This window comes from Harpia harpyja, chromosome 18 (assembly GCF_026419915.1).
Source record: "Harpia harpyja isolate bHarHar1 chromosome 18, bHarHar1 primary haplotype, whole genome shotgun sequence".
Classification (NCBI taxonomy): domain Eukaryota; kingdom Metazoa; phylum Chordata; class Aves; order Accipitriformes; family Accipitridae; genus Harpia; species Harpia harpyja.
Window position 1 is genome coordinate 23,881,084 of NC_068957.1, and position 136,851 is coordinate 24,017,934.

At 43.1% G+C, this 136,851-nt stretch overlaps 1 protein-coding gene and 1 long non-coding RNA gene across 9 annotated transcripts; one reads left to right on the forward strand and one right to left on the reverse strand.

The window, feature by feature from the left end:
• Window positions 1-25,918: 25,918 nt before the first annotated feature.
• Window positions 25,919-29,033, reverse strand: POU3F4 (POU class 3 homeobox 4). The gene has a single exon (XM_052813984.1). The coding sequence runs from the start codon at window positions 28,945-28,947 to the stop codon at window positions 27,802-27,804; it is 1,146 nt and encodes a 381-aa protein (XP_052669944.1). The 5' UTR covers window positions 28,948-29,033; the 3' UTR covers window positions 25,919-27,801.
• A 1,027-nt stretch (window positions 29,034-30,060) lies between these two features.
• On the forward strand, window positions 30,061-118,134 carry LOC128153881 (uncharacterized). Of its 8 annotated transcripts, none has more exons than XR_008239134.1 (7): window positions 30,061-30,354; window positions 55,158-55,295; window positions 73,849-73,951; window positions 80,659-80,738; window positions 82,414-82,503; window positions 109,625-115,962; window positions 117,031-118,134. It is a non-coding gene; the product is annotated as an uncharacterized LOC128153881 (long non-coding RNA). The 8 variants fall into 8 exon arrangements; XR_008239133.1 differs by having other exon boundaries at window positions 80,659-80,734; XR_008239132.1 differs by lacking the exon at window positions 73,849-73,951 and adding an exon at window positions 77,247-77,355 and having other exon boundaries at window positions 80,659-80,734.
• Window positions 118,135-136,851: the final 18,717 nt, after the last annotated feature.

Here is a 136,851-nt window from a genome sequence, read left to right on the forward strand (position 1 = left end):
GCAAATGTACAAATAAAATACACTTCGGTCTTAAATTAATGTAAAATATTATGAAACTGTCTCTCGGAGATTATTCCCAATGTGGAGTTAAAAAACAAACAAGCAAACAACAACAAAAAAACCCCAAACCCTGGCTGGTGTCCACAAAGAACAAGTGCTCTGGTTCCTAACCTCTGAAGGACGATATCCTCCAAAAATCATCTCTTCGGGAAGGTTCCACATCACCAGGCTTTATCTGCATCCTCTGTTTAAAAAAAAACCAAACAAACCAACAACAGACATCCCAGGTGTCTGAAAAAAGAGAACTTGACCTAAACCACCAATTTATGCAAAGGCTTCCCCTGGCAAAGCCTGCGCGTGCCTGGCCAGGGCTGTGTCCCCTCTCCGGACAAGTGCTGCTTTTTCGGCCGTCGCGGGGCTCCGTCAGAGCACAGCTTTGTTGCTCGGGGCTCATCCTGAATAGCAAAGCTGAGCCGGGAAAGCCAGCTCTCCCCCTCCGGGGCCTCCATATGGCTGGAGCGCAAAGTTGGGCTGTGTCTGTCTCGGGAAGCAAACAAGAAAGGCAAAGCAAGACGAGAAAAAAAAAAAAAAAAAACAACAAAACAGCCACAACAGAAAAGACCAGCAAATAGAGCCTGAGCAGAGAAGGAATTAGAAGAAAAGATAATAATAATAATAATATTATTAATGACAAAATTTAATTAATAGGCCGCTAATGAATTTTATAAGCACCATAAAATTGCCATAACAGCCTAATTGCTTTGCTTGTCTTGCCAACAGCCAGCGAGAAGATGAAGTGTTATAATCCCCCGGATTTCGACGTGGGAGGCGGCGATTAAGGGGACGTGCTGGGGTCTGCGCGGGCAGTGTCACCACGCCAGGAGCTGGCCCGTTCCCCAGCGAGGTGACCCGCTGCCGTCTGAACGGCTGCCACCGCGGAGGAGCGTGGCTGCGGGCAGCTTCGCGGCGTTTGCGAGGGGAAACGGGCGATGCGGCGGCTTTGCCCAAAGTGCGGGCATAGTGACAACAAAGGGTTTGCAAATTAGTTTCTGCTTTGCTATAATTCTGGAAGAAGTATGGAGGAGTCATGGTTTTATTGCAGATGCTTTCATGCTCTCTTTCAAACCCTCTTACCCTCTTACTGTCCTTTTGAAAATATTTTTTTACTTAATGCCAGCACAGAGATTTTTTTTTTTTTTTTTTTTTAATGCTTGCTTACTCTTTCTAATAACCACGTACTCACAGGAAATGACTTAGAGTAACTCGGGCTGTAGAGATACCAGTTCCCAAAGCCACAGGAGCTCCCGTTCCTCTCTACTGCCTGATGCCCTTTAGAAGAGCCCCCAAACACAGAGATACCCCATAACTCCCGGGGTTTATTTAGCTGGGGCTGCCTGGTGCGGGTGTGCACGGCCCAGCCACCTCTCCTGTCCTGTGGCACTATTCGGGTGGCATCATGGTCACACTTGAAATAGTTATTCAACGAGACGGGTGTTTTTCCTGTGCTGTTTTTGGCAGCGTTACACACTTGCTGCTGGTTCGGATGAGCAATCTGGATTTCTCTGTGTGAGCCCCTCTCATTTAGGGATGGGGAGAGGCTGCTGTTATGTGCTGGGTCTGTTTTCAGGAATTAATCCTTTCTTTTCTAAAGGTGGTAATCAAGTGAGATCACATCATCGTTTGCCATAATCTTATTGCTAAATAAGATTTTATCTCATCCTATGATTTCTGAAGAGAAAAACAAATGGCTGTTTTGGGCAATATGGGTTCTGTATGGTACAGCAAAAATATTTCGGCTATTATTTCACATAATTTGTGCTGCTGACTTTTCTGTCTTTACATAATTATATTCCTTCCATTCATAACAAACATGTTTTTTCAGCACTTCTTTGTCATAAGTATGATGAGGATTAACTAAATGTATCTAAGCATAACTACAAAAAAGGGGAAAAATACATTGCATGAGCAAACCTGATACTCTTCCTAGTTCATTAGAATTTAATGAAGAAATACTCAGTGCCCAACAGGGGAATCCTAATTCATTATGTCTTTTGAATTCTCATTATACATATGCATGGTGACTACTAGACAACTGCACCCTTTCTTTAAGGTCTGTTGTCCATTACACTGTCTAATAAGTATCCGTTATACTTAAATACTGAAACTCGTGGAAGTTTTACTCCTGTAATTAATTTCCACTGGTTAACTCCTGATGACTTTCCAGTGTCGAACTGGTGGTGGCTGGATCAAAATCATTGCACCGGTGAGGTTAGAGAGAAGCTGCTCTAAAAATGTTTTGACGATGGAGAAGATGGACTGCAACTAAACCTCCCTGCGCCCACGCAGCGGCTGCCTTCCCACCTCGAGGATATTGCTTTAGAGTCGAGGGGCTCTGCTGCTTTGTTATACGGGGAAAAGCTCGTTATCCATTTAAATGGCATCAACTGGTTTTGGCCCAGTATCTGAATGATGATGGAAGTTGTCTACTGTTATCTAAGAGGCATTACTTTGCGCAGTTTTCCACCGCTCGTGGGTGAATGCTTTTAAAGGAAGCCTGGGTCAGAAAACATAATATTATTAAATGCTTCCGACTTACTATTTAGCTTATGGCAACGTTTAAAAGCTGCTTAATCACTAAGAGCTATATTTTAGTTGCATTATTATAAGTGGTGAAGGGGTTACTAATTCCTATATCTTTTCACAGTTATTAATACTTTCATCTTTTACCTTTATTTCTAAAACCGGCTAATAGCTCTGAAATAAGGAATGTCTTGGGGTGTTAGAGTCAAGAAATGGCTGGTTCTATTACAGCTGCTTTCCAGATGACTTTTTTTCTGCTGTTCCTCTCAGTTCAGCTTTGGTAGCACGTGAGGAATGTATAGGAGGCTTTTGACTGTCAGCTGCTCTGGGGGGGACGCCAGCCCCAGTAAAATCTCCAGCTCGTGAGGTCTTGATGGTGCAACTGCCAGAAATGGTTTGCTGGTGTAGGAGAGGACCTGGGCTCAGGGATGGGGCAGAAGTTCTTCTGCCCTGGAATAAGGATCCCTGCTGATTGAGGTAAATCCTTGGCGGTTCAGGGACTTAAAAGCAGCTGATAAACTTGAAATCAGAGTCGGGGTGTTAAACGTGCCGTTCAGGAGCTACAACTTCTCTGAAACGTGGGATGAACCGTGCCTCGCGATCCCAGCCCCATAAGGAGCGAGGGGTGAGACGAGGATCACTTGTGTTGTTATTTACGACCACAGCGCGGAGCTCCGGCCGCTTGTTTGCAATGACTTGCCACTTTGGCCTTAGATCAAAGAGGATTATTAAAGGAGCACAGCAGGAAAAATACAAACGGCTGTCACAGAGGAACATTTCAAGCACGCAGGCACCGAGTGCTGGGTTCCTGCTTCGACACCGGTGCTGGAGGTTGGGGCCCTCATGAGGTACAGGTATCTGGGTGGGAGGGGAGAGGAAGACCCTGGCTATCCCTGCGACCGTGAGAGCATCTTCCATGTTATTCCATGGAATTATACCTTACGTTAGACCTTATAGCAGTTTTCCAGTACCTAAAGGGGACCCACAAGAAAGCTGGAGAGGGACTTTTTGCAAGGGCATATAGCGATAGGACAGGGGTAATGGCTTTAAACTGAAAGAGGGTAGATTTAGGTTAGATATAAGGAAGAAATTCTTCACTATGACAGTGGTGAGACACTGGCACAGGTTGCCCAGAGAGGTTGTGGCTGCCCCATCCCTGGCAGTGTTCAAGGTCAGATTGGATGGGGCTTGGAGCAACCTGGTCTGGTGGAAGGTGTCCCTGCCCATGGCAGGGGGGTTGGAGCTGGATGGTCTTTTTAAGTCCCCTCCAAGCCAAACCGTTCTATGATTCCATCCCTCATTGGCTTTGCAAATGCCATATATTTGTGTGTGTGTGTGTGTGTGTGTGTGTATACACACACACAGAGAGTAACTTTGTTAGTCAAATACTGGAAAGTGATAGCGTGTGGTTGAAATTATCTTGATTTGGGGGGTCACAGAAGTTTTTATAACATTCACTAAAGTGAAATCCATGCTCAAAGTTACTTCTCATGAAAGAAACTTTTGTATATCTCAAGAGATCTTGCAGCAGGTTCCTTACAAATATTCTCAACAAATTTCTTCCTGATAATCTTGTTTCCTAATTCCCTCAGGAGGATGATGTCAGCCTCCAGAAATTTTGATCGTGTCCTTTTCAGGATAACTTTAAGTCATTTAATCTTTTCACAGTGGCGATAAGTCTGTCAAAACAAAGTGTTCTTTGGTGCATGTAAAAATGATCTGTGTATCTGATCTGAAATCGATGGGAGTAACTAGAGAGTTGATCCAAAGCAGGCTGGAGTTAATGGGTGTCTTTTGATCAACCTTGGTGGCTTTCCCAAAGCTTCCCACCACTCCTGCAGCAATACGGGTGAGCTCTCTGGTGGTGATGCAGCCGTGCGCCCATACGTTGCCTCGTACTGTCCATATATTCTTCACGTAAAGGTTCGTCAAGCACTGGAAGAGGCTGCCCAGGGAAGTGGCTGAGTCACCACGCCTGGAGGGATTTAAAAGACATGTAGATGTGGTGCTTAGGGACATGGTTTAGTGGTGGACTTGGCAGTGCTAGGGTTTACAGTTGGACTTGATGATCTTAAAGGTCTTTTTCAACCTAAATGATTCTATATTGTCCTAGGCTGAATTTGCTTTGCTGCTCCAAATGATATCTGCTTTCCCAAGACATGCGGATTCTTCTCAGGTTTTTATTGCTTTATATTAGATTTTATTTTCCATATAGAGGTGAAAGTGAATGTAGTAAATCTGTATATAAAAATAGACTGTATTTGTTGGTGTCTTCTAACCTATTGACTGTTCTTGACATGCCCAAACAACACACGCACACTCTCGCTCTACCAAGCTTTAGAAATTAGTCATTATTTGTGTCATTCCAATGACAAACCTCCACTGTAATGAGGTTTTATCCTTTTAAAACAAAATAACTTTTATTAGTGCCTTTGAATTAATAATTGAAGGCTTGACTTTTAAGGGGGGGGCAGGTGTTTGTTGTGATTAATAGCATGCATTCCCCGTGTATCACATAACTTTACTAAATCTTGGTAATGGTGTGGGGGTCAGTGTCACTGTTATTAATAGTAATGATAATTATATCTTTGGGAAGCTGTCAGAAAAGTATCTTTTGTACGAGTCAGAGCAGTGTAAACAGACTGTACAGGCAGGCACTACCCTTTCCATCAATAGGTAAACAATCTTTGTTAAGCTCATCTTGATAGTCTTATTTTGTTGCCACATTTTAATTACTCATCCTGTCTGTTTATATTCCGTTGCATTTTGCTGAAGATACAAGCTTTAAAAATCATTGGTATTTAGGAAAATCTAAAGCTAGGGTGATGCATGCTCAGGTGCTAATTTATTTACATCAATTAATTTCAGGCCCCTGTTGTAAACCAATTAGTATTCAACACTTAATGGAGTCATTATCTGTCAGATTAGCTTTTAGAAATGCTTGTCACTGCTACAGGACCAGGCAGCAGAACTTTGCTAATAAAACTAGCAGAATTAATGGAGTGAACAGCATAGATAATGACTTAATGTGGAACATACAGTATAGAAAAGAGACTGAACAACTGTCTTCAAGAAATGAAGATATCATTGAGCTAGCTGCTTTATTCCAAAAATGAGCTCAGATGGTGATCTTCAGAAACATCAGCGGTGTCGAGCTAAGCCTTTGCAAAGTTATGTTTCGTAATAAATAATTTTGAACCTTTGTGCCCTCGCATACTCACAATCTACTTTCTAGCCTGACGTGGCATGCAAATAAATGCTTCACATTGTACCACCCTACTGTGACTTGAAGCTGTTATTTCCAAAGGCTTACGAGTTAATGGGAGCGACAACACCCAGGTTACTGAGCTGCTTCTGTGGGTGTCATCTGCAAACAGCGTGGAGTTCAGCTTCTCCAGGTGAGACCTACTTTGTGAAATGCACTTCTCGCCTAACTTCAGGGCTGTGGAACGCTGCAAAATAAATTATATTTGAGAAAGTCAGGCAGGAGATCAAAATTCTCTAGGCAGGCAAGACTGGCATCACACCCACAATCATCCGGTGAGATCTGCAAACAGCAATAAACCTCCAAAAACCTTCGCTACAGTTATGTGTGTTTTCAGAAGCTTCCCTCGCAGGCGTAAGATGACAGCATTTGCCCATTGTTTTGTTCTTCTAGGTTAAGCTACCTTTTTTGTGTTTCACCGAGGCAGTTTTTGCTCTTTTCTACTTGTGATTTGTGGTTACCCGATTATTCTAGTGCCTCAGTGACAGATTACACCCCGCTCTGTGCTAAAGTCATCCTTGCATGGAGGGCAATCACAGAACTTAATTCCAATGTAAGCTTTTAAAGAAGAATGCAAGTGGAGCTTAAAAAAATCATACATCATATATTTGCATAGTAATTCCTGTGATTTATGCTTTACCAAGAACCGTGGCACATACCCGCATATGAGTCTGCGATAACGCTGACCTCGCTTGCTGTGGGGACAGTCCTGCACCTTCAGTCTCTCACATGTCCTGCTTTCAGGGATCGCAGGCTGGTTTGGGGACCCTGGGGTCATGAATATGTTCATAATTGCATGAGGAATTCCTCTACAGTAAATATATATATGACTGGATTTGAAGAAAAGTTGCTACAACTGATTATCTACGCCACGGTGACAGTGTCCGTATTCCCCGGTGCCCTTTGCTTTCAGATGTTTCCTTGTCACAGTACAAAAACTTGAACTCTACCATAAGATAAGACGGAATAAAGATATTACTGTATTATTTACTATTCTTACTTAGTACAGCTTGTAATGTCTTGCAGCTCTTTCCCTGTGCTGCTCACCTGAGCCTGAATGACCTCTTGTTCTTGCCGGGTAGCCAGATTAGTTCTTACAGTTTTAGGTTATGTGCCATTTAGGTAACGCTATGGGAGAGTTGTCTTCAGCCTCGGAGATGATTCCATGTCATACACATTTTTTAAGTCTGCCTCCTTTGAGTAACTGCTTTAGCACCTTATGTGTCTCACCTGTCCTTGTATAGATGTTGTATGTAAGCACTGAAGGCCACTTATATATAGTTAATGTTTTTTGGTTTGTTTTTTTTTTTTTTTGCATCAGCTCTGGTTGTTCTCAATGATGGATTTCCACCACCCCAGAGGGACTCAGTTTACGGCTGCAAAATCAACATTTACATTTGATTTTCAGCATGGCACGTGGCTAGTGAGAAATAAGCGACTGTTCACCCCCCCTCCAGAAAAACCATCTTGCTTCAGCTCTGCTGCTCAAGAAACCTCCTCACCTTCTACATTCCCTAAGGCTTCCTTCCAGGAGTGTCCTAGGGAGACCGAGTGGCTTTGTCTTTGACTTTTAGGGCGTACAGGAGGTGATGTAGCACTTCCCTAACTTCCAATATTTGAAAAAGGACCTGATGATACATAGACGTGAGCTGTTCTTTCCCTATCATAGCCATCCCCCTGGACACACGAACAATTGCTGCCCTAACACCCATGTGACAGAGGTTTTAGAACTATCGGTGACAGAGAATGTTTGCGGATTTATTTTTTTCAGTAATCGCAGCAGAAAATCCTCACGTGTGACTTTCTCCTCCAACTGTTTGTCTATGCGATCCCTGGAGTGGGAGAACTTGGACCACAAGGAAGGAGACTTTTGGCCAGCCAGCCTGGGGAAGGTACGGCTGGTGAGAGGGACATGCTACGTGTTTGGGTAAATAGGGTGTCAGGTTTGAGGGGTGGAGGGCCAACAGCCAGAGCATCCGTATCGTTTTTGTGAGCAAGAGAAACAAGTGGATTTTATGAACTTTTGGCTCGGCTGAACTTCATCTTAATATCTGTAAAGAAATTTAAACCCAAATTAACCTCCACTGGACTCAGATTCCATTGTGAACATTTTTTACAGCTGTTTAGAGTTTTCTGCTGTTCCAAAGAACAATTAATTTTGGTATCAATAATTTGCTGCTTCAAAGAGTATAACCATATGGCTATCAAGACAGTTTGTATTTCCGTAATTGAAATCATATATGACTGCTGCAGCATCCTCAAAGGGGTTGGGGGTTTTTAATTTTTTTTTTGTTTTCCTACTGCTTTACTTAGCCTTTCTTGTCAGTCTAAATAGTCGCCGGCCTTACCTCATAACTGGTGATACGACCCCGCTGCTGTGCTTTGTAAATGCATAATACGAGGTGTTGCGATTCAGATGCTGCTTTATGGTCCTACCTACTGGAGATGCCCTTTGAAAGGAGAGGAAATTGCTTTTGGATAACATCACTCTTCCGTCACAGCTGGCATTGGCTGGTGCAGATACGTGTTTACATTTTGCTTGGAAAATGTAAACACTAATTAAGCATTAATGTTACTAGGTCCTGGGACTGGCAGGCTGGAGAGACAGCTCTGCTGCTGGCTCTGCCCTGGCTGCAGTCCATTTCACCCCACTCCCTATCTGTGTTTCCTGGCAGAAAATAAGGATAATTATTTATTCCTTTCCAAAGGGGGAGGGAAGGGACACCAGCGAGGGTCATGTGAGGACAAAATATTGTGTTACTCTGAATAAAACTGAATCTTTTTACCAGCCTGATGAACAAGACGGGAGTGGTTCATTATCCATAGGTTCGGCTGAGCAGAGAGGGGTTGTGTTGTGATCCCTGAGCCCCTGGAGCGAGACAGCCTTCAGAGAAAAAAAAAATCCTTTCTATTTCCTACTCTTGGTTTCCTCACCAAACTCAGCTTTCCTAGGCAGTTTGCTGGGAAAAACTCTGCAACGTGCCATAACACGGGTATAAGAGGTATCTAGCAGTTGGTGTAGCGGATAGAAAGCAGCATCTAGTCCCGCTGCGGTGCAGGCAGTCCGGATTTCAGTTTTAATTCACTATATAAAAGACTTTGTTATTCTTGTTCCTAATGTGTTCCCTTTTCATGTACTGCTGTGGGATGAAATGGTCACCGAGGTCCTTCCGCTGTTGTCTGGTCCTGGCATGGTTTTAGCCGTGGCCATTTCAGGTCTTTGACGGCCAATTTTACATTTTTTCCTTTGGTCAGCTTCGGCGTGCCTGCGAGAGCAAACAGCGGCTCTTCTAATTAGGCGAGTGTAATTTCTCACAAACTGGTGCTCTCCCTTTGTGAGCCTGTAGATTTGCAAAAAGAATAAAAGAGCCCTGATTGTCCCCTCCTTTCAGCCCTTCCCCTGATGAGGAGTGTTGCTACACCTAATAAATTAAAGGACACAAAGTTAATGAATTTTTCATTTGAACTCACAGCTAGGTATGGATTAGCGAGGCTGACGTTACTGAAGAGCTCAGAATTAGGAAGGGTCCTACAGGGACATTTTCCTCTTTACTAAAATCTTTTCATTCACCTTTTCAAGCATTATCTTGCTCGGTAGAAAGAGTTCTTTTCACAACATATAGCCTGTGGGGTCTGCTTTCTGTCCAAGGCATAAATGTGATCATTCATTTTGTTTGTCTAATGGACAAAAAATAAAGGGCAATGTGAGTGACATTCAGACAGCCTTTCTCCTGAAAGAGAAGAAGGGATTCATACGATCCTGAGCAGTACTCCGGAGCAGACTTTTATGAAGCATAAATGGTCCCAATTCCTTTAAATTCCAGTTCCATCAGTTTACACCAGCTGAAGGGTGTCTTTCTTCCCCCTTGAGCAGTGCTGTGAGATGCAGAAGGCTTGGGCTTATAAATAAAACTACACTCAATTTATTTAAAAAATCATTTTAAGTTAATGTCAAAGGACCTGTATTATTCAGAATTATTTTCCTTCAGTCTCCCATAAATTTCAAAGGATTACAGCCGCTTTTAATGCGCAAACTGATTTCTGGTTCCCGAAGCCGATCCAGCGCGTACTGACACATACATCCATTTGGAGGGAAGCCGTATGCAGAATAGTTTGTTATCCCTATTTTTCCTGTCCAAAGTAAAGCTTTTCCTGTGAACTTCAATTTTAACGTTCGCTTGCCTTTTGACGCTCTGAAAGAGTCTCGTTAAAAGAGTGAATCGGATTTTTGTTAAAAATACAAGCTGTTTGAATGCGAAAGAGGCTGGGAAGGGTGGTGGGAGCGGGGGTCCCCGCTCCACCTCGCCGGGCTGCGGGCTGGCTGAGCGGAGCCCCGTGGCCGGTGGGTTACGGCCTTTCATGGGGCTGGGGCACATTTTGACAAGCTTAACTTAGAAATTGTTCCTAATTAGAACAGAAGCAAGCGGGATCTCTTGTGATGCTGCAAGACGGGACGGGGAGGAGGGACAGAAATTACTGCAAAAATAAAAAACGACCCCAAAAAACCCAAACAACAAAACCCAAACCAACAAAACCCAAATCCCGAACGACTCCCCCATGCTCTTGCAAAACCCCGGGTCTCTGTAACACATGACCATCCCTGGGGAAAGGCAGAAGGCTGGTGGGCAGCAGGAGGGAGATGATGGGAATGGCTTCCTGCAGCAATTTGTTTGGGGGAACTTTTCCCAGTGATCTGTTTCTGGCTCTGGGAGAGGTTCAGGGCTCTCATTACTACTCGTAACTAAAGGCGATAGTGGGTGTTTCCCCACTGGAAGTGCTGTTTGCCCGAGTTCTCCTGTTGAAATCCTGACATAACATTATCACTGCCTCAGTTTCTCTTGCCATTCAAACTGGAAATGACATTTTTATTCAGTTTCGGCCCTAAACTTTTAAGTCATTTTGCTGAGTGCTTTTAAAATAACTTGTATGCTGTACCTACAAATGCATTTTGGTAACGGATTATTTTACGAAAAAAATGCAAAGACCTTTGGGAAGATTCTGGGTAAGTAATTTGCATTTTTTTCTTTACTGTATGTATTGTATGAGTTCTATATAATTCAGGTTGTGTTGCTGCTTTCCTTAAGCAACAGCAGAGGAGCAGTTTGCAGGAACAAACACCTTATCTGGGTCCCACTTTTTTTTTTTTTTTTTTTTTGGTTGAATAAGTAATGCTGAATGTCTTCCTTTTGTGACAGTTTGGAGGAAGGGCAGAAATGCCACAGATCAGCTCATAATAATAGTTACTTAAATTAGTAGAAATTAAGATTATAAAGCTATAGAGTTGTTTTCTCTCTTTATGCCGTTTTCATTTCCTTGAGTTAGAAAAAACTTTTTTTCCCCTTGTAAACAACTGCTTTGTTTGGGGTATAGGCGCTTCCTCCAGAGTGCGCCAACTATAAAGTGTAACTTCATGGTTCAACTAAGTCCATGGTGTGCACTGAGAGTGCTGAAAGATTTAACCCCCAGACATCTTATTCTTTTTGCTGCTTATTGCACATTTCAAGCAGAAGCGCCCCGTGCAGGAGAGTTCTCCGCTTCCTAAATAATTTGGGATCAAAGATCCTGGCACTGGGTTAGCCAAGGGTGAGCATAAATCTGGCTTTAACTGAGATTCATGTTTCTATTAAAAAATAATTGCAAAGAACTAACCATGATTGTCTTAATAAATGATATTTATGCCCCTCAAGCAGCATAACTGATCCATCATTTCATACATGGCTCTAAAAAAGGATTAATATTGCTTATGATACTACAGGTTTCTGAAGTTCATCAGCTCTTGGGTTAGCACGCAGGTCCTTCGCGACAGCGGCCGCGTGTTTGTAGAGAGACTCGCGTTAGCAGACCGATGCGCGTACAACTCCATTTTTGTGGTATGCAACTGCTTTTTGCTCACCTCATCCAGCTGTTCCGGAGCTCCGCACCAGTCACGGTGCCAAACCCCCTCCTGCAGCGCCGGCCGGAGCCGGCCTGAGCTTACAGCTTGCTTGGCCAAGCTGCACAGCTCAACCCCGTGCCCACAGGAGTCCTGCGGGGAAAGCTGGCATAGATGTTTGGTAGGAAATTAGCTAAATGAATATTTGCGGCTTAATTTTTTTCCTCGCTCTACGTGTAGATTCTGGAATTGGGGACTAAGCGTTAACTCTCTGTTGTTTCTAAATAGCTGCCCTGAACCTGGCGCTGGTTTTGGTTTAGAGTCCTGAGCGGTTTTATTCCCCGACCTCCGACGGTCGCCCGTGCCCGGGGACTCGCTGTGCCGGCAGAGACCGCGCTCCTACTCCGGTAGAAATTAAACCTTTCCGTTTCTCCTCGCCGGTGGCAAAGACCACAGGAGAAGTGGTGCTTTCACCAGTTTTTGTTGTTCACTTAATGCACATAGATTTGAAAACCCAGTCAACTGGGAAGACCAACTGCTTGTATCTTTTTTTTTTCCAATAGTGTCCCTGGTGCTGTACCCTCCTAGCCCCCTGTCCTGGATCTGGCTCTCCTAGAGCCCAGCCTTGGGAAACCCATACAAGTTAGCTAGAATTCCCATACCAAATACTTTCCTAACCTAGAAACTAGTGTCACCTTTCAATTCAGGTAAGTAAGCGCTGGAAAAGGATTCCAAGTAGGGAATTTTTTATTTCTGGTCTTATAAACAAGTTTTAAAAAAAAAAAAACAACATGATTGGTGATGAATAATTATTGTGCCTTTGGACTCGACTGTGCTTGCACCATATGTCAGGTGGGAGTATTTTGAAAACTTTTGGGTGTGGACGAAGGTAGTCCTAAAGGGAAATGTTTCTCTAAAGATTTATTTTGACCCAATCTCACTGCGATACACCGTATAAGCCAATGCCCTTGTTAGCGGTGTTGCAATCAAGGCCTCTCCTGCATCCTTGAGAGCATAGCTAGCTTTAACGGCAAAGGAGAAGATTGCGCCGAGCATGGAATGGGTTTCCCCCAGACTTGTAGAGATGCACACAAAAATTGCACTCCTGTTGAAATAGTTGTGCTATTTTACCATCACAAAAAAATATTTGACCTTGAGCACGTTCTCCCAAATGCCATCTATACGCAGCAGAAAATGTTTTTCATGTATTTGAAGGTTTCTATCCTTTTAAATGTAAAATTAGAGAGCAAACCAGCGTTAATCACGAGAATGGGGGAAAAAGCAGCGCACGGGAGAGGGGAGGCAGACGAAGCCAGGGTTTGCCACCACTTTGTCCTCCCTTGGGTTCAGGGAGCCGAGTGGCCTCACACCCCGGTTTGTGCCTTTCTTCTTCCAACAGCTTTTTCTCCTGGCATATCTTCCTTGCAGGTGCAGACAGAAGTGCACTTTTAATCCAGAAATAGATTAAAATTATTAGTTAAAAGTAATTATAAATTATGTATCAGAGATTAAGATTCTTTGCTTATTGAATAGGTTTACCACTTCCTTTTGGCTTTTTTTTTTCCCCAACGTGAGAAGAAAGTTATTGCAATCTGCTGATAGGCATCAGCACATCAGCATGGGCTGGGAGTGATATTCCAATGTGTGCTTCTCTTGTTAAAATATTTTCCAAGTGCTGCTGGTTTCCTCTTTTTCAAAGATGACTGCTCTTGCTGAGCATCTCTGTGGGTTTTTTTTCTGATGTATTTTTTTTAAAATGAATATAACTTCTTGGATCAGACAGAATTTCAGTGTATACATTTGCTTCGTGGCACTTTCTAATCTGCCGAGGCTGATTTGCAACTCAAATACTAAGAAAATATATTTATGAATGTACTTCTTAATGGAACCAAAACAGATTTCAGAGGAAATATTCAGAGACAGCCAACATTTTTGCATCATAAATGTTCTGTGTTTCTTCTTATTTTCCCTATTCATTATTACACTTGCAAACAATTCATTGTTGATAATTAATATTAATTTCATACACTTAATTGACAGTATTACCAGGGGGTGACTACATCAGCTTCCCAGTATTAAATAATTTTTACCAATTTGTACTGCTCAGCTTGCTGCTTTGCTGATTTCCCAGTTGCTTCATCTCTTCTGCATCTACAGCCAGACACAGGGGGAATCAGAGCGGTTCAAAATCAATAGATCAGCAGCCAGAGCAAGTAGAAAGATGCGCCTTCGCTGTGTGACCATGCGTCTCCGATGGAAGAGCGATGAGCCTCGCTGTATTTGATCATCCGTCCACGTGATCCATCTTACCACTGGAACACCAGATGTTTGCACAATATATTGCTCGGATACATTGCATAGATGTTAAGCACCGTTAAGAAAGTACAATTTTTGTCTAATCATAAGCTTGCCTGCTTAGCTCAACAACCCTGAGTCTTCGGAACCCTGCTGTATGCTCTTCATTGCCTTGATTCACACCAGTATATTTGCTGGTTTGCTATGGGAACGCATTACAATTAATACTTCCACGTTCAAGCGGGATGGCAGAAATTAATGGTCAGTCTGCATTTCTCCATGCCTCTGTGGAAGAGCTCAGAGACACCTCCCCAAAAATTTACAATAAAAGTTATTTGTGCTCTAGAATGGAGACCAAATATTCTGCTTTGGACATGGGAAGGAGTGATAGTTTTTTTGAGAAAACGGCTCCTACTTTGGGATTTTATTTTCTTTTTTAAAATCAGTTGAATTTGTAAAGGCTGGTTTTCTGTTATACCAGAATAATTACCCCTTAAAGTACATTGTACGATGATGATTTTACCACACGGGTGGTTCTGGAGCGCAAAGACCTGCGTTAGCACCACAGACGCTCAGGAACCGCTTGCATTATATGCAGCAGCTCAGTAACAGCCCCCAGAAGTTGCTGTCTAAAACCAGCACTGCCGTACACAGCAGAGCATCCCGCCGCGCTTCAACTGACACCCAATTAAAGGTTTTTCTCTTTTTTTTTTTTTTTTTTTCTCCTTCCATAGAGTGAGCTGTGCAGAAGCACACCCGCCTGGGTGCAGGGGAGGTTGAAACCCTCCCATCTCCTGGTAGACAACATTTTGGGGTCTCTTGTCTCCATCCCTCTCGTTCCCCTCTTCCTCCTCCCTCGGTTTTGCAGAGCAGGAGGAACTTTCCTTGCGTGGGAGGGCGACGGGAGCTTGTCATCGCGGGGCTGGGATGCCACACACAGAGCTGCCTCGTGCGGGCGGCCGCCCTGGGGAAACCTGGCCCTAATTGGGAATTTCATGATATTTCAACACGGGAGGTAAACGACAGACACGGTCCAAGAACGAACATTGAATTCCTGCGACCAGGTTTAAATGGCTGTGAAACCTTGTGGGACTTTCTTTTTTTTTTTTTTTTTTTTTTTAAATGTCTGGTTTTCATAAAGTGTTCGGGACGTAAGGTTTGCAATGGCCGATTTAACCACGCGCCTTAACTTTAAATCATGTATTTCTATTTAAGTGATAATAATCCTGGTTTGGTGCCTACACTATGTTTTTAATCCTTTGAAACATATAATATTTTATGTATATAGTTTTTTAATACTCTATTACAAAACAAATATAAAAGCGTGTTAGTGATATAGCAGAAAGTAAAATAAATATCAATGACATCATTATATTTGATGTCTTGTTTTTACTTTTCATATACTCGTAATAACTGCCATTTTAATGGCCTGTTATTTTCATTACCAACTATCAGATCAGAAGTGATTTTAGAATGAAAAAACAGTGTAATTTTCTCGAGTAATTTGTTTGAGGTAATAGTAGGAAAAAAATACATTTACTGGTTTTGCATATTTTATTTTCACAGCTCTTTTTAAACAGAAGTTACTCCAAGTTCAGTCTTTGAGTAGCTCACAAGAGCACAAGGCTGCTGTTTGTTTGGGAGTTTTTGCTTCCTGAATGGATATTTTCACCATTTACAGCCAACAGAAAGGAGCATCATGTTTATTCTTTTGCCAGAAGAATTTATGTGTAAATATAGCGAGTTGTGGTGACAATCAGAAGTTTTACGGTGGTAGGATGAGACCTTTAAGGCTGTTTGGATGCCCGGATCCTTGGGCAGCAAGACCCTGCTCTGCTGCGGTGCTTTAGCTTTAGGGAAAAGCTGACGGGATCGGTTCCTGCTCGGTGAAATATTGTTTTCCAAGGTGTTTGGGTTTTTTTCATTTCTGAATGCACTCAAAACTTTTCTTGTAAGTTCATCAATAATAATGATCTCTTCTTTATTCAGTGGTGTCACCACCACAAAGCTGGACATCAGCCAGAGGTCTGTTAAACACGGTGCCCGGCAAGGAGAAAGTTGAATTTTAGAGGACGTGACTCTTGTATTTTCATTAATTCATCTGTGTATTGTTTTGGTGTATATGATACAGTAACCATTAGTTAATTTATACTTTAGTCAGTAAACCTGAGTTAGTAAAATAGGAGATTATAGCTGCTTATAAACTGACTTGATTATAAAGGGGAACTTGCTAAGTCTTCAAAACTGTTTGATGAAATTTAATTTTTACACAAATCTATCAACTGCAGAGGTGGAGAACAGCCCTTGGTGGCTCTTGGCATTTGTGTTAGTGTGCCACGATGCCACGAGAGTGTCTAGAAGGAACAACAGATCCAAAATGCCCCAGACACAATGTTAGTGGTGTAAATGGGGTATCACTGCTGGTAGGAAAATACAAAGGAAACTTTCAACCAGTCCATAGTCTGGAACAGACCTTGATGGTTCATTACGAAGCCACTTCTGGATATTGTTTAGGGCAGGATTTAAAAATATATCCTATGAACCAAATATTAATCAAGGGGGGAGAAAAATGCATCCTCAGAGAAGTTATTCCGTGATGACTTTGATTTTTCTTGCATCTTTCAAAAAAGGTGACAGTGGCAACTCTTGAAGATGAGGCTTAGAGAAGCACTGGTCTGAGCTGGTGAGATTTGGTTCCTGCTGATGGTTTCCTTAAATAAAAATACTACTTGAGTTTTGCAGGACCCATGAGTTGGTGAATAAATCCTTTCCCCTTCATCCCATATATTGATTCGGGGCGCTGTTGGGGTTGTTACTGTTTGTTCTGTAACATGTTCAATGTTTGTGAGCTTATCTGAATGAGGAGTGACAGTAGCGGGGTTTAATCTTTTTTCTCAGTCACCAGGCATACCGTGCTGTTTCTGAAGGGATATGTTAGCAGAACACTGCTAATACTCTTTTTGGGGCCCATCCTAAACATGTTTTCTTGTAACTTATTGGCTAATTGGTTTTTCATTTGACATTGGCTATTTGGTTTTTCATTTGACACTCCCCCCTCCCCCTGTTGGTCCCTTTTTACCCAGTTTCCATCACCTTTCCAGGTCCCAGCAATCATCAGGAGGTCCGCAGTCACCCAGCACTCTTATTTCTTGGCGTAACATCAACTGTGCAAACATTAAGGTCTTCCAGGTACAGCTAGTGCGTGTTGGCTTCTCCTCTCTGTGTTTTAACCCTGGTCTTGCATTTGTTTTAAAATGCAAGTTGGCAGTAGCAGGGGACCCTGAGTCATTCATAATGGATTCGGTTTTGTAGACAGCTTTGTATGCAAAAGGAGGATAGTTCCCCAGATGAGTGGTGGTGGTTAAAGGCATTATGGTACGTGTAGATAAATTACAAGGGTATTGGACAAGTCTTGGACAAGTTGGTCTTCGTGTTCATAGCTGGTCATACCACAATACAGACTTTTGGGGGAAGAACGGGATGTCCACAGCAGCCCCAGGAGCCACAAAGTTTATGGCTTTCACTGATTTGGGGGACGCCACAATAATACCCACTGGTATTTCCCAGTAGCCCTTCTCGCCTTTCTTCTGCCGAGAGAAACGTTGAAAGGTAGACCCCAGCTAACAGGGCAGAAAGATTTTTTTTTTTTTTTTAATTTTTTTTTCCTCTCTGTTAAGGTTTCTGGCTACTCCCTGGCCATCAAAAGCTGGTAATTTGTGGGGTGCATTGAACTAAAGCCTGCTGGTATCCCACTTTTAGGGAGACCTTTCAAACCACCGGGAGTGCTGGCTGGATGGCCTCCAAGCCCGTCCCGGCTGTGAGCTCGCTGCCTGCACTTAGGCTGGCTCCTTTGATCTTCTGCCTGTTTACGTGTGCCTGTCTGTCTATTTATGATTTGATATCGCCATCCGTCGTAGTTCAAAGAAACTTTGTTCTCCATTGCTTTCTCCTGCGTTGCCCCTCACGCTGGGGAGAAATTCCCCATCACTAGCAGCAGCATTCATCTTTAAATTTCTCTTTAAATCCCTCCCTTGTGGTGCCTGAGGAACGTTGCTGGGGACTGAGCTGCTGGGATGGTACGGCTGGTGCTTATCGCATCGCCCTGGCTGAGAATGTAGGATGTGGAACTGGAGAACTAATAAATAAGGCATGCATCCTCACTTCTCATGTAAAATTGCTCAGGAATAACGAAGACCCCGGTGCACCCGCTCCTTTTTGGGTTACCAAAACTCTGCTCATGGGATAGTCTTCCCATGTGTTTGTAGGATTGGATCTACCCAGGGGATTAATAATACAGCCAGAGCTGGGGGATGTGGAGTGTTTTTGGAGCCTGGCTGAAGAAGGTATAAATTGTCCGTGTTCATGGGCACTCGTTAACGTACTGTAGCCATCTTATGACACGCAGTGAAATTAAAATGCGATATATTTAGAACAGATAAAAAGGAAAAAATACGCATAGTGTTTAATTGGCCTATAAAACCCACTGTTAGGCGTAAAAGCAAAGCAGACAGCTTATGGTGGCCTGAGCAGGCTTCGAGGAGCTTGTGGGAACAGGAGCGGTGTCCCCAGCAGCGCGGCTGTGTGCCAGTAGTCTCCAAAATTTTTATTTTTTTGCATTTTAGCTTAAAAACTCCGAGGACTGATGGAAATGTCTAGTGTCTGTTTAGGTTTCTTAATTTCCAGTGGAGCGTTCGCTGCTGGTCAGTGTTGCAGGCGGGCGGCTGGGTGGGGTGGGTTGCTGGTACCTTCTGGTTGGGTGATCTGTCGCTACGTCACGCTCCGCGTGGTTTAGGTTCATGGCGTCATCTCTTCCTTTTTGACTCTTTCAAAGGAGCGAATTAATACTGTGCTGGTTTTGTGCTCTCATTACAGACGTTGCCTTCAGAACAGATTCATGTTTTGCCATTTTCTGTTCTCGTTACAGTGTTTGTTATGAGAATGAGATATCATAATTTTAATGCCCGGTATAGCCTGTGAAAGGCTATAAACATTTAATAGACTCATAAACATAGACTTTAACCTTTTCAATATTCTGTAGCCGGATTGGCCCCTGCTGCACTGCATCCCCACAGGTTACCGCTGCGAACACGAGGGATGGCCGCGGCGAGTGAATCAAACAGCAGAAATCCCGAAAAGGTCAAAGCAGCGCAGTTTACTATTATCTTCCTTAGAATATATGAGGCGTTACAATTCCAATACCGCATTTTTGTGGCTTAGGTTGGGGCAAGAGGAAGAAATGGCATGACATAAATCTCTTCTGAAGACAGTCGTTGGAATGGCAATGGAACCGAGCACCCACCATCCCTTTTAACTCTCCTCTGGCCATGCTGGGTGTCTGCCCTCCTCTTGCCACGTCTCCTGCCTTGTCCTACCTTCAATATACACAAGAGGTAGCAGCAACTCAGAACGAACGGTGCACGTGTTTTCTTTAGGGGATTAGGAACGCCCACCCTCAAGAATTTTCTGCTAAAATAATTGTTTGGTTTTCTTTCCTTTGATGTGCTTTATTTTGTTTAAACCAGCAAAAAGTATTTTCTAGTCAAGGATGAAGAATGTTATAGAGCAGGAAATATTCACAGTCAGTTTGACGCTTCAGATGTGGGGCAGTCGGAGAACGTCTGAAATGGGTGCGCAGCACAGTAAATGGACATAAAACAACGCAGACTTTAGGTTTTAGTCTGGATTTAGGATGAAGGTACTGTTACAGGTGCTCTCTTTTACTGAATTGGGTTTGAATTGCTCCACACGCTACTTTTGTCCAACGAATGGCATTTGGAAAGATTTAATAGCGCTTGTTGCTAGGAAAGGAATAGCCCCTGCACAGAGGGTTGAGAGTGAACACCGAATATTAGATGTGCAGATTCTGGAGTGAAGTGCTGTGACCCGAATGAGACCAGCTCCGTGGAGTCAGATGCGGGAGAGCGCAGGTTGCAGGGAGGGGAACCCAGGACCTCATGCGACGGCATGTTGTACTCGTCCGAATCCGCTCGTGGGATGGCTGCAGCAGAACAGGGGCCACGGTTTTCCCACGTTCAGCTGAGACAGGCCCAAGTGATGCTTAGGCACAAAGGTTCTCCACCACGGGGAACTGAAAGCTCAAAAATCACGGTTTGTAATTTTCTCGTATACCATCCTGAAAAATCTTTGAACTTCAGCTTTGTACTTGAAATCTAATCCTGGTATAACTACCTTACTATGCAACTGCGTATTTTTCTGAGAAAGCCATTGCCAGTCACATTACCATGTATTCATTTCTGTACGGATCTTGTTACAAGGGCAGATTTTCTTGGGCTGTACTACAGCTTTACTATACTATGAAGAACATAAGATAGTAAAACCTATACTATTACTTTTTCCATTAAAATGTTATTATGGCTGTATAATTTTGGGTGAGTTGCATCATCTCTCTGCTGCAGTCATGAGAAGTTTTGGCTGAGCGGGGCAGGATTTCGCATTTATAAGGTGCCACGTCGTTCCTGTTCTCGTGTTGGGTTTGTGTAGCATCACCTACAGAGAGATTTGTCTGCTCTATTGAAAAGCAGGATCGTACAGAAGGATTCGACCCTGCAAAAGCTTTACGTATACTGAATTCCCCCTGCTGAATTGTTTCCTTCGTGAGGAATCTGTATCAAAGGTAATAAAGTTTTAAATCAAGAGTCTAAATGTAGTCAGAGCTATAATCTGCCTGTAGATTTAGTAATTCCACCGTGACATTTACAGGACAGTTTCTGCAAACTCAAAATTCCAGCACTGAATTAGCATTTCTTAGGTCTAAGAGATCCACAATGTCCATACAGTGTGTATGGAGCAAGGAGCAGCAAAGTGTCACGAACTCATGTTTGACAGCATCTGTATTTATGCGTTAGCAACTCCATGTTCAGGATCTAAGGGGGGAAAAAAAAAAAAAAAAAGGCTGTGGCTAATTTTCCCCGTCTGCAAGTGTTTTCTGGCAGGATTTTGATTTTTCCTTTCCCCTGCTCCAGTACGGAGCCTTGGAAAGCCCCGCGTAATGCCAGCCCCTGCTTTTTCCCAGTAACTAACTGCACAGTTTGTACGGCGGAGTCGGACCCCCAGCACCTGCTGGGCGCCTTTCAAGCTGCTTTAACTGGATCACAAGTTCCTAGCTGTAGATAGATGTAACAGAGATTAATCCCATAATCTAGACAGAAGTACAAGCCCTGAATGGGGAGCAGCTCGTGTTACCTCCATTTGCACTCCAGCCGACATGGCAGGAGGAGTTCAGATGTTGTCATTCCCCCCCCAAGCCACTTTCTGGTGAGTAAGATCTGTGGGCTGATTTTATTTTATTTTATTTATTTTTTCCTTCCCAAAGTCTGAAGATAAATATGCAAAACAAAACTTCGTGCTTTGGCCAAAAAAGAAAACAACTTTGGTTCAGAAATGGCGTTTCTACATTGGGTAAATATTGTTTGTACTGAAGTCAAGGACTGGCATAATTTAAAAAAATAAAATAAAATCCATTGGCAGAATAATGGAGCAGCATTTTTGGTTCCTTAACAGTACCAGGGGTGAGAAGGGCTGCTGCTCAGCTTCTTACAGTCGCTGCTTGAAATACCCACATTTTAAAAAATCCTCGTGCAGCAGCAGACTCCGTGGTGTCGTTTCAGCGCTGCTCTGTGCCAGCAGAACATTGATCAGGAGCCCTACGGAGCTGCGGAGCCAGGACCCCGCGATCGATAACACCGCAAAACCAGAGCCGGCAGAAATGATATTTGCCATTGGCTTTTTAACTTCTTGTTGACAGGCTCTCACCAATGACAGCTCTTCCTCGCTCTCCTCTTTCTACCCCCTTCCAAGATTTAATACTGTTTTACCATTTTAATGAAGGACGTGATTCTACAAATATTTACAAGCTGGCATACCATGTAGCGCTCGCTGTGAATCAGCAAGCCACAGATCCACGTACAAATCCCCGCACAAGCACGGGTCAACCACGGCACTGTTCACATCACCGCCACGTAAAATGGTAGCTTTAAATCCTCCTGCTTACCCTGCTTTCCCAAATCTTGGAAACTCAACCAAAAATCCATCTGGGGCGAGATTTTGTATGACAGTCCTCAGCATAGAAGCCTGGCTTTTCTTTTCGTTACGTTAAAACAAAAGTTATTTAGTTTGGCCCTCTCCGTATCTTACAGTGTTAACAAAAATAGATGCTTATTGCTTTAATAAAGGTTTTGATTTGGAAATTATTTACCGTTTAGACTTCGTACGCTCTAATTGCTTTTGATTCTTCAGAATATATATATAATGGAAAGCAGCTGAAAGACCGGGGTTTAAAAATGGGCTCTTGCACATTTGAAGTAAATTTTATCCTGCAATCAGTCGTAAAGATCTTAACTGCAGCTATCACATATCCTAAATATGTAATTGCTGTGGAGCCTTTCCAGTCTATTGGTTACAGGACGCTAGAAAAAGGGGAAAGCGACTACAAACGTAGGCCCTGATCTCTGTGAGTATTTTCGGGGATACTCGGTGGGACTGGTCACCGGCCTAAAATCTCGTATGTACGCGTCTTCTAGGATGGAGCCTTGAATGAGATTGTGCAGGGACATAAACGAATCATTTCAGTTGCCTGGAGGAGCTCGCTGAGTTAAATAGAGGCTGCTCTGGTGAGTAAAATGATGAATTGTCTGGGTTTTGGGATCGGACCCTTGGCTGAAGGGCATTCCCCACCCAGCCCCGCATGCTCCCCGGCTCCTGGGGGGGAAGGTCTCACGTTTTCAACGTGCCTCCATCTACACGTGGATCCGCCCTAAAAATCAGTGGCGATTTTGGTACGTGGATGCAGGCCCAATAGGACTGGGTGCTCTAGTCTGCTCTGCCTGAACCTATGGAATTGCTACTTAAAAACAAAGAAAGAAAAAGTTAAAATACTTATTGTTGAGGGACTTTAAAAGCATCTTGATCAAATGTAGTCTAGGTACGGATTGACTGGTCCATATTCGGAATGCTCTATAAAGACCACTCTGAAGTGCGATAGCATCTCTGCTCACTTGCTTTCAAGTGAACCCCTCCTATGGTCGTGGCCCTCTCTGGAGAGGAGGAGAGCACAGCTTGAGAATATTTGAAATTTAAATCCGAAGGAAGCCTCAGGTTTCATATAATAACATAAAAAGCAAAGGAGATTCAGCCTCAAAAATTGTTGAAGGTGTTTAACACTCTCCATTAAAATCACAAAAGCGGTGTAATTCATTGTTATCAGAGAAATGCTTTCTTTCAACCCTTTCTTCTTTAAAGGACCGCGTGAGATATTTCAGTACTAAATTAGTATCTTCCATTAGTGTGAATGGCTGCTAAGTACACACCATAAATTCTTCGTACTGGGAGACACGTGTGTGCAAAGCCTGCAAAGGCAAGGCCGCTTCGGTCCTCGAAGGAGAGCTGAGGCAGAAGCTGCTGTAAGCCCAGAGGTTTGCAGAGGCTGCTGAGATTGATGCTCGATGGTGGGCAGCTTATGTAAAGCCTGGGTACGCCCATTCTGGATTTACTTTATTGTAATGAAGACCAAATTTGGAGTCTCTCAGTCTTATGATTATACCCCGTGCTTCTTTCCGCCCCCTCTTGAGTTCTTTCTCTAATGATTTCTGAAACTCAGGAGATAACCCGATGCGGGACCGTGAAGCTGAAGTTTCTCTTCCTGCCCTTGGCTTGGTGGGACTTTTGGATGCAGAGCATCCCCGGCCGCTCCGCTCCATCCGGGATGCGCTCAGCACCCCGAGGCCTCTCCACGCAGGCGATGTATGACGGGCAGCAAAGAAGACAACAGTGATCTGTACTTAACATTAGGTGGCACAAAAGAGTTTCCTTTTGCTCACAGGAATACTGAAATATATGGGCAATAACAAGCAGAGATATTCTTTTCTTTAAACGAAATTCTCCTTCCCTGTTTTTTCCAGCTTCCAAGTAGTCTTTGAAGTACTTCTGTTTATCAACTGACTCGATTTTCTCTTTCATTGCATCTCTTTTGTCTTAACGTAATTTGTTTTAAAATAACACGTAACCCAGCCCTGGCTGCGGTTGTATTTACAGAACAGCCACCGGGCTCTAAACCGGGCTAATTTCAGTGCAACGCCTTCTGTCCTTCCTCCAAACGGAGGCTGGCTGCAAGAGCTTTACCTCTCAGGACCCTGAACGTTAAGAGCCAGCGTGACCACGTAGGGTACGTTTTAACGTGAAGCTTTTCCTCCGTGTCCTTCGTTGGGGCTGTTTACAAACCGTGGCCGTTTACTCCTGGTTTGGTACCCGCGCTACTTGGTGCACGTTTATTTTGTTTCTGGAGTTGACCGAGAAATGTGACTTTTGGGGCTCTATTTCCTTCTCCTGCTGTCGTAATCCTTTCCGAAACGGTTGCAGGTTGTCGTCCCGCCGTGGAGGCAGCCGGGCTTTGCTGCCCCAGCGCAGGGGCAGGCTCAGGCCCGTTGCCCCCAAGCCGGCGGTTGTCTGCGCTGTGCTGCGGCTTGCAAAGATTTACAAAAAAATAAATCACTTTTATGGTTAAGAGACAAAGCGTCGCCCGCTGTTTACATCCCAAATCCCTCTCGCTAACAGGTACAGGACTGTATGTCAGTTGAAGGTGCCTGTCCACTCCTGCTGCTGCTGGGTTTATTAAGGAGAAGAGAGCTCGCTCCTCGCCCGGGTCGCTTCTCAGGACTCCTAAAGGTAATTTTCCCCTCCCCTAAACTGTTTGCAGAAGGGTCGGGTATTGTTTTCTCCAAGCTTCAGCTTCAGAAAGGGGGAAAGAAAAAAAAAATAAAAGGGCCATTTCGCCGGTGATGCTGTGAAGTTTGCTGCTTTCCTAACCCCCCCAACCCTCCCCTCCCTCCTCCCTTCACCCTCCCCGGCTGCCGGGGATGGAGCTTCCCCGTTTCACCCCATTAGATGTGATTAACTGTTATTGTTCCTCCCGAACACGCCACTTCCCGCCCAGGGGGAGCGGGGGGCGGCCCGGGGGGGGGGAATGGTGTCGGGGCGCAGGAGCCCCAGCCCGGCCCCGGTGGAGGCGGCCCGGGGGGGGGGGGGGAGGACGGAACAAAAGAAACTTCCTTAATGCCCCGATTCCTGCTGGGGGGGGGTCCCCGTGGGCTGCGGGGGGGGGGAGGGGAGGCGGCCGCAGCGCGGGCGCGCAGAGCCGCGGAGCGGAGCGACGTGATTACATCTCTATGTCTATTCTATGGATATACACACACAAAGATTTATAGATACCATCTCTATACGCACAGGCGCGTCCTGCCCGGCCCCCGCCACCCCCAAAAAAAAAGCCGCAGGGACCCTTTTCTCCCCCCCCCCCCCCCCCCAAAAAAAAAATAAGTGCATTTGCCGCCGCAGGTGTAAGCCGGCCCGCACGGAGCTGCCCCGGGCTCGGCCCCCCCATAACCTCCGAGCCCCCTTTCCCGGGAGGGTACCGCTCCTGCCCGGGGAAGGGGGGGGGGGTCAGGACGGTCCCCGCCGCCCCCTCGCCCAGGAGCCCCCGGTGCCCGCACCCCCGGCTCGGCCAGCGCACAAACAACGCAACGTAATTTTTAATCTTTTTGTTTTTTTTTTTTTTTCCTCTTTGTGTTTTTTTTTTTTTTGTAAAAATGTTTATTTAAACCTTTTTTTTTTTAAATTTTCTTTTTTCCTTTTACAACAATAAAATAGTGCGTCAATATAAACCCCTTGACTAAAACTGGTCGACAACCAAACGTTACAGCGACTCGTGTGTTTCGTTATTATTTTTTTTTTCCGACACCCATCTAGGCTTTTTTATTATTATTATTTCTGAAACGTTTTTTTTTTTATTTCTGAAACTTTTTTTTTATTTCTGAAACGGTTTTTTTTTCTCTTTTTTTTAAACATAATGCGGAATTTATTGAAAATAAATAATTGTTGGCAACTGCAATAGGCAATTTTGGATAAAATAGTTGAAAAAAGCAACCTTTAATGAAAATAGCGTTTATTATACATCAGTTACTAAATGAATAAACTAAATGATCTTTCTTTAAATTAATAACTTCCAAAAAACGTTTAATATACAAAACTGTACAGTTATAAAGTTGGCAGAAATAGGCAGGTCCTCAGTGTCGAGTTTGTTTTGTTTTTTGTTTTGTTTTTTTTTTCTTTTTAATTTTTTTTTTCTTTTTTAGCGCTTACTGAAAAATACTTGAAAAATATAAATGTCGAAAGGAAAAAATCTGAACGCCGGGGAAGGAGAGGGGCTGTGCGGGGAGCCGCGGAGCTGGGTGCAGCCGCGGGGGGGGGGGGCTCTGGGTGCGGGGTGGGGGGGTCCGGCCCGGCCCGGTCCTGCCCGGCGGCCCCGAGCCAGCCCGGCCACAGGGAGGGTGCGGGAGCAGCGAGTGAACTCTTGGCCGTACACACACACACACACACGCAGCAATTCCCCTTCGTGAGTGGGTGCGTGGGTGTTGCACACCCCCCCCCCCCCCGTCCTTGTGTACAACACAGCCACGGCCGGGCGGAGGAGAGGGGGGTGGTTACAGCTCAGCACTTCCCTGTGCCCAAAAAATGGTTATGGTTTTAGCATTTTAGTGACTTTTTCTTTGTTTTGTTTTTCTCCCTGTCCATTATTGTTGTTGTTTGGTTTTTTTTTTGTTGGTGGTTTTTTGTTTGTTTTTTTGTTGTTTTTTTTTTTTTATAAAAGCTTTTCACCAAATCCAGCATCTCCCTGTGACGCGGAAATAAGCTCAGCGTGAACCAAATGCGGGCGTTTTCTGTATCCCTCCCCACCCCCCCGAAATTCATGAGACACCTCATTCCTCTTCACTATCGAAACAAAATACAGAGAAACTGATTTCCGAAGCCAAAGCGCAGAAGTATAAAGGTGTTTTACTACAGACCTCTCAGTCTGGCGCTGATCAAAAAGCCCAACTCATCTTCGGAAAGAAAAAAGACTGGCAAATGCCACGGTTTTGTTTGTGATGCTTAATTTCGGAGAAATCTCTGAGAAATAACTATTTTTAATTTCTCCCCCCCCCCCCCTTGGAAGCAGAGGGGGGAGGCGAGGATCGTAAGCCGACCGTTTTACGGTGTCAGGAAGTTCTTGAAAAGGAAGAGAAAAGCTGCAACAAATAAGCCTGTTCTTCAGAACCGTGCGGGCGGCAGTCGGGTGCGTGGGACTCCGCGGGCGCGGAGGGGAACCCCGTCTCCTGGGGGGGGGGTCGGGGGGAGAGAGGAAGGGCCGCGGCCACCCTGCCCCGTCCCTGCTGGGTGACATTGCCGGTGCGTGGGGAAGGGAGAAACGTTTTGACTGCTCAATTCGATACAAATTAGGTCACAAATATTGTGTACAGTTTGTAGTAAAACACCTCAGACATTTAAAAACGCTATATAAGTCTTTAAAAATGCAAAACTAGTCTATTGTAAAACAGATTCACCTGAAATACAGCTGATATAACCAAGGCGCTGGAAGGTTATTCATAGGCACACATCTGTCTTTCCTTTTCTGTCGGGTTTTTCTTTTCTTTTTTTTTTTTTTTTCTTTTTCCCGTGGGTTTTCTCTTTTTTTTTTTTTCTTTTCCTTTTTTTCTTTTTTTTTCCTTCGTCCTAGCGGAGCCCGAAACCAAACCTTGTCTGCGAGTAAACACCGTGTACTGATCAGCGGAAAGAAAGGTCGGAGAGGGAGAGGAGAAAATATTGCCCAGGCGGCGAGCGGGGAGCCCCCGCTCCCCCGTCTCCCGCCTCTCGGAAACCATAAGTTAAAGCCCCCGGCGGAAAAAAAAAGAAGCAAATCCGCGCTGCCCGCAGTCCTGCTCTGCCCCGCCAACCCCCCCGGTCAGAGGTCGTGGCAGGCCGTGTCCGTTTTCACGCCGTGGGAGTAGACCTCGTGCTGCGGCTGCTCTCCCGGCGGGGTCATGCGCTTCTCCTTCTGCCGCCGGTTGCAGAACCAGACCCGCACCACCTCCTTCTCCAGCTGCAGGCTGTCTGCCAGCGAGGAGATCTCCTGGGCGGCCGGCTTGGGACACTTGAGAAAGTGCGTTTCCAGCACGCCCTTGACACTCACCTCGATGGAGGTGCGCTTCTTCCTCTTCCTCCCCTGCGCCGCGATCTTGTCGATGCTGGTGGGGCTGCCGGTGGAGGAGTCGGCCTCCTCCAGCCACTTGTTCAGCAGCGGCTTCAGCTTGCACATGTTCTTGAAGCTGAGCTGCAGGGCCTCGAAGCGGCAGATGGTGGTCTGCGAGAAGACGTTGCCGTAGAGGGTCCCCAGGGCCAAGCCCACGTCGGCCTGGGTGAAGCCCAGCTTGATGCGCCGCTGCTTGAACTGCTTGGCGAACTGCTCCAGCTCGTCCGAGGTCGGCGTCTCCTCATCCGAGTGATCCTGGCAGTGGTGCCCGCCCAGCTCGCCGTGCTCCCCGCCGCCCTCGCCCCTCAGCCCGGGGTGCAAGCCCTGCGCGGCGGCGGCGGCGGCGGCGGCGGCCGCGGCGGCGGCGGCGGCGGCGGGCGGCGGGGTCAAGCCGCCGTGCTCCAGCATGCCGCCCACCGCGAAGCCCGCCTGCGAGTAGACGTTGAGGGGCTGCCCGGCGGCGGCGGCGGCGGCGGAGGGGGGGGCCAGCGAGGCGCTGTGGGCCGGGCTGGCCCCCCAGGCGCTGGGGTGGTTGGCGTGGGGCGAGTGGTGGGAGACGTGGGGCGAGCGGTGGTGGATGATGGCGCCCAGCTGCAGGTCCTCACGGCCCGGCTTGACGTCGGGCTGTTCCAGCGGGCCGCCGGCCAGCGCCGAGGGCCAGGGCCCGCCGTCGCTCAGGCTGGTGACCCAGTGGTGCCCCAGCGGGTGCCCATTGCCGGGGACGCCCTGCAGGTACTCGCTCTGCAGCAGCTTCTGCGGGTTGCGGAACGGGCTCCCCTGCTGCATGCCCGCGCCGTCCGCATGGGCGAGCGAACCGGAGCCGAGGAGGCTGTAGGGGTTGGAGGCGGCTGTGGCCATGGCCGCCGCGCAGCCCCCCACGAGTTATACTGTGGCGGCGCCGCCGCTTCAGCCTTTGACATCCACCGGCACGGCGGCCCGGGCAGCGGCCCGACCGCCGACTGGCGGCCGCGCCGCCCAATGGGGGCGCGCCGTCGCTCGGGCCGCGCCTCGCCGGCCAATGGCAGGGACGAGGAGGCCGGCCGCGGCGGAGGAGGAGGAGGAGGAGGGGGGAGGAGGGCGGGGCGAGGAGGGGAGGGGCGGCGGGGGGGGGGGGGGGCGGCCGGGGCGCCGAGCGGCGGGACCGAGGCAGGAAGTGAATCACTCCGCCGGCACCGGGGGCCGGGCGTGAGGCGGCCCCCCGGCCGCTTAACTCCTTCCGCGCCGCGCTCCGCTCCGCTCCGGGCGGGGAGGGAGGGAAGGAGGGAAGGAGGGAGGGAGGGAGGGAGGGACGGAGGGGAGGACGCGGGGCACGGCTTAAATGGGGAGCGATTAGCGCCGGGGGAGCGCGCCGCAGAGGTTAAACGGCGGCAGACCTGCGGGACCACCCCGGCGCAGCCTGGCCCGGCCTCCGATGTGACACCCCCCCCCGGCCCCGGCCTCACCGGGGCCCTGGCCGCCCCCCCCCCCCCCCCCCTCCCCGGGCCCCGCCGGTTCGACCGGGCGCTCCGCCGCTCGGTTGGCAGTCCCCGCGCCTCCGTGCGCTCCCGCGGGGCGGGCTCAGGGGCAAAAACTTAAAAAAAAAACCAAAACCAACCCCCCCCCCCCAAATCAATAAAAAACCCCACGCCAAATAATTAAAAAAGCCCCCAAAAGGCGCTTTCCAATCCCGGTGGTGCCTCCTCAAAGTTTGCTGTACGAAATACGCGGGCGCGGTGCGCGCCTGGCGGGCGCTCCGCGGGGAAGACACCCCCCCCCCCCCAAATCCCCCCCAAAACCGGGAGAAAAGGAAAAATAAAGGGGGAAAAAGCACGTGCCGTCCCCAGGCCCCACCGGGGGGGTCGAGATCTGCCCCCCCCCCCTTCCCAGGGCTCGGTCGGCCCCGCCGCAGCTCCGCACCCGCGGAGCTCCGCACCCGCGGAGCCCCGCCAGCTCGTCGGCGGGGAGAGCCAAAGCCCCCGGTACCTCGGAACCGCTCCCGAGTTAAAAAATGACCTTTCCCTGCATAATTTTGGAGGTAACCTAGCTGCGTAATTATATTTGCACTTACAGAAGACTGCATCAGAGTTCCCTTATTGGTTTGAAATTCCATTAAATATATTGCAAGAGCTCCTAGGTTAAGCTTGATTTAAATTTGCATACATTTTCATATATTTAGCAGAAATAAAAGAAGGCTTGCAGCTACCAGAAAGTCATTAAGGCATTAGTTTCTCTGAGAAGACAGATCTGAAGAAAATTCAAGAAAATGAGAAAATAGATATAAATAAGGTGAGCGCTCCTCTCATTCCTTTATAGCCGGGTAGCATCGCCTTTCCTCATTATAATAATAATCATCAGCACAATAATTTCTCGCCGGGGCTCGGCCAGGGCGCAGCGTGCGAGAGGGGGCAAAGGCAGGGCTGGCCCTTAAAGAGCAGAGCGGGCTGCTTGGCTGGAGCCACATCGCGATATATCGGGAACGTTGCGACTCCCCGGGCTCTTCCCCGGCGGGCGACCGCTCCGCTGCGCACCCGCGCCCGTTCCGCGCCCGCCGCAGCCGCAGTTGAGCGGGAGGGGGGGGGGGGTGAGGGAGGGAAAGCGACTTGGAAAAGAAATTAAAAAATCAAGTTTTCAGGTAGTGGGGGAGCGGGGGGGGGGGTCAGCGGGGAGGTCAGGAGATGAAAAATGGCTCTGCGAGAGCTCCGGTCCTGCCGGCGAGGTCTGCGAGCCGAGCAGCGGCGTTCAGCACCGGGGCCGAGCCCGGCGGAGGCGCGGAGGAAGGCGGGGAGGGCAGAGAAAGAGTTATTTTAGCAGCCCGCTTGCTTTTTTTTTTTTTTTTTTACCCTTTCTTTCCTCTTTTTTTTTTTTCTCCCTCCCCCCCCCCACCTCTCTCCTTCATAAGCTTCTGGAAATAAATATCACCGGAGCCCGCGGAAGGAAAAAAATAAAATAATTTAAAAAACAAAAAAAAAAGCCACAGAAAAGCCGCACTGTATAAAAACGTAACTAAATTATTTAAAATTAATTTGCACTTTAACTTCCGAAACAATTTTTCAAATCCCATTGCCCGTGAAAATAGATGTTCAGATCCGCCGTTTAATTAAGGCAGAGTCTCTAGCAGGGAAATAAAGCCCCGAACGTCCCATTTTAATATTTGTTGCAAATGTATCTAAGGCAGAGCCCGGCTCCGCGGCACTCCGCTCCTGACGGAGGAGACTCTCATCTCGCCTGTAGGAGAGTATGGTGTATTTTAAAGTGTTTTTATCTGCATATAGTTAAATCTTCTTGCTGTTCTAACTAATCTGCTGGAGAGGGTTTCTTTAGCTCTTTCCTGTCAGTCTAACTTCCCAAGTGTAACAGATGCCGCTCTCAAGCGGTCCTTTCTGCTGCTTTGCTTTATTCAGCCTCGCATATTTCTCCCCATGATCTGGGTTTCCATAGAGAGAGGAATAAAAGGGGGACCATGGCCACAAATCCCCTGCCCCATGCAGAATAAAAGAGCCTTATTCAATAGACGACCCCGTCTGGACATGGGAGAAAAATAAGTACATGCAAAGCTACTGTTGCAAGAATTTGTAACTTATTTTTCATAGACTGAAACCCATTAAAGTTTTTTAAAAAAAAAAAAAAGAAAAAAAAAGTTTCTGGGTTTGGACCGTGCGCTCCAGCCCTCTGGCTCTGGGTCTCCCTCCACGCTGGAAGGACCCGCGTTTCCCCAACAAATAACTCGCTTTAATATCTATTTTTTTTTCCTCCCCCCCCGCCCCCCCCGCTAAATCTTTGGCATGAAAAAGATCGCACAATAGCTGAAGGCAGCCTACCGTCTTGGGGCAGCTAGAAGTCGCTATAGAGAAAAACCCCCGCTTTGAAGTGGAGGAGCTGTAATTGTGGCGAGACCCCCCCCTTCCCCGTTCCCCCCCCCCCCCCCCCGGCAGAGACACAGGCGGGACCGAGAGTTTCTGGGGGTCACCCGGGGGTGCGTGGCTCAACCGTCCCATCCCCTCGGTGGGCAGCGGTCCCCACCGGCGGGGCAGGGCTGGCTCCCCCCCATCACCCCCCCCCCCCCCGGCACCAAACCCACAGATTGCCCTTGAAGAGCTAGAACTAAAACGCGGGGTGCGTGGTTGTATTGCTAACCGGTTCTATAGGTGCCTTTCTATAGGTAGGGACCTCGGGGAGAGCGAGCCCAGAAGCGGGAGGAACGGGTTTATTATGGTGGCAGAGCTGATTTGATTACTTTTTTTTTTTTTAAATTTTTTTTTCTTATTGTTCATCTGCGGGAGGGGAGAAAAAGGAAAAAAAAAAAAAAGGTCTAAAAGGGGTTCGTTTTGATTGTGTTTAATACAGCATGAAGCTCGGAGCGGTAAGCTGTGGCTGGGTGTCATGACCTCTATATTGAAAACTTCACCTTCACCACAAGTTCACTTTAGAGACAGGACGAGTTAGATTGCGCTTGGTGGGAACAAGTGCAAATTTAAAAACAGAGTCAATCATAACGGGGGTGGGGGTTGGGAAAGGGCAATTGAACCGTTTCTGAAGCCAGGAGTTAAGGTTTTTATTGTGTACATCGAGGCGCTGGTACTAACATTGAAGCCCAGGCACCCATCAGCTCGGCAAGAAGCAGGGCTGAGAAACTGGCTCCTGGATCTCCGGAGATGCTTTGTGAAAACCTAACCTGCATGGGGGAAGGTTAGGAGGAAAAGGGGAATTTACAGAGTATTAGCAGAAATTAGCCAATGCCGACACAAGCTCAATTAGTTCTTTTTTTTTTTTTTTTTTTTTTTTTTTTTCGGTCTCTGTTGGCTGCTCTCGAACGTGAGTAAATGCTGTGCAGGGAGAGAGGAGGGAGAGCCACACTGCCATCACAGAACCGCAGCCAGGAGATGGACTGACAGATTGCAAATTAAAATAGTCCTAATGTAAGAATGAATGCAGCCCCCCCCCAAATCTCTCCGAGCACCAGCCCGTTAGTAATAAGCCCGGCACGGAGGGAGCGTTGCTGCGGCTGGGCTGGTCCTGCGCCCGGAGAAAGGAAAGGCTAGGGAGGGACAATAAAGCCAGTCCCGGGCAGAGAAAATCACAAGGTAAATAGCATTTGTATTCTAACTGCTGCGGTTTCCAAAGCGTTTGGGGCGACTCCTCGCTCCTCTGCTCGAATCGCCTATTATTTTTATTATTATTAATAATAATTTTTTTTTCCCACGTTGTTAATGTTTGAAAGATGTACTTGCTGGGGGAGAAAAAAAAAAATGTCGTTCATTTGTGCACTGCCACGTCATGTTCAGGTCACTGTTATTTTGTAGCTGGGTTGGTTTGTAGCAGGTATTGTCTGGAACATTTGGTTGATTTGCAGTCGAGAGCAAAAAAAAAAAAAAAAAAAATATGCCGGGAAGTCTCTCCAAAGTGCACATTTTTACCGTGGGACCGCTCTTCTCGCCGGTTTCTTAACTCCACGTATTGAAAGGTGGGGGTTTGGTGGGCTTAATCGAGAAATAGGGCTGGCGAAAGGGAGCCGGGGAGAGAGGGGGGGCTCCGGCCGAGGGTCCTGGCCGGCAGCCGGTCCCTTCCCCGGGCGGTCCCGGCACCGCACGCCGGCTTCGGAGCTCCCCGCAGGACTTCATAGATCCGCACAACAATGCGGGTCCCTTCCCTTTTTCCTCCCCGGGCCATTCAAACAGGCGTGGTGGCAGGAATGAGCTCGTTTCGGGGGTTTGGGGATTTTTTTGGGGGGGGGGGGGGAGGATGTTCACCCACCGGCGCGGCTGCTCCCAGCGATGCGGTTGGGGCTGGAGAGGCTCTGGGTGCGGGGAGACGGGATCCGGCTCCTTTTCCAAACCAGGGGCCACCCGGGCTGTATTTTAGAAATAATTCAAGTACAATTCCTGAACGGGCAGGTTTTTGCTCAGACGTATTTAAAGGGAAGTGGGTTGGATTTGAAAACGCACCAAATGGCATGCTATTTAACCTCTGTTGACTAATGAGACATTGAAGACAAATAGCTCGATTCCTTGGATGACAAATACCTGCATTGTTGTTTGTTAGCTTACCGAACAATGTTTTTTTTTTTGGTTTTGTGTGTTTGGTTGTTTGTTTTTTTTTTTTTTTAAAAAAAAACAAACCCAAACTATACGTTTTTCCAGCTTTAGCTTGCAGCGTGCAGCGCATCCAGCGATGCTCCTGATCCTGCAGAGGGATCTAACCGCCTCCCGCACTTTGAAGCGCCTCGTCATTCCCAGATTTACATTCCTAAATACGTAGATGGTACTGCTCCTTCTGTGTTTTCTCACAGACGAGATGTTTACCGCTTGGTGGAAAGTTTATTCCCCGTTGCACTCAGGTCGCGCCAATCAAAGCGGGGAGAAAATCGGAACTTTCAGGCCAGGCTGCGTTGCTAAAAAGCTCTTTCCTTCCTGAATCGCGCTTGGGCGATGCAAGAAAGTGTGAAGGGACGACACTTGAGGTTTCTCTTACTCACACGGGACCCTGCCTTTTGCAGGCGGTGGCTTTGCCGCAGCCCCCTTTACTCGCCACCGGGCTCTGCCTTGGGGCCGCGACTAGGCGCAACTTAAGCCTGGCTCCGCGCAGGGTGTCCCGGGGGGGGCCGCGCAGTAGACAAAGGCTTTGCCCACGGTCACCCACCCCCCCCGGGAAGGTCTTCCCCTGGCATCTCCTGGCACCTTTTCTTCCCCCCCCCCCCGTCCCGGGGCGGAGGAGCCGCGGGGAGTCCCGGGCACCGCGGGGGCTGCGCGGAGAGCTGGGGGGGGGGGGGAGAAGTTCATCGGGAGGCGGGCGGGCAATAAATCAGCGCGGTCCCCAGGACAAATGGAAGCGCAGACGGGAGAATCACCAGCAAAGGGGGAGAGGCAGCCCCTGGGCTGAGCCGCCTGCAAGAAATAAATAGGAATAAATCAAAGTCGGGGTGCTCGGGGGAAGGGGGGTAGGGGATGCCCGGTGCCGCCCCCCCGGCCCCGTTCCGCCCGGGAGAGCTGGAGCAGGGCCGGGGAAATGCACTTTGCAAACTTTTAATGAAATCACCGGCGGTATCGATTTGGGGGGGGGGTGGTATTGGGGTTTTTTTGGTTTGGGTTTTTTTGACTCGCGCATCAGACATTGGAAAGCCTCCCTCCTGGGGGTGGGGGAGGAGGGTAGAAGGGAGCTGTGCAACGAGAACTCTATTGGGCGTGGAGTTATTTCGTATTTTCGAAGATAAACGGCGGGCGTGAGGGTCCTCCGGAGAGCAGGGGGACTCCGGGAGGCTTTACTCCGGTAGAGGTGGGAGGTTAGCGATGCAGGAGTCGCAGGTACCGGGTTTTAGGCCCTTCGTGGACTTTTGGGAAGGAGCCCTAGCCGGGGCAGCCGGGGGGGGGCACCGTCCCCGGGCTGTTATTCCCGCGCTCGCTACCGAAAAGCCCCCGGGAGAGCCCCGGCGAGCCGGCTCTCCCCCTCGGACAACCCGTTTTTGAAGTGCTACGTTCAAGTATTTCCTATTTGCTTCTTCTCCAAACTGTTTAGAAATTGCTAGTAGCGGATAAGTAAATTGCAAGTAAAGCCAGTGAATTAGGATGATTCTCTATCAGTTTAATTTATGTTTTATAGTTAGTTTAGCCTTCTGATTTGATTGCCTTAGTAATGTGAACTGCCTACAGCTGCTGATGATACAGCTTTAATTCTGTTTTAAAGGTCATGTAAACATGTGCCTGTAGCATAAGGAATGCAAATTCAATTCCCTTTTAATGCTTCCTCACATTCACTTCACAGCCTTCACCTAGAAAATTAGCAGGATTTAATAGAAAACTGTTTGAATGTTATGATTTCATTAAAAGCCCCTCTCCCTCCCAGGCGTGGCTCTCCCCGGGCCACCCCACGCCCGTGACGCCAACGCCGATGCGCTTCCCACGCCCGTTTTGGGGAAGATCCAGGCGGTCCCCGCCCCGGGACGGAGTCATCCTCATCACCTCGAACCTTCGGTTAGCTGTAGGTACACAACCCACGACGGGAGAATTACCAATTCCCCCCGCGAAGGAGCGAGAACCTCATCCCGCAGGTGTATAGCTCTGCATTTAGGCTGTCCCGCAGCTCCGCGGTTCCCTTGCATCACGGGGAAAGAAGGGGCTCGGGAAGAGAAATTGGGTAAAAATATTTGGTTTCGGATGAAGTGGGCTGCGGAGGTTCTCCGCAGCAGCAGCAGGAGGAGAAGCTGTGCCGAGGTGCCAAGGTGATAGGCTTAGAGGCGAGACGCCTGCGCCTTGAAGACAGGCATTTTCAAATTAATTTTTAAACACAGCCAGCCCTGAGTTCGTGAGAGATTGCTTCACCCTACTGTACTCCAGGGAGGGGGGGAAAAAAAAAAAGAGGAAGGGCCAAAAAAAAAAAAAAAAAAAAGATTACCCCTTCCCCATGTTTCATAAGGTTTTAGTGAAGTTGCCGGGAAGTTTAGCCGGGGAAGCCTTTGAACGGACAGGCTCTAACGAGTGGGGAAGAGCGTCAAAAAAAAAAAAAAAAAAAAAAAAAAAAAGGGACTCTGGAGATGCTTTGAAAAGGGAACGATCTCTCCCTGGAAAGCGAAAAAGGGCGAGCGGGACCGGCTCCGGGGCGAGCGGGACCTGCTGCCGCCCGGGGATGGGGGGGACGACACACCGGCCCGGCCGCCCCGGGGACCCCTTTGGCTCTGAGATGGCTGTCGCAAGAGGTGCACCCCCTCCTGGCCCCCCGCTTTTGGTAATGGGGTGTTTCGTGCGGTCCCCAAATTCCCCCCGCCCGCCGGCGGGGTGCGGGCAGCATCCCCCCCGCCTTCATCCCCATCAGCCCTGCCTCCTCATCCCCGCCCGGCGTGCCATCCCGCTCCCCACTTGCTGTGGAAATGGTGCCTTGGCCCTCGGGTGGGTGTCCTCCCCCCCGGGGGGGGCTAAAGGAGCTGAGATGCTGGAAGGCACCTGCCCCCCCCCCCCCCGTTCCCTTCAGCGGCAGCGAGGAAGCCAGGCTGTGCCCGTCCCTCTCCCTCGCGAAAACGAGTGCTTTTCTGCAAAACCTTAATACTTGTAGTAACAGCTCATTGGTGATTCTGTTAATGTTGCACACCTCATTAAATAGCCCCAAACATAAGGAGGTTTAAATGACTTTATTGAATTAAAAATAGCATAGGAAATCACCTATGGTACTTTCATCAAATAATTAATGTAAGCTATATACATATAGTGAGAGATTCCTTTTAACAAATCTATTCATAAAACGCGCAGGGGTTTACTTAATGGCTGAAATAACTTAGAGCAGCACAACTCGCTCGCAACGTCGAGCCACACTCGTGCGCTTCCTAATATGTTCCTGTATGTTTCCCTGAGTGTTTTTCTTCCTTATCTTTTTTTATATCTGAAGTTCTATTCCCCTCCTCTACTCCATGTATTTGATCATTTTTTCAAGTCCCTTGGCTGAACCAATCTCTTTTCATGCAGAGGATAAAAAGAGAAAAACTTCAAAGTAGGTTCAGGTAATTAACAGCTGAGGGGAATATAATCTAAACCATAGGCCCTGCTTTGCACCCAGGTCTGCTTTCAGAGCCAGCCGGCAAGGGAGTGCCTATTCCCTATAGCATCCAAATCTGCTTCCTCTGAACAGCTTTGCCAGGCCTCCAGTTATCACATCTGCATTTCAAACACCATGTCTCTGGCATTAATTATTAATTAGCCTACAGTCACCCCAGAGGATTTAAGTTCCAGCCTGCACATACTTATTCATTGACCTCTATCTTAGTTTTTGTTGGAAAAAACCCACTAGAATGCTTAATAATTTCCTTTCTCTCAGACCCTCTGTTCTGGTTTCATGGAGGGGAAACAGTATATTTTCAGAGATGGAAAATCACAGGGTTGTCTAGAAATTTGTTTAGAGCAAAACGCTATGTCAAGAGTTTGAACAAACCATTTCAAAAGATTTAGAAGGAATTTCGCGTAAGTATTTTTACCTTTGACAAATGAATTTATGGATTTCCCAGAACTGAGAGATGGTGGATACAAATAGAACGCGGTTTGGCTCTGTGCGGAATATCGCTCAGTGTGCACTTTAAAAATACAAACTGGATTTAATTACCGGGCAGCACATTTATATGATCAAACTAGTGCAAACGTTTATTTGAAAGCTCTGGGATTACTCTGCTGTTGACACTAGTAAGAATGAAAAAAACACTGTTGCAAGGCACATTGGTACTTGGGCATTCGATATGCGCTCCGTCCTCAGGAATATGGAACTGAAGGAGTATATTTTCTAAGTGTGTTGCATCATTCCCAAGGTAGTTTGGAAGATGCTCTTTAGCATAAGTACGTATCTTACTACTGCTTTCTTGGCCGTCGCCTATCTCGATGTTAAGGTTCCAGAGGTTAAAAAATCGGAGTACTCTGGTAGGAGCTAGGTTATACGGTTCTCTTTTTTGCAACGCCACGTGAAATTCAAAGTGATTGTTAACAGTTTGGATGAGTTGTATACTGGATAGTGCCTTTTGTTAATGTATTTCAATACTACAATGTCCCAACCCCCTCAATGAGTCCTGTTTTAATGCCTCAGGCAATTATCCGTAGATAAACTTCCTTAAATATTGCCATGGTTTCTCATTTTTATATGTGGTGGTATTATCTCAAAGAATCATTGAAATATAAAATATTCCTCCACTTTGTTTCCTAAGGAAGTGTTTAGTCTGTAATCACGAGGTCAGCCTGGTTAACTTCTATGCCAGCCTAGAATTGATTTTTGAAAGCATTTAATCTACGCCTAAGACTCTTTTGAATTTCTGTTTAGTGAAGAATATGGAAAAGAGGTCTGATGCACAAACGTACGTAGTCACACTGCCGGGCCACCTCAGTAAACAAAAATGCATTTTTCCAAAATTGCAGCTAAACCAGCCCTTTCTGTAAAATCGTAAGCCTTGTGTGCCTGCGCTTCAGCAAATGATCACCTGGAAACAGATGTAGGGACTAATGCTGTTGACTTCCACGAGGCATCTCTCTCCTTGACTTCCCAGAGAATTTTGAAGATTTGGCTTGTTACTGCTCTTTTATTATTTCCACATTTCATGAGCAGATCTGGGGAGCGTTCAGCATTAAACAGTAAATATTTTTGCCTCTGCCGCAAATATTCAGAATAATTCTTACATACGTTTTTAACAGCAAAAGTACCTCTGTTTCAGAAGGAAGAGAGGAATAGGCGGTACTTCAAATTTCATTTCCAGAAAGCTTATTCCTGTTTATAAAATAACAGAATGTATCTCGATGCTGAAGAGGGGAGTAGATCTAGATTATTTTAATAAGATGTCCAGGACCTTTTAATCACTTCTACAGTGATACTAATACCAGTAATAACAGTGATAATGGAAAAAAACCCTAGTGTGAAACCAGGGCTGGAATCTGTTCTTTGTAAATGTCAGAACGTTTCTGAAATTAAAACTTAGCTGTTAATGTAGCTCTGTACCTTATGAATATTAAAAAGGAATAAGGACTAAATTTCTTCCACAGCAGAGTGAGATGTTGTTTTAGAAAACAAATCACATGGCAGCTTCATTTGCAGTGATGTATCTGGTGTGTTTTTAAAGGATGGCGAAGACTCAGGGCTGCTGGGTTGGGATCGTGCCGGTTTGAGCCCTCTGACGCCGTCTTCTCAGTTTCCCTGTTGTTTTCATTTATTGACTGGGATTGCAGGTTGAACCAGCTTCTTGAGATATAGGTTCCATACCCCAGGATTGGAAAACTCCTGTTACCGGTGCCGTTAAGTTACCTTTTTTTATTTTTTGCAGTTATAGTGCCAGGAGTGAGGAAAGCGTGAATGTACATATACAGTGGGTTTGACATGTTATGAAATATTTGTACCGTTCTTGTTATGAGACATGAATTTATGTAAGAAACCTATTTTATGGTTCACTTCATATATATTTGCATTTATAGTTTTCCCTTAAAGCTTAAATGTTTTACTCCATTGGTAAGACCTAACCCTTGGCAAGCCTGGAAAGGCTTTGACCCCCGTTCTTATTATACCCTTCACTTTTTTCTTTTAAAATAATGCATGCAATAGTTTTACAGTAGTGACTAGCGTCCACCAAGGACTGAGCTGTATTTGTATTTTGTAGTTTGAATGTTTCATGTGAACGTGTTTTGAATTCAGATTTGTAGGCTGCAGATCACTTTTTATTTAGCGAAGCCACGTGGGTAATTCTGATTTTAAATTACTCAAAGAGTGATTATAGTAAAATGCTGTTGATTTCTTGTGTGTTTAAAGTCCATGGACATCTCTTAGCAAAGCCGTGGTTGCTGCGTTGAAGGAGTCGTACCCACCTGTGCACCTGTAGATGGAGAAAACTCTTACACAAAGAAGAGTAGGTGGAGGTGGCTGTAGATATTGCTGTGTCAGCAGAAATGGGTTCTTATTAGGTTCAGAAGTGCACGTGGGGCCAGACCTTCAGCTGACATAAATTGGTAGTAGGGTAGTATTGACATGCGGGGAGCTAGGCTGAGTTATGTGAACTGGAGATTTGCTTAGTCTAAGCAAAAGATTGAGTGAGTGATATCGGGATTATTTTGCATAATGTCCGCAATAATCTAAGCCTGTATAAGATAGTTTGCCTCCTTTCTGGTGCGGTGAGGTAATGATGCACCCTGACCTGCGACGTGCAGAGGGTGTGCTGTACCTAATGCCATGAGGGCAGGAGCAGAGATTATCAGTGAGGAGTCGCCAGACGCCTGCGACTTAGGAGATGTCACAGATACCCCCACCGTGTGACAGCAGCAAGCGAACGGTGACTTTTGCGTGGCGACCATTACCTGAGGTATTTCGGCACGTGCCGTCTGCCTACCGAGCGCGCCAAATTCCACCTTGAACTCTCCATTTCCTTGCGTAAGGCCGCATCACGACCGCGCTCCCGACCTTTGCTTTCAGCCACCTCAGTCCTAAACCCCCCAAAAGTAACGTCTTTTTTTTTTTTTACCCACCCCTCCATGCATAAATCACTGGGCCTCCATTTACCGCCTTTGCTGTGGGTTTGAGTTTGTCACGGAATGAGTTAATGGGGCCAGGCTGACACTTAAGGTAAATTGTCCCAGTTTGGGTGACTTTCTGTCAGCTGGGAATCCGGCCCGCTGCTTGCAAATAACATGCTTACTGCAATTAAACACTTCATTGCCAAAATGTGAACAGCATATTTAAAAATTGTTTGTATCCGTAAAACAGTGCATGCAACCCAAAGAATAAGAATGATCTTTCGGAATTTTTGTCCATTATTATTATTACTACTATAAGTTTTAAATCATAAAACAGAGTGTATCTGTGTGCCATGTAGCTGCTACCACCAAATCACATGTAGCACTCAATGGTAATTGTGTTCATAATTATGGAGTTAATTGAATTTCTGTATTAGTAAAAACTGGCATATAAAAAGTCTCTCAAGATTAAATGTTTTAGTTAGGGAAGAGTACACTCGTTTGGAATATTTAATAAAAAGAAAGTAGTTCTCCTATGCAGGTGAGCTTAAGATCAGTAAAATAATCTCCCAAAATGAATCCTCTCCACAAACACTGTTCCAAACAAAATGGGGTAGCACACAAAACCCACGAATTCTTGCAATGCTCCTGTTTTTGCCCTCTGAAGGCAAAGCAGCTGCACGGAGGTATTTGCAAACTGGAGAGATACGTTAAAGGAGCTTTCTGCTGCAGCTTCAGCATCTGCATCTGCCAAGCTTATAAGGTGTTAGAAGTGCGCTAGCAATGCACTGTGGCAAAATTAGCGCTGCTATTAACGGTTTAATATCGTAGCAACACCATGGTAGAAAGTAAAATTTTGCTTAGAGAGTTTGACCTTAAAGGAGTGGTGTCTTTTTTTTTTTTTTTTTTTTTTTTTTGGTGATCCATTAGGTGTTTTGGTGCTATTTTAGGCTAACTTTGGGGCTGATTTACAACTCGCCGATTCCACAGGGGAGTCACAAGATGTAATACAATACAGAATGTGGACCTCTGTGTCTACTATCTTTGTCCTGTATATTATCAACTGATTTATCTTTGGAGGGAAAAGAGTAAGGGTAAGAATTCCCAATTTGTAAGATATTAAACCTGTATATCTAACCATGGGCAGAGTCATCCTCCTGAAAATGAGAAAGCATCGATAATATCAGAGTGTTCTCTTCTCTTCTCTTCTCTTCTCTTCTCTTCTCTTCTCTTCTCTTCTCTTCTCTTCTCTTCTCTTCTCTTCTCTTCTCTTCTTCTCTGCTGTGGACAAAGGAAAAACATAAGGGGAAAACATTGCTTTACCTGTTACAGCTCTAAATTCAGCTCTAATTTAGCATCACTAAAAAAATAATTACTTCTTTTTTCTAGGCAGGGAAGTCTTTTTTTTAAGTAGACTTATTGCAAGAACAGTGGCAGTTGAACATTTTTAACCATGAAATAACATGCATTTTGAAAAAAGAGCCTCAAATGCCAGCTAACATAGTAATGACCCGGCCCTGTAGGAAATCCAGCTTTAATACTCCTTTTCCAAAAGATCATGTATTGAGTTTCATTATTTTCTACTAAGATTCATGGGAGACTGTTTCTTTTAATATCCTGTTTTTACCTACTGATGAGATTGGCTTGAGCATGTAAAACAGAAAATATTGATAATTAGACCTCAGGTCCTTCACCTCTGGTAATATAGTTTCCATTCACTGTTCCTTTTGTTAAAAAGTTGCCTGCTCGTATTCAGTTCCTCCACTCTATTTTAACTATTATTGCTGTGAGTTGATGTAATAAAAAAAAATGTAAAGTCCCCCCAAACTAACCCAAAGTGCAGGGGCTTTATTTTTGTTATTCCTCCCTTCCAAGAGTCGCTCCCTTCCCCCAGCAGCCGCACTACAAAGCTTGTTGTACAGGGACTCCATTAATCCTACATTTCCTAGATGGTATCTGAGGCACAGTGGGTTTCCACAGAAATTAATTTGTCCTGACAACAGGCCTAAAGATTGGAGTCCAGGGATCACTTGGCAAATTCCCTTTAAACTGAGCACAATAATAAACAGAAAGCTGATAACGACAGTTCTGAAAGACCACACAGAGGACGGACCCCGAGTAGAGTCACTCGGTGTGGATCTGCAAATACCTCCGATAACCGGCAGCCAGGAGCTTTATGCTTGACGGGAAAAGGAGCGCACTGATTTACGCACGTTGTAATATCACAGCACCGGGCAGAACTAACTTCGGCTAGGAACGTACATGTTTAACTCTTTTCTGGAATAATAATAATAAAAGTTCAAGACCGATCTGTTTTAGACCATTCTTATTTAATATTTGTATTAATAGCTCCGTGGCTGTTTTTCATGTGTTTCGTATTTTAATGTAGCTCTAATTTTCTCAGTGCATCTTACACGTGTAAACATTCACAAAAGTTGAACGGTGGGTAATACAATATTTCAAGGAATGAAGCCAGAAAGTTTGCTGTCTATTCTAAATATCTTTTCTTGGAGATTGTGCTAGTTTTTGGGTTCAATTGTCTTCTATGTAGTAATTCCTTATTAAGACTAGTAAAAAGCATTTTAGACAGCATTATTGCCTGTTTGCTTGTTTTTATTTATCTTTGCCTTTGGTGCATATTTAAATGCTGTTGTTTTCCCAAAGTTAAGGTACGGAAGATGGCCATGTTGGGAATATATACTAATACAGTAAGCGAATAAACAAACGTTCATTGGATGTTTTAGAGCTTGTCAAGATAAGAGCGTTTCAACCTCTGATTTTCGTCAATATAGAATTTAGAGTTTTAATGGTAATCGGGATTTGTGGTGTGTCAGTAAACCTCTGCCAGTTACATTTCTGAAAAAAGCCATCATAATATTAAGAGTTAGGACTGATAGAGTGGTGTTAAGTAAGATATATGCTGCATAACTTTTCACCGCTTAAGTATAGGGTATGGAACAATTTAAGTAAGGAATTTAAAAAGGAGGACAATTTAAAAAGATGTACAGAAAATGGATTTTGGTTATTGAAAGATACCTTGAAAGTAAAATCTAATTTTGTTCTCACTGTCCAAAATGCATTATGAAATAACAGCCTCTTGATACAGAGAGGGCTATGTAACTATGTTAAAAGAAGGCAACTAGCATGCTTGACAGGTACGGTCGTACACCTAAACGGCGCGAGTTGCGTTTGATCACTTTCAATAGCTGAGCTCTTTCTCGTTGTAAGATGGCAATTCGGCAGCGGAGTTCTCCGTGATACATCCAAACTCAACAACAGTCCTTCAACGCAATGCCTCCTCCGCGAACTTTTCCACGTTCTGTAGAAATAGGCACAGGCTGGAGGCGAGCAGCAATGCTAGAGCCGCAGACGGGCGATGCCCGGGTGAGGCAGGAGCAGGTGAGCGAGCCGGCACGGGGGGCACGGCGTTGGTCCTCCCATCCCGTCCCATCCCGTCCATCTCCGCGCCGCGGTGGGGTGGCAGGATGCCAGCGGCCGGGTAGTTACGGGCTCGGAATGCCGCTGCCCTCGGCATTTGCGATACGGAAGAGTTTATATATAAAAAAAGTTCTGTCTTGCATGCTTTTCCGGCACCGCTAATGACAAAACTACCATTGACTTCGGCAAGGGCAGCATCAGGCTCGTTATTTGAGAGCCTAACGAGCTGAGAGGTGGGGCTCTGTTATACTGCTGGAGTGGGGTGTACGTACCACACCTCCTTGCTGAAAAATAAAATCTTTTGCTCTCATTATTGGCTTTAAATTAGTTTGTACACTACGAATTAATCAATTACAGCCAACGTACTTTGGAAATGAAATTCAGTATGAGGAGCGCAATTTGTATTTGTCACACTTAAAGAACTCCATTGTACTGAAACGCAGAGGATTTGAAAACAACTAGTTTTAATGCTCTCTAGCTCCTCTTTCTAGAGTCTGATGCAAGAGCAAAATGACTTGCTGTGCCTTTTAGTTCTGTAAAAGAACAAACCGAAATACTCCCCTCCACTTTTTATATCAAAATCACTCTATGCATTTCAGTGTACAAGCTATTAGGTTTTTTTGAATTTGGATCAAATCAGGCATTTTTCCCCCAGCAAATAGTTCTCTAGCGTGCTTTATGCATTTGATTCGAAGGACTGTGTATTATTTGATGTTCTTAGGAGATAAACAATAAACTTTTGAATATGTTTTTTCCATTTGAATACAAGCCTAGGGATGCTTCACCCTGCATCCTAAAGCCTGATTTCCCCTGGGACTCATTATCATGCAGCTCACATGTTCAGTCACCTACACTGTTGAACTTACTATCAAATAACCTTCGAAACGTTACTAGTTATTACGTGTCAGAGGGCAGATTTATGATAAACTAACTTTGAAACAAAATAATGAATTCTCAGCGTTCTGTTTCCAGCAGCATTTCTCGTAATTTTGTTGGATTTAAATTTTAAAACAGTGAGTTGCCTTTTTCTCTTATTCTATCATATAAAACAGCTCCCTCCCCTCATGAAATTTCTCCCTCCTTAAATATGGTTTATGATGATTTGAGCACTGCCTATAAAGAATAAAAATGAGAACATTTGTCTGTGTGCTACCAAACGGCCCGCTGGAGTTCATTTGTGATTAAACTTTCATAGCTTTCTAACTTGGTGAAAGTTAAATTAACTTAACCCTTAGCATAGTCCACCGGTGTCCAAAATACAGCTGTGCAATAGGTGTTTGCAAACAGAAATCTTTTCTCCTTGCACTTTTAACTGCCAGTATTTTGAGGTTTCAAGTGAGGTTCTTGCATTAGAGCAACAAAAATCAATAGTGTCCTCTTCTCAGAAAGCAGAAACGTGGTTTACGGCAGACCAGAAAGGCTGCCCAAAAAGGTTTTCCAAAAGGGTATCTGGAATTTCAGCCCCCAAAGCCTGTATTTAGGGTTCTAAATAATTGGCCAATTTTCAAGAAGGCTGAGCATGACTTTGGGGCATCTGTAGGCACTTGGCCTCTTCTAAATGGTAGCTGGAGCGATCGTGACTTTTAATGAGGTTCTATCAGAGGGATGAAATTCAGGTAGATAAATGCTGTATAATAATTTTGGAGGTGATTAGAGTAGTAAACATCTGCAGCTGCAATTTAAAAGCACACTATGTCAAAAATTAAGTCTGGCTAATTTGGAGAAAAATCAGTGTAGCTCCTCTTGGTGCCAATGGAAATTTTTTTGTTGTATATTTCAGATGAGTATCAGGCAGATTAATGTCTATAGGATTTTCATCTCCTGCTAGACAAAGTCTGGGCTTTGAGATACTGCTCATCTGTGATATTGCATGGAAAGTGCCTGACCTAGGGTAGCTCTGTGAAGCAGGGGGACAGAGCCACCATCTTCGGTGCGCTCCCTCATCTCCTTTGCTCCATTCGCCGTGATTATGGTTCTCCAAGGGCATTACGGGCAAAAGTTCCATATCAGGCTGTCTATTAATATTTATGCAGCAATTCAGGAGGCCATGCATTGTTAAAATACAAGTTGGAAATGCACCAAATTTAATCACTTTTAGTACTAGAAATTATCTATTTCTACATCAGATAGAAGGGGAGGGGGGGGCTATCATTACAACATTTTTTTTTTTTTTAACCAAGTTATTTGCCAGTTCTAACACAGCTTGAATTAAAAGGGCAATAAATGCTATTGTGTAGCTCAGGTTTTAAACAGGAATGCAAGCCATATATGTGAAATTTAATGTGAAGTGTTAAAAAATATTTAAAGTAAATACATCCTGCGCCAGGATGTCCACTGATCAGTAGTGCCGTGTCAGTCAGTGCCTGTCTTCATGTGTAAGGACCGCTTGCATGCACGGAGGCCGGTGGGATTTGCCCTTTGCTGCTATGCAATTCCTCCTGCCTAAACGTAGAAAGAATATTTTTATCACTGATATCACTTCATTTTTGCAGCTGTCTGCTCGCATCAGGTTAGTAATATAAACTCTGTCAAAGACCAATCTCTCCCCTCCACAGGCTACAAACCCCACAATTATTATTTAGAGTTAACCTCCTAAGAAAGTGTTCGTTATTTAAACTGTTCAACCCCAAAAAGAATTGTTAGCTATTGTTATCTGAGGACCTCCTACAGTCTTCCCTTGGTCAAATAAGGCTCCTTTTGTTTTCAATAGGAGTTTTTTCTAAGAACAAGCTCCGAGCTTTCACGCAAGCAAAATAAATCCAGTGAAAGTAAAACATTAATTAAAATGTATAAAAAAAAAAAAAAAAGAAAAAGAAAAAAGAAAATGTTCAAGAGGAGCATGGTGCTCAAATAGAGCACTTTTTTTTTCAGGTCACTTGGCTTTCTGATGTCATTTCTGGCAGATTCGTTAGCCTGGCTCCATCACGTTCTGTTCTGAACCATAACGTGATGGGAGATGATCAAAGTGAGAATGCTAAAGGCTCAGGACATTTAAAAAATGTTCTATTCTGGAAATTGTTCTAAAACTATAAACAGATTACATTAAAAATCTGTGTTACTGAACATGGTTGCTCATCATCCTTTTTTAGAAGGAGCTATTGAGAAGTTTGGGTAAACAGCCTTGAAGTCTTTATGATGGCAGGCTGAAAATTTCTGCCGAATTTTAGGCAACCCAAGCCTCTCTGAAATGTAATATAACCCATTTCTGCTGTTAGGCGTGTTGTTTTAATCTTTATACTTGAAAGTGGTAAGCATATGGGTCAGATCACCCACTCCTGCTAATGGACACTATTCCGAGGACTTCGGTGTCCAATTATGCCAGCTAAAGATCTGACCGTTGCTGGGTTTTATTTCCTTATTTTTCTTGTCTTCCTGATCCTTGACCCTTTACCAAAGGAATGCCGTCTATCATATGATAATAATATGAAATTCTGAGCTCGCTTTCTAACAATATATATCTCAAAGAATTGTAAAGACGCTCACCTTTACATGAAAAGCAGCTGATGAGCGGTTTCAGCCTTGTGATTGTCTTTGCTTGGCACAGGGGCGAGACTCGGGTACCTCTGCCTGGCGTTGCGGTGGAATATTAAGCATTTTTGCATTTCCACGAAACAATTGCTCTGCGGGACGAGTGAGTAAATAAACTCATTGGCAAGTCAACAAAATGACAGGAGGCCATTTTTCCTAATTGTAGATGCATTTTAGTGCTCAGGAAAGTGAGAAATTTTTGAGTTTTTAAGGGCTACACACTCTGGTGCTCTCAATCAGTGCTAGGATGTGGCTGAAGCTGGAGGCAGAAATATATAGGCAGTGTGACACCTTAGGTACATAATGGAGCTACACAAGAGTGTAAGAAGGATTTAGATCTATAAGCAGGATTTGACTATCTATTTTGATTTATGGGCTGAATATAAGTGTGTATTTTAAGGAGCCATTAGAGTTTGTGATTTGAAATATGCAGAGAGCAGGCTTCCTCTCAGCCTTCTGTAGGAAAGGGCGATGCAGGCTCCTCGCACAGGCACGCATCCTTCTTTATAGTAGAGAAAATGGCAGAGAATAGTCTGCAGCAAGAAAACCCTTCGCTTCAGACTCTCTACACCAAGTAAGTGATGCGGTGGGCAGGAATGGCACGATCCATCACTCCCTGCGGCGCTGGCCGAGAAAGTAGGAAAGGAAAAAAAGAGATAGGGAATACCTACGCTGTGCTTCACTGTGGAGCATGTGTTCCAGGTGTACTTTTAATGTAAATTAGCTTTGTCGCTGTTGATAAGGCCACACAAATGCTTGAGAAGGGCTTGGACTTGTAGGTGCAAATCAAGAGAGGCATGGCAGGAATGAGTAGCTTGCTGGGGCACTCGGCCAGAGCGTGGCTAGCAACTTGGATGTCCTAAGTGTTGTGAGAGGCGTACCTGGGAGATGTCTTGAAAACTGTAGCGAGAGATTTTGGCACCTCCCAACCTCCTCTGTCTCCCACCCTGCTGCAGACATGTAGCTCTTCTTCTTGGGTGGCAGCAGCAGTTGCAGCTGGTGACCCTCATTCGGTGCCCTCTGGCTCTGCCTTTGCCACAGCTCTTATCATTTGGACAAATACTGCTCTTGTTTACAATAATGTAAATTTGGAGCAACCCCTCTGCCATTTCTCCAGCGCAAATATTGCACTCTGTTTAATTCCCATCTCCTCCTTCACGCAGATGGAGCCTGGGAGGCGAGGGAGGAAGGCTACTCTTTCCGAATATCCGTGCATCGATCTTTTTTGGATGCAAGCCCCAGGTGACTGCACCGGCCGTACGCTCGATCTATGTAGATATGGGAGCTGTTGTTGGTCTTTTTTTTTTCCCCTCTCGTCTAACAGCGCTTCCCTTCGCAGCTCTAAACCCAGCTGTAACACAGGAACCATGGATGCAGCCTGCAGTTTCTTTACTGCACCTCATTACTGCTGCTCCAGCCCTGAGAAAAGGCTGCCTGGCCATGACAAACCGTGCGCTGGCTCTGTGATTTGTGTAAGCTCAAATTTTCCACTAATTCACTTATATATACTAGATGGAAAACACAGCCTCAGGGCTGCTATAAACCATGCTGCTGTAGCCACAAAGGGCCGTCCTGCCAGCTGGGGAATCGCTGGAGCGTGCCGAGCGCCGGGGCCGGAGGAAGGAGCGAAATCGAGTTTATGCACTTGTCAGAGGAGCTGCGGCGTGGGAGCGGATCCGGCCCCTCCGCGCCGCGGTTACAGCCCCGACGGCACAGCCCCGTCCGCTCGCGTCCTCGCACCCCGGCTGCCGCGGGGACGCGATGGTCGGATCACGGGCAAGAGCGAACGCCGTGTCCTGGCCGCCACGCCGGCTCCGGGCGAGCGTTGGCTGCCTAAAACCAGCCACTGTTTTGGGCCGCTCGTTGGAAAACGTCACGGCTCGCTCTCCTTCGCTCTCCCACAGCCCCGATCCACCCCAGTGCTTTGTTTTGTGCCGCGGTGCGGTTCTGCAGCTTTAATTTTCTGTATAACCCGCCGATAGATAATTTAAGAGCGTTTTCTTTTAAGAACGGCAAGAGTGCCACATTGGCTGACTCCCCAAACGACTACTTGTCTTGTTACAGATAGCTGTTGACCTGTTCCTTTAATGTTACAAGTCTGCATCTAACCGCTCTCTTAAGCCAACCTACTTCCTTCTTTTTAATGAAATTGTCCCTTTAGCCTTTTTCCTGGGCTGGCTTTTCAACAAGAACATTAGAAACAGTCTGCTCAGTTCTTTCCTCTGCTAACATCTTGCCCAGAGCTAACTTGCAGCTTCACTCTGTCAGCTGTAAGATACAGATATACTGTTGTCTTAATTACTCATATTTCTCCTGCTGCTCATAATTCTGCTTGTTCCACCAAAGAGCTCTTCAGAGAGCTTTACTGCTTCCCTTTCCCTTTCTTTGGGGGTTTAAAGGTTGTCAGATATATAAACGATCCTTGTTGCAGAGCTTTGGTGGTGACAGTGTCCTTTGTGGAGAAGATTTAGGGGGATGGGAGAACTCAATACGAATGCTTTTAGACCACATCTCTGTGGAAGGAGAGAATACACGTAGTACTACCTTGCGTAACAGCGTCAGGGCAAATCCCTTCTCTGATGAGTAGCTAGGCAGCTGTTTCTTCTGCAGCTTGAAGTGTAGGTGCTGATGGTCAGGAGTGGGGTTTTCTTTACTCTCGTTCTCTCCACCACTGGCTATCCATGGCTGTATCTGGCCCGCTGCTGTTCCTCTAAAAATACTGTTGCAAAGGGACTGGACGCTTAAAAAAACATACCGCTGTGCCATAGGGAAACTGTAGTCCTTTGTGGTTTCAGCTCTCTCTTTTATGATTATGTGCCACTGTTTCTGTTATCTATATTAATTATTCTGTCTGCTACCGCAAGAATTGCATGTTGAGTAACCTAGAGCAGACTGACAACATGACATCCATGTTTTTTTGGCAAAGGTTTGAACAAGTTTTGTCACAGAAGTGAGCTCTCTGGTGGGTTACGCCTTTGGTCAAAGAAGTCCTTCACTCCTGGCTCTTTGGGGTCCATTCTCAATTTGAACAGACCTCAGCTCTACACAGTAAGCTAGTTCAGTGGCAGAATATATCTTAGTATTCAGCTGGTTGTCTCAGTTTAGCTGGCTGACAGGTTCAGGAAGCCGTACTGTGGGTTTATTGTTAATTGAATAAATTACGAGCCTGTCAAACTGCTGTGGGTGAGCCTGTTCCCATCATAAAGCTTGTTGTGCTGGTGGTGCGGCTGGAGGTGGGACTGGGAGGGTGTGCCTTCCACAAGCGGGGCTGGAGCCCTCCACTCCAAGTTTTGTTGTGGTTGCTTTTGAATAATTATCTGGTGAAAATGCTGTGCAAGTGTATAGGAAGAAACGTTTCAGCATCAGAGCGGTGAGAGATGGCAGCACCAAAGATAAAGCACAACTCTTCCCGGTTTAAGCTGACCTAACAGCAGTAACAGGCAAATAAACAATAGGCTGCAGTAAGTCATGACTAAACTCTTCCAGTAGCACAGATGTGATAAAGAGTCTGTTAGAGGAAGCAAATGGAAATAGATGGGAGGACTTGGTGGGAGGAATGAGAAACAAAGAGTAATTCCGTTCTGCGTGGAGGAAGAGCATGGGGAAAGTAGCTCTTCAAGTTAGTGCTCTGCTCTTGAAGAGCTGAAAGGGATCGGAGTAGCTGTCTCGGACAAGTCAAGTTTCAGGCACGGTCACATGAGTTAGGACACATGGGAAATCCCAGCGAGCGGTAGCTCATTTCAGACCGTCTTCTCCAGAAAGCTCATAGTCAGGGAATACCGTCTGAATAACACGCAGTGCAACTCCAGCCCCAAGGCTGGACGAGAGGGCTGGTGAAGTTGGCCCTGCTCAAAATCCAGGTTACCCGACGTTTGCCACAGCAATTTGTTTGTTGCAGAGCAAACGCACACGCAGCCTGTGACGCTCGGCACGGGCATCTACACCTCTCCATCTGCAGGGCGATCTCTGCCTGCGGGCAGGCTGCCCCAGCATCTCGTTTGCCTTCGCAGAAGGTGGCACCGGGATTCCACAAGGAAGGACGCCGGGAAGCTGGCAAGGCCGTCGGTTCAGCCCGATGCTACCGCGAGGGCTGATGGCGTAGCCGGAGGCTGCCGAGTGCGGGTGGCAAGCAGGTATTTCGCTCTATTTGCTCAAGGTTTTTTTTCTCTTGGACTCCCAGCGCTGTCTCCCGAGAGTGGCTCTGAGGGCACGGTGGTTGGTGAAGTAGGTGGTCGTGCAGCTGCTTTGGCACCCAGTCCGTTCTGGCAGCTACGCCGCAGCGAGGAAATTCCTGCCCAGTGCGTCTTCTGCAGGGATGTTGGACAAACGACTTGACCTTGTGCCTCAGCTCTCCAAACGTAAGGATGTTTCCCTATTAACTCCTCGCTACAAACCCAAGGGCTGTTAAAAGAAGTAGGTCTCGTGACTGTGTGGTGCTTGGATGCCATGGTAATGTAATTAGCTGCACAGCAATCTTACTAAAAATGTCCTTGGTGGAGGAGAGGACGGGGTGGGGGACTCGTTTAGAGGATGGATGTTAAAGGGGAGGAAGTTTCCAGACCTGTGGCTTCACCACAACTTGGCTGCGTAGCGCAAGTCCTTCAATGCAGATGTGAATCCAGAGGTTCAGAGCATAATGTTTACTACACGTGTCCGTACGGGAGAGAATGCAGCACAAACTGTTTGAAGTGTTCATAGATTATATAACAGCTTTCCACCCCCAGCAAGCCTTTTGAAATTTTAATATGGTATCTCGGGCTAAAAACCTTTTTGGGCTGATGTATCGCTTGCAGTAAACTTCAGGAAAGTATTCCTGTTACAGTTACTTTCGCTTTTTCTCCCTCTTTCTCTTCAATGTTATATATGGATCCAGGAACTTCTGGGCTGCTTAATCCAAGGAGAGAGGCACAGGGTTCTGCGCAGAAATCGGAAAGCCTCGGTGCAGCAAAGCTGTGCTGCCGATTAGTTTCTCTCTCTTACTCTGCCAAACCCCCAGACTTTGGCAGCCTGGGTCTTTTTTTGCCTTTTTATATCCGTTAGGTCTTTTTCCTCCCCACCCTCAGAATGACCTCCGTAGCGCTGGTTGCCAAATGTTGCCCATACTAAATATGAGGATGAGTATCAGCACCCACAAGCTGTTAAAACCCTTCTACTGGAGCAGCAGCCTGTGAATTGTCTGAAGCTTTTGGAGTTAACGCTTTAGCTCTGGTTAGCTGGAAGTTCTTGTAGAATCGTGTCACCAAATTCTTTTCTCAGCTGTATCCTCGCTACTCCAACGAGGGAGAAATTTGTTTCTGTCATTTATGGTTAACCCTACTGTACGTTTATACAAGAAACGATAGGCTGTATTTGTGGGTTAAATGAAGACTAACCGTAGTAATAAAAAGTAAGTTTTCATAGCAATTTTCAGAGCATTTTTTAACAATTAGGTGAGATAATGCGGTGAAGGGCACACTTGGATTGGGTGGGATTTTGGCGGATTTCTTTATTCAGATGTTGTTCTCCTTTATTTGGATTTTCTTGCATGCTAGGAGAAGGCACAGCCAGCCGTATTTTCCATCCTGATGAATGAAACAGAGCTCAAGGAGTTTAGCTGAGATTGGCTTCCCCTGCAAGAAAGATTGCTCTTTGTTGCCTGAATCATAATTTTAAGGCATGAAAACTATTCATCAGGAAAGCAGCATTTTAACTCCTTACATCTTGCAGCCTGATCTTTGCGGAGTAAAAAGGAATCCTCCTCCACTGAAGTTGATCAGAGTTTGCTCTGGGTTGTAACAAGTCTATAAAGTCACCTTGATTACTGCACATCAATGTGGTTCCGACAGTATGTTCTTGATAAGACAGCCCATTGCGGTGATTTAATCCAAATCTGTTTAATCATATATAATCCACGTTATTCAAATATACTCACCAAGGATCCAGTTTTATAGCTGTTCTGAGGGGAGGGAAATCTTGTGTTGTCACAAGTCATGCTGACATCAGTGGGGTTTCTTATTGATGTAGGACTTAGTGCTGGCATATGCAATTACAGCAAAATTTGGGGTTTAGCATATTTGCAATTTGATGTATTTTTAGGAGGCGGTCACTTTGAGGTAAGTGAGTAAATAAACTCTGGGCCACGTCCAACAAAATCTCTGACTAGGAGTTGTGCCTGGTGGTCATTCCAGGCAAAATATATACAATAATCTGAAATTATTTGTTGTGCAATTAAAAAATGATAAATGTTTCATTTATATTTTTGGCATAGAAATTTCACTTTATCCAAACTATGTAAAAAAGAGCCTGTGCTCCTCCCAAGGCATTCTTTATTGTTTCAGAAATGTTTCAACAAAAGCAAAAGATATTTGTCAGCATAAGTAATACACAGACATTATTGCAGTGTTACTGGTTACAATTTTCATGTTCAAGATACCAGTATCAGATCACACTCCATTTGCGTAGCCATTCGTTAATGTGATGCACATGCAGCTCTGTGGCCTAATGCCTTATAGCCCTGAATCTAAAAAACCTGCTCAACCCATGGGTAACTGTAAACATCTGAGTAATCCTGTTGAAGTCAGTCCATGCATCCGTTAACTGTGCAAACTAATCCTTCAAAAAATTATGAAAAGGGCAAAAAGGAAACAGCATGCTTTCCAAGCCAATGAAACTCCATACATGCTTAAAGTTAAATACTGGAATAAATAAATAGTGCATGATCTGAAAGACTGAATCCACACTCGTAACCACGGTTTATCGGCTATCCGGTGAAATCCTAATGTGAGGTGAACTTTTTTCAGCTTGCATACTGTATCACTTCTGAGGCATTTCTGACTTGACTTTTTTTTATTATTATTTTGTGGCCATTTTGCAATTTTTCTATGGATTTGTTTTGATTGTAAATAGGCATACACATTAGCTAAAGCCAGATAATTTCTCCTGGCCAGCTTTGCCAGTAAATCACTGAACTATGTAATTGGGTTTGTATAAAATTATGCATTGTGAACTTGGGAATAAGTGAAACAGAAAGAAAAAGTTGATTTTTGTAAATAGTATCATTCTTGTGCAAAACTTCTGTTTTGACCCCGTTCTACTCCCTAACGTGATCGTTTTGATTGTTCGTTCAACGTTGAATGAAAAACAAACTACAGAATAAATCCAAGCAAAACTGGTAATAATTTCTGGTTTGGCTTGTAGGTGGAGTTGAATACAATGCCCGCATTTGTGGTTAACTACAAGCAATACATTATGAAGATGATGGTATTCAGACACATACCCAAACAATTTGATTCAGATAAATTGGATACAAGACTTCGACCAGCATGAGAAGAACAGGTGAGAACCCTTGAGAGTGAAGCTGAAATAATAAGTATTTTGATGGTCAGGAAAAATATTTCTCCAGTAGCACAATAGATCTTCTATCAGAAACTCAAAATACTAATTACAATCTGCCTAAAGACTTATTATAAATGAAGTGGAGCTAGAAACATGTTTATATTATGGGGAGGCTTATTTGCAGATAAGCAGGAAACCAGTCACACATCTTCACAAACATAATTTTAGCTGTTTTAATTAGCAGGTTTGCTTTGATTTAATTCAATTCAGTGACTCCTTCTATCTTTACTGACACATGTGCAAATAAAATGTGCTGACCTGACTTCTGACATCCAGTTTCCTTTTTCATTTCTGTTTTTGTTGTTGTTGATTTCGGCAGTGTTTACGGTGAAATGATGGGGTCAACACTTCCTAACAGCATGGCCAACAGATGTAGCGTGGGGATGACAACTGTACGTTGGAGTGGCCTTTTGTTACCCCCGCACTGACTGATTGCTGAGGTGCTGGAAGCCAGCGTGTCAAAGGCCATCAGAAGTCCTAATAGCCTCTAGATCCCAATTCTATTAAGGGTCGGAATGACAAAAAAATATGCCTTTTTTGTGTAGTTGCAGTAAAAGCGCAGCGAGCTTTTTTTGCTAGAGAACGAGACCCTAGAAAGAAGCCCCGTGTGTGCCTTTAGCAACTTACTGTAGCGTGTTCGTGAACTTTGGGTTGAAAAGCAAGGTTTAGAAGCTGTCAGAATTCATATATTTAATGTTTGGAGATTTGGTGGTTTTATTTAACAGTGAAAGTAGTTATTGACAGAATAAAAACACGTAGCCCAGAATAAAAATACCACGTTAATGTCCTGACCAAAAAAATCCGTGTTGACTTTGCTGAGCTTTTCGTGGGTCTGAGAGCTTGGAAACTATTTTTATTTCTTTATGTCAGAAAAACAATTGCTAATACACCAGGTGTTGTTCTCCCTTCTCTCTCCACCCCTCCCTTTTGCAGTGTCTCACAGCTGTGTGATAGGTAATTAAAACAATCACTGAAATGTTTCAAAGCTGTTGTAGCCTTTAGTTGACTTTTAAAATTCGTACTTGAAGAATGGTAAAATTAATTTGTATCTGGCTCGGAATAGTGCTCTTTACTTGAGCAATGGACTTTACAACATTGACAACAAAAAGAATGAAATTAGTATTATACTTGCCTTTATCTAGGGTTATTCTGTTAACTGTTTTATGCTGGAAATTAATTTCAATATCATACAGATGTCTACAAGTCATGAATGCAGCAGTTCTAGCATGCAGTCAGATAGCTCTCCTTCATAATCGTGGTAAAAAATAATAATTCAAAAGGAGTAAACTTGCCAGGACAATTAAATGATTCTGCCGCTAGATAATGGAAAGATGAAGTTTATATTCTTGGACTGTAAAATATGTAAGAATGAAAAGTGTTATTAAAGAAGTATTATGTGGTTATTTTGAAAAGAATGGTAATTTTATGGGTTCGTCTTTCTACAGAGAAAAAATACTTTGGAGACTATGAGAAACGGAGACTTCTGGATAGGCAGTTTCTGATGTTGAAACGCTCTTCTGTTTTTCTTCCCCGTCTCGATTTTTTTTGTGTTTCGGTTCCCGGCTTCAGTGGTAGGCTTTAGAAAACTTGTAATTCATTCATTATGGAATGCTCGGTCTACGGGACAGGATTTTATTCTTAAAATAAACTTCCTTGCAATATATTCTTTTTGATCCTTAAAAACAACCTTCATCTTTACAAATGAATGTGCTACGTCAGTGTAAAGTGGATCCTTTTCTCCCTTTTTGCCCTCCTCCCCTCCTTTTCTGGTTTGTCCCTCTGTGGAGGTTTGTACTCTCTGGCACGGGCAGGAGCGGTGGCAACTGCCGCATACAGAAAAGGCAAGTTCAGGAATTTTCAGTATGAATGGAATTGGTTCAGGCTTAGAAATTAGTAATTTAAACCCCCCCCCCCCAAACGTGTAGGATGAAAGGTTTTGCATATCCCTCATTGGTTTGTGGGGAATCCTTGCCTGGCATGTATGTCAATATGCGTATAGAGCAAGTGCTTTTACATGTGTACTTTTGAAAATCTGACAGACACCAGGGAACAGAGCGCAAACCAAAAATACCAATGGTGACAAATTTAAATAATGACTCTTCCCTAGTAATTTTAAAATAAATACCTATTGCTATTTGCGCAAATATTTCCCATTGATTAAAGACGGTGTAATCTCTTCCTCTTTCTTTGCTCCTTTGTGAATGTTTCTAACCACAAACAGGTATTGCAAACAAATTTACAAATGTGGATAAGAATAAGGCTTAAATACTCATCTGCATCTTTGTGTCAACGCAACTCAATTTGACAGTGTATTTTTGCCAGGTGGAACAAAGAGCAATACATTAGTTTTGAACATTTATGATCTTGTATTATAAAGACTGCAACAGACTGTGTTCAAAATCAATTGCCAGAGTGATGGGGGATTAATAACTCTGGTACTGTAACCTTTTATGTATCTGCAGACTGGGTAAGGGCACATTTCAAGATCTGCTGCCATATTTCATTATTGCAACTTCTATTTGAAAGACCTTTTTGATGCTTAAAAAAAGAAACAGATTAGTTTTTAGTAGAGCTGGATGAATAACTCATAATTAATAATTCATTCAGTGAATTTTGCCTTTTATTCTGTGGGAAGAATAAAAAAAATAGTTGTCAAAATTTTTCATGACTTCTATTGACTAGTTGTTTTTTTTTAATCAAAACTAGAAATCAGAATTCAGGGTGTGTTACTTATTTGTGATTGATGAGTCATGTGGTATTGGTTTAACACCCCAATTAATTGAGGACAAATACTAGAATAAATTCCATGATTTGAGGTGAGTGTATTTAAAAATCCCTTTCTACATGCATGCAAGCTTAAAATCAGTTTTTGAAAGTACTATTGAAAGTAAAAATCCAAGTGCATGAAAATTGTTGGAAAGGAAATGCAAATGAGGCAGGAACGTGGCCAAACCATGTTCATTACAAGACACAAATGAGTTTCTGTAGGCTCCTACAGTATTTTCCAGCTGTAGTTTTCCCTCCTTAGCTCCAGCACCCATTTTGGGAGAAGACTACTAAATATTGGGGATAAATATGGGAGCAAGGTAAACGACAGCTTTATTGAATTTCCCCTAGCTCCCCAGCTACTGTGCTGTATTTTACGGTAGTGAAACATTTTGCGGTAGTGAAACATTTTGCAGTAGTGAAACCACATGAAGAGTTGTCATCTTTTGACTTTGTCCGCCTCTCAGCTGGCCGGCTTGCATCCCACCAATGCGAGCTCTACTGGGCTAAGAGGCACCTATGGGTTCTTCTGCATTTTTCTTCATATATGCACTTTATTTTGGTTTCTTCCTAAATAGAGGTAAAACAGTTAAATATTTCCCAACGAAATACACATATGTAATCTCAAGGGCCGTGCATACCATCGAACTGTCATTTCCTTTGATTAACCTTCACCTGACCTCCCTCCCTAAGGCAGTTTCAGATCCTTTTGTTCCTCCATTTAAGTATTGCACTCTATCAGGTGAGTACATCTCTCACTGAAGAGCTGGCCATTTTACTAGAGAACTCAGTGGAGATGTTGTAGCGGAAAAACCGCAGGATCTGTCACAGATTAGAGAACCCAGTCTAACGTGCAGAGCTGGTATCACTCGCCGGGTGTACCTAGAAACGAAAAGGAAGCAGAGCTTGCATAAACGCAGTTGAAGCTAGCTGAATTTTAATAGTGTATATTAATCGTTTTATGAATGTTATTAAATATTTAAGATCAGAAAAGGATCATGACTGAGATTAACAGGACTCTTCTGTTGCAACTCCTTCATGTCGTCAGGCAGTGCCAGTTTGTGGAGAATAAAACTAACAGGAGAGGATCGGAGTAAATGAATCGCCTCCTTTACAACGGTAAAGTTTGGAAATTGCCATGGTAGTCGATTTTAGCATTTTGCAACTCAACAGGTTTGTGTTTCGTCTCAATTTTTTTTATCTACGGCTAGCAAGAAAATGAAAATTAAAAAGGCCAGAAGAAATAAAGCATTTCAAAATAATTCACGCTTGTAAATTTCAGTTGATCCAAACTGAACTTTTTTGGATGGTAGTTTGCAAGAAATGTTGGTGCTTTGTGTCACAGCTCGGGACAATTTTTTTATTTTTAAATTTTTTTTAAATCCTGAAAATTCATCTGGAGTGAATAATATGGAACTGAGATATTATGAATCCAGTCAGATCACACATTTGGCTGACAGCAATGAAGAGCAAAGCCTACATTGAATCCATAGCTTCTGCTTATGTAATAGAATATTTTTTGGAACGATAATAAAGGCCATGTGCGATGAAGTATCTTTTCTTCCCAAAGTAAGCTGGTACAGTGGCTTGTAGTGGTTCTTAAGAGCTAAAAGTACGCACCTTGATTCTAGGCTTAATTTGACTGTGGAAACTCATATCTTTTCCTGATAGATTAAAAATGTGCTATCAGAAGCCTCAGCATCATTTCAATTCTTATGGATGAGGATTGACTCATGCCTTAAGTCAGTCTCTGATGAACTAAATATGTCAGACTTCCTTAACATTTCATCATCAGGCATACTTTACAGATCTTACACGATTTTTGTAGATATTTTTTGCCCTTTCCCAGTTTGTCCTTTCTTGTTACACAGTTTAAAGTTTGAAGAACAGAGTCTAAGTATGCAACATTTCATGATTTCTACTCAACCCCCAAGATCGTGAGACTCATTGAAAAACAGTGAGTTTTAAAATAAGAAAGAATTGTACTATAAGATTTCTGTGCAAATGTTGAATGCTGGATCCATTCCTTCTGCAAAGAGTTTAGAATTTATTTTTTAAGCTTTTATTCATGCTGGCTTTTCTCCCATTCCAGCGGGCAAGTTACGTTTTATAACTCACGTGGAAGCAGACATCGTTACAGATGCAGAGCGGAGATGTTGGTGAGAACTGCCAACGTGCCGGGGCTGGTAAGTCTGTACCGGCCAGCAGCACCGAGGTCCGGCTCTGCTGTAAACTGGTGTGGTTTGCTCAACTATGTTTTAACTCATACCTAGAAAAAGTCATTATATAATTCCACGGGGACTGTAAAAATCCCAGCTTTGGAGTAAATGTGACCTGTTATTGTCCCCGTTAAGTTTTTTGCGAATGATTCTCCAGAGCAAATATTTTCTATGAAATACTCTCCAAACCCAATCTGCTCTCCGTGAATGTTCTGTAGTAGCGGAGATGTACTCACCTGCTCCACTGAAGAATTTAAATGGAAGAACAAAAAGAAACTGAAATTGCCTTAGGGATTGAGGTCAGGTGAAGGTTAATCAAAGGAAATGACAGTAAAATGGCATTCATGGCTCTTGGTACATTTTTAATCATTCCTCGCTCCCTCTCATAAAAGACACAGAAGATGTACAACTTTTTACCATTTTATTTAGTTAGCGGTGATTTTTATTTTTGTCTTGATTGTTTTAAAATACCTTTTCTTTTAGATTTCTCTCGTAGATTTAGCTCCTGAAAACTTGCATTGCAGTGCCTTAAAAATGTGTGTGGGAAATCGAGAATGTGTGTGTGGGGGGAAGAAGAATGTTAAGAAAAGGGAGTAATTTTCCCTAGAATATCTCTCATTTTATCTTCACTTTCTAATGTGATAGATTTTGAAGGATTTCTAGAAGTCATGAGTGTAGGGAATAAATACTCAGAAAAGCTAAATATTCACGTTATTACACAAGTGTCAGGCTAAATGAAGTCCATGAATACAACTACTGGAAACAAGAATAGTTTCTTTCAGACTCTGCTAATCTACCAGTAATTACTCTGGTTTTAAGTAGAGATGTTTTGTATATTTCAAAAAAAAAAATCTTAGAATAACCTTCATGATTACAATGAACTTTTGAAGTCATGTCTTAGTTTGTGGGCTGTCGGTTATATTCTGATTTTTGTGTACGTGAAAAGGCCCCATACAGGAACGTTTATTTTCCAAGTTAGGAGTTGTCACTTTATGCTAGTCACCTTAGATAACTTTGCCGTAACTACAAGAGGAACGGGAGCAACTTTATGTAACTTATAACTGCCTGAGGCAACTTTTAAAAAATGTGAGCAATGCATTTTTTTTTTTTTTTCCCCAAGTCTGTTTATATAGCTCCCTTCCCCCTGTAATGCAGAGAATCCTAAAGGGTATATATTAAACCCAAACAGCTCTCAGCTGGGGTAACTTGGCTATAGCAAATGTATTCTCCCTGCTCTTTAGCTCATACGCTACGAAGCATTATGCATCGAGTACCTTCAGCGATGCAGCTGGGAGCCGAGCTTAGGCGAGACCTTGCGGTGTTAAGCCTTCGGAGGGGAACGGGTGGCTTAAAGAAAACATATTACTGCAGACCCATGCTATATTATCACCACTGCGAGTTGCAGTAAAAAAAAAAAACCCTACGATGTTTTATACATACGCTTTCTTCACATCTCGGGGGGCGGAAAAAAAAAATAATCTGGAAGTCATTTCTTTGTGTGTCGTTGTGCTGTTTACGGCCGTGATTGCTACTGGTAATGTGGCATTTTTCTGCCAGATCCCACATAGCAAACGCTGTCACATGGATGCCAGATGGGCTGTTTGCCAGGGAGCCGGAGGAGGAGGGAAAGCCCTGCTCCACCCTGCAAACGCTGCCGAGAGAAAGCCTGCCAGGCAATTATTGGGAAAAGAGAGACCTGGTCAAAAATGGGAAATATGTATCTGAAGTCATCGGGTGGAGGTTGAGTTTACCTCTCAAACCCCAGGGCTCCTCAGCTATGCAGGGAAGGGAAGAGAAGCACGGCCGGGAAGGCTGAGCTCCGGTAATTGGAGTGTGGTACCGCACAGCAACAAGTGACTGGCTTTGCCGACACAGATAGATGACTAACTTTAGCATTTTCACGTTAACAGGATTTGACTCTGTGATTTTATGATGCTGTAACCGTGTCAGTGTTATGTTTATGGTGGGCATTTTTCAAAGGTACTCAGCATCAGCCCGGGCGGCTGACTACCTCACCCATAACTTCCCTGTCTTGTAAAACTTCTGTATTAGTAATAGAAATACAAATTTTTTTTTTTTGGTGTGTCTTTGGCAAAACAGGAATATCTGTTTAAGGAAAAGAAGAGTAAAATGTGAGAGTGATCGCTTTAAATGAAAACCGTCTGCCTGAGTTGAAGGCAGCATTAACTGCTGACAACTGGAAAACTATTGGACTGAGAGATTATGATTTTTTTTTCATAAACAACAATATGACCTCAAAATTTTTCTGAAGTAAATACTAAAGATCATAGGCATATATATCTATTTTTAAAGCATCCAATAAAAATATTCAGAATATTATATGCCTGCTTACCCAAATTATTCAAATACAGGAAGTATTAAGTTGGTTTGAGCATTTTTATTCCAACCACTTGGACTGGCTTCCAAAACATAATTAGTAACTTTCTCCAAAATTTTCTTCTTAAAAGTGGCTGAATTTCTTTAGTCTTTCATTTTTTTTCCTAAAAACCAGAGTTGACTGGAAAAAGTACCAAGTCTAATGTTCAGCGGAAGAAACTGAGGCTGAAATGAAATCTCCCAAATGCGGTGTCCGAACACATTTAATTGCTGTGCATTTTTCCTGCCCTGCCTGGCAGTCAAAATACTCGGGGCTGGGAATGGATTCAGCCCCGTACCTCTGGTCTGAGCATCCCAGGGAGCGTCCTGTGCCCGTGGGGTGGGGACGACTACTGGGATCATCGCTCCCTCTCCTGCCCTTGGATCCCATCCCAGATCAGGGCTGCTCGTGAAAACAAAAGCTTTTCATCTGAATGAAGCCGGATTAATGTTTTTGGGTGTTGTCCATGTTGCAAAATGACTGCGGGATAAAATATGAGTGCTTACGGTTTCCCCTGTGGGCAGAAAGCAGGGGTTTGTGTTCAGTCTTTGCTGAAGCTGCCGTGAAGGCAATGAAGTAGGTGAAGATCAGAGGGGAAGCTCTGTTCGGCGTCTCGCAGGTTTGCAGCCTGGTTTTCGCATCTTGGACCGGGTTAACAGTGCACCTGCCCTGAGAGGGGGGGGGTTCAGAGTGGGGACGCTCATTTGAGCATCAAAGTAATAATATGATAAAAAATGATGGGGGGGACAGCAATAACCGGTGCTTTTGCTTTTCCTTGTGCTCTCTGTTTTTGGAGAGAAACCTTCTATGCAAGTATTCTCAGGTGATGCGTTGGTTTCTGTTGGAATAAATTGGTTATCTCCGCTTGATCCCCAGGTCTTCTGATAAAAATAACATTTTTTTGTACCTTATTAGAAGCCTCATCGAGTCCAAACCCTGACAGATCTTTGCTGCGTGTGAGGGATCATCGTAGGTCAGTGATGTGCTGAGTACAGAGGCTCCCGTGCCCGTGGTGTAGGTGTCCTGCTGATAAACAGAGGGGTTTGTTTCTGGTGCTCTCGGGGTTTCACCTTCATTTTCCACTCTTCCACCAAGATGCAGTGATGCTTAGGAGAAAAATTCATGCTGTCTAATTTTAGATATCCAATTTAGGTTGCTTCTGGCTGTAGCAAAGCAAAAGATCTGCTTGCTGCAGGTCCAGAAGCGTTTCTTCAATTGCGGAGTCAGCTTCTTGCTTAAGCCGAACTCTGAGCGTGCAGGAGGCAGAGTGAGGAGCGCTGATCCGTGATGGATGAGCCGAGGCTCTTCCCCTGCCACGGCTCCTACCGGGTGACCGGGCTCTAACCTGAGCCCCTAAATCAGATCCCTTGTGAGTGCAGAACCATTCATTTCGGGGCAGTTCATTTTTTGTAAGGGCTTCTGTGATAAAGCCTCGGTATAATCAAGGTTTGAAAAAGAAATGAGCCAAAGTCCGTGAGAACATTTCTAAGTGGGCAAAGTTTCACACTGTCTGTGGGGTGACCCAGGGGTTTCACCAGGTGCCAAGTCAGTTGGAAATAAGCTGTGTGACAACCTTCTGCCAACTGGGTCACGGCTTCTCCGGGCGTTTTGCACTATCTTTTGTCAAATTAGGCGAGGTAGACACCCTTCCTGAGGTTATTTGTTGCATCATGTGAAGTTAATTTAATGCTTAATACATGCCCAAATGGAGGCTAACCTCTTTTGAGAGCTTTTAATCTGAAAATGCACTTAGAGCAGTTGCTCCCTTGCATTCTCTGCTGCAGGAGGATGGGCATTATCTGAAAGAGGGCATTAAAAATGGTGACATTTCTTTCTGGGGTTAGTTTAGAAACATGAACCACAGCAAGAGCTAGCTGGAAGGAGACACCTTTGCAATCAGGGATGTTGTCTGTACCAGAATCATCAGAAATTCAGGAGAGTCGTAGTTGCCTGGGCAGCCCTGAAAGGCTTTGGACAATTTGCTGTGGCCACCTGTGGTTATTAGTTTAGAAAATCTGTCACTATTTTACTCTGGCATCTGTTCAAAGTACTAATTCTGTGGATCAGTGTCTTTCAGATGAAGAAAGTGAAATCCTTTTTTGCCCCTCGTGTCTGAGTAAATTGATATCAAATACTCTAATGAAAAGACAACTGTTGTCAGCAGAGGAAAGCAACAAGAAAATCTGGGACAGGAGGTAACTTCATGATGGGTTCTACATCCTCAGGGACTTTCTGGGCTCTGAGGATTAATTTTCTATTACATCCACGTGTGGGGCTTTTCTTAAATACACTTCCACTAACAACTTAATACTTTTTTCAATTACAATATCATAAAGCGCTACAACTTTTTGTCATTCTGCCACTTAGAGGCCAATGCTTTCATCATTGTGACCGTTCTTGCCACCTTTTACTTTTCCTTACATGAAGCGTCTTTTTGCTGCCCCACTGAAGCCACGCTTTTGAAGAGAAAGGGTTCTCTGCACAGGGGAAAAAAAAACAACTCTTGGGAACTGCACTTCTGCAGCGCTTTGTTAGTGAACCCTCATTTCCATGATAGCTGTCTTGGTCTCCTGCAAGTACACCTTATGGACTTGAGAAGCCTTCACCAGAAGTACCGCTTCTTATTATTTTAGTTCAATTGGTTCAGATTATTTATTATATTTATTTTATTTATTTATATATTATTTATTTTATCATGTTATTTCATGTATAGTAACTCTAAGAATGCATTCACAAAAAAATGGGGCATTTTTACCTGCCAGAATGTCCACACACTTGACTATGACAGGAGATAGACCAAGAGCACGACAGAGCAAGAGTTTGCTGCAACAGCCTTGTACTGCACATAAAAATGAATTGTACGGGGTATGACAGCATATGAGCCAATGTTTTATAAGTAAGTTGGATCTGGATTTGGGTAACAACGGCTTACAGCCTATTGTAGGAAAGTGGTCAGTAGCTCAAATAATCTGCAGTAGCTCAAATAATCTGGAGTTCTCCATCCAGATGTGTAGTGGGTTGGAGAAGGAAAAATAGATAGCGTAAGATGTCTGAAAATTACCTGTGCACAAAGGAGAGTCTAAAGTGTTTGTGAGGCTGTCTTCGCCTTCTGGTAGGTGGATCAGTGTTGCCAGTCACACGATATTGCTTCTGGTAGAACAAGGCGGCTTCTTTGCCTGGGGACTTACTGGACTGTTTTGATTTCGTCGGCCCCAACGAGGAAGAGATGAGTTGATTTTACAGGACAGCTCAGAATTCTTTTATTTTGGAAATACTAAGCTAGTTGCCCCCCCCAAAATAGTAACTTGGGTTTTGTTTAAATGATTTTATAGCAAACTGTATTTTTAAAACCAGAACACGATGAATTGCGAAGTTGGAGACAATGTCTGTAGAAGGGACTGGGCAGATACGGAGGTGCCCGAGGGAACGCTTGCTGTTCCTCTGGATAGAGCAGAGGTTCCTTGGCAGGCTAGGATTGGGAGCTGTGTCCTCCAGCTGGGATAAGGACGAGTAGATTGAACTGTTGGTATCTGCTGGAAAATAAGGCTGCCCGGCTGCTTTCCCACACATTTTCTATCTATCTCCTTCATTGAGGAAAACAGGTAAAATCCTTTTTGAGGCAATGCTCATAAGAAGCATCATCATCATGTGTCAGTGTTGAGAACATAACCTGATCTGAGTTAATCTTTGTTTTCTTCTGCACCTCCATTTTATAAAATAAAATTGGGAGAAAATTACGGTCACAAAACCTGATTTTTGCCTCAGTTCTGGTCTTCAGTACAGAACTACCTGACAATTAATATTTGTGTATACCTTTTGAAATATCTGACCTTTGGGGAGTTGACAGAGCTATAATATTAGTCTTTGTATGCTAGCCTGGCTTTTAAACTCCCTGCCTAGTGGATGTAAGTTCAGTGGATACAGATCTGAAACTTGATTTCCTCAGTATAGCTGCATTAGCATTCAGCTGTGGGTATGTAAGATAATAGTATTAAAAGCAACCTTCCATCCTGTTGTCATGGATGCAGCACAGCCCAATCCTGGTAGCAGTGTACCACCAGTCTTTGTACAATCTCATTTTTATCTACAAATTTTAATTTAATTATACCAGGATTCTGTAGTGGTATATAATATATGATTTTATTTTCTGTTTTAAGCATTAAAATGTAAGAATTGAGCAGCTCGTGCTCTTTGTCCAGTGCTCATTTTTTTTTTTTTGCATTCCAAGTATCTGTCAGTATTAGTTATGAGACTGTGTGAAATAAGTAGCCATGAAAGATGCCTGCTTTTATGACAGAATGAGTGGTTTCATGAATTTTAAAGGAGCACATTTGTATTTTCTGTTCTTGAACTACATGGGCTACTCACAAATATGACAGAAGATAATTGTTTGAGGAATTATGATGCCTTTCAAGATTTTGCAGGATATTACTATTTTCATAATCTTTCATTTATCAGGTTATATGGCTTGATTTATTTATGTATGTAATTTGGAAATTAAAGTACTCCCATTCTGTCAGCATAGGTACATGTTTTCTTCATATAGCTCATACTCCTGTTAGCAAAAATAATGAATGTGCTAATTTTTTTGTCAGTTACTAAAGAAACGTGTCAGAATCGGAGGGTAGTCAGATATTATTCTGGGCCACGTGAGACAGTATGGAATGGTACGTATTGCTCCATCAATGCCTCAGGATGGCGGGAGCGCGTATTTCAATATATAGCACTGGCTGTGCCACCAGGCAGTGCGTGTACTGCAGTTTGTTAAGATTTAAATGAATGCATTGTTAGCACCGACTTCAACAGGGATTTTGTGTGAGTGAGTAAAGGCTTCAAGCCTTTAATTGACTAAGAAAATCTTTTTAGTTGTGATTAGAGGGACAGATACTCAGCTGGTGAGAACTGATGGTGCTCCATTGAACCAATTTTCATACCCTGTCTGAAGTCAATGGAGCAGTGCTCATTTATAACCCGGTACCTGGCCCGTTATTATAAAAAAAAACGTTTCAAGTCTGATATTTGAGTGGTACAGTAACCTTTTATCGAGGAGCTGCTTAACTTGATTTAAAAAAATTCATCAAAATCACTGGTAAAATCCTTGGGCTAATAAATTCGGTGTCATGAGCTGTTTTCATTTGGTTGGGAGTTTGAGTGTGGAAACCTATGACTGTGTCCTATTTGCCTGAAAGCATGGTGATGTATCTGCCATACTTTCATATTTAGCATACGGTTGTCTGTTTAAAGACTAAAACAAAGCATGTCTATATCTGTATGGAGCATCTCTACATCTATATGAAGCTTCTCTATATCTATACGAAGCATCTCTTAAAGACTAAATGAAGCATCTCTATACCCTTTTCAGTTTTAGTCATGAAGTATTTGTATTTTTTCTCTTGGTAATTTTATCACGCCTTCCGTCCTGTGATAACTGTGTAGCAGGATTTTAGTTTATGGTAAAAAATTCTGAATATCTTTGTGTATTAAACTTGTTCCTAACATCTGAATCTTGTTGCTGAAAATCCCCTCTCAAAATTCTGTGCACGCCCATAATTAAACTGCTCTGAAGGTGCAGTCAGGAAAACCAGGCACCAACATTATGGAGTGAAAATTAAAGAGGCAAAACATCAGAGTGTCTACTGTATGTGCCTGCTGTTAGACACTCAAGCATGGAGAACAGGATACACCTCTATGGATGGATAGCTTTCCTTATTAAAAAAACACAGTAGGACGCACAGTAGGGGAACACACTAAAACAAGGCTTTGTAGTAATTTCCTTGAAAGAAATTTCCCAAGATAGCAACTTGAAAAGCTTTTAATCTTATGACTAGCTATATAGTGAGTTTTACTGTAGGTGGTATAAAAAAGACCATTAGATTACAGCCGATCTGGTAGAGTTGGTCCAAAGCCTCTTCCCTTCCAGCCTTCCTTCTCAAGAAAAGGATCAGACTTTCCTCGCACCAAAATGAGGGTTGAATAGATCAGTGTGACTGCTGGCATATTTAAGAACTTTAAATGTGTCTCTCAAGGTTAAAGTTATGTTAGAAAATAGAAAACCCACCTTCACCATCTGAAATACTTGATCAAAACTGCTGATTTGTGACACTGAACCGATTCATTAGATCAAGGTTTCTTCTACGCATCTAAATTTGAAACCATGGTCACTCATATTTTTGAGCTGATATTTCATTTTGGGTCCCTGAACAGTGTCCCTTACTACTGGGGCAGAACATAAAGTGTTTCTCATAAACTCCTGGAGAAGTGTGCTATGCAACCATATCCTGCAGCAGCCCAGAAGCCTCCTCACTGGACTTTGCCCGATTTGTGCTATCTATTCCACATGACTATTAAACCTCAAAGTGGAAAAAAAAAAAAAAAATCTGGAGAAATTCCCATGCAAATACACTGGAAGGCTGTCACGTGTGTTACGGTTACCTGACAACAGGCTCGGTGCCTGTTCACGTGTCAAGGGCCGTAGTCTGAAATCCGACCGCTTTTTCTCAACCGTATCCTCCCACGTTTTGGTGTCGTGGCTACGAGGTGGCGGCCCCAGAAGTTGAGGACGAGGAGCTGGAGGGTGTAGGTGCCGCAGGTGCTGCCCACCCTCTCCTCCCAGTGGAGCCAGCAAGGACCAGGCTACCCAGCACCTATGTGTGCGAGCATCAGCGGAGGAGATTGAACATCTTGTACCTATCTTGTGTCAGCCACTGCGAGCTGGGAACAGGGAACGAACATGTCTGATAATGTGTTTCACATTGAAATAATTAAAGGGAATTGTTGCTGGAGGGAAATGTGCCTTTAAAAATTAACCCTGACATCTCTCTGACAATTTGGCTTATTACAAGAGATTCTTTTTTTTCCTCTTTTTTTTTTTTTTTTTTTTAGTTTTACTAAACTTGATATGCATTTTTCAGCACCTTAGAAAACACAGAGCCTTTGAAAACTTCCTTGTATGAGTAGTCTATACTTACATGAGCAGTCCCATCTATTTTCCACTGAACTACTCGTAGGACTGATGTTTAAAGGATCGGGTCTGAAGTAAATGACACACTCTGCTATGCCCTGGAGCCTGTGCTAGTTATTATTGTTTGAATCTATCTCTTGATTGCATATATTGCAGTCTTCTGTCACACAGGGTGCTAGTTTTGAAATCTGAATGTTGTTCCTCAAATAGCCATCGAGTGGCTTGCTTTTTTATTTCTTCTTATGGTGAAACAAGTCCTTGGAAATCAAAAGTAGTAATTTCCGTAAAGTGCTAAAAGTTTAAAAATGTTCTTTTTGACGGAGCTAGAGTATTTGAAAACAAATGTAAATGCCTATAAAAGCAGTATTATTTATTTTTAAAATTCTAGATTTGGCAACAACAACTGTATTCACGTTTTTGGGATCTGTGGAAAGTTAAATATACAACCAGGTATTGGGGTTCACCAAGTCTGGTTTCACTCTGTCATGGCTATAACAATTATTTACCAGTTCAAGAATTGTGCAGCTTTTTATTGGGGTGAATTCCTGTATTTTCAGTTCTCCACTTGATCAAAATTTGTTAGTCCAGAGATAGGAAGTTTTGGGTTTCTCTCAGTTTGTTTGATTATTTACTAACTAATTTTAAGCTGCATTTAAAGAGTCTAAAAGGGCGTACGAGGTGGCAGAACTGGGTGCCTGACGCTCAGGCGGCTTTTCTTCTGTTTGACGTCGCTTGAACTGCCTCGGACTGTGTGTGTTTAAAGGCTCTCTTCCTCCTGCGTGCCTGCCAGTCAACGGGAGGAATTCAAGTGCATTATTCCAGCCGCAATGGCTTGGAACTCTGTGATTCTCTGGCCTGAAAAATGGCTGAGGTGCTGCTATGGCATTTCTCACTTTCAAGTCTGCAACTAAGAAAACAGACATGCAAAATTTTCCTTCAGATGCTGAAAAGGTTTTTTTCCTTTTTTTTTTTTTTTTCTTTTGAATAATGTCTGACCTCACGGGAAGAAAACATACTAAAATACACAGGAGCAAGCACATACATTTAATTTGTATTCTGCAGTTCTCAGTTTGCAGGGTGGATTGCTCGTTGACACGATCTGCATCCGTTGGTACGCCCCCCGTTTGGTGTAAGGCTGGTTTACACTGGTGGAGAATTTGATTGCAGGAGCCAAACCATCTTTCCTTCCTTAGTCAAGGGGAAGAGATTCAGCCCCATATTTCCTCTTCCACTGAACTTTTAATAATTTGGTGGTCTTGGGCACAGTCCTCCAAGATGCTGAGTACCTCCATGGGCGCTTAAATGGGGATAGCAGATGGCTCATGATACTTCTTAGGACTGGGTGCTTCATTAACTAAAATTTAAAACATAAAATACTTTAAAAACACTTCTCAAAAACATTTTTCTTGGCTTGAGAGGGATTTTTACCCTTTTTATAAAAACAGCAACTAAAGAAGTATCTGTTAGTTGCTGTGACATTTGCTATAAACCTGGCTGTACACAACATTGCTGGTACGTTCTTTCTGGCTATTAAAGGCTCATTAAAAAAATTAAAGTCTCCACAATTTACAATATTTTCCATTGAAATAGCATGTTAACACATTTCTTTAATCAGTGCGTAACTGTCAAGGGAAAGAACAATTCATCTAGTATATGCATACATTAAAAAAAAAATTATCAGATTTAATTTTATTTGTTTTATATTCAGGGCTTTTTTGAAGGAATTCCTGCAGGGAAATGGTTAATCTATTTTTAACTAAAGCTTACTTTTGTAATCTATCCAGTGCTTAGAGTTCTGTCATTGATCTATGATTTATGTGATTTAAACCACCTCTTGGCTGTAACATTGGTTTCTATCCAAGATGCTGAGCTGAATACTAATTACGAGATCAAATTTATGCTGTTGGGCTAAGCAGCTGAAGGAGCTTTCCACGCAGGACTCCCTTAAACCATGCCACCGTTGAGCATTAGTGAAATATTTGGCGGGGGGGGGGAAGGGGGAAAAATGCTGGAAAAGGGAAAAAATATTGCAGGAAAACTGAAGTGTCCTTTGAAAGCTTTATTTTTAGTTCTCTTGAATGACTGTACAGTGCTATATGCAGATATTCAGTGTGTATAAGCCTGTGAATATACACATGGTTATGTTTTTACAGCAGAATCTCACTAATTCACCCTAACGATTGGGAAACCCACTGAGAAAAGCCAAATGGCATGAGTGAGCAAACAAATAAATAAGATTGAGGATATTTTATTCCAAGATGTATTTTATGCCTTTATTTTGACAAGTATCATGTTGTCAGAATGATTTATGGTATTTTATAGCATACCAGTAAATGCACTGTAGTATGGTTTCTTACAGTAAGAAAGTCTTAGTAACAATAGCTTTCCTTTACCTCTCCTTAAAGCATTTTTGCTGAGAAATAAGCCGAGACCACCAATTTTATAGAAAACATAGGTCTTAGGCTTTCCTTTGGTAAGAATGAGTAACACTCTTCCATTTGCCTGCATCACCTTTGCAGAGGTCGGCATGGCAGCAATTTTCTTGGGTATAGATAGTCAAAACATGTTCAAACAGCTCTGAATCCGGAATCGAGTTTGAATAAAAATGAAATTGTCCATAGGAATTTCGTTGATTATAATCAGTTTTGAGAGAAAATGTGTTCCGATGCATCCTTTGACTTTCATCTCTTGGTATAATGTTGAAGTGTTTCATTTTGATGATGCTGAAATGTTTTGATTTGTTCAGGTTTCTGGTTGTTTGGGGTTTTTTTATTTATAGTGTAGTTCTCATGTTTACTATATGCTTTATCTTACATTTTGTTACATTTGGGTAATTTTAACATTTTCAGACTACCACTGCATATTATTAAAATGTAAAATTTCCATCAAATGTTTTCATAACTTCAGTTTTGCAGGAATCTTTTAAGATTTCACTTCCCTTCCGCACTCGTGAAAATATTGGAATTTGTCACAGAACAGAAATTCCAGGCTGTGACCATTTATCCTGTCTTTTATACTTCGGAGTGGTGTGTCGTTCTGCCCTCGGGGGTCTGGAGATGCAATCTTGGCCAACAGACTAACGTATAGGATGCAGGTGGCATCGTCGGACGTACAGAGAAGGAGAAGGGTTGGGATCCTCTTTTCTTTTCCCTGTGACGTCTGTATTGCCATCGGTGAGAATCGTTGTGTTGAACCTCGTTCGAGGGGATGTGTGCGCTCACATGCCTTCCCCCTCGCAGAGGTTACGGCGCTGTGGCTGGAGTCAGCAGGCAATCCCGCTTGGGCCGTAGGAGGCCCTTTAGTAGGGAATTAGTTTCCTTTTATCCTTATTCTTGCTCACTTTAAAAACAAAACCCAAAATAAATAAAAAAACAGAAACAGAAATAAAACAAGCAGAAAACCTTGAAAAAGTTTGTTCCAAGGACATTTTTAGACTAACGATCTCTGCTTGTGTATCTGTTGCTTGCTATCTTCCTCATTTCTCTAATTTTCTGTTGTGGAGAAACTCGTATTTCAGTTAGATTTTTTGGCTTTTCAAAAATTATATTTATTTATACTCCACTTGATGTCACATTTGCTTTTTAGTGTGCATTGTTATAAACGATTTGCCATGCAAATAGTACCCATTGCGTACATTAGGGTAAAAGTTTTTGAATAGATATGTGTATATGTAATACTGAAGTGAGATGTGCTTGGGAACAGTTTTACTGAGAGGAGCCACAGTGCACAATCCCATTTGTGTGTATCGTTCTCCTGTGATGCCATCCTTACCCGCCTCATCTACACGTACAGTAGGCTACATATCTAAATGCTGCCAGTAGTAAACGCGATGAATTGCCTTACAGTCTTATGTCTGCAAAATGGAGGTTATTAAAAAAATGCGGATGAGCCCAGGGACATTGAAGAAACCACGCGTTATGGCTGTAATTGCAATCAGGTCACTTTGCCAGCTGACTGTAACTGCTGGATGTGAGACACGTTCCCTTACTGCTTATGCAGGGAAATAATTTGCACCACCAGTGATGTTGTTGATCTTGAACGAGAGTGGGTAAAACAACAAAAGTGAAGATGGGTCTTGAGTTAATTGCTGTCATGGTCTGAGGGACTTCAAAGGAATTATTTTACCGGATGCCTCATTAAATGGATTGGATATTTTACTACGCTGAACAGGTGGCTGAAGTGCTCCAAAGGGAAGTGTTTGAAGATGGGAACCACCTCCGTACCCATGAAGCTGCCAGGGCGGAGGGAAGCTCCATCTCCAGGGACGCCCAAGGTGGGCCAAGAGGTGCCCATGTGGCAGGGAGGCTTGCGGGAGCTGCAGACCCCGAGCCACCCCAGCGGGGTCCGCATCCTGAGTAGGTCCTTCCCCATTTTGCTGTTTCTTTGAAACACGGGCTCGTGGGACCGATGCTGTGGATGCCACGCGGGGCTTGCGTGGCCTCGGGGTGGCTGTGCTGCATGGCCGGGGCTCTGGATGCGATGCCTTTCTTCGCTCCACCAGGGCTTGCTCTGATTTACACTGTGCCTCTTACACAGCTTTTACAGAGCAAAAAGTCATCGAGGAGGAGAGAAGTGCTGTATAAAATCTAATGAAGTAACATTCTAGAGGAAACGTATACAACATTTTGAATATATATATGCTAAATATTTGTTCTGCTTTTCCTTTTCTTTATTTGCAGTAGAACTGTTAAATTAACAATTGTGGCTTTGACAATAATGGGGGGGTGATTTCCACTGAAAGTACAAAAACTAACATCATGTTGATTTAACACGTACATGTGCTTACACATGTATATTTAAAATGTGATTTATGCATGCTAGATAAGTGGATATTTTGTACACCTTCACATACGTAAGTATATAAATAGTACACAACATAATTTATGGGAGGGGAGAGCATTTTGGAAAACTGTTGTGGATTGCGGTTAATTCACGCTGCCTATCGTCTTGACAATGCTAGGAGGTAGTTATGTACCCTCAGGAGAGCCCCATTATATCCCTGAGAAAGACACTTCTCCCTGGTTGAGAAGAGGAGGATGGCTGCAGCCATTTTGGGGAGTCTTGCTCAGTTTTGTAGCTACACCACGTGCACGCACGCACGCACGCTGGGGCGTGCTTGCTGGCTGCTGTCAGGAAGTCTCTTGTTGACATCAAACATCCCATGGCTCCATCCTCCCTCTCAAATTTTAGCCTGTTCCTCTCAGAAGCCTCATGTATGTGAGCTCTAACGTGTCTGCTGAGACCTTCGCTGCTCTTCCCACCAAATACCAGTTTGTTTGCACAAAGCTATGCAGTCCGTGGTGACAGTTAAAGCTTTGTTGAGCTGCCACATTACCCTATTAAAATAGTGTAGTTTTCTCTACCTCACTTCAGGAGAAGTTTTGGAATGAAATTCCTGTGAACGTCGTATTTTCTGTTCACCAACAACCCTACAGCTCGGGTTTGCATAGTCTGCTGCAGAGTGGATTTGCTGGAGTGTGCTGCTTTCTGTAACGACCAATTCTGTCGGCTCTTCCAAAAATTTTGTGATTTATGGAAAAGGGAGCAAAACCCCACACTGGATGGTGATATGCAATATGCTGGCCACCGGTTTTCTCTCCTCCTTTATCATGACAAGGGAAGTTCAGATTTTCTCTATCTTTGATTACGTAGGGATGCTTACTAATCCCACAGATGTAAAATTGTTTGAAGAGTAAAAGGTTTGAAGTCAACTCAGCCTGCTGAACATCCAAAAAGAAAAAGACCCACCATACAAGTCAATCATTGCCCTCGGGAATGCAGTTATCAGCAACAACAAGAAATGCTTCTCCTTAAGTTTAAATCCCAGCAAACAGAAACAACAGAGAAAGGTAAGCTACAAGCAACAAGGCAAGATTTGGGATGCCCTTCTTATGGAAGTACCAGCACCAGAAGACCTAATGTATCTCTAAAGCACTGCTTGCTTTTCACTGAAAATGGATATGAGTTAGGATATAATTTATAAATAAGTGTAAGAGCTCTGTAATTTCTGCAAACCAGTGAAAATTAATAAAACCTAGGGCTAGCTATTTGATAAAACTGAGCAGACAAAGTGTGTGTAACTATCCGTAGAGTGGCTGACATGATGAATGATGATGGATCCAAACTCATCTGAAGTACTTTAGGAATAATAGCAGCATAAAGTAATTTCTATAGGGTACTTAAATGTGCCTGAAACAGAACAGTATATTGAAGGTTGCATATTATGCTAAGAATGACAAGTATTTATGATTGGAAGCTCTCTGTGTTGGGATTATCGTTTTTTGTATACCTATTCTCGGTTCTTTGATCTTTTGACTTAAAGACCCATCCAGAGACTAAAAAAAAAAGAAAAGAAAAGGCTGATTCCTATAGTTGTACTACAGAGATAATAAATATCCTCTTACCTCAAGAAACTCAGCAGTGCCTGATACTACACAGGTGTTTTTCTTCTGCAGTAATGAACATCCTCCTTGAGGAAGAGCTGGTGAGAGAGGTGCCTGAGTGGCAGGTAGGACGATGGGCTACAGCTCAGCTAAGCTCAGCTAAGCTCAGCTCAACTCCTTCCTATGAATGGGAAAGAAAAATCCTACCATGTAGTGCCAGTTGCATCCAGTGAGTTGTATGTTAATGCAATTGCAGATGTAGTTGAGGCATTTTTTTAAAAAAGTGTTTTAATTTACAGTCACAGCATTTGTGGCTAAATGTGGCAGCTGAAGAAAAATATGGGTGTAAATATACTGAGTTGACAGGGTACTAGAAATCTGTGTAATCACAAGGGGCATGAAGAGGAGTTTTAGAAGTAAAACGCCCCTTCTGCAAAACTTCTGCCTTCCAGTTTTCTTTGTATCTCTGGAGTGTTGTGGTCTTGTTCAAACGAGAGCGAGAGATTTTGATTAAAGGTTTTTCTAAAAGTACGATGAATACAATCTGCATTTGTCTCAGGTTTGGAAGAGGAGAAACTTTTGTGCAATACACAGATTGATTTGCAAGGCCTTAAGGTTTTCAGCTTTCCCTAACCTTTGCTAACATACTGCAGCAATCTGTTCTTTGAACGTGTTGATCCTCCTAGGTCTGTAAGAGCCTTTGAGACAGAGCTAATTTTTTCAGCGTTGACTATAGAGGCTTGTGATTTTAGATCTGAATGTCCCTTTTTCAACCCTGCTACCAGTGACCCACTGCATAGTAAGTGTCTCGCATCATAAAGTGGTTATTCACAGAGGGCTTTGACCAATGCTATCTGGAGGGTGGGAGATGCTTTCCTGGCAATGGGATGCGAACGTTGTGGGGCAGATCTTCAGCCAGGATAAAAATCCTGCTTGGGCACTGCGGCTCAATGGACGTCTGTTAATTCATGTGGAAAATTCACGACCCCAGCGAGATCACAAAGTTCAGTGTCCTTGACTGAGTGCGATACTTTGCGGTCAAGATTGAAACTTCTTTCTTCCTATAATTCCCTTGAATTTCGATTTTTCTATAAGTGCTTTAAATTGTTTTACACCAAAACCTATGGTATTCTCCAAGAAACCTTTGGGGAATGTTCCCTGCGTTCTTCCCTTCTCTTTCATTAGATTACTGCATTTCCATAGGAGTAGGAATATCGAGCCCAGCGAGATCACCTGGATCCTCTGCTCATAGGCTGTATTCGTTGTGTGCAGAGGTTAAGCTCCACTTATGCTGGTACGGCCATTATTACCGTAGCGACCATTCGGGACTTTATTTGCTTATTCTTAAAGAGCCTCGATCTTTTATTTTTAATTTCGTTACATCAAGATTTTGAGGAAACTCTCCTAGCTGAAGGAGTGCCCTCTAACAACCATGTCTGGAGGACAGTCTGGGGGGGCTGCTTTGCCTGCCAAGGATGTGCTCTGGGCACTTTTGTGTTTTTGTAGTGAGTTGAAAGGTGGAATTGCCTTGTGCTGGAATGAATCCCCTGAGCAGAGGATTTGCAGGGCTCCTCTGCATCGGTGCAGTGCAGCCAAGCGCTCTTCAGGCGGTGCAGCTTTCCTCCGCTCCTTTTGAGAGCAAACGAGGTATCTGGAAAGATGAATCATCTGTGCTTTACGTGCAGCCTGGCACAAAACCTTTCGTCCCTTTCTACAGGAGTATTTTTCTTCTCTTTGGGGACCTGACTGCAATTAATACTGTAGTTGTTGTACACCTCTTGAGGCAAAGGTAATTTGACTTGAATTAAAAAAACAAAAACAAGAGGGTAAGATGCTGTGAAGGAGAGCATTAACCTGGCAACAGCAGCGGCCATCAGCATCACTTCACTCTTGGTTACATAGGAATTGGGTAGATGTGTATGAAGCTTTGCTATAGCACCAAAATGCCTGTTTTCAGCCAGCGAACACGCCCTTTGTCCATCAGTTAAAAAATGTCAGCTGAGGATCTCCCTCTTCCTTTATAATCCTCGGTCCCGATCCCATCAACGCTGGAGGCAAAACTGCCGGTGGCGTTGGTGATGGCAGGCGTGGAGCACGGTCCCACGAGGCTCCCTGACTCCTGTCTCATTAACACCTGGATTACTTCACCCTTTAATCCAGTCATCAGTACCCGAACGCAGACGTGTTTCACAGCTTTGCCATGTTTGATTGATTCTGTTATTTGTATATGCAGCTGTACCACTGTCTTTATTTATTTATTTATTTATTAATATATTGCACAGATGCATACAAATGTATCTCAGAGACCTTCCCCCCTTTCCAGACAACTTCTCGTCATGCCTTCTACTGGGCAGTCAGGAGAAGTTATCTCTACTACTGTGGATTTTATCAACTTGAAATCTCAACAATTAAAAAGAAGCAGTTTCAGGCAGTAAGGTGGCCCTTGAATGCCTCAGTCAAGTTTTGCATTTATGCACTGAATTTTTAATTTCTTTTTTGCTTGATTTTCTTCCACTTGTTACTTTATGTGAGTCCATATAAAAGAGGAAATGGACTGTTGAGGAGGAAATGTGGAAGCTGTTGGTACAGAAAATGCTGTCAAATGCAGAAAGCAAGCAAATGGACAGAGGTTTAGTATTTCCCTGCCCATCCCTTCTAATCTCTTCTGTTAATAATGGCTTTCCTTATTACTTAAAGCAATTGCAGATCTAGAAAACAGCAGAAAAGCTTAACTTTAGAAATTTGACTATTCTGTGTGTGAGTAAACTTCTCCCTTGAAAAGGTCTGTCACCTTGCATGCAAAGATTCAACTTAGAAATGATATCTATATGGAGTTCAATGTTGAAAAGGTGTTGGGAGCATGTTACAGTCACGAGCAGCATGCATTATAAATAGTTACAAGTTTATTGATAAAAAGATTTGTGGGTGGTTGTTCATAAACCATCTAATGTTCTATTGGACCTTAGAAATCGGTCGGCTCAAGTACCTGGAAACCAAGATCTGTTCCTAGCAGTAAGCCCATCGACTATAAAGCCCTGTACTTATTTGAGAGCCATTTGTGTCATTAGCAGGTTACTTAGAGCCAACAATTTTAGCTGTAGACACACAATGACCCTTTTCCCAAACATGACCCCAGAGCATGGCAATTCTGCACGGCAATGCTCCCTAGTCACAAGCAAGAAGCCTTAGCTCCAAGCCAAGGTCAGCCCTGCTGTCTCTCCTGGTGTACCTTGTATGACGCATTTTCTTGTTTGTGCTATTTTGCCCTTCTCCAGCAGAAGGTGTGGTAGCCCTTTAGTGGAGCGCTGTGGAAGTAGCCTTGGGTCCTCCTTTCTCAACTGATGAGTGGCCTGCTTGAGATGCTCCCTTTTCTGTTGGCCTAAAAATAAGAATTACATTGCTCTGTTGCAGTCACGTCTCTCAGTCAGTGAACAGAGCTTCTTGAAACCAGCAGGCTATACTGTATATTCAAGCTTCCTAGATTCCATTAACATTTTGTTAATGAAATAGTGCTTTGTCAAAGAGTCTTGAAAACTTAAAAGGGTATTTAAGCTTCTTCCATGAGTCAATACCATGTAATGTCAACATTACCACGAAGGGATAATTCAGAGATGTCACACAAAGCATGTGTTATGCCATTTGCAGTCTAGGAAAACAGCTCAGCATTTATGTTGTTTAATCCATCTTCAAAAATCTTTTGTTCTGAAAAAGTTTGAGATCAATCTTGTCAGTATTTACTGACACAAAGCTGATGTAAGTCGCTGTGCTCCTATTGACTTCATCTGAGTTGTAACGATTTACCCCAGCCTCAAATTAAGCCCAAATTAGGCATATGAAGAACTTGATATCCAACTTTTAAGGAATATAGAGCTGAATGGCACACATCCTGCAAATGAAAATGTGGGTAAAAGTAGAGGGAAGTAAATAGCTTGCAACGATGTGGGACAGTACAGACACAATTTGAAGAGACTTAAAGAAACGCAACATTATCTAAAACTTTGCATTTATGAAATAACGCACTTCTCTGGCTAGAAGCAAATAGGAAATACAGAAATAGAGTTCAGATCTGAGCTCTGGCAGTGAAGCTGGGGACATGGGGGCTAATTTCCCAAATATATGTGCAGTAGTGTCCTGGGTTTATGTCATGGTCACAGTGAGTCTGGTCAAGGTACGTGAAATCCCTCCTTCCATTCCTCCTTCCTTCCTTTTTTTAGTAATTTTGTAATTGTACCTACCGTGTAAGGAAGTCGTTTCATCCTACTGGGCATTGCAGTAATGCTGTTTGTTTTACCTTTGTACTTTTTAAACCTTTTCCATTAGAGCTCTATATAATTGGTGTAGTCGAATGTAATGAAAGGTAGCCTCAACTTTCTTTGAAGAAAATAGACTTCCTTAATTCATACTTGGCTGAATCCGAAATGCTTTCCCGTGGTTATTTCTTAGCTGCGTTAAATCTATTTCAGTTTCCGACTTCGCAGATATGTGGGGTCAATTCTGCGATACCTAAAGTGATGTAAAGTTCTTTAAAAATACTTCACATATTTTGGTGGCCTGGGTTTGTATTTCGTTCACATTCAGGATTTTTCTTTCAAACTAGGCATCATGGAGAGAGGCAGCATCGCAGACCTGCTGGAGGAGCTCAGCAGGAGAAGAGCCAGTGCCGCACCGACGATGTGAGTGAGTGGGGGAAAATAGTCCTAATGTTGTATTACTGCTGGTGGGTCAGGTACACTGGGGTAATTTGCAGGTTCTTTCTGAGTACAGGATACTTTCTGGCTTGATTGCACACAGCGGGAAGAAAAATAGTATGAGGCTCTTCATTTGTACTTTTATGCTGTTTTACAACCTGGGAAACATATGGGGCATAAACCAATTGCTCTTTCTGTGAAGACCTATGGAGGGCTTGCAGCCTCATTGCTCCAGGTGAGGTCACTGCAAGAGCAACAGAAGTGAGAATAAGATATGGAAAAAAGGAAACGCATTGCAAATACAAGCTTTGGAATCCTCTGAAAGCAGGTTGTACAGCATAGTGTGTGTTCTAGCTGCCTTAGGGTATGAAAGGGTCTCAAAATGGTGAGCTCTTCTTGAGAGATGCCTTGTAGCAAATTACGCTATACGTGAGTATATGTAGTACATGCATAATTTTACAACTGAATTAAATTTTGGAATTATCTCCCAGATCCCAGTATATTTGATCAGGTGTTTTAAAGGAATAATACATTTGCTAAGTAGGAAAATTTGAAAAAAACCAAATGTTACATAAGAAGCGGAATCAGGCATAAAGTTTATGATCCATCTTGGCCTGCTGTTACAAACCGAACTTGGAGTAAGCACGCTGAATCTGAAATACCGCAGTCAGCACTGCAGCAAAATGAAGCATGTGGCAACGGAGGCAATGTTTAATTGAGTTCAAAAGAAAAACAAAACAAGGTACTTCTAATAAAAAAAAAAAAAATTGATACAGGGAGTAATGAGACTGTATATGTGAAGTGCCATTCAGACAAAGACTGTCCCAAAAGCTTTACAGCTTTTAATAAGACAACTACAATATGTGCATTTTAATCAAATATTTAAAAAAAGAAAAAATAAGTCCTTGAAGACAGTAGGTACTGAGGAACTATTACAGATGGTAGAAACTGTATGCGAAGATGGGGTTTGTATCTGCAGCAGTGAATGTTTGAAGGAAGAGGGAGGTGGCTAGCATCAGATGTGCGATGGCAGTGGGAGCAGGGACAGACCCTGCTAACTTGGGGCAGTGGGATAAAGTCCCATGGATGCAACTGCCCTCTCTCAGTAGCAAATAGGAGACTTCCTTGCAGTTGCAGAGCTACTTATTTCTTATCAAAAAGCAGGCATTACAAAGATTTAATCTGAATTGTTTTTTAAAAAAAGTCAAGTGCCTGATACAAAGCCTCCACAAATAATCTGCAAGACTTTCATACTTCTGCTTCACTTAAAAACCCACTTCTGATTTCCTTAACCTCATCAATGACATTAAATGTCCGTTGATCTGATCGTGATGTGAACCTGCACCTCTCCTTGTCTCAGTTCTCCATGTATAAAATGAGGAGAACAATACTTTCTTCCCTACTTTTCTCTGTTTCCCACGTAGATGGTAAATTCTAGGGAAAGCAGCTCTGTATTACTCTGTGTTTAGACAGTGCCCATCCTAGCAGAGCCCTTATGTTATCCAGGGGCTTCCAGGTCTGACCACAGAACAGATAATTGTAATTTCTGAACCAAGCAGGATATTTCCTCTATACGGCACTAAATTGGGTAATTGAAGGAAATCAGTGTTTTTACTGCTCTATCATACATTAAACAACTGCTTATTCTAGTTTCCTTGTTTCAGGTGGTTTGAGCAGAGGTCTGTGGTGGTCCAGCTCATTGGAAACTTTCGTTCTCAAACCAGGAGGGTGCTATAGACAGAGCTAATCTGCGAGTAAGTTTTCTGGAGGCCATTATGTCTCCTACAGTTTTGGGTTTTTTTCTAAAGGAGGCATTGCTCTGTATGTGTCTGTGTGTGAGGGAGAGAGAGAAAGAGCATTGCCTAGAGGGTTTCAGTTATCACACTGCCTAAATATCCCTTATTTTTAGTTGGAGTCTTCTGAATATGAGATCCCACTACAGGTAGGTGAAGTGACCTCTTCGGTTTTGAATCTGCTCTTCTCTGGCAGATGCAAGGCTGCGGCTTTGAACAGGAACCCCCTCCTGCTCCATGCAAAGCTCTTTGAATTGCCCCTGATATGCTTCTAAGGCTCCCCGGTTGCGTGCGAGGCACTTTGAAGATGAATGCCCCAGCAGAAGGAAAACATGAAACAAAACTTACTCCCTTATGTCAGAGTGAGCAGCAGATTTCTCAAAGATCTTCAGTACAATGGTTGCTCTTTGGTGGGTGAGAGGAAATAGGCTGGTTCACCAACTTGTAAAAGCAGAACAAAATTGCACAGGGCTATCCATTGGGTGGTAGATCAGGCGAAAGAAAGGGGGTTGGGGGTCTCCACAATATTCAAGTCTGGCAAAACTTACTTCAAGTTGACTTCATTGGATCTTGCTTGATGAAGACAAATTTATTATTATTAATTTTTCTTCTCCCCTGATGTTTGCTATGTTTTCAAGTTGACAGATATGCCATGTCCTCTTGAGGGGGAATATTTTTCTCTGTCTCCATGAAAATCATCACAGCTCAGCTCCTTAGACTATATGTAACTGTCATAATTTTCTGGTAATTTTGGACATGACCTAGAGTCCTGGGAGCTGGAGGGCCTGTGGGTCCTTGGGAGAGTGGTGAAATGGTAGGAGGTTTTCTCTTATCTGTCCAGTTCTGAATATTTCTGTGACAATTGGCATAAAACTACCAGTTAATATGTTTTTTAAACCTGATGGATCAGTTCTTCTGGCTTAGGTGAGTGGTCATGTATGATCCAAAAGTTTTGTTACCATCAGACGAAGGAACCCATTTTCTTGAGGGGTTAATGGGCTTATAATGTAAATAATCGAACGGATGTCCCAGGAGAGCCTAGATGTAGAAACAGAAGGGAAAAGCAACAGTAAAAGAGATTTAAAAAAAAAAAAAAAGAGATTGGTTAATAGAGAGTGGTGATATTCTCCTCACCTCTTTTGGATGACTACTACAGTGCAGATGCATGAACTCCATGTAAAGTAAATGAGGAAAAGCAGAAAGCTCTGGGCCACAATTCTTTTCCATATATGATAGATCCCTCTTCCTTCCAATCAATTAATTGCATCCTAAAAACATCTATTTCTCACCATTGACTTTAAAGGGATTTTAGATGACTAGCTCAGATATAGCTGTCTACACAGTAAGTGATTAAAGTTGGGTTAGATGAGCTGGCAGACTACATGGATTTTTTTCTTCCTTCATGCAAACACTAAATCAAAAGGCATTTCATCAGAGTATTATAAAATACAGCCTTCAGAGGGATAGTCTTCTACTTCCATATTCTGGCATCTGAAGGGAGGAGGGAGACTCCCATCAATTTAGAGAGAGGTAAAGATTTCATCTCCCTCTAGAAATCATGGCCATAATGGGAAATTCAGACATTTATGAGATTTGCTTAGCCAAGGCATAGCTGAGCATGTGGATGTTTCTGTTTGTCTTTATGGTCTTATAGCAAAAGCAGAATAAAAGACTAATTTAGGGGGTATTTTTGTTCTCCCCCCCCCCCCCTTTTTTTTATTATGCTACTGGCCCAACATGTACCTGGGGGCAGATACAGTCTGTGTGACCTTATAAACTAAACCCCTTGCCAGCCGTCTCCCTGTGACTGCAAAATACGGATAAACTGTAGGTGTTTATTAGTGGAAACCTCCCAAAAAAGCATTTACCAATGCACCAGAGAGGAATTCTCACAAAAAACCCCATGGAATTCTGCCTGGTTTATGTTTGAATTTTAAAAATAGGTAAGGTCGTAAGAGATTTAAGCAAGTTTCTGGCAATTGGTGAATATTCCTCTTGGGTTTCAAAAGTTGGCAAACCTGATACATACTATATGTATGTGTTTTAGGTCAATATGAATTCCAAGGACAAGAGAGAGCAAAGCAAGGGATGAGTTATTTTAGTTTTAAGTCAGAAGGGGACTCACTGTGACACTGCACATGTATTTGTTTCCTCTAAATGTTAATTTCTTGACATAATGGGTAAAGTATCAAATTATTATTTAAACATACAAACAGAGCGAGTGTCCCTTTTCCTATCTGTAAGTAGTGTTCTTCTGCCAAGTAATAAGCATGACTGTATTTTTTCCTAATTGAATCTGCATATCTTTTCCTCTGGTAGTCCACTGCCGAATATTGATGGTTGCAATAATTGGCTTTTTATTGGTATATTGTGTTTTCTCTGGGATGTTTCAACTTTCTGCAGTAAACCCTTTTCAAGTTTCACTTCTTTTATGGTATGGTACTTACAAAAGTTGATAATTCTGGTGGAACGGTGGGACTGGGAATAAGAGTCAGTATTTTGATTTGTTGTGCAAGTCATGTATTGGTAGCTGGTACCTCTCCTTTTATCTTTTCTAGTAGAAATAGCTCAGTTGTTACTGACTATATTTAGCAAGCGAACTCAGTCTTTCTCCTCTATCTGTTTTCTTCTATTTGTCCCTAGCTTGAAGGGTTGGTGCACTCGATGGTGGATAAATGCAAAAAAATCTAATAATGCCTTTCTAATATACCCGTTTATCTGGTATCATATTTTATTTTAACTCTTAATGCAACTGTATAATCATTGCTCCATTGCTATAATTGGATTTCAAAGTATATTTGTGCCATTTAATTACGTCTATAGCATTTCTATAAGCTTATTCAGAGTAATTAGTAATCTTATAATTTTTAGTGGAATCATATTTTATATCCACTGTGCTCATTTTTCTCTTCAAATTCTTCAACACATTTGCACCAATTTTGCTTTTTACATTGGAATTTCTGGCATAAATAATCATTAAGATTTTTTTTTTTCCCCACTGTGAATGTGAACAGAGTCTAATCCAGCTTTCATTGAAGTCAATGGTAATCTTTTCATTTACTTCAGTGGAAACTGGATCAAGCTAATAGGTTGCAAATTGCATTCAAGGCAAAGTCACATCTTATCATGGAAATCATTGTGTAGCAAAGCACGGTGTATTGATGGAAGACACAAAATAGCTGATTGTTTCCAGATTTTCTTGCCAGATAATTTATAGATTGTCTTTTCCAGCTTTATTAGTATTTAGCTCATAAGTTATGGCATTGCAACAATTTTTAAAATATTAATTTTAACCTGGTCTTTCTGACAAATTAAAAACCCCTTCCAGTTAAAGATCTTTACAAAAGGGTCTAGAACTTTGCTTTCCAGACACCAAGTTAGCTATCTGTTAATCTCAATTAAGATAGCTTGAAAGTGGGCTTTTTTTTCAGTTTTTAAAAAATAGATTTTCTTCATTTTTAATTGAAAAAGAAACATTGGATAATTTTTTTTACCAGCTCTCTGTTGTGTCACTTCAGAGCTGTGTCAGTTCGTTAATATAATTGGTCCTCTTGCTGCTGAATATGAAAACCTGTAAGCACTTCCACCTAAAAGTGTAATTCTAGCAAATTACATTCCCAAGTAGGCACAAATTTATGATGTTCACTTTTTCCAACATTTTAATCATTTTAATTTTGCAACTGTGGGGTGCTAACTATATGTGCCAAATCAGATTTTTTTTTTTTTTTTAAACTACTGTAACTTGCTTGTTAAGGAGTTATTTTCTCTTCTGCACTGCTCCCACTCTGTTGATTAGAGGTTTGTTGCTTTGGTAATGCATCTCTCTCCTTCAGGCAGTTAATGATTACAGACAACTCTCTAACCTATAATTTTGGGGGAAGGTTATCGAGAAGGTGATATGGCAACAATTGTAATTGTTGCTGCAGCTTAGAAATGTCTTTAGTCTTTGCTGGCCAGGTCGGGTCCTGGGGTTTAGAGTGGAAGTGGTGCTGGTGTCCAGGATTAAAGACACCTTCCTGTGTTAGTTATTCCCAAATCATGCCAGGTCGTAAGGTTAGGAAAAACATTGTGAAAGATGGTAAACTGCTATTTAATTCTTAATAAAATGTCAATGCAAATGGTGCCTATTCCATCCCAGGCAGAAGGTGACCTTCGTAGGCTTGAGGATGGAGCCCCTTGGACCTCCAAGGAGAGATGCTCAGCCAGTGGAGGGGTGGCCCATAACTCCTGGCATGATTTTGGAGCCTCAGGAGCCTTTGTGAGCTGGAGCATCTTCAGTTTCAGATGGCAATCATTCATTCGTCCAGACTTTTGATTGAAAACAGATCAAATGAACAATTTGTATTGAACATTTTGTTATTCTTCCAGCACGGAGAAGAGTTGTTTATGAGCCTTATAAGGAAAAAACCCTTAACTTTAGTAATTTCATTACTAATCATTTGAATGGAGCAGTGTGAGCACCCATGCATCTGAAATTCAAATCCTAAATACTGCAGTTATTTGCATATTGTATGTAGGTGCTTTGCCACTAACACTAATGGGAGCCATGTTCCCACTTGATGGGGGAACACCTCATCAGAGGTTGGATTTTTCCAGTGGATGCATATGAGCAATTCGTACTGAAATTTTGTCAAAAAATGACTAGTGTTTTGCCACTTTAGAACCATGGAAACATCACAATGTTCTTTTAGAAATGACTCCACAAATTAATTGCAAATTACTTATTAATGAAACAAATATTCAGCTGTCACTTGAACGAAACTTCACGATATGCTTAATGATGATTTTTTGAGAAAACACGTTTGTGTTTGTTTGATCTGCCTAATGTTAACAGCGGTAGAAAAAAAGGAAAGCATTTGGTGTCGGAGTGGAAACTTGAAACTGGCAAAAAGAAGGATAGGAAAAATATCAGCCAATAACTGCAAAATAGGTGAAAAGCCCAAAGAAATAGCAGATCCCTAGCAATTACGTTGGAAAGCCGCTCCCCCAGGCAGCCCTGTTTAGGTAATGAGGGTAAAATATGGTGATGCAGGCGGGGGATATCTGGCAGCGGAGGTTTTCACAGTAATATTAATTCAGCTGCATTCCATGTCTGTAAAATGAGCATGAAAGAATTCGCCTCATATGGGCTGGGTAAATGTTTGCAAACTGCAGAGAGACTCTCAAATGAATGTGAAATATCATCTGTAGTTCTGCAAATTGTAATAAAAATAAAGGCTGCCAATTAGGGAATGTGGATTTCTCACGGCTCTGGCGTTGGTCTGGGACAACATCGCCCGGCTTCCTTGCCCAGACCTTCTATTCCCCACTTGAACCAGTTGAGCAGTGACGAGCCCAGTGGGACCTTCATGGGTGACCGTGGTGCACCCACGGGGGATTTTTCCACAGGCAGCTTGCTGAAGCCGTGCGTTTTTTCTGTGCGCTCTCCATTGCAAGGGGCAGGTATAAATAGGTAATAAAGCCTTTACGCTCTTTGCTGCGCTACTGATGCTGTTTACAAGAGCAGGAACACGGGGCAGTACATGAGCGAGGCAGATAACGCCCGCGTTTTGAACACATCTCAGGTGTCCTTCTGCTGGTGCTGCTAAATTATTTACCGCTCGGCAAGCGTGTGCCTGCATGAGATATTTAAAGGAGGGAATCTGAGGTGAAACCCCATCCGTTTACCCAGAGCTGACACTGGAATATTCATTATCACATTAAATCTAACCGCAATGAAAATGAAGGCTTCCGTTGATTATGTGCTTGCATAAAAGACTTCTTTGGTGGCAAGCCTGTGTGCCAGAGATCTGAATATAAAATCTAGTAAGTGGAAACCATTCTCTTTATGGTAAATTTGCCTTCTTGGAAGTTATGAGACTTGGCAGGTTTAAATTATGTTTTAAACCCGCGGTGGATTATATGATTTTTCTAACTGGCCACAAGCAATAGTAGATGAGCACACATCACACGTGCCCAATCCCAGCCACAGGCATGAGTCAGGATTTCCCATGCAAAATAAAAATAAATGCAGAATTGATATCCAGAGAGTGGTACATATTTATCTCAGTATAATGTCAGTTTTGCAGGGTTGGTACGGAGGTCTCCTCTTCTGGCGCGCTGGGGCAAACAGCCCTGCCTGCAGACACCCGCCTTTGCTTCTCCCCCTTCACCCCGAGTTCGTGCTGGAGCAGAGTGAGCAGCCCAGCTTGGAGAGGTGTTTGAGGAACCCTTTGGATTTATGATTGCGGAAAAGTTCAGTAAAATGCACGGGATTGGCTCCAAAAGAGACACGAGGTATTTCCTCCCTCTCTTCATCCATCCCTTGCTCCCTCCCTGTCTCCCCCTTCCACCAGGGATCCTGTTAAATTTAAAGGCTGAATTACATCTTCTCTGGGAGGCCGAGAAAATAATAGAAATGATGAGATGAAACACTTTGAAAGGCCGCCTCTTGAGCACGTTGTCCCACTGGGAAACAGGAGGGCTGGTTGTTCCAGTCCGCTTAGGTCTGTAAATGAGCTTCAAAGAAAAATGGCATAGCGAGGGCTGGGCTTGGTGGAGGTGGGCATGTACAGAAAGGTGAGAATAAAACCTACTTCTGTTAATGCTAAGAACGATGATTCACTCACAATTTATTGAAATATGCAACTGATTGCATCAGCACAAATAATTAAAAAAAAAATCAAGGTCCTCTGTGCCATAATACTTACAGCAGACTTTCTACTTTGGCAAACAACAGGTAAGAAACAACATGATCAGAAGCCAGGCTTGCCTAGTCATAAATGGTGATTGATAAAGCTTGATTTGGAGCATGGTTGCAATGAACCCATCGTCTTCCAGAAAATCATGAGCTTTTTTTCTCAGAACGCTGGAGATACTTTATGGCACATTCTTCTCTTTATGCCTCCTGTTTTAACCTTTAGTTGGAACTGTACTTAGCGAGCAAGAATAAAACATAAACATACAGTAGATACAAAAGTGCCAAGGACCTTTAGCTTTCACTGATGCTTGCACAGAGCATAGACAGAAACAAAATGATCTGTAACTGTAACTGAGAGGCAAAAAAAAAAAATATCTATGTTTAATCAACATTTAAAGGAGGAATTACATGTGCCACAAATCCCCTTTTATATTGCACTTAAAATCCCCTTACCTGCCCTTTAGTTTTCGTGGTTTTCCTTATCTTCACTGTCACTTAATCATATTTCAACAGGATTTGCTTCCTCACTGCCCATCTGCTCTTCCTTTCTAGTGCCACGTTAATGCCAGAACACCATCCCACTAGTTTCCTTCTACCACGCTTTGATGTCAGACACCCGGGGATTTGGTTTTTTTTCATTCAGGTTCAAACAGAAAAGAAAAATACCTGGTTTGTGGGAGTGACAGATGCTATTTTCAAATGTAAATGTCCAGAGCTAGGGCAGGGGAATAACAGGAGGCAAACGCAGCTCTTGTTTGACTCCTGTTGACGTTGAGTGTTGGTCATGGGGGAGCAGCGTCACTGGGACCCGATGGCCATGATCTGCCCTGCTGCTGGCCACGGCAATGCTTCTCCTGGCCCCGGGGAGAGGATGCAGGCAGTGTCCTCTGCATCAGGTCTGTGCTAGCAGAAGGGTCTTCCTCTGAGGATATTAAAAATATTAATCAATGAGTGGAGAGGGCAAGGCTGTGTTCTCCTCTGGACACCCACTTTGCTTGTGTGGGTTGCCCAGTTAGATCTGTTTACTGAATTAGAGGCATCATTTTGAGAGTCTTCATGTGTTTTATTAATCCTGAAAGTATTGAATTAGTAATCTTTGCATATGCATCTGTCTTATTTTCAAAGTTAAGGAAGACTTTGTATATTGTGTCTTACTAGTTTAGGAGCATAATGGTGTGGATAGGTCTCCTTGAAAGGGGAGAATATTTGTCTTTCAGTATTGGCAGGAACTCTCCCAAAACAGTTATGTGCTGCCTTCTGTGCTAACAAACTTAAAAAAAAAAAAAAATTATAAATCCATTCTGATTCATCATGTAACTGTGAGTTAGTCCTTGGATCACTGATGGGAAGAGGTCTGTGAGTATAGCTGGGGATATTATCCTCTCTCTCACATCACTGCTGGGCATTAATCTCTCATGATACGTCATAAGAAAATGTATTTTTTAAAGATATTCAATGTCTGCAGTGGCCAATATTTGAACCTCTGATCTTGAATTATTTTTTTAATTAAACATGAAGGTTTTTTCTTTATGAAAAGTGCCCCAAAGTGCAGTTAATCCAAATTCTGACGAGTTTGTGCCAGCAGAAGTCGGTCTTGCTTTTTTCAAATAATATTTGCATCATATCTCACAAAGCCGAGCACGGAGCTGCCTTGTTACAGGAACCCAGAAGGTCCCCTGTATCACAGTGCTGAGGGCCACAAGCTCAGAAGATGCTTCTTCGTGCTCAGTGCTGTGACAGCAAAATACATGAGAAATGGGATCTGCCAAAGCAGTGCCAGAGGCTCACCCCCCAGCAGGGCTCTGCCCTTCCCCTCCTGGAGGGTGGCGACTCTTGACGTTCTTCAGTCTGGTGTTGCACGAGGTGGTTTTGGTGGGAGCGAACCCAAAGGAGACAGGTACCACCAGAGTACAGCAAGGGAGGGTGCAGAGCGGGCAAGCAGGGGCCGGGACGGAGGGATGCCTGGGACAGACTGGTAAAGGACAAGTTTAGAAAGAAATGGTTGTTAGAGGAAGAGTAAAGAGGTCTTCTTCAAGACACAGATGTGACAGCAAGAGGGAAGACACGAGGGAAGGCTGGGAAGAAGGCAGAAGCGGGTGGAGGAAGCCGAAGCAGAGGCTGACAGCTCGAAGAGTAAGAGGAAAGGGCTTCTTCAGCTTTGATTTGGTTAATGAATACGTGATGAAGACAGAAACGCACGGGCTGATTGTCGCAGGGGAGGGGGCTTTAAGGGGAAGCGTGGGCCAGGTGTCTGAAGCAGATGAGAAGCCACCACAAGGTTGGTCGTGGGACCAATGGAGACTAAGGCGTTGGAAAAGGAGGGATGGCTTTAGCAGTGGAAACAGGATTCAACAAGAAAATGGGAAATGAAGGATAGTACGAGCTGTATTTAAAGTGTTGTTGTTGTTGTTATTACTGTTATTATTATTATTTACTAAAGGCTGGCTTGTTTTGAATCTTAGAAATACCTTCTGTCAGAAAAGTAGAAAACAAGTTTTAAATGTTGACTTTTAATTCTACTTTGTTTATTAGAGCAAAGACTGTTAGTTCTGTTTTACTAATATCTTGTAAGTAAATATAGTGAGAACATTCAGTGTGATAGAGATGATTAAGATGATTAACCATTGAAATTTGGTTCCACACTGAGCACATAAGAAGGAAGAAAAGGATGGCAGTTAATACATTACTATGATGGAAACACTACTAAAGGTAGTAATAATGGTTCTCTACTATTTACGGTTAATTTTAGAGGAAGGAGAGTCTATTTTTGGCCCAAAGCAGTAGACAGAGCATTGAAGGAGGGGAAAAGCCTTTTAACAGAGTAGAAATTTCACTTGTGAGCTGTAAAAGGAAGTTGAGCTGAATAGAGAGAAAAATTCAAAAAGATAAAAACGATTTCAGTTTGGTAGTTCTTCACTGGTTCTGCAGTTTGGCAGCTGTCAACATCTCAAAATATCATCTCACCCAAACTGTTGAAAGAAAGAAACCCTTTGATTTTTCCCTTGAGACTCCCAAGCTGAAAATGGACTCTTTGTAGTCTCAGCCTCATTTCAGGCAGGTTTTTTTTTTTTTTTAAACATTCTTGCTGGCAGAAACAACTAATTCCTAAATAGAGTCTCTGTTAATTAAATAAGTTTTATCATTTTAACTTGCCTTTTAAAATGAAAAAGAAAGTAAATCTCTAACATTTTCTTCTTTATTATGAATCTTAAGGGAATAAGCATCATATTTCTTGCATCATTAATAATGCAAATGAGTTTTTGTTTGGGTCTCATATAAGTATATAGTTAGAAGTAAATATTTAAAGCACAGCTCCGGGATATCATATCATGTATAGCAGAAATTTTACTTTATAGTTATTGAAAGTTAATGTAAGAAAGATGGGAGGCACTGTGGTTTCTGTTTATTTAACCTTTCTTGCTCTTGCTTTTCTTTCAGTAGAACTCTTTGTAACTTGTCATTAAACACTGTTATATTCCTGCAGTATCTGTTTTTACTATCTTTACAGTAGCCACAGTGTTCAGCATTTAATACCATTTTAAAGTAAAGGTTAAACATATGTAGCGTACTTAGGACTGTAAGGATTGTACTTTTGGTCCTGATTATTGGCAGGAAAACCAGGTGATTGTTTACAATAATATCTAAAAATTTGTTGACTTTGCAGCAGTTTTTCTTAGATTGCTTAATGAAGCAGTAGTCAGATAGCCAAATAAGATTAAACTTCACTCGGGGCCTCTATATCGTGCATAGTAATGCCTCGTGAGGGTAAAATACTTTGACTTGTTTACTTGTTAGCACAGGGGTAGACTGCAGTTAGTGTATATATCCTACAGTAGGCTTTTCTGCCCTGTGTTTTTACACATTACGCTTGAAAATATTGTACCGCTCTCCATATGAAGTGTCTGCAGGAATGATATTATTGCAGACAAATTACAGATGTTTCACCACGACATCTGTGCTTTCTGTAGTGACTCTTTTTTCGTGTGTGTGGTGGATAACAAAAAAATAGTAAGTGTCCTGTTATTTTGTGCATGAAATCTGATAGTGAAAAAGATACCAGAGAGAATTCTTCAGTGATAAAAATTTAAATAGACCCATTTATCAATATGACAGAGATTTGACCTGAAAGTTAAAGTGTTTGAAAGTTAAGTGGGGTTGTATAAAGAAAGTTGAGGCTGCGCTACAGATAGACCGGAGGTTTTGTAAGTTATTAAATCAAAATAAAAGGTATTGACAAAACAATAAATTGCCTGTATCACCCCATCTAATAGCTTCTGGGAGCACTAAATACATTCTCCACACTAAAGATGTGTGAAGCTTTTCCCTTTCTCGTACTTTTGTTCTTCTACTCAAAAACATTCGCACCGTGGTTGGTTTTATAACGGACTTGGCACTAAATTGTGCCTGGGAATGCTTTGCCAGAGAACTTGCTCGGAGCAGTGTCGTGGGGAGCAGGCGTGGTGGCATTGCTCTGCTATCAACAGGATTATTGAACTTTGCAGGTGGGGTCGGAATCACTCTCTTGGGGATTAAAAGAAAATAATAATAATGGCGGTAATATCTTTACTGGGAGAAGGGAGAGCGCAGCGCGGTGCTTTTTGCTCTCCTCGGGAGTCCTCAGCACCGTTTCCGTGCTGGAAATCTCTGGGATTCAGAGGGAGAGCAGCGTCTGGCAGACCCCTCGAACAGGGATGCTTTGGGGAGCGAGGAGCCGTGTGGCAGTTAACGCCACCCGCTTAACGATGCCACGGAAACCCTTCGCAGTGACCGTCATCTTCCTCGGAAAGGGGCTGCGTTTGCTCACGGCGGGGAAGGCAAAGAGCTGCGGGACGTGCCGGGGATGGGGAGGTCGGGGCGCAGGCTGGGGGGGGGCAGCCCTTCGCCCCCAGACTCATGAGCTGGGACCTGCTTTTTCCTCTGGCTCCTGCGATTCCACGGGGTTGGAGGGGCATACCCCCTACCTACCGCTTCCCCACCGAGGAGAGAATGAGGCTGGCTCTCTTTGGCTTGAAAACTACACAGATTTGAGACTATTTCCCCTCCTGCAGATTTTTCCATGGAGAGGAGCATAGAAGACATTACTATTTATAGTGCACAGTACGGGTACACAGCGTGACATCCACCGGCTTTTCAAGCAAACATCCTACCAGTTTGGAGGGGGGAGGTTTTCCATCTCGGTGTCCCTGAGATGCCCTGTCCCCTCTCCCGGGGAGGTGGGAGATCACGCAGGGCCAGCACCCATCGCCCCTTGGCTGTAGGTTTCTTTCCCTTCTTTTTAGATGAAGATACTCGCCCCCCTGCCGTGGAGCTGATCACGAGGCTCAAAGTCAAAGCAAGTTTTCAGCACAAATAACATGAGTTTTAAGGGAAGGGAAAAGGACCCAAAACAGTGGAGGTACAAGGGGGCCACAGAGCATCTGCAGAGGCTGGTTTGGGGACGGGCCCTCGTGAGTGCGGGGGGAAATGAAGACGGAAACGTGTGTTGGTGTAACTACGGGGTTTGGGGAGTTTTCAGGGGGACGGGGGCCAGCACTGGGACTGGGGTATCCTCGCTGCCCACTCCCTGCCTGACCGCCGGGTCGCATGGCGTCTCTTTATGTTCGTGTGTGGGTTCGGGAAATCAGAACGTCGTCATCTAAGCTCGATTCTCAATACGGAAAAGATAGCTGACAATGGCAATAAAAATAACAGTAAGCAGTTGGAAAGGCCCGGCTCAAATCGTGCTCTGTCAACAGCTTTGCAATCTGTATAAATATGAGCGGAAAGACAAACAACTCTGATTTCTCTTTAAGAATGTGAGTATCCATTGTCGTAGATTTAAATTAGGATGTTTTACTTGTACTGTATGTAAATTCCTTCTTGGCAAATAACCCATGTCCACTAATGTGTGTGTATTTTGGGTCTGTATAGTTTTGGTCTCTGCGAAATACAATGAAATTTGATAGCACACAGAAATACTTGCCTGGAATGTCAAATTTTTTTGTGTATGCTTCTCACATATCCATAAAAGAGTTTACACATTTCTAATTACTCATTCAAAAAGAGACTTTACAGCACTTTTAAAAGAGAGCCAATTTTTTCCCTACTGTGTTCTGTTTTTACAGCTTGTGGAAAGCTTATTTAACGAAAGTTTAAGTAATCAGCGAAAGTCATTTCTGAGAAAAGACTGACAGATATGAAGCCTCTTTTCACACTTCATAAGAGGTGGAGAGAGTAGCCATAAAATTTACAGCTGAATAGTACTCTGTTTAGCTTAAGTTATAGAATTATTAGTGTTTCAGGCGTATGATAGATTTTGGGGAGGTCACGTATTTTAAATGGTTATATATGCTCTGTGTAGCTGAGCTGTAAGTGTGCAATACTAATAGCAACCTGCCCCTCCAAACCCAGCAACCTGCACACTCCCGTGGGGCTGATGTTGCGTTAAAAATACGTGTTTGCAGCCGACTTAGCTTCATGATACATTAATAAAATACTAGCGATATGTTGCCTTTACAGAGGCTCACCTCTGGCTATGAAAGTACGAATTTCCAGGCTATGGAAAGGAACAGACGGGGTATGTCGGTAAGAAAGGAGTCAGTAGGGAGATCAGCACCATCAGCATCGCTGTCCCAGCTCCTGCAGAGCAGGGGCACGCAAGTTTTACTATAAGAGAGACCTGGCTCTGGAGTGGTTGAGAATAAGTGACTTCTTCTGCAGGTCATGACCAATTATGTGTTAAAAAGAGCTGAATGAAAGAGGAAGAACTTGGCTGCATTATGAGACTGAGAAATGAGAAATCTCTGTTTCAGCGCGTATAAATGGGCATGCCTTTTAGAGATAGTAATAGGCATTTGAGTATGAATCTTTCTGAATATTATGAGATGCCCAGATGTTATGGCAATAGGTAGCACATACAGATACTTATGGCAACATATAAATAAGCGAACAAAAGCAATTATTAGAGGCATTTAAACGTTATGCTCTCTGTACCATCCTTTCAACCCAGTTTTTTTGGTAGTGCTTTAAATGTAACTGCTTACCCAGAACGAACAGCTGAAAGGCTTTCATAGTTCTTTAAAATAACATAAATTGTGTGAGCTAGAGTCTAGTCCCGCTGCAGTTACTTTGAGGCTTGCCATTGGTTTCAGTGGAACAAGAACCAAATCAGGGAGGCATCCTTCCTCCTCGTTGTGGCAGCCATGGTATAACATTAACACAACAAAGTGGCTCACCGTACAACTTACATCAGTAAGTGGTTTAAATATGTCTAGTGTAATGTTTATATTTTTTTTAATTCACTTTTATGTGAGCCTAATACAGCCAGCCTCATAAAGCTCACTCTTGCACCAGATTAAAGCGGTGTCTTTGTAGCATTTACTGGTTGTTCATAAATCACAGTGGCACTTTGTTACTGTCCATAAGCTGGTTTTCATGCTAAAGGTTTCAATCATTAAGATGAACAGTATTATCTCAGGCATAGTTTTAGTCCTAGAGAAATTATGCTGAGGTGCTTTTGTAAGTCTGGCATTTGTGGAAAATGTGTGTGTGCAGCGTGCCATTTGGAAGCTGATACAGACGGTACCATTAGCTGCTGTATTAACAAGCCCTTTAAATATACAGAAAATTCTCCGGTGTATTTCTGCAATGCAGGAAAAGTACTTATCACACCAGTTTGCAAATTCCCACTGTTTACCTCCAACATCTATTTCAAATCAACGTAAGGTTTTCTGGGTGTCGAACACTTAGATTTCAGGTAAGAATCTCAAACAGAGAAGTGCCTTGACTTGTCAGACCTTACAGGTTTTCACCTTTGGATGTTAATACCAACAATTCCTAAATCCTATTCAGTTGACTCTGAAAACTGTATTCAGGAGGCGTTCAGTGATCCTGCATTCAAATGGTTAATTTGCACTATGTTCTGTTAAAGAAAAGGAAAACTGTCACCCTGTCATTTTAGAGTCTGACACTAAGCTTGTCAAAAGAGACAGCTGTTAAACTGAATTACTGTTGACATGCAGAGAAACGGCCCTTGCCAGATGTAAAGGACATCTGCGGCAATGAAGTGGTACAGGGTGGCTTTTAAAATGTGGTCATACTGGTATTTGAATAGAGCGTCTATGGCATTAAAACGTGGCCTTGACTCAGACAGTTTAAGGCAGCGAACCAGAGCCAATGAGAAGCACAAAGAAGTGCTGATCTGTTGCTGTATCCATAACTTATGCATGAATATGAAAACAGTGCAGTGTCAAAGCTATTAAGCTCTTATCTTGTATCCAGTAGGATGTGGGTTTAAAACACAGTAGGAAATATTTTGTATTTCTGGGTCCTTGAATGTGCGGGTAGGTGAGGTGTAAATTCATAAGGTGGATTATGCGGGGAATGAATAGAAATAAGTCTTCTTGTCTTCAGCTAACAACTGCTCAGACAAGAATTGCAAAGGGCCTTTAAGCTTAGGAAGTGAGGGCTGGATGTGGCTCGCCGGTGTTTCCGATAAGGCTGCCGGCGTGCAGAGCGCGTGGGTAGGTGCTGGGGAGGCTGTCCTTTGGAGAGGGGGGCAAATAAAAATGGAAACAGCTGCAAGGAGAGGCCTGTAAAATTTTGTCCCTGCATCTTAATGTGATTTTCATAAAAAAGTCGGGATACCAAATTCATTTTGTAAAAAAATGTCGAGACTATGAATATTTTATAATTTAGCGATGGAACCAACAGTAGGGAATTCTGCACGTTATATAAGTGTGCCAGTCTTTGATTTGCACGCTTTTAGGGTAGAAATAAAGCTGTTTTAGAAAAAAAATGTATCAGTTAAGCAATTTTGCTAAATGTATGAAAAATGAAATGTTATGAGATGAAGCATGTATTCATTACGAAATGAAATTGATGTTTGAAGCTAAAAAAAAAAAAAAAAAAAAAAAATTTCAGGCCAAACATCATTTTGAATATGTTAGCAGATCATATCTTGATGATTTATTTGTATGTTTAGTGGTGGCAGAAACCGAAGAGTTTGCCATCTGTGAGGAAGAAGGCAAATGATATTTCTCAATCATATAGACTAAGCTGCTCCTTTCTGCAGAAAAGCAACAACAACAACTTGCTCTGGGCAGCAAAAATGCTGGAAGAGGCGGGTGAGAGGTGTTGTCTTCTTTGTAAGAGGAATGTTTGCTTTCCAAGCACCTGGGTTTCTCTACGCAGAAAGGCTGATGTCGGACGAGGTCGCCTCGTTCCCCTACGCTTCCCCTAAGGGTGGTGAAAAGACCAGGGCTCGTTTAGGTCTTGAGATGATCTGAGCTGGTGCCCTGCCTTGCTCTGAGAGCACCCCTTTACCACGGAGAGCATTTAGCACCCCGTGCTGCCCAAACCGCGTTGCTACCGATGCCAAGAGGTGGAGATCCGCGCCCGCGGTCCAGCTGGACGGCCTCCAGGTTGCTGAAGAGCTGCGTGGTAGCGCGTGATTTATGGCGGGGACTCTACGTAGCGTGGAGAGCCGCTGGGTAGTGCTGCTGCCAAACCTGACCGAAGGGTCACCTGCACGTGTAACCAGCGGTGCTCCCGCCGGGCCATCTGGTCGTGGGTAGTTGGGTCACGGCAGCTTTACAAGTACAAATATCCGCCATCTAACGCAGCCCATCCCGAAACCGCGTTTATCAACAGCTGCCGGAGGTCTGCCGCGGAGGGGGGAGGCAGCGAGAAGTGGTCGCGTTTAACCGCTGTGGCATGGGCAGCAAGCAGAGAGTAGCCGTTGTGTTTGTGTGGTGTCCAGGAGCCGACGACTCGTGCTTTGTTCCAGTCTCTACTGGGAGGCTTTCGAGAGAAGCGGTCTGGATGACCGTGCTCCCCTGGGGTCGGAGCACGTGGGTACGTTTTGGGGTTCACGGTGTTGGGAGAGTTGGTTCCTCAAGAATAACTTTGGTATGGGGACAACGTAGCTGCTTGACAGCAGCTCATTTCTCACCCTGTGGGGTTTGGTAAGATCTCGGTGACAAACACAAGAAAGGAAATGTAAATAAAAGTGTTTAATTAAAAAAGTTTTGAATGTATTTTAGGTTGTGGATGACAAGAGAGCAGGTGGCTGCCTAGCAGGACCACCACCATCTAATGGGTGCGCTCTGGGGACCACTGGAAGCTACTGGAGCTCCCAGCCTGGAGGCGTAAGGGCAAGACAGACCTACGAGGAAATTACTTTACGGTGATTTTCCGCCTTCCCGCTCGGCTGCCGTGTGTGCCATTGCCTGTGCTGACCCAGCAACACCAGTACTGAAGCGTCTACAAAGGCAGGTGGTTCAAAACCATCCCTGTGCTGGGACGGGGCTTGGGTGGTCATCTTCACCCTGCCGATCTTACAGGAGTTACTTTGGGCAAAAGGTCAAATACCTCTTCAGAGGGGTGTTGTATGCTGTAACAAAAAAGGCTGAAATCCCGATGTCCTCTCTTCACTGATTAGGTAGAGCTGCAGCTCAGCGTTGCAGGTTTTATCCAGTGCAGACTCACCTATTTACATAAGTTTAACTTTGCTGTAATTATTAACTTTTTACAAACAAGCACAAGGTGGAACATTCAAATAAGCAGAATGAGCTTATTATTAGATGGCAGGTTTTTCTGTGATAGCTCTTATAATATCATCATTAGTTTATTAAAGCTTACCATGAAAAATCTCTTTCTCCTAATCTAAGCTCTTTCATACAGCTTCTGATTTTGATTGACACCAAAATAAAATAACTAACCTATAAATTATAATGTATGATTTAAATGCTGTATAAATGCATTATTTGTAAGGCATTGCAAGGATCATCAGCGTGCAACATAAGCAATTTTAAGAAAATAAAAAATATTTTGCGAAGATAATAATAAGGCAGAATGCAGCTCTTTCTGTGAATATTCTCACACATTCTTATATTAATTGTAATAATCAAACAAACCTGGAAAAAAGTCCTATGTCAACAGCCATTTGAACTTCATCATGTAATCACTCTCAGGTCAAAAATTAAAATCTATGCATTCATCTCAGAAATGCACCCCAACTTTATGAGTTGTCAAACAAGCAAATTTCAGTCACTGAAGTCACCCTAAAATTCAGGTTTGTAAATATGTTCCTACTCACCTGTTTGTTGATGTTGGAAAGGCATCTTTCTCATTTTATTCAAGCCAAGAGACGAAACTTTCTGAGTTTTGTGTGTTGAGTGGCAGATGCTCTCTGCCTGCTGTGTACTGACACGGCGAGCAGGGCTGAATTACTCCAGCTGAAGATCTACCCCCAAGCTTTGGTTTCCCATTTCAGTATCACAGACAGCATGGGAACTAGGTCATTGACAAACAGAAAATAATGCACAATGGCTTGTTATAATCCATCCGTTTGTTTGGGAAACCAGTGATCTCCAGGGAGGGAAAGGGCTCCTTGCTACTTTTTAGACACTGTATTTCAAATTGGGGTTTCTAATTCAGCTTTAGCCTGATAACTGTTCATTCCTGTAAGAAGGATCTCGCACAAATGGAAGTTATTCTATCCAAGACCATCAGTGCCATGGGCTCAGAGTGAGCTCGGTAAGGCCACCTTATAGCGCTAGTGCTTGGCGAGTGCCATTAATGTGCTTTAATTTGACTGTACAAGTCCTGTAGGGGAAGATGTGGCTCTTGCCCCTAGAGGTTTGCAGCATAAAATAAGTTAACAGCACATTTTGGGCTAGATCTGAGTGCATATTATAAATGACTAATTTATTTCTTGAATTTAGCATTTCTCCCTGCCTAGAGTGTGATTTCTATGAACAGTTTCCTGCATAAAGGTATTATTTTTTTTCTTTTTCTCTGCGGTATGCATGGAAGAAATATATATTTGCAAACTGAGGTGGTTGTTACCTTTACTTGCTTGGATGTTCATGGCATGTTTCTGGCAAACATCTAAAATTCGGTTTCCAAGGCTGTGGACAGAAAAGGGCATGTCTCGCAGCGATAAAATGAGACCAATGCAAATAAATATCCTCATGGTGTGATGGGAGCCCTTCTCAATGTTGAAAACCATCAAAGGAGCTAATATATGCAAGTATGCTGCAGCTCCATGTACAGTCAAAATACGAGGCAACATTTACTCTGGATTTATACAGCTTAACACTGTAGGGAGTTTGGGATCTTCATAAGCTATAACCCCGCCATCTCCTAAATATTTGTAGTGGTGCAAAATCTTTTGTGATCCAAGCTAGTTCGCAGTGTGACGAGTCTCAAGGTAAGGTCATGAGGAATTATATTGTTTCTTTAGTGTAGTTTTCCCCTGTGTGTAATTCCTGAAGGCCAGCTGCAAACTTACTCTTTGCTGACTGACTTGGTAAACCACGTTCTGTATAAATATACTGATATATACCTGATATGACTTAAGCTAAAGAAGAACCAGAGATGTGCCAAGGAGGAAGGTGGCTCCTTTTTCATCTTTGCATTGAGCATGTTTCTTGTTTCAATGTTTTTTTCATCAGCATTTCATCTTATTGGAAGCACTGTGAAAAGTCAGGTAATATCTTTAGACCTAGCCCATGCCCTTAAAAGTATTTTAAGATTTATTTCACAGATCCAAACAGCTTCTCTAAACATCAGCCTTTTCTCTTTTTAACCATAAACATAAGTATTCTACTCTTGCTGCTTTGTTTTCATTTTAGAAATGCCGTTTATTACACTGAACTGGGTGACCATACACCAAATAGCCTTTTTTCTAAATTAAATGGAAAAGCCATTTTTTGCATATATTTTCTCATGTAATTAGCTATTATCTTGTTATAGGTTATCTAATTTCTGACAGAGGAACAGAGTTTTGGTTATTTTTGCTTTTCCTGTTGGGATTTTTCATATTTTATAAAAGCTGTAGCTATAGGTAAAGATGGGGAAAGAGGAGCACAAGTAGTAGTAGCATTCACTGAGTAGTTGATTTACAGAAATGGGAGTCCCCTGGGGCTGAATTGCAACCAGATGACCAACACAGTTTGCATTTTATTTATTTATCCGGCTACTTAGCACTTCTTACTGTTTCTCTTATATGAATTAATTTACCCTATAAAGCATTCCTTGCAATAATCAATGACTCATTACACTGAAAACCCGCAGGAAAGATTAATTAAATGAAAAGTGCGCAAGAGGAATGTTCAACTTTTGTATTTCTAGTGACCCAGATATTTAGTGCTTTCTTTATGCTGAGTTCTCGTGGGTTACAGGAGAGGTTTTTACCTTGAGCCACAGGGAGTTCAGATGGCTTAGAGTGTGGTGATATTTCCCAGACATACCAAATCCAGTTCATTTATCATCAATATCCACAGGAAATAATAATCTGTTTATACATCACATTTCTCTGAGCTCTGCGAGGTTCTTGTTATGAATTCCTTCCAGCTGCTTTTCTCATTCCCACAGAAGAATTGCATGTGAAGGGTTACCGCTTACCCATCAGTTACTCTAACAATTATTGACTGATAACCACTGGTAATTCCAACTCTCTGACAATCTTTGATAAGGATTTTGTGTAGTTATTACGCTCTAAAATGTCGCCTCACCCATAAAGGTCTTGAACTCCAGGTTGGGTAGCTGACACAGCCACCTTTTCTGGATCCTTGAATAGAAAGAGGTTAATAATATAGAGCATGGAGCTTTTACAGCTATAGAAATGCCGCATAAAAACTGAGAGTCGGTTCGGAGCTCCTGCTTTCTGCCCCATGGGAGTGATTGTGCCCCGTTACCTTTGAAGAAGTGATGCCTGTCAATCAGCTGCAGCTCAGCAGGCAGCAATCGAGTTTTCTTTTATTTTGGCCAATTCTTTTTGGTGAAATTAAGTTAAGTAAAGCCATATATTAAAGCAATTAGAACAAGGTTAAAAAAAAAAAGGCTATGGCTAAGTTCCTTTCCTTGACGTTCTTTGCACTGCTGGTTTTGCAGTACACTGGCTTTCAGTTCGGGTTTGTTCCCCCCCCAAATCACTGTTCACTTCTACTAATTTCCTTGCACCTCCTGTAGATTTATGTTTTCTTGAAGATCAGTATGTACCTGCATTCAGACAGACTTGCACCATAGCAGAGCAGATGAGCTGCTCCCATTCTAGTTTAGCAAGTGATGAAATGCAAGCCTGGGAGATTTCCCACCCTGGGAAGGGTCAAGCCACACGCACCAGCGATAATTACTTTATTTTTAAAGTAGTCTGGGAAAAGAGGGAGAATAAGAAAGAGAGGAATGAATTTTCTATCCAGTTTTAAGGCAGCAAGAATTTAAGTCAATTTAGCTCAACATGCTAATTAATATGTCCAAAGAGCTGTAAAGTGTAACAATAGAGAGGATGAATTCTTTAAAGTGTAGTTGACCAACAGAAATCTGGATGAATACATGACACTGCCTCTACTTTTGGTTGTCAGCTAATAAATTGCATTAAAAATAGTGGCAATGCATTAAAGATTTTTGTAAGACTTTGTTCTCAACTGCAAGCAGTTGTAATTGCTGTAGGGATGTTATACTGTGCTGTAGGACAGGGAAGGCAGTGCTGTAAGGGTAAGTTAAGAAAAAAGATTTCAGTCCCAAATAGATGAAACCTGAGGTAGAAATGCATGTCTTAACCCCTGACTATGGGTTTTTAGGGAGAAGACAAATTAAATGGTATTAGTACTGTACTGAATCTATTTGTTCTGTGAATCAAAAGCTGGGTATTTTCCTCGCTCCTTTGTAATTTTATTGAAGTAAAATTATAGAAAGCTTTTGCCTTAATGTTTTGGCCCAATCTTTTCAGTGCTTCAGGGGATTGATATAGGTTACATAGCTGGCGCTCAGTCTAGTTTCTCCCTCACCAGCCTTTGCAATTCAGCAGGACTGATGGATTATAGCACTTTGGAAATCAGGCCCTAAATTGTGATGTCTACAAAACATAAAAGAGGTTGAGTTGTGTATATTTTGCCCTCAACCTACACTATATTCCTTGAAGACAATAGCAAAAAAATCATATAAAATTGTCTCTTTATTTGGAGGTACTTTAATATCAGAGGAGACTTGCTTCCAGCTAAGAAAACATTTGTTACAGAACTAAAAATGTTTGATATGCTGTTGTATCAGATAAACTTTGTTAGTGCACAGTAGCACAGTGCTGATAATTTAAGAACTCACAGGATTTTCAGCAGTAAAAGATCCCCAATGAGTGCTAAGCTCAGTGGGAAAATGTGGTACATAAATCTGCAGCGAGAGGAGTGGAACGGGAGAGGAGCAGTTCTGCACTCAATTTTGGGAACCCCAAACCATTGTTGAAGGATGTCAGAGAGAAACAAAAATGAAGAAACGATATCTTGGGGCATAAATGTTAATTTCAAAGAATTTTCACGTTAAATATAATGTTGGACAAGACCCCATTGGGGGCATAAATGTTAATTTCAAAGAATTTTCACATTAAATATAATGTTGGGCAAGACCCCATCTGGAAATCCTCAACTCACTGGATACTCCCGCTGTCATTTGGCATAGGAGGAGATAATCTGTTCTAGTGGAGGAATCAGCCTCTAAATGCTGCATCGTCCCAAAGAATATTCTGCAACCCACTGTTCTGCATTGCAGTTAGGAGAAGTGGTCGCTGGAGATATCAAGAAAGATGGAGAAAGGTGCAGGCAAGAAAAGCATGGCCAAAGTTGATGGATAAACTGCTTTCATGTGATGGGGTGAAGAACATCACCTTGTAAAGAAGACCTGGTGCTTAAGGTGAAGGGTTGTCGCATCCAGAATCAGCCAGCCCTGGATGACTTCAGAAGTAATTATGAAGTTGAATCTGGGAAGAGCTGGGGAGGGACCAGCAAAGCGACCAGAGAAAGGCAGCGGAGGAATTTGACGACAAACTCTAGGGAGAAAACGCAGTGCCATGAAGGGGGAGGACACTCGGGCACCTGTTGTGACAGCTGTGGCTAAGCATACAATGACCAGATCAGGGTGAATAATGAGAGAATCTGCTCATTTAAGAGTGTATATACAAACCCAGCAGGGACATGAAACTGTTTTGCTTTGTTTTAGTGATAATGTGTTATTGGAGTCATGTCTCTGACTGTGTCCTAGAGTGGGTTCAAAACAATTACTTATATAACACAGGATATATTTAAGTCAGGGAGGACTGGGAAGGGAGAAATGCGTGTATCTCAATTTCTGGTTAAGAGGCAAAATGAAATTAGTTTTTTCTGAATAGATTTATTGATTTCCGGTTTTCCGACACAGGGATATCCATCTCAAGGGCTGGATGCCCCTTGCAAAACTTGAACTGGAAAGTAAGCAATGAATGAGATTAAGTCCCGTATACATCTCTTGCCAGCTGCTGGCTCACACCCTAACCTGAACTGCATTATTCTTAAAAGTAAACTCCTTAGAAATGAGCTCAGCCAGTGCCATTTCCAAAAGTTGGAGTCCACCTCTGGATGGCTCCAGCCTGGTCCATGGTGGTCGGGGCTCGCCGCCGGCCGGGGCAGACAGGCAATCCCCGGCACAGCCCCCAGCGTGCCGCCTTCTTGTAACGCTCTGCTTTAGAAGTCAACAAGCATCTTCTGGATCAGCTTTGGGGTTAAAGGGCCTGATTTTGAAGTGGCAAATGCACGGCTCTAGCAAAATTTCTTCCTTATGTGAAAGAAAATTGCATTTGCTGCTCACTTACAGAGCAGAGTAATATGCAGGACAACATCAGGGAAAACAAAAGGAAAAATAAAACTCAACAGAGCGGTTCTTTGGGCACCAAGAAATAGCACAGTCCAATGCAACTGCCCGCATTGCAAACCCGATTCACAAATAATGGCATTCTATCCAAGAATAACCACTGATACTTTAATTTAAAATGAAAACCATATTGAGAAACTTTGAATACGAAGACAAGATCTGTGGAATGTAAATAGCTGGTGGGTGCAGCCAACCAGCACAAAATATATTTAGAGGGAGCTGGAGCTCAGTCCCAACTAGAGTGCACTGTGCTTACAGATCATCATGTACAAGGCATAAATTGCAGCAGGGTTTGTCAACTAATTTGGTGGAGGTATGAATTCTTTATCTATTAATCAATGTAGGGAAGCATGAAGCACCTATAAACCATTCATCTCACTTTAGCTTCTTGTTTAAATTTAATTAAAGTTGTTCTGATTTGATTGGAAAAAATGGAGGTACCTTTGAATATAGAGGTGTCAGATGGAGTATCCTGGATAGCGCTTACCGCTGTGAGATCCTCAGGGCAGTGGGTTGAGTAGTTCGGACTTTTTTTCCAAAATGAACAGCCATAAAAATTGCTTACAGGGTAAGACCCCTCACTCACAAGTAAATAAAAGAGATGTTCACGGCGCCAGCCCCTCGCCAACATGAATAAAGTTTGTAACAGTGTGAATGAGCGTCTCTCATGCCTGCAGCAGTTTCCCCCTCTTTCATCAGTTTTTCCATTCCTTTATTGTTATATATATGTACAAGGGGGATATTTAATAGGGAAACTTCATTTCTTCACCTTTTATCCTTATCCTAACATTTTTCTACTGCTGTCAGTGTTAAAAATTTCATTAACCGCAGTAGGAACAGTGTCAGATCAATGCTTGCTTTTTTTTTTTTTAAAACCCTCACAAAATTGTTTACCTTTTCTTCCCATAATTTCCACAGGGATTATAGGTAAGGCTGTAACACCTATACATAGTTTTGGTATATTTAATACCGCACATGTAGTATGTGGTACAGATAGTTGCAACTGCAAGCATAGAAAGCCCCCATGGGTCACTTGCGTTTAATTTCATTTTAGTTTGACTTTAAATCAGTGACATTTGCTTCTTGGTTTTTTATAAGAGAATTCTTTAAAATGCTTTTATAAAATGAAAAGTCATCGCTAAGCCTTAGAGTCCTACATACAAGACTTGAAAACTGCAGCTTCACTAAAAAACCATGCACTAAATGTGATATACATTGATGCATGCTTATTATGGATAAATACTGTTCTCTAGGTAGTGTCTAGAAATTTTAATTAATTTCAGATACGGCCTATTTTTGCCCATGTATGCAGATTTCAAATCTGTGCCTTCGCCAATTTTGACACTGTGCAATGATGTATCCGAGCTTTCAGATGTCTGGCTCTTAGAGTTGTGAAACGATAAAACAAACAAACCCAACCGTTTCAGCCTTGTCAATCTAGTTCTCAGTGGACAGATGCCCTGGTGCTAGAAAAGCATCATCCCGTGCAATACCTCTTGGCAGTGTCAAAAAAAAGCCAGAGATCTTCTAGACGCAAAAGTAAGACTGGCTTCTCATCTCAAAAGAAATCGTGTTTGTGGCCACGCGGAAGGTCCTGGGTAAGGCTGCATGGGGAAACGTGCATAACCTCTGCGTGTGCCGTGCCTCGTTTGTGCGTAAGTGATTTCTGGTCTCTCAGATAATCAATCTGATCTGCTTCTGGAGCAAGTTGCCTCTGGACAGTGATGGATTAATGGGTGAAGGTCCAGGTTTGTGCATCGAGGTTTCTGGAATGAGCTGGGTTCATTGTTAGAGTTTGTGGATTGCGTCATTAATTAATTAAATGGTATCATTACTTATGGATTTAAATATATTATTGGATGCTTATCCAGCAGGAATTGACTCAACTTTCTAAGAAAATGGGAGGCCTGGGGTTTGTGTTGGCACACCAGCAGGGATCGCCCTGTCCCGTCAAGATATGGCCATGGCTCTGTACCCTTCAAGGCCACTGCTGGAGGTCCCAGCACAGCTCTCCTCTTGAGCAAAGCAGGGGAGAGGGACAAGGCTTCAGGCTGGTCTCCTGCCCACGTAGTCAGCCCGGGTTCAGCCGAGCACCTGGGGACGCGCAGTCTTGGTGGGGCGCAGCTCCGACACAGCCCAGCCCGGTGAGGCTGTACCCGCCACGGTGCACAAAACCGTCCCGAAATTCTTGCAAGATGGGTTGAAAAACATGCAGAACCCACCGAATCTGTCGTACGGAAAACTGGCTAAGACCGAGAAAGACGACGAATTGTTTTGGTACAGATGAGGTTTTCTTTTTGGCTAATGATTTGTTTTTAATGTCACACATGGTATCATGAGAAGTTGCAGCATTCGGGCATTTTTAATGAATTCATATTGCTTGCATATTAGTAGGAATATTTCCACTGCAGCAAACACCATAAACAGTTTCCACACTGGGGTATGTTATACTGCCACCAGAATTGGTTCTTCTGATGGTTCATTTCTTTTATGCTGAGAATTCAGGACCAATTCAGCTTGGTTTTATGCATCATTAGAGATTTACAATTACTTCGCTATAGTTTCTTTCTGGAAGCCTATCTCTCATGGTTAATGCTACCGGAGCCCTGTTGTGTAGAGGCTGGTATTAGCCACCTTATAGCAATAAAGCGTTTGAGAAGGATTTAGAATTATGAGTGGCTAAATTCTCCGTGCAGCGACTGTAATACTGTTATCCCTTGCTGAGCTTGGGTTGAAACATTTTTTTTTTCTTCTCCTCAAATTAGAAGAAAATGCTGTTTCTTCAAGAGGTTTTGAATCATTTACATGTAATTTTTTGTTGAACTGCTGCAGTGAGAAATGAGGAATTGTGAGAAATTCCATTTGGATTTCATGATGCTTAAAATACGTTTAGATTGTATTAGTATATAATGAAAAGAAGGCCTCCTCATTTTTTAATCTCACTTTTAAAAAGTGTAATCATTATTTGTGACTTCCTTTTGATTTTTAGATTTTATGTGTGTCGCTAAAGTCAATAAATTTCACAAGCTTTGCCTTTGGACAATAAGCAGTGGATCTGTATGTGTTATAATCCACATAATTCACATTTTAGATAAATACACTATTGCACTGAAACAAACACGATAGGCAGTGAGTAATATGGGCCCGATCTAAAGGCCATTAAAATCAATGAAAAGATTTCAAATTAACTTTTATAGCCTTTGGATCAGGCTCTAAATGGGCAAATTACAGTTATGGAGTTTCCCATTTACATACCTGTGTGCTGCATTTAATGTATTTTATGGAATTGAAATTACTTGGTACTCTTTTTCATGGTTTTTTAGGATAAGAATTTGCCAAGGGCATCAACAGCAGTTTTCCCAGGCTTCAGCACAAGGATTATATAGTCAATCCACAAATGACTCAAATCTTTGAGAAAACGGACATGGTTATCAGAGAGGCTTTGACGACAGCAAGGACGGGAGCGCTATCTGCCTTATTCCATCAGAGATTCTCCTTCCCTCTCATTAACATACTCAGGACATCAGCACCAGCCATCGGGCCCAGGGGAATCGCTTAAAACTTTTAAGGGAATATGCACAAAGCCTCGCCCCTGCATTGTTTTAAATAGATCAAATCAGATTTGTCTTGTGTGAGGTTAGAAGAAAGGCTAGGGCACGGCAGCATTAGGGGAGAGATTCAAAGGTTGCGGGGAATTTTCAAATCCATTGTTATAACTTGGTAATCTTTCTTCTTTTACAGGGTTCTTGAATCCCACCGAGGATGCACAGAGCTGATCTCTAAGTCTGTGATATCTGCTGCCGCTGTAAGTGTGAAAAAGAGATGCCTCTACCTGCTCTTTCTCAGTGCCCTGTAATAAAAAACGCTTTTGGAGCAACACTGGAAATAAGCCATCAAACTATCTGATTAAACCTCTTAGGAAACTGTCACTAATCACCTTCTCTGCTCTTGATGGAATATATTTATGCATTATAAATATACTTACTATGTGTGTGTGCTCCATAAATCACATTCAGCACTTGTATATGATGTATAAGCATATTCTATAGAATACACACAAATACAGATGCCAAACTCCCACAGAGTTCATCACTGGAAAATGTTTGAAGGATCTGATCCTTAATATTTAATGAGCAAGATGCTATTTCCTTCCTCAGCTTTTATCTCTGGTTTGGCATAGTCATTAAATTTGTTGTTTCCTTGCAAGATTATATAATTTATGACCTAATTTTAGACTTCTGTGTAACTGCGCTAAAATACTCGTTGCGTATCTGGATTTCTTCACGCGGAGTGTTTCAGCATTAGACACCTGCCAGAACATGACTGCTCAGCTACGAGCTTCCCATCAGTAAGGAGTTACAGGCATTAAAGGAAAACAGCCCAACAATATTCATACGGCATTACAGGATTAGATTATGTTTGTGGTTGGGTTTTTTTCCCTGTAAAAATATGATTTAGCAGCATTTCCAAAGCCCGCTGTCTGCAGCGGTTGGCAGGAATCCCCAGGTAATACACTAATCACCCAGCAACTCCTATTGCTTAAAATATTTTCATGTAGCAGCTTCTGACTTTCAGACCACTCTGGGACAAATTCATGCAGCCTTCATCACAGGGAGGGATGTAGGGAGCTGGGGACAGCGGGTGAAGAATGACACTTACTGCTTTAAAGTGACTTTCAGTCCCCTCGCCCTTGGGAAGGAACCGTTTGCTCTGCAGCACCAGCCTGGCTGGGCTGATTTTTTTGCTGCACAAGGTGTTGCCAGATAACTCCTAAATGAATTACGCTAAAGCTGCAGCCGCATTTTTTTTGTGCCTTCTGTGTGTCCAGGGTAATTCAGCGGTGTCATAAATAGCGCCATGAGTTTCAGGTATTTTGTCAATTTAAACCATATTGTTTGGACCAGTCTTTCATCAAATTTAATATATCGGCTATTGCATTAATGCGTTTTGAGAGCACTTTATTCTGCTGTTTAAGAGGGAAGTGGCTCGTGGTTGAGGACAAGGTTAGATGCTGGCCTTGTGGCCGCAGCGCAGTAATGAGGCTTTTTTCCTCTTTTTCTACCTTTGCCCGAGCTATCTAGCACGGGTGCCAGAGGTGGGGTGCTGCACCCTCAGACCAGCACCCAGAGCGATAGGGACCACGTACCTGCAGCCGAGTGCACCCCTCTAACATGATAACCCCTCCAACTTAATGCAGCTTACGGGCTGAGGCTGGTGCCTACACAAAAGAAAAATAATCCTTGTGAAAAGGTGACATTATTTCTTGGAATAAGATAGATTGGAGAGTGTATCTGCTTGGCTTTAATGGAGCAGTTCCAGGAAAGCAGCAGTGACCAAAGTGTTTTCAGTATCACATAATTCAAGAGTAAAATCATAATTCCAATTACCATTTCAGCCATTTCTGGCCTTGGGAAACCTATGCTAATATTTATTATTGTATGATTGACCTACGATTTCTTCATCATTTACATTAGCAACTATGATATTCATAGTAACATCCTTTAAATCATATAAGCAGATGTCAGCAGTGCATGATGAAGTCACATCCTGCAGATTTTTTATTTACTTAGTCCATTTTTTTCCTGGTAAAATAACATTGTGAGATGCATAATCTCACCTCCACGAGGCCTCTAGGGGCATATATAATCACAGAATGCATTTTCTATAATCTCACAAAATGAGTCAATTCTATCTGAGGTACAAACAGTTATACAAAGTCAGTATTTCACTTCCATCATTGCCTGACATCATCTTCCACACAGTGCAAGAAAATATTTACTTAGCTCTTTGACATGAATTGCCACAAAGCCCTTGGAACACAAAATTGAGGAAAGCGAGGAACTAAAATGGAATAACTTGGTTTAAAGAATTTAGCCCTTTTTCTGGGTGAAGGATTTAGGTTTGTAACTTTGTCAGATGCTTTCTTATAATAGCTGCACTGGCCATAGACACCTCTAATCTCTGTTCTTCAGTGAAATGCCTACGCACAAATCAGAGGGTTGCCCAGAATATCCAAAGCTGGAAGCTGATCCTCCTTCTTCTCCATCTAAACATTTTCTTTGCCCAAGCGCACATTTGCCTGGGTGAATTAAACTACTGCATTTATTTTCCAGGCAGCTTCCCAAGGCATGTTGTTTCTGATGCTTTTCCATGCAAAGCACTGCAGAGCAGGCAATACTTGACAATAACCTCCCTGAAAACAGCTTATTGTTCCATACAGGCATTACCAGCTGTAATTCTTATTAGCTCTAAGATAACTTTTAATTCTTTCTGACCCTCCCAGCACAGGAGAGGGCACCGACAGGCTTTTTGGAGTCGGACCGGTGCGTTCCCAGCTGGGAAGCACAGCCGCTTCCGCACCGCGCAGGCGAGGTGCCAAGGGCAGCCTGGGGCTTGTCACCGCCTTCAAGCAGAGTTGATATAATTGTATTTATCCATGAAGGGAGAGTAAAATTTTTTTCAGATTGTGCCGGTGATGCTCCAAAACTAAAAAGTTTTAGTTCTCCCTTTGTCTCCCGTACCCACTACTCGTCTCCCTGCCTTGATCCAGGTCCTACTTTTGTTCACCTCCAAGAGCACGGCCGGGTGCCTTTCAGCATCTCCTCGGGAAAAGTGCCACATCTGCGGAGCTCAGGAAAGCGGGACCCATCGATGCCAGCCGGAGAGGGCTGTCTTTGATCGTCGTTGTCTCTCATCCATCGCTTTTTTACTGAAGTTAAATTCTTCTGAACTTACATTGCCTTAAAGGGTTTACCTGGCTCAGCGGGTGCCAGGCTTAGGATGTTTCAGAGAGCTTTTGGATCATTTTGAACAAATTTTTAAGGTTCGTGGGCCTTATGCAGCCTGTCAGGCAGGTGGACTCTTTTCTACTCTCTGGGCATGTAGCCCTGAAAACGCCCTCTCGTTTCTAGATGTAAGGTGAGGTAAAAAGGTCAGAATAGTCCTAGATCATGTTTCTGAAGATTGGCGGTGTATAATAATTATTAACAGTTTCTGTAACGGTGCAGGTTACAGACATGGGACCAAACACCTGCAGTGAACCTCCCCAGGCGAAATTCTCCTCGGCTTCAATCACGGTTTTTCCGGAGAAGAGACTGCTGGCTGCGCTCAGGGCAATCCGCCTGTTCCTGGTTTAAGAGGCACTTATAATCTACAGCTAAGAGACTTATTAGCAATGTAAAAATGAATTCGAAGCAAGAAAAGTATTCTTCCTAGAAGAAATATATTTTTTGTAAAATTAGTTTTGCTGACAGAAGTAATTGGGCTGACTCCTTGTGACTGTGGATGTTATTTGTTGCCCCTTATCTCGCCAAAGCAAAGGGTACCAAATACTTTGAACTTTGTAAATAATTGTTTCCAAAGTGTTGGTTTTTTTCCTCTATATAAATTCTTTAGAGAAAAGCTGCCTTCTAATCCTTTCTCTTCCAAAGCTTTTACAGCTCAGCTTCTTCCCACTCTAGATATCTTTTATTTTCCCGTTTTGGGTTTTAATATTTCTTAGATATTAGAAAAGTCTCTTTTAAGGGTAAATCTAGAGCTTTTGCTCAGATTGGAAAAGCCATTCCTAAAGCTTTAATAAACTGGAGAGAGAGAGAAAAAAAAATAAATAAAAGAACATTATTTCGAGCTGCCGCAGATGCTGGTGCTGTGGCTCGGAGATGCGTGCCAAGAGCCCGACCAGTGCCCAGAGCCGGGGTCCTGGCCATCGGTCTGGCTGTTTTTTCTCGCTCTTTGTACCCGTCTGGTGCAAACGGCCGGCAGAGGGGTTGGTCCTTCGCTGATTCTTCATGTTTTCTGGGCTGGTCAGGAGCCGGGAGCTGCTCTGCCCCCTCCAGACTCCCCCACCGGTGCTCGCTATCCCCTCGCGTGCTGGGGAGAGGGGCACGGTTTTCTTACAAACGCAGTTTTTGTGGATTTTATTTCACTTTGGCAACCACGGCAACAAATACTAACACAGAAACAGGACAGAAAGCTCTCCCAGAGTGTGTGTTTTTAAAGCAGTGTCAGAGGCCTGCAGGAAATCCACGCTTACTATTTGCGTAAAAACAAGCACACTCACCGATGTGGGAAAAGTGAAATGCTGGAAAAGCAAGACATGGCTTACTCCATCACCCTGGAAAGTTGAATGCGATGGTTTTAGTTATTTGTCTATCTGCTATCTATCTATTTGTTTACTTATTTTGGCAAAAGACCCAACTAATGAGAAATGTATGTCTCTAACCGGAGCAGTTACCTCGCCTCAGGTTCTCAGAAGCGACAAGGATGGGTATGGTTTGGGCAGACCTGTATAGCCCAGAAAAATAAATGACAACTGCCCGTGCTCCTGTTGCCACTGGAGCGGGATGGGTGTTCAATCCCCGTCTTCAGCCTAAGGCAGCAACGTAAGCCAGGGAGCAGCAAAACCCAGGCATCCATGGGCAACTTCTGGAGCCGCAGAGGCTTTGTAGCAGATCCCAAAGGAAGGATCTTGTTGAGACGCCTTGTTGTGTCAGTCTCAAACCAAGGGCACAAAACCCCCGGGGTCAGCGTAGGGCTCGTCAGCCCTTCATCTAGGCAGGATCCAGCTGCTGGTGAGGGATGCTGATGTGTTTGTGCCGTGGTGCCGTTCCCCAGCTGTCCTCCGGTGCCAAGGCGGGGGCAAGTAATTCCTGTTAAGCCCAGCTGTGAGGCTTACTTCTTGAGTCTTCAAGTAAGAACTTGATGGTAGGAGGCTCCCACCAAGACTGATCTTCCTTCCTTCCTTCCTTCCTTCCTTCCTTCCGTCCTTCCTTCCTTCCTTCCCCTCCTCCAAAGCCAGCGTTTTCGGGTCTTAGATGCCACCAGCAGCTCCTTGGGCACTTGGTTGATGGTTTGCTCCCTGACCCAGCTAAAGCCGGAAGGAATTTAAAATTACCAGTATTTTTTTCTTAAAAAAAAAAAAAAAAAAAGTTTACGATTTTTAAGAAGGCACTTTACAGCAGAGTCCAAATGGGAACGTTTGCATTCGATACCATCCGTCAACGCCACGACACCGAGGGAGCGGCTACTCCAGCTCCTCTCGTCGCGGTGGACAGAAGGAGCTGTCAGGGAGCCGCGTGCGGCCGCCGCGCCGAGCGGGGTGGGAGCCATGCTGGCAGAGATCCCTTCCGCAGAGGGGATTTCTGCACTGACAATTTTTGGCTCCTTTAGGTTACTTTGGAGCTGCACAGAATATGTAATGTTCTGCACTCGCGGAGGGGCTGACAGGGAACTTAAATACAGATTGCAAAGATAGATCATCTCCCAGCATCACTTTGTTTTCTGCTGCTCTAAAATCATTTTACTTGTTCCTGCAGCTACTATAAAGCCAGAAGAGCTCTCTATATTTGCTTCCCGGATGCCTTTTTCTCCTCTGCTTACAACTATAAAAGCATCTTTTCATGCTCCAAATCAGAGATAAATTGAAATCTCTGCTGAAGAAATAAAACACAAGGCTAATCAAATTGTAGCACAGGAAGCAGCCTTCAGCCAGTGCATTTTTTGAGAGCTATTTTTAGAATATATTTTTATTTTGTCACTCCATATGGGAAGTCAAACCCATATGGTTTGGGAGAATGGAAGGTTGTGCTTTTATAGAGATCTCACAAACCATCCCTGCTCAGCCACGTACTTAAACATGTGCTTAAATCCAATTGTCTGCGATGGGACTGAAGCACATAAACTCCTCGTGACTGGGGCCTCGGGCCCTGTCTGAGGTTGTAACAGTATTATTCCCTCCTGAGATGTAAAACTATTCCATATTCGTTAAACCAGTCTCCAGTTAACTTGGCTCTTCTTAATTACGACATTTCTTATTCATACACCTTCCTTTTTTTTTTTTTCCTTTTCCTTTCTTCATTTCTTCTCCACCGTTTGGATGCCCTGATGAACGCGGGTGGTCCAGTACCAGCCAGGATGCAAAGCTGACCATCCCTAGCCATCGCTCTCCCGCTCTTCATAATAGATGTTGCTACCCTGCAAATACCAAGATTAATGTAGTGTTGGGGAATATGACTGTATTCTGCCCACAGCACTGCGGCACCTTCTGAGCATGCTGATGAAGCAATAATTGGCTAGAAAAGGTATCGTATTTCTGATAAACTAAATGTGTAAAATTAGAAACGTGTCCTCAGTGTTAATCCACCAGAATATCCATTTTACTTGTGTTTTAGGTTGTCCCATGAGACTTAACCAAAAATTATGTTTCTCTTAAGGAATTTCATAGGATGGTTAAAAACATCTACAGAAAGTTTCTAACTGGTATATCCCAAAGAATCATTTTATGAATATTTTCTATTGTAATCCTGGAGCTTCTTCCCTGTGCAGTTTGTCAGAAAGTGAAATTAAAAAAAAAAACAAACAAACAAATTTAAAACATGTGTTATTGCTTACAATTTGAAAGGCAAAATTTACCTGAGCCTGTGTTCCTTGTGCTCCCAACTCTATCACTGACTGCGCCGTTGAGGTATCATTCGTACAGGCGAGCAGGGATGCCCCTAAAGCAGTGATAACAGCACATGTGATAACAGTCAGGGGGGACTTGAGTTTTTCAGTCTTAGCAAATCCTCAGAGGTGTTGGTGTCCGGATCAACCTGTCGGCTGCTGAATGCCCAAATCTATAATTAAAAATCATCTTGGAAACTCAAAGGGCTCCTGAGGTGCTCCGCAGGCAGACTTTCGCTGTCTGGGCTGGCGGGCAAGCTGCAGGCAGGAGAAATGCAAATGGGGAAGGGTTTTGTCCTGTGGTTCACCCCGGCTGTAGGCACAGAAAGCCAAGCAGCGCTGTGCGGCAGGCAAGAGGCAAAGTTAAATTGCACGTCAGTTAGTACGAAATGCTTAAATAACTATTTTAATATGTCCGGCGTGATAGCTGACTTTGTCTACAAGTGATCTGCGAGACGTAGCAAAACGCAGCTGAATGCTTTTATCTGCAGTATGTTGAACAGAGGCTCAGAAATTTGGGTGGTGTGGATTACACAGGTTCAGCAGAGCAAACACCCTGCAGAACTGCTTTCTGACTAAAGGAGAAGTCATTTTCTGTGTTATTTTTGATTCAAGAGTTCTACTTGGCCCCAACATTGAAGCAGAGCTGAAGGAAGAGCAGGGCATTGGCAGTTAATATTTTTATGCCTTTTTTTTTTTTTCCTTAGGGAACAATTCTCCACTATTTTTGGGGATAAAGTGCAATGGGAATAGGACTGCGCAGTGGAGAATTCAGTGTGGCAGAAGGATGGGAAGCATGAAGATTTCTGAGCTGGTTTGGACGCTGCATCCACCAAGTAGAAGGGATGTTTTACTAGAATTGTTCATCAAAACTGAGACCTCGTATGGATTATTCTGTTGGAAAATCAAGAAAACCACCACTGATTTTTTCCCCCACAAATACAAAGCAGAGATCTTGTGTAAAAGGAGACAATGTTAAAATAACCAAGCACCAGAAGGGTCTAAAAGGAAAAGCCTGAGGTTAGAGCAGAAAGAAACTGTAAAAAGTTTTAAAAGAAATTTTATAAAGCCATATTTGTATTCAAAATCTATGATCATTTTGAAATCAGAATAACTACTGTTAGATTATTTGCTCAAAGCAGTTTTATAGTGAGAAAAAAACCCCCATCGCTTGTATCCCACTTTCAAAAATAATTCTATACCATTCTGAAATCCCAAAAGACAATAAAAATCACCTGGATTTACGATGCTCGGGTGTATTGGAATTAGATGCAAGCAACTGGGTTTTCCCAGGAATGTTATTCTGGAATATTTGAATAACATGCCTTTTGGACCAGGTGCTTGGGTTGTGTGTGTGACGTGGGTACGTGAGCCCTATGAGGTGGAGTCGTGATGTCGCTGCATTTCCCGTACATCACTTAGCACAGCTCAACATCATGACCCCAGTGAAACCAAGCAAGAGTTTGCCCGTGACTTCAGTGGAGCCAGAACTTCATCCCAGGCCCGGAGCAGCTGATGGAGAGTGCCACGGGCTGGTGACCTGGAGCAATTTCAAGTCAGTGCTGTAGAGGTGAAAAAATTCCTTGTCACATACCTGATCTCATCGACAACCCAGGGTACCCAAATTTCACTTTGGATTTTCTACTGAGTTTCCATTCCCCTTGCAACTATGTAGATAATATGTTAGGGCATTATTCTTAAAAAAGTAAAGAATTAATTTCTTTAAGAGATGGGCAATTTGTAGAAGACATGTGTGTAATTTTGCATTCTAAATGTGATTTATATTTACAAATAAATTTGCATAAAATCTCCAGCTCTTGATGTCATAGTTCTATTTTATCTTTAATTCAGATGCTCAAGAAATGTAAATTATTTTTACAGCTAAATAAAAGCTATACAAAGCTGCCAGGAAAGAATAATGAGATACACATTGTGCCATGCAGCCATGATAAATCCAGCAGCACCATGGTTACAGTCAAAACGCGAGGCCATCAGCAACTAGGGAATATCAACACATATAGATTCCTCTGACTAGATTTAGCAAACTAATCTTAACTAGGGAAGCTCATGGCACTAGGTCAGCAAAAGAAAATCTTTACCTGAAAGGTAGACAGGCACCTAAAATGAGGAAGAACAGTCGGTTTATATGGCAAGGGTTTATTATAGATTAAAATGTAGTTGGGTCAGGCTCTGCATATGTGCTTTGCAGAAATAAAGGTATCAGCTTTCCTGTAACATGGCGAGGTTTGCAAATAATTGGTGGGTTTGCTAACGGTAGTATGGGCTTATAAAATACGGCTTGGTCATGAGGATGGCACCAGTGAGAAGGTATATTTGCACCCCCTTAGTCATTGTGGTAAAAGACTTCAGTGCCATGGCTCTGGGTTGACCAACAGATTAAGAAATGGGTTCCCCTCATTAGAAATTAACTCAAACATGAGGAGATAATTATGCCAAACAAGGGTGTGAAGAGCCTCAGCTGGCTGTAATCAAAGGAAAGTAAATAAAAGGTGTACTGAGCCCGCTGTACCCTTCTCCTGGAGAGGAGACTCGTGGGATAAATTGCCTGGATTTTCAAGAGGACAAACCTTGCTTTCCATGACTTGTTTTAGCTGATGCAGGTAGGTCTCGTCATTCTCTGTTTGTGTCTCATGTCTGACAGTGTTTCCCAGTAATACTTGGTTTTTTTGGTGTGCATTTTTGCTGTTTGTTTGCCGCTGGATGTGTCTTAATCCACCCTGCTCTTTAAAGTTTACATAAAATGAACTAAAGCTGATATGCACAGCACTGCTGACTTGTTGCTATTCCCTTTTTGCTGAATTACAGTTGTCTTGCTTTAATTCAACTCATTATTGAGTTCAAACACCTCCAAGAGCGGTTTGCCAGGAGCTAGGTGACCGCTCCAAGGCTCTTTGCGGGAGGAGGCATACAGAAGACCAGGCGGGGATGAAGGGGTGCGTTCAGTGTTTTCTGGATGACCAGCTGTGTAGGATGTTTAGAGGAAGCAGCTGCGATGAGTTCTCCTGTAGTGTCTAAATTTTGCAGAATCTGTTTGCTCTAGAGCTGTCACTACCAAGTTTTATTTTGTGGCAAAGTGTATGGGGTGTATAGCAAACCTTGTGTTCTGGAATCTGCTGCTTTTCCCCTTTGGGTTTCCTCTTCCAGACAAAAGAAGCAACAGTTTTGTGACAAGTTTTATATGGGTACCAGCCAGGACGCTGCACGCTGCTGAGCACCTCGTCAAGTAGGTGCTGAGCCTTTTAAGCCCTGTGGGTTTAAGGGCTGCGGGGTCCTCGGCATCCTGAAAACTGAACCCTGTGATGCTCAGTTCTCCGAAGCGTGTGGACAACAGTTTGCAGTGAATAGGGACAGCCTAAAACTTGCGTCAAAAGAAACGCTTTGTTTTGCTGAATCAGGGCAGTGAATGCACGTGCATCTCGGAGAGCGTGGACAGGCCTGTTGACTCCTAAGGACCACTCATGTGCCTTAATTGACTATGTGCATGAATGCTTAACTGGTTGGGATCAGCATCAACATCCCTGAATGTCAAGCTCTCTTCTGTGTCTATTTTGTAAAGCTAATGACCACCAGGCTTTAAAAACCTGGTTCTGGTCTTTGGAGATGCTGAGGCATCTTATTTCATACTTTTTAAAGGTGAATGCCTTCACCTTAAAATAAAATGTCTTTATTTCAGAGACACTGGAGCATAGAAAAATGGAGAGCTGTAAACTTAACGTCCTTGGAAGTTTAAGATTTTTTTAAATGTCCGTAACTTGAAAAAGGAACCAAATAATGCTGCTTAGAAACATTGGAAAACAAAGAAGTCATGCTCGGCAGGCAGCTCTTATGACAAGGCTCTGCCCAGAGTGAATTTTTATGCTTGAGTTATAAACCCTTGAAAAATGGGGATCCTAATGCAAAAGCTGACACAGCTTTAACTAAAGCAGCTCTAGTAAGAGCTGCTATAATTATTTGCTCATTAATTACAAATTTTGCAAGACACGAGAGTAACACAAATTGGAAAATAGGAATAATTATCAGTAATAATGCCACAGAAGCTGGACACATTGAAAGTATCTTCCTCTTTAAATTTAATAATAGCAAGACAGCTAGGAAACTAATAAGAAATACATAATTGAAAATTAACCTTGCAAATCTGCTGTTAATAAACCATGGTACTCTTGCGTTACAATAATTTTACAGAGCCCTTAATTTGCATTTGAAGTGTTATTCCAGGTAATACTTTGTGTGTTCACAACAATTACTATGTCTTTGAATTAAAACAAAAATGCAAAGGGAGGATTTAGTATAGCTGAACAGTACAGAATAGTATATACTGTAGTTTTTAGTAGCTCAGAGCTCGAACGATTGGAAACCAAACGTACAATGGTGATTTTTGTGCCGGCTGTTATGCCTGAATGCTGTTTTGTTATTGTTGAATTCGAGTATTGTGGTGTTCTGTGCTTTCATCCTTAGCTTGTGTAAATATACCAGTTGGGCTGCTGGATCGCTTGCACTTTCTCATCCTCCGAGGTGCGAGGCTTGATTACTTGGGGATGCTTGAAAGCATCCAGTGTGTTGGTAACAGGTAGTGTGTGGTCCTTGGAATGTTCTGCTACAGTGCATGGTTTTACCATTGTGTTTGAGCCGATTTAATGGATCTAATGGGGGCAGGCTGCTGGAGGCACTGGGGTTTGCTGAGCAGGGTAAGTCAGATTAGCCTGTGGTTTAATGGAAAGGTGCTGCTTTACTGCAGGTTGGCACCTTGTGCCTGAGCTTTGCCTGTGGCTTTCCATTCAGAGGGAGATGGTAGTTCCTTATGGATGTCTTATATCTGTTGCCAATCAACAGAAGTCTATAATAATCTGTTAAATCGATCGGTTTGCAAGTAAGGATGAAAAGAATTCTTTATTCAAAACTCAGGCTGAGTCAACTGCTCTTGCTAAGGATCCCCCACTCATAAAATAAACCTGATGAATATTGCTGCCTGCTCCTTGCGTTCAGTCACAGAAAACTTGTACATTTATAGCGAGAAGTGTTTTGCAATTTTGGAGCTTATATCTACTGAGCTGTGACTGCTCAGCTGAAAAAAGAGGATGGACTGTAACAAAGAGGAACAGCCCTGACTGCAGGCTTGTACTTATATCGCAGTGTTAATGGGAGTAGAGGTATATCCAGGGTTTCAAAGTTGTGTATGGCCAAGCAGCTTAAAAAAAAAAAAAAAAAAAAAAAAATAACCCGGAGACCTACAGTGTTTGGCATCAGAAAGGAGGAACATTGTACACAAACAATTGGGTTAAGAGTGTGCACTGCAAACAGGGTTTCTGCACAATTCCAAACTCCATCGAGGGCTGCATGTAAAATGTTGGCTTCTTTGTGCAAACCCACAAATCCTAGGGAAAAGGCCATTAGGGGTCAGCAATTCAGCTGTTTGTCTGCTCACTTTATGTAAGAGGTTAGCAGCAGTATGCTTTTTGTCCAAAGCCAGCAATAGCAGGAACAGCTTGTTTCTGAAAGGGCTGTGGCTCCCCTAGTAGTGATAGAAGAAGGGGTCCTGAAATAAACCTCGAATGTGGATAGTCTTTGATTTGACCTTTTGTCCATTTATTTGGCTATAAGCGTATGCTTAGCACAGCATTTGACTCCTGTCATTCCCTTCCCTAGCAGCCTATATAGCTCAAGCACCACCAGCACAGACTTTTTTCCTCCATTTGAGTGTGTTTCGAGGAATTTGGAATACATTGTAATGTGGGACAATAAGGCATTTTGGTTGCCCAAGCTCTTCTTCCAGAGGATCTCAGGGTGTTGTATGGAAAAGCAAACCTTCCATCCCCTTGCAGCCTCGGGGTGAAGTCCCAACAGCATTGCAAATCTCAGGGGCTACAGCCCACGGGAGGAGAGGACGGCGATGTCCCCCTCCAAACACCTTTAAAATCAATTTTCATTTTTGCATTTTTTTTTAAGATGTAAACTCACTTTAAAGTCTCTTCTGCTTTGGGGACAAACCACAGAAAGCTCTCTAAACAGTGGAGTAGGGCTTATCTGTGTGAACTCAGCGGGGCTGTGTCTGACTTGAAATGTGCTGATGTGAGGAGAACTTCACTTGATCCATGAAGTTTTGTTGTGGAAATGGAGCAGCGCGAGGGTGGGTGTTCCTCAGCTTCACCCCCATCAGGCTGTAACCGTTGCATTTGTGAATGCAAGAATTAACGGCATGGAGTTAAGAGATGACCCAGTGAGGGACTGTTGAAGATGGTTTAGATGCAGCTTCCCTCCCAGGTGTGTCTGTAGGTCCTGTTGGCAGTTCTCTGCAAGACCAAAGCCGGTGCTGGGGCTGTGTTGGATTTCTCGTGGGAGCTCAGAAGCTCAGCCAGCCCGAGAGAGGCACTGAGCAGAGCTTTCTGTGTGCGCAGAGGCATGTCTTGGGTAGAGAAAGCCTTGAGAGCTGAATGGATGAAGAAGAGCAGGGAGTGGGCAGTCACTGTTCAACCTTGAGAAAAAGGAGATGGAAAATACCCTCTCCTCCGTCTGAAAAACAGGAGGCTGTGGGAGAAATGTGTCTCTTAATGATGCTCCTGAGGCAGCCTCTGCTAGTGATTCCTGATCAGTATTCTGTTCATCACCACTTTCTCAAGGAAAGACATAAAGGATCAACTTAGCCAAAAGGAAGCTATTTTTAGAAGAAGGAGAGATGATTTTTTTTTTCTAACCATTCTGCTGTTATTTATGTTGCATAGTTCTTGAGTTATTTATTTCAGTGGGAGTTGATGCAAAGTGGGACGGTGTTTAATGTGTGGAAGGATGGTGAAATCCATCCTACAGCTGTCCTTGCTATTTCAGGGCTGGGCTTTGATAGTCTTTCCAACCTTGCAAATTGGATGGCACTTTTTGGACATTATCAAAGTGTTGCTGATTGCGAGGGGTGTTTGTCATCTCCAGTCCCTTTGGCTTGCAGCACACTGCCCGGGCTTCTGCAGTTTGTCACTGCAGTATATTTTAACCTGTCACTTAACTCACCCGTATGCATTTTTAAAACACTAAAAAGCAACTGATAATTCAAAGTGCGCTCCAAGGTAAAAATAAAAAACGTTAATACTTTTCATCGATTGAAGCTAATTTATGCGAACCGGGCTCTGCTCGCAACTGCAGCAAGGTATAAATGGTGACATCATTGAGCATGAGCTCTGCCAACCTGAGTTAGTGTTGGAATGACAATGGAGTGATTTAACTATTATGATCTCACTTAATATTTCATACTTAAAATGTAGCCTAACCTGTAATTCAGGGTTATATGAAGTACACATTGTAGAGTTGTTTCAGAACAGATTTTTGACACAAACTTTGCGGTTAAAGGAAATGTTTGAGTGACATACTTACTGCATATGCTGTTGTTTTGCAAGGCTGGTGGAAATCCTTTCAGAAAGGAATATTTACTGCGGAATGTTTTCTATTTTATATATATGTGTACATGTATATAGACACAAGCACACAAAAGGGGAAAAAAATCTGTTATGTTGTCTTAAGCTTTCTGATATGAAATTGTCACAGGAAAAGAAAATCACTTGCATCAAATACAGCTGCAGTTTTTAAATCCCAAACCCTGTCATCCTCACAACAATGACAACAACAAAATACTGTAGACACGATGGGTCATGAGTTAGAACTTTTAACAATTTTAGCTTCCAGCCTCTTTTACAGAAACAGTGCTAAAATGACCTTGCATTCAGTAAGGGAGGTATTGCAGCTGGTCTGAAAAAGCATCAAGTAAAGCAGCAGAAAGAGAAAAGCATGTTTTACTTGATCCTTTGGCTCCCCAGGTGTGTGGCTGATGGGGGAGGATCTGCTTCTCCTCCCCATCCCTCAGTGCCAGCCTCTGCAGGTGGAAGCCATCAGTCGGTTTGCTCATCTTGCACTTTTTTTCGTATTATTTGTATGAGACTTAGAATAGCAAGGTTTTCTTGAATTAGTCCACGGTGAGGAGAGGCAGAGCTTAGGCTGAGTGTGTTGACGGAAAACAATATCTAAGCTAACAAGGCCTGAGCTATAGGACAGTCTGACCAAAGAGCAAATGGTGACTGGTAGCCTTCTAGTCAAAACTGTGTAGGCAAGATACTTAAATTTCTTTAGGATGAAACTCAGCGGATGTAGGAGGGCTTAGCTGCTAAACCTTGGCTAGGAGGTTGGGACAGATGAACCAGGAAAAGCTTTTCCCATTTGGGTGGGTTTAGCCAGTCTTCTGGCCCTGGTACTGTACCTAAAGGATCTGTGGCTCTGTAGACATGAGGTGGCTGTGGGGATGATACCAAACTGGGAGAAGTAGTCAGCAAGTCAAAGGACAGGACTGCCCTCCAACGCAGCCTTGGCAGGTTGGAGAAATGAGCTCAAGACCCTCATGAAGGCCACCATAGACCATACAAAGTCCTGCACCTGGTTTGGAGTAACTCCATGCAACCGTACAGGCTGGAGACTGGCTGAGAAGCAGCTTTGCAGGCAAAGACCTGGGGGTCCTGGTGGGAAAGCAGAACATAAGCCACCAGTGTGTCCTTGCAGTGAAGAAGTCAATGCTCAAAGTTTGAATGGAAGAGGGTCTGCCTTTGAAGTTGGCCCTGTTTTTAACAAGGGGTTCAACCAGAAAGCCTTCAGAAACCCCTTCCAAATGACATTATTTTGTGATTAGTTAACAGAGCCCCTTTGCAGCTGCCTTTAAAGGATAGGGAGGAATGATTTGGGGGTAAGTTTTTTTTTCTCTAGGAATGTGGTATTATCTGCACCTGCAGTTCAATTAAGTCTAAGATTTGCAAAGATTCATTCTTCATGACCTTAAGGGTCAGTGCTGCTGCTCCTTTTTGGAGAGAAAAAGGACAATGAGTATCCCAGAAAGAATGTGGTCAAGCCTTGAGTCTGCAAACTGCCTAGTTGTCTGGGAAAATGGCCTTTTTTCCCTGTAAGAGTGTCATGTTCTGTGTCATGAAGCCAGGTCTCGTTGCTCATTGGTGGCCACCAGCAGCCCATATTTGAAAGCACATTTCGGTGGTTACTCAGCATGTCTGAGGCTGAGACACTTCATGCTTAAGCAGGGAGGATGGATTTCATTGGTGAAGTTTTTTGCACTCATGTTTGAAAATGTTTTGCAAAGACATTTTCCATACCACTAGAATGACCTTGTCACTGCTATAAATACTTATCAAAAGCAATCATTATTAGTTCAAGTCTTTAAAATATAGTGACATCAGTAGTACTCATCAATATGAGGTTTTTCAGTTGAATTAGGGTAAGAGGAGGAAGGGGCTATTGTTCTAGAATTCTTAGTTTATTTAAATGTTACTTTAGGATTTTTTTTAGTCCAGAATGAATTCCCAGTGTTCCTTACAGCTGATAGAAAATTTTATGGTTTTTCAATCAGAATCAGTTTAAACCACTAGAAAACACCCTTTGTTCCTATATTGATAGAAACCCAGTATTCTCCTTTCTTCCTGTTTGGCCTCCCCTGCCCTGGATGTAATGGGAGTAAACACAGTAGAAGGATTTGTATTACCAGCAAAGAAGAACAATTGCAGCAGTGTTTAAATTCACAAGGTTTGAGGATTGTAATTGGAGTTTATATGAGGGTGGGGGGGCAGGGGGCGAATGTTTATCCCACTTCATTTTTAGAGGCTCTCCATTTGTGTTATCTGTGCTTATGGCACAGGGACAAACATTTTTCCACATAACAGAAATAATTCTGATTCCGTTCCAAAAATAGTCTAGGAGCCATGAGATCCCAGGAATAGGTTTCTCCCTCTAGTGGCAGCAGAAAGGAAGATACAGAGCTCTCAGACCAGGTAGCTTCCCCTTTTTAGAAAAGCATAGGAGGTAAAAGACCTGCTGGGGGTTTTTTTTACCACTTCAAAGAAAGATTCATAGGGCACAAAATATCTGTGACTTCTTTATGGTTCTCCTTAGTCATTGAAATACTTGTAAAATCAAGATACCAAAACAAGGATGTTTCTTTAATTTTTTAAAATTACCTTGAGGCTCAAAGTACAACTGAGGCAACTTGATAAACGCAAATGCTAATGTTTGGTGTCCTGCCCTCTCCTGTTGGGAGAACCATGGAGCAGACACTGTACTCAGGAGTCAGTGCTGGAACTAGCTCAGCATCTGTCCCTGCAAATAATGCCTAGCGCTGGGATAGCCTGCAAAGAGGGAGGGATGGGGAATCTTCAGAGAATTGCCTTGGTGAGTGTTTGAATCATGTTTGAGGCTACCATGCTAGTTTGACAGGTAAAGTGTAAACCCATGTGTTCTTAATGACTAAATTACCCCTAGTGCCTTTACAGGAAAGGAAAAAAATATACTGTGTCTAGAGGCAGAAGAGCCTGACCACCACCTAGAAGTCAAATAAAAAGCACAGTGAACCAAATCTACCACTTCTGTCCTATTTCTGCTTTCCATCTCCTGTTAATGCCTTTACCACCTGAGAAGACCGTAAAACTACTAATACTTGTTTTAGACTTGGGCAGAAAGGTTGATCTGTGGAGGAAGGCTGGCTGAAACGCTTGATCCCCGGTTGGCTTCTGAATATGTTGTCAGTGTTTTAGTCCCCGTGACTCAGCCACTGCTTCTTTTGAGTCTATTTTAGTAAAGCGTTACTTTAATAGAAGAGATTGCATGAATGAAAGGAAAGGTTGAAACAGCACCTTAAATTCTGGAAGAATGTGTCCTTCAAGTTCTATAGCACTGAAAATAGGGTTCAACTAAAGGATGTGAGCTGTTCTCCAAAGAAAACATGGTAAGACACCCTCAGCCCCAGTGTGGCTGGGGTGCAGCTGATGGTAGACACCAGGCTGTGGAGGTTACCTTTGTCTGATGTGGGGCAGTAACAGAGGTGTCCCTTGCTGGGCTGGGGGTAATGTGTGTTTGCCTGCCTTGGTAAGCTCTACCTGGCCTCTGGGGGCGAAGAGCTCTCCCTTGGGAAGGCCCAAGGAGGAATATATGGCCAACATCTGTAGTGCACCTTATTACACGCATGGTGTCCCCTGGGACACAGGAAATGTCTACCTGACCTGTAAGGTCATGTGCATTAGTCCATGAATTTGAAAGTCTTCCATCAGGGAGGAACTTAGTGACTTCAGAGTGAAATGCAAACTCCGTTCCTTCCCGTTAGGGTTGTGAATTGGCAAGACAGCTTCTTTCTGTAGAAGTTGTCGATATTTCTTTTGCCCTTTCTGAGGGCTGTTGCTTTGGAACCTGTTTCATGTTAGGACTTTCCGAAGAAAGGACTTGCCGTAGGAAGTCTTGGATTCTGGCAGGCCTGTGTGTGCCTGCTGGATGGTTGTGGCTACCTGAGCTCACTAAGGTTGGGAGACCTCTTCGCAAAGGGTCGTGTTTGCCTCTCACCTTGTCCTCAGGACCAGGTCAGCTTGTTGCAGATGTTTGCCCAGCAACCATCATCATGCTGCCTGGAAGGTTCCTTAGGACATTAATTAAACATCAGTACAGAAAACAGTGGGACTTATTTCTTCCGTGCTGCCTTCTGTGAGAAGGTTTAAATCTTAATTACTTTCCAGTTCGTAAAGCAATACTTCAGTCTTTTAACACGGTCATTTCTTTGGACAATGTCTTACCCTAGCTCTGGCAGATACCTGGACTGCTTTTCCAGCATCTTGTTTCTGCACTGTATGTGAAAACTGTTCTAATTTTATTTTACCTACCTGTAAAGGTTCCTTTCATTCATTGCCTTTGCTTTTTTTATCACTTTTTATGCTCTCAACTTCATTATGCAATTGTTCCAACCCTGCTCTGTATTTGATGTTGTATAACTTGTCTGCCTTTTTTCCCCACTGTTGATTACTTTTACATTTCTATGTTCCTTCACACTGGCTTTAAAAATAAAATAGAAAAAAACAACTTGAACATTCCCTGTGCAATTACTGTGAGGTGGTATGCATAACCCTTGGGCATACATTAATTTATCTTTGAACACTTTCTATTTCCTCCGTGTCCTTTTTCTCCCCAGCTTTATCATGTTGAATTTCACCCTGCACTTAGTCTCCCAATGTTGCTCTGCTAAAATCTAATCTACTTGTTTTCTAACTTTTAGTTGAACATTAATCCTAGTGAAATCCTTAAAGGCTGCAGCCCTGATTCTCCCCCACACTTGCATCACCAGTCATAACTGCTGTTACAGAAGCCTTGCTCAAGAATTACTCCCTACAAAAAGCCATCATCTTTCCGTACATACTTCAGATGATGAAAATAATACTTGCAGCCAGGACCCACTGTAGGACTGCGCACAGTAAAGAAATAAATTTTTCACAGCATCTGCAAGTGTTGCTTACATCTTTTCCCCCTCTCCAAATTTTAGCCTTTCACTTAGACGTGGTCTCAGCTGAACATTTAAGCATCTGCCTAATTTTGAGCAACTAAGCAATCAGTCGCAACTATAACTATTTTCCTTCTGTTAAGAGTGCTGCTCTTGCCCTTTGGGCTACAGCTGTACTCTTTTTCTGAGCTGGTGTCCCGACCGAAGTGGACAAATTCAATGGAAAGATGGTGGGGGTGAGAGCAGGGGCAGCACTGGTGCTCTCTTGTCAGGCGTGGAGGAGCTAAGCGGCAGGAACGCTGGGGAGACCCCCACCACTGCTGTTGACCCTGGGGCACAGTGCTTCCTCTGAAAGGTTTTTGCAGCTCACGTCATGGAGCAGGCATGATCATGGGCCGTGTTCATTGGAAAGGTGTGGAGAATTTAGCTGGATCGGGCTAGAGTGGAATTAAAAAAAAAAAAAAAAATTGCATCAGCCCATCTAACTCATTGCTTTGGGAACCAACTGGACCAGGGTTTGACTTTGCAGCAGTACATAAGTTGTACAGGAAGCACTTTAACAGATAAATTAGCAATAAAGAGTCACTTCCATCCTACAAACACTGACTTCTCATTGTCTGGCAATGTGCGGCTCAGCAAATGCAGTGACAATCCGATGGGTCCAGTGAGACTTGTGTTAGAGAAGGGATGCTCAATTGCTGGTGAGGGTGTTCAGTGGGTGATGCTCTGCAGAGTAAGTGTAGTGTCCAGCTTTTCTTCAGTGCAGAGAAGGGAACAGATGCATATACTACAGACCTGAGAAAACAGCCTTTTGCATGTGACTGGTAAGATTTACTAGTAAGACAGTTTTCTGCAGAGCGATTTCAGCAGATATCTGTAGTCTTAAATACCTTTGAGCGGTGAGGAGAGCCAGCCTAGCCATGGCAATGTCCTTAAGTCTCTGGTGAAATGTGCCTACATCGGATCGTGCTGAGGTCGCTCAGGGCTGCAGCAGGCACAGAATGATGGACAAATGTGTCATTGGGACCTATGAGAGGGACAGAAGCAAACTGCCTAGAGGTGGGTGGTAGTGCAAGGAATGAAGAGGATTTTATGTCCGTAAGATGTAGCTGTACCTGGAAGAAAGGCAGTAGTATGTGCTGTGAGCAGGAGCAGCGGCTGGTGAAGGGAGACGGACTAGCTGCTACATGATGTCCTTGGACCCAAAGTCATGGAATCGTAGAATTGTTTAGGTTGGAAAAGACCTTTAAGATCGAGTCCAACCGTCAACCCACCACCACCATGCCCACTAAACCATGTCCTGAAGTGCCACTTCTGGGACTTTAATAAAGCCATGGTTGAGGTGCCTTCAGGTGGATTGTGAAGACAGCTCTGGCCCGGCAGCAGTAATCACCAGAAACATCACATTTTGAAGGACTGGCTTTCCCACCAGATGTCTGTGGGCTGGCAGGAGAGGACAGTGGCTTGTGGCAGGTTAGTCACTGCTGGTCAGCCACATCTGTGGTGCTGACCCTGGAGCAGGTGAGCAGCAACCCAGCAAGCACCCATGGCAGGGGGAAGGCAGCCAAAGGCACTGGGACACGGGGCTCTACATGGATACTGCAGTTCTGACGCTTCCATGAATTTCCTTAAAAATCAACCAACTTGGATGGGTAAGCATAAAGTCTACGTGTTAATGAACACAAAGGTCTTGAAACAGACTCCAGAGGAGCCCTGGACTTTTCTAGATCTGTCAGACTATTTCCTGAAAACTCCCAATGGCTAATTCCATTAAATGTACTTCTTTGTAAGCACATAAAATCAATTATCAATGCATATAAAATAGTATCAGTGTCGAAACTTTCTGAATGTATATGTCTTGTTCTTCCCTATCTTTATCTAGTCCTTGTGTTATCATATGTAATTAACACATCTAATGAAATATTGACTTTAAGTGACCTCATCAATGTCATGGCTTATTAAGTTTTGTTTTTTCATGTAATGTTCCTTTTCCTCTCTATTGAATGATTACATTCATTTGTTTATCATAATTTCTGAGCACATATATTTTGGAAAATAAAGTTGAAATGCCAAGTGCTTTCAGGAAACACTTTCAAGCACAGTAAATGATGTATCTGAACATATTTAATTTTTTATTAAGTGCAACATGAAAACATGTCTTTACTTTCATTGCTTTTTCTTTTCTATCTCCCACCTACTGCATTTTTCCCCAGGAAGGCAGCAGGCAAAAAGAATGATGAGGATTTCTTGTGTTAAATGAAAACAACTTAAGCATCTTTTTTTTTTTTTTCCCCCCTCCTTTGGCCTTTAATCTCAAGTGAAAATTTGCAATCAGAATGCATGCTTTCAGTTCAAATAGGAAAAGTATTCTTCACAAACAAGTATTTGTTTGGAGGGGGAGAAAGCTCTAATTGTAAATGTTGGTTCTCACAATAAATATTTTTGTAGTGTATTTGAATTGATTAATCTGTCACTTTTTTCAGTAAAGTGCAAAATCAGATCAACCCACATCTTGCTTATTTACATGGCCAGCTTTAATTTATCATTAGTTGTATTGAGTACTAAAGCTTTTAGTGCAAAAGATACCTCTTTCACTTAATGGATAATCATTTAGTGGAATATAATTAAAAAAAATTTATATGGTATCTCTGCCATGGCTGTAACCTAACCTCAACATGATAAACCTTCTCCAGTAGGATTAGCACTTTCTGGTGGCTTTTGCCTGGGTATTTGTCTAGTCATTAGTTCAACATCCAACTTAGCCCAAGTATGCTGTGATCTGAAATCAGGTACTTGACACAGTAAAAATATTTCTGGGTTTGGCTGTAGTTTATATTAGACTACTTTGTGTCAGGTAATTCAATAGGATTTCAATCCAGATCACTGCATCTTTTTAATTAGAAGATAAGAACAAGCAATTCAAGGCAGAGTCTGAGAGAATTGGAGAGGCACTCTATCCCTGTGTGCAAGACAAGGGGACAGAAACTCTACCTGGAAAAAAGATGAAATGAAAACAAGTTCTTGAGCAAATTATGGGAAGAGACTGGACAGATCAGGATAAGACATTTTATTTTGAATTGCAGTGAAGGGCCGTGGGGAAAGAGCTGGTTTTTCTCAGCAGTTGCTTTTCTGGGGACTACAGCTGTATCTCCCCAGCCTCTGAAGCACAGAGGGATGGGAATGTCAGCCTTTTCACAAAGGAGCACTCTTAATTAGGGATGTAAGTTTGCTATAACTTCTTTTTACACTCGGATAATCTCAAAAGATGAAGAAATCTGACTTCAGCCTGTTTTCCTCCTTTCCAGTGTACTTACATTGCTGAGCCGCAGCAGTCCTGCGAGGTGGCAACGGTGGCACTGCAATGTTGTATGTGCTGAAATCAGGGCAATCAATCTTAATGCCATTCCGGTGCCCGGTACTGTAGGTGGTGTGACAGGTTGAGTTTCCATTAAGGGGTGAGGGTTTCCTTCAGGAAAACCTGCAGGAAGGAGCTGAGAGGAGTGCTGTGTAGGTTCAAGTGTGTATCAAAGCCTTTTTTGTCAGGGGGTGTGAGGATATTTTCAATGGTGTTTGGACTGAGATGCTGGGACACTGACAGCTGTTTAGTGAGGAAGACTATGCTGAAAGCTGGACCTGAACTCACCAAACTAAAGTTTAAGGGGAAAAGCTTTGAATTAATGCATCGTTCAAAACTGAACAAGTGCATCACTCGTTAACGGCATGGGTCAACTCTGCTTTTTGTGCTAAATGTGGAAAAACTAGGCTTTAATTGGGTTTTGTTTCAGCTAGTGTATGTCTACCTGGGTTTCAGCTGTCATTGCTGTGGAGTAGGATCTCCTCTCCAGCTCCTGCTGAAGCCTAGTGTTAGCTCTAGTGCCTTACTAGGGCATGGCCAAGGTCCATCATGGAGGTGACAGGAGGGTTTTGATTTTTTAACCTGCTACTTTCCTCTAACTCTTCTTTCTAAAGCCTGCAGCGGATTTATGACCTGCGCTCTTGAGCTCTGATGTTGCTTGTGATTTGTTTCTTGGCACGGAGAGGCATACTGCGTTTTGGATGTGTTTTCCTCTTTCTGCTAAAAGAGAATACTTAAAAAAAAAAAAAAAACAAAACCAAAAAAACCCCACCCCCATAACAACAAAAAAAAGCCCCCAAAACAAGCACCCACAAAACCCCCTCCAAAACTACAGGTTGCCTTTTTAATGATTTTTTTATGTGTGTAATAATCCAAGGCAATATCTAGAAGCTTCATTTTTGGAAGGGATTAACAAAGACTGTTTAATATCTTTCATGCGGCGTAGAGACTGCTGGAAAGAAAAACAGTGATCCAGAAGCAGTTATGTTTTCACTGACGCCTGGAATTGAAATACTGGTTGATTTTTTTTGTTTTGGCAACTTTTCTTCTTGAGGAAAGAACTTCTGAGTGCAATCAATTAAAGAAAGGATCTGATTTGCTTTGTAATTGTTTTTCTGTCTGTATGAATGATGTAAGGGCATATTGGAAGAATTTACTTCACTACTCTGTCTTTTCTAAAATAACAGGTTTACTGGTTGATTTATGGGTTGTTTGTTTTGTTTTTGTTGTTCTGTCTGTAGGTGAGAAAAAGGTTAATTTGCTTGAGAAATCATGTCTATGCCAGAGAAGGTCAACTTGTTCCATCATCGTGTACTGCCATTGGAGGCTGACCTGAACCTAAACTCAGTGGTTTAAGGGAAGAATTAGGCATCCTGTTTTTCTGCATGCTTTTCCCAGCATTTGTTTTCTCCTCTTTTTTCATAGTTTCTCAGAAAAGGCAGAAGGGTGTGACTCAGTGGTTAGTTGCTTATATACTCCCCGGAACTGGTTCTGTTCCCTGTAAAGTCATATTTTTGACGTTCTGCTTCAAAAACTTCAAACTTTGCTGTGGCCGTGCCAAGCTCGTGGCATCTCTCATCCTCTAGCTGACCAAAAGCCAAAATACCAAGAAGTCCATCTGTGAACTGTGTTAAAAGCAGTGAAGAAACGTGCAAGTATAACAGCCGGGAAAGACAGGGAATATTACATTTGTCAAAGAGCTGTCCGTAAACGTAAGACCATAGCGGCCAGTGAGGTTCCTGGGGATGTCCCCAGTTCCTCCTCTTCCTTGGCTGCTCCACTGAACTATTTCTGTAGCTCGTAGGATGTGGACCACAAATGACGAAGGACCAAAGTATTATTGGAGTTTAAACCTTTTGCAATGCCATAAAAGCTAATTAAAATAAAGGGTTTTCACGTTGTCTGTTTTTTTCGAGTAGAGCAAGTTTAATATTAATGTAACAGAACAGGGGGTCTGGTTCCTTGCTCTGTCACCCACTGCTCACTGCAAAACATCAAAGTGTTTGAGTCTCCTCTGTTTAATTTGGGTTTTTTTCTGCTCCTTTTTTCTTTCTTTTCATATGTTTAAGTTCATGTACATAATACATATTTTCAATATGTCTGTTCATCGTCTGTCAGAAAGCAGAGTGGTGGTGATGGAATATTTTAGGGTGATAATTTCAGAGAAATGTTAAGTCTTATAGAAACAACTTTGTTTCTATTTTCCAGATATGTGGTGAGATTAAAGTCTGGTTATTGGACTTGTTCTGCATATTTTGCCCATGTCCATTTTATAAGGCTATTTAAGTATTATTGTTATGTTTTGATTTCAGTGTGCTTCTCCCCCCTCCCTCCCCATTTTAAATAGCTAATTGCAATAATTCTGTAACTTTATTTTTGTAGAGTAATAATTTGCTTGTTTTCAGTTCTGGAGAACCATGCTCCTGGATTAAACAGAGTAAATCAACTCTCAGGGCACAGCTGTCATGCCCAGAAAGTGCATGTCAGCTTGCGAGACTGGCTCTAAGGAGTCTAATTTAGGAAGGAAAAATAAAATCTGCAGTATTGTTAAAATAAGTTTGCCACAGTATTAATTGTCTTTGTATATGTTTGACTATAGCTCACGTGGATTTGGGATGTTAGCCTGTGTGTTAAGTGCTGCTTGTTCGGATCCCGCAGGCCAAAGTGCCGGTGGGCTCAAGCAGACCCCGTGCGCTGCATCTCTGCTGCACCCATCCTGCAGCCACGGAGCGGTCCTGGTCCTGCATCCAGGTCCTGCTCCTTGGAGCAGCGGGGCTGCAGAGCCTGCGTTCAACTTCTGTCAAGGGGAAACACTCTGGGAGGTGATTAAGAAAGGTGAAGCAATCTCCCAGCAGTGTGTTAGCTACAGCATTTAGCGGAGGTGGCGGAGGAAATGTTTAATTAGTCTGTAGGTTTCACTTGCACTCTCGTTTGGATGTCTCAGAATTCACGTTGGCTTCTGCCTCTTTTCCTTTCTTGTTCAAAAGTCAGTGTTTCACTAAAGTATTGGAAATATGACTTGGAGGTTGTACGTCTTGTGCTGATGGGCTAAATCTGCCTGGCTGGCTTGGGGGAATCATTCAGCTCCCGATTCCGCGATGTAGATACCTGGATAGATTTGGGGGAGAGGAAAGGGGTAGCATGGGGGAGAAAGAGCTGAGCGGGGGCTTGGATTCAGTTGGGAAGAAGACAGGGACAGGGCATCGCCAGAGGGGAGAGCAAAGAAAAGCATTGCTGTCTCTGAAGTCAGGAGAAAATGATGCGATGGAGATAACGGAGGGATCAGCGCTGTCTTCTCCAGGCAAGTCTGCTGCCTCTGTGAGCTTTTTGCGTGGACAACCCCCCTTTTTTTTTTTTCTGGCTTGTTTGTGGGCTCCTGGGGAAATCCTCTCTGACCAGAAGCGTGGTTTCTTGGCAGCGGCCAGCCAGTCTCCGCTGGTGTGAGAAAGTGGACGTTGTGTAAAGTTTCCATCTGCGTACAGCCAGGAGAGGGGCTCCTTTTCTCCTCAGCCTCTAGCCAGCCTTGCGCTCCAAGGCTGAGAAAAGGCAGACCTGCTCGAGCTTGTCAAGACAAGAAAAGCCGTTGCCTCTTGCCGATGCCTTTGCGAGGGCTGGAAGATGGGGCAAAGGTCCAAGTTCTGCTGCTGGTGCCGTCCCCTCTGCTCTGGAACTGCAACAGCCAGGGAAGGGACTGTGGGTGGTGGACCTTGGCTTGGGTGGAGATGCTTTGTGGTGGAGTTACAGGGAAGGAACAGGAGGATGGCGATTCTTTGGGGAGCTGGATATGCAGGGTCCGAAGAAAAAGGGGATTAGGAGAGGCATGTCTGATTTGGGTGGTTCTGCTCTTAATTGTAAAGCTAATGGAGTTCATGGGTAAAAACAGAATTATTTGGGCAGAACATAAATTAGAGAGCATAGGTGTAAGTTATCATTGAGGAGGAACATGAACTTTTTTGTGAGGAAGGGACATGTAGCCTACTATATAAATTGAAAGGGGCTGGATGTAGTGGTCTTGGGAAACTAATTTCAATTAATTTAGTGGCAACTGAATTGTAATTTGTTGGGAGTGTGTTGGTAATGTATGAATTTGAAATGCAAGTCAGCAGGAGTTCCTTTTCGTGTGCGTGTATTTGGTGTGTTCTGTGTTGTTTCCTGCAAGACCTACAGAGAAAAAGAAACAATTCAAGAAATCTCAAGGTTTTTTCTAGCTAGTTGCATTCCTGGGGTCCTGCTTTGTTTTGGGGATGTGCAGCTGGTATTAAGGTACAAGGGATGCTGCAGTGGGGAATGGAAAGAAAATAAGGATTTTCTTTTACTGGAAAAGTATGTAAAATATGATTGGAGTTTGTCAGTGTGGGAACAAATGTCTTAATTCACTTGCAAGGGTTCTCAACTTTAGGATCTTCAACCTTTTTGGGTATAAAACCCCCTGCAGTAAGAAGCATGTTTACAGGATTTTACATAATTTACTATTTTTTGATGAAAAATAGCATCAAAGTGACACTTGAGGCATGACATCCATTACCCTTTGATAGGAGATGGAAGTTGGTCAGTCATGTTCTTGTCATTTGTTAGTACTGATTCACAGGGCAAAGAAATGACAGTTAGGAAGAGTTACTTACACAGTTACTTCTGAACTACAGTGGCATAGCTGGTGTAAGAGACTCTGATTTCCTTTAGGCTTCCTGTACATCAATACACAACTGTGGTGGTCTCTTCATAAACTTGCAAGTCCAAACACTTGATATTTCTTTCTTTTTGGTACTTTCTCATATGATTTTTTTAACAAATTCTTTTTCTTAAAGTAGTTCTTAAAACATTTTCAGAATAAGTGATTAATTTAAAAAATACTTATGTTTGCACACCCGC

Excerpts from the sequence above, each read along its gene's own strand:
- POU3F4 (XM_052813984.1), bottom strand. The coding sequence starts at position 28,947 with ATGGCCACAGCCGCCTCCAACCCCTACAGCCTCCTCGGCTCCGGTTCG.